Source organism: Acinonyx jubatus, chromosome D4 (genome assembly GCF_027475565.1).
Source record: "Acinonyx jubatus isolate Ajub_Pintada_27869175 chromosome D4, VMU_Ajub_asm_v1.0, whole genome shotgun sequence".
NCBI lineage: Eukaryota > Metazoa > Chordata > Mammalia > Carnivora > Felidae > Acinonyx > Acinonyx jubatus.
The window spans coordinates 36,428,634-36,552,821 of record NC_069391.1 but is presented as its reverse complement, the minus strand read 5'-3'; the positions used below and the strand labels follow the sequence as shown (position 1 = coordinate 36,552,821).

The 124,188-nt window shown below is 49.4% G+C and overlaps 10 protein-coding genes and 1 long non-coding RNA gene across 23 annotated transcripts; 5 read left to right on the top strand and 6 right to left on the bottom strand.

Annotated features, from left to right (window-relative positions):
* Window positions 1-3,222: 3,222 nt before the first annotated feature.
* On the bottom strand, window positions 3,223-9,443 carry SIT1 (signaling threshold regulating transmembrane adaptor 1). 3 transcript variants are annotated; one of them, XM_015079408.3, is made up of 6 exons: window positions 8,886-9,443; window positions 5,676-5,753; window positions 5,426-5,561; window positions 5,282-5,340; window positions 5,103-5,164; window positions 3,225-5,012 (listed from the first exon to the last, which is right to left on the bottom strand). In XM_015079408.3, exons 2-6 carry the CDS (start codon window positions 5,719-5,721, stop codon window positions 4,779-4,781), a joined length of 537 nt encoding a protein of 178 aa, XP_014934894.2. In that variant the 5' UTR covers window positions 5,722-5,753; window positions 8,886-9,443; the 3' UTR covers window positions 3,225-4,778. The 3 variants fall into 3 exon arrangements, with proteins under 3 accessions (XP_053060924.1, XP_014934894.2, XP_026895189.2); XM_027039388.2 differs by having other exon boundaries at window positions 3,227-5,012; window positions 5,676-5,874; XM_053204949.1 differs by lacking the exon at window positions 8,886-9,443 and having other exon boundaries at window positions 3,223-5,012; window positions 5,426-5,541; window positions 5,676-6,418.
* A 270-nt stretch (window positions 9,444-9,713) lies between these two features.
* Window positions 9,714-12,206, top strand: CCDC107 (coiled-coil domain containing 107). Of its 2 annotated transcripts, none has more exons than XM_015079407.3 (6): window positions 9,714-9,894; window positions 9,984-10,135; window positions 11,428-11,488; window positions 11,580-11,670; window positions 11,767-11,879; window positions 11,961-12,206. In XM_015079407.3, the coding sequence occupies exons 1-6, from the start codon at window positions 9,789-9,791 to the stop codon at window positions 12,176-12,178; spliced, it is 741 nt and encodes a 246-aa protein (XP_014934893.1). In that variant the 5' UTR covers window positions 9,714-9,788; the 3' UTR covers window positions 12,179-12,206. The 2 variants fall into 2 exon arrangements, with proteins under 2 accessions (XP_014934893.1, XP_014934892.1); XM_015079406.3 differs by having other exon boundaries at window positions 9,716-9,894; window positions 11,425-11,488.
* A 274-nt stretch (window positions 12,207-12,480) lies between these two features.
* Window positions 12,481-16,097, bottom strand: ARHGEF39 (Rho guanine nucleotide exchange factor 39). Its single transcript, XM_015079402.3, has 9 exons — window positions 15,879-16,097; window positions 15,581-15,675; window positions 15,199-15,319; window positions 14,830-14,948; window positions 14,154-14,224; window positions 13,778-13,906; window positions 13,368-13,597; window positions 13,026-13,114; window positions 12,481-12,858 (listed from the first exon to the last, which is right to left on the bottom strand). Exons 1-9 carry the CDS (start codon window positions 16,014-16,016, stop codon window positions 12,843-12,845), a joined length of 1,008 nt encoding a protein of 335 aa, XP_014934888.1. The 5' UTR covers window positions 16,017-16,097; the 3' UTR covers window positions 12,481-12,842.
* A 2,997-nt stretch (window positions 16,098-19,094) lies between these two features.
* Window positions 19,095-26,885, top strand: CA9 (carbonic anhydrase 9). 3 transcript variants are annotated; one of them, XM_027039398.2, is made up of 11 exons: window positions 19,095-21,565; window positions 22,418-22,447; window positions 22,726-22,896; window positions 23,044-23,186; window positions 23,264-23,356; window positions 24,419-24,485; window positions 25,342-25,499; window positions 25,704-25,848; window positions 25,987-26,013; window positions 26,427-26,508; window positions 26,652-26,885. In XM_027039398.2, the coding sequence occupies exons 1-11, from the start codon at window positions 21,184-21,186 to the stop codon at window positions 26,716-26,718; spliced, it is 1,365 nt and encodes a 454-aa protein (XP_026895199.2). In that variant the 5' UTR covers window positions 19,095-21,183; the 3' UTR covers window positions 26,719-26,885. The 3 variants fall into 3 exon arrangements, with proteins under 3 accessions (XP_026895199.2, XP_053060922.1, XP_053060923.1); XM_053204947.1 differs by lacking the exon at window positions 26,427-26,508 and having other exon boundaries at window positions 26,652-26,859; XM_053204948.1 differs by lacking the exons at window positions 24,419-24,485; window positions 25,342-25,499; window positions 26,427-26,508 and having other exon boundaries at window positions 26,652-26,859.
* A 970-nt stretch (window positions 26,886-27,855) lies between these two features.
* On the bottom strand, window positions 27,856-35,765 carry TPM2 (tropomyosin 2). Of its 4 annotated transcripts, none has more exons than XM_027039405.2 (9): window positions 35,499-35,765; window positions 34,931-35,056; window positions 31,710-31,843; window positions 31,495-31,612; window positions 31,330-31,400; window positions 31,116-31,191; window positions 30,557-30,619; window positions 30,076-30,145; window positions 27,856-28,009 (listed from the first exon to the last, which is right to left on the bottom strand). In XM_027039405.2, the coding sequence occupies exons 1-9, from the start codon at window positions 35,610-35,612 to the stop codon at window positions 27,927-27,929; spliced, it is 855 nt and encodes a 284-aa protein (XP_026895206.1). In that variant the 5' UTR covers window positions 35,613-35,765; the 3' UTR covers window positions 27,856-27,926. The 4 variants fall into 4 exon arrangements, with proteins under 4 accessions (XP_026895206.1, XP_014934890.1, XP_026895205.1 ...); XM_015079404.3 differs by lacking the exon at window positions 31,116-31,191 and adding an exon at window positions 30,796-30,871 and having other exon boundaries at window positions 35,499-35,758; XM_027039404.2 differs by lacking the exon at window positions 27,856-28,009 and adding an exon at window positions 28,770-29,097 and having other exon boundaries at window positions 35,499-35,758.
* On the top strand, window positions 29,737-41,419 carry LOC113593671 (uncharacterized). Its single transcript, XR_003413962.2, has 4 exons — window positions 29,737-31,434; window positions 32,125-32,209; window positions 33,620-33,717; window positions 41,127-41,419. It is a non-coding gene; the product is annotated as an uncharacterized LOC113593671 (long non-coding RNA).
* A 1,863-nt stretch (window positions 41,420-43,282) lies between these two features.
* TLN1 (talin 1) lies at window positions 43,283-74,813 on the bottom strand. 4 transcript variants are annotated; one of them, XM_053204945.1, is made up of 58 exons: window positions 74,660-74,813; window positions 68,426-68,588; window positions 68,084-68,181; window positions 67,700-67,829; window positions 67,441-67,593; window positions 67,038-67,180; window positions 66,796-66,923; window positions 66,017-66,077; window positions 65,268-65,372; window positions 64,806-64,961; window positions 63,956-64,057; window positions 63,717-63,793; window positions 63,313-63,493; window positions 63,051-63,164; window positions 62,820-62,928; window positions 62,392-62,600; window positions 62,175-62,273; window positions 61,730-61,780; window positions 61,009-61,176; window positions 60,550-60,844; window positions 59,814-59,980; window positions 58,875-59,003; window positions 58,580-58,696; window positions 58,379-58,492; window positions 58,053-58,187; window positions 57,772-57,900; window positions 57,121-57,223; window positions 56,789-56,997; window positions 56,309-56,428; window positions 55,904-56,101; window positions 55,568-55,707; window positions 55,292-55,385; window positions 55,100-55,189; window positions 54,868-54,990; window positions 53,565-53,708; window positions 52,929-53,090; window positions 52,554-52,694; window positions 52,279-52,460; window positions 51,955-52,087; window positions 51,647-51,748; window positions 51,387-51,557; window positions 51,146-51,295; window positions 50,935-51,036; window positions 50,739-50,858; window positions 49,739-49,885; window positions 49,399-49,565; window positions 49,101-49,284; window positions 48,885-49,010; window positions 48,673-48,789; window positions 46,150-46,335; window positions 45,915-46,022; window positions 45,265-45,370; window positions 44,940-45,064; window positions 44,718-44,843; window positions 44,533-44,595; window positions 44,254-44,436; window positions 43,987-44,115; window positions 43,283-43,857 (listed from the first exon to the last, which is right to left on the bottom strand). In XM_053204945.1, exons 2-58 carry the CDS (start codon window positions 68,553-68,555, stop codon window positions 43,732-43,734), a joined length of 7,677 nt encoding a protein of 2,558 aa, XP_053060920.1. In that variant the 5' UTR covers window positions 68,556-68,588; window positions 74,660-74,813; the 3' UTR covers window positions 43,283-43,731. The 4 variants fall into 4 exon arrangements, with proteins under 4 accessions (XP_053060920.1, XP_026895194.1, XP_053060919.1 ...); XM_027039393.2 differs by having other exon boundaries at window positions 74,619-74,772; XM_053204944.1 differs by lacking the exon at window positions 74,660-74,813 and adding an exon at window positions 70,164-70,591.
* A 283-nt stretch (window positions 74,814-75,096) lies between these two features.
* CREB3 (cAMP responsive element binding protein 3) lies at window positions 75,097-79,986 on the top strand. The gene is made up of 9 exons (XM_015079393.3): window positions 75,097-75,353; window positions 75,469-75,616; window positions 75,692-75,759; window positions 75,856-75,945; window positions 77,900-78,006; window positions 78,116-78,184; window positions 79,038-79,122; window positions 79,220-79,304; window positions 79,383-79,986. The coding sequence occupies exons 1-9, from the start codon at window positions 75,261-75,263 to the stop codon at window positions 79,697-79,699; spliced, it is 1,062 nt and encodes a 353-aa protein (XP_014934879.2). The 5' UTR covers window positions 75,097-75,260; the 3' UTR covers window positions 79,700-79,986.
* GBA2 (glucosylceramidase beta 2) lies at window positions 79,850-90,858 on the bottom strand. The gene is made up of 17 exons (XM_027039397.2): window positions 90,524-90,858; window positions 87,108-87,199; window positions 86,691-86,806; window positions 84,378-84,596; window positions 83,864-84,103; window positions 83,529-83,631; window positions 83,216-83,369; window positions 83,003-83,128; window positions 82,632-82,804; window positions 82,290-82,394; window positions 81,972-82,079; window positions 81,718-81,869; window positions 81,486-81,592; window positions 81,196-81,338; window positions 81,002-81,117; window positions 80,711-80,902; window positions 79,850-80,432 (listed from the first exon to the last, which is right to left on the bottom strand). The coding sequence occupies exons 1-17, from the start codon at window positions 90,856-90,858 to the stop codon at window positions 80,160-80,162; spliced, it is 2,754 nt and encodes a 917-aa protein (XP_026895198.1). The 3' UTR covers window positions 79,850-80,159.
* A 1,066-nt stretch (window positions 90,859-91,924) lies between these two features.
* Window positions 91,925-115,254, top strand: RGP1 (RGP1 homolog, RAB6A GEF complex partner 1). Of its 2 annotated transcripts, none has more exons than XR_008291121.1 (8): window positions 91,925-92,053; window positions 92,435-92,571; window positions 93,078-93,161; window positions 93,266-93,415; window positions 93,690-94,168; window positions 94,380-94,569; window positions 95,078-99,252; window positions 110,758-115,254. XR_008291121.1 is itself a non-coding variant. In XM_027039401.2 (8 exons), the coding sequence occupies exons 1-8, from the start codon at window positions 91,938-91,940 to the stop codon at window positions 95,299-95,301; spliced, it is 1,176 nt and encodes a 391-aa protein (XP_026895202.1). In that variant the 5' UTR covers window positions 91,925-91,937; the 3' UTR covers window positions 95,302-95,473. The 2 variants fall into 2 exon arrangements, 1 of the variants encoding a protein (XP_026895202.1); XM_027039401.2 differs by lacking the exon at window positions 110,758-115,254 and having other exon boundaries at window positions 93,690-93,836; window positions 94,041-94,168; window positions 95,078-95,473.
* Window positions 95,528-96,515, bottom strand: MSMP (microseminoprotein, prostate associated). Its single transcript, XM_015079397.3, has 3 exons — window positions 96,381-96,515; window positions 96,046-96,154; window positions 95,528-95,709 (listed from the first exon to the last, which is right to left on the bottom strand). Exons 1-3 carry the CDS (start codon window positions 96,508-96,510, stop codon window positions 95,529-95,531), a joined length of 420 nt encoding a protein of 139 aa, XP_014934883.1. The 5' UTR covers window positions 96,511-96,515; the 3' UTR covers window position 95,528.
* Window positions 115,255-124,188: the final 8,934 nt, after the last annotated feature.

The window sequence follows — 124,188 nt, the reverse complement described above, 5'->3', positions numbered from 1 at the left end:
CTCATTCAGTCAGAGATTCATTTGTTCCCTCCAGCAGGTCTCTCTGCCTTCTGGTTTGTCTGCATTCTCCTGGCCTCAAAGGCCGAGAATTTCAACCCACCATTAGTTTTTCAGAGAGCTGGAGAGATTCAGCAAAGCCACTGGTTGTTCCTGGGAAGTCGGCTGTTTCTGGGACTTGCTGCCTTCCTGAAAGTCCTTGTTCTTGGCTCTGAGGCTGTCCTCCAGAAACTGGTCTGCAGGAAATTCTCTCTGCCAGGAACTCAGAAGAGCCCATTTAAAGTTCGTCCTCTATAGCTGGGAGTCATCAGGGATTGTGGAATGGAGAGGATTTCCATATACCCAGACTCTCATACACCCAATGTGGGGCTCAAACTCAGGAACCATGAGATCATGACCTGAGCCGAAGTCGGACACTTAACTGACTGAGCCACCCAGGCGCCCAGCACTTTTTTTTTTCTTTAATGTTTCTTTATTTTTGAGACAGAGAGAGAGAGAAAGAGAGAGTGTATGTGCACTTGAGCAGGGGAGGGGCAGAGAGAGAGGGGGACAGAGGATCTGAAGTGGGCTCTGCACTGACAGCAGAGAGCCCGATGCAAGGTCTGAACTCACAAACTGCAAGATTACAACCTGAGCCAAAGTTGGACACTCAACTGACTGAACCACCCAGGTGCCCCTCAACCCCAGCACTTTTAACTTTTGGGGACAGAAATTCTGTATGATGAATGGCTGGCCTGTGTGTTGTAGGATGTTCAGCAGCATCCCTGGCCTCTACCCACTATATATCAACAGCACTCGCTCCCCAGCTGTGACAACTAAACATGTCTCTGGATGTTGCCAAATGTCTCTTGAGGGGCAAAATCACTTCTGTCTGAGAACCACTGTTGTATACCTTTTGATTCTATTTGATTTTTATAACACATGTGCTCACACTATTGCTCAGTACTCAGTGCAGTACTGAGCACTATTGCTCAGTGCTCAGTAATTAAACATTTAGCTGAGATCATGAAATAGGGGAGAAAATATGAAGCTGTTGTGAAGGAAGCAAAAACAAGAAGTAGAGAATTTATAGTAGAAGATGAGGAAGCAAGTTAGCAAACTGGGAAAAAAATAGGAATAAATAAAAGAAGCAGAAACTCTGTCAGAGAGAGTATCTGAGTTATGGGACAGGAGGAGCAGGAGTGGGAAGACCCATGTACTCCTTTCTCCAAGGTCCCCAGTGATGCTGAGATCTGAGATCTGAAATCCAATAACAACAGTCTGCAGACGCCCAAACATACGATAGCCACTATTCGGCGATTCCCACTCCATTCAGCTTGTTAATTGCCCAGGTGTCCCAAAAGTAAACACCCCTTCACTTTTAAGCTAGGCTAAAGGAGTGTATTCCTTACAAGCAAAGCCCATAGACTTAGTGCCCAATGAAGAGATGGGTTCTCCACTGTGTGCTGTCAGTACTATATTCACTTCTTAGCATAATACTTTGAGAGAGACTCTGCTTGGGCACCTAGGTGGCTCAGTTGGTTAAGCATCTGACTCTTGATTTTGGCTCAGGTCCTGATCCCAGGGTTGTGAGATCAAGCCCCACATCCGGCTCTGCTTGAGAATGGAGCCTGCTTAAGATTCTCTCTCTCCCTCTTCCTCTATCCCTTCCCTGTTCATACTTTCACACTCTCTCTTAAAAAGTAAATTAAAAAAAGAGAGACTCTGCTCAAGCAAAACAGTAGGAATGATGAGTAGACTTCACATAAGGTCTGTAAAAGGAACTCTAGAGAGCTTTTCCTGGGAAGGTGGGGGAAAAAAAACTTAGGCCATCCATCAGAGCTGTCATGTACAGGAGGGAGAAGTGTGCTTGTATGATTGTAGCTCAGGAGGCAGAATTGATGACAAAAATAATAGGGGGGCAGCTTTTGGCTCCAAATTAAAAAAAAAAAAGTTCTCTCAAAAAGAAAGACTGGAAAGGAGTGCTTGTAAGGTAGCGAGGTCCCTATTTCTGGAAATGTTTAAGAAGTTGGTAGAGTGGTTCCTGCAGTGGGTATAAGCTTGGGCCAGATATGTCAGCCTCCTCCCAGTTATAGAATTCTAGATATTTAAAAACCTGGAAAGAGGCACACACTAGGCAAAATATTTTAGGGTCAAATGGAACAACAGTACATTTAAGTAAGGCAGAGGAGGGTGGCTGGTGGAGGAGTTGAGCAATAAGGGAAGATCTCAGAGGTTCAGCATCTTCCGCTGGCCTTGGTGTGCTGGTCTTTCCCCCCACAGAATTAGTCAGAACTCGTGGTTGCAAGAGATAGAAAATCTAACTTAGAATGACTTAAGCAAAAAAAAGAGAATGCATTAGCTTACATAACCAAAAAGTTCAGAAGGCAGATATAGCTCTGGTCATGTCTGATTCCAAGGTTCAAATGAAGTCATTTAGATTTGGTCTCTCTCCATGTCCCAGCTCTGTTTCCCTCCTTAGGGCCAAAACAAGCTTGGAAGTTTAGACTCATCTTGACGGAGTACAGAGCAAGGCCAAAGATGGGAGGGGTCTTGGCTGGATGGCTTCCTAAGCCCCGCCCACCTATAAGTAATTCCTTAAGAACTTCCAATCTTTGAGCATTTGGCCGTCCCAAAAACCCTTCCTCTTCAGATCTTAGGCTTATCCTCTATCCTCTTAGCTGGAATTTCAGGAAGAGGGAGAAAGCTGGGGCTCCAGAGTGGCTTCCCCTAATGATCCGCCCCTGGGAATTTGCCAGGAACAGGGCACTTCTTATGGCTAGAATCATAACCAGTCAGGGAAGGGAGGCCACTAAGGAATGCACTCCTGGAGCTACAGAAGGGGAGAGAACTACCAGGTATTTGGGAAAGGAGTTGACCAGCTAGAGAGATGAGGCATGGGAGTCGTCGGACGGTGTCTGAGGTGGATCCGGCTTCCCCAAATTATGTTTTCCAGATACAGGGATCAATGAGTAAGTTGCCACAGTCCTGGCCTGAGGGCCTGAGGGCCTATGCTAGGGCACGAACCTCGGTGATAAACAAGACAGTGAGAAAAATTGAAAGGTTGTAGGGATCAGGGAACCGCAAGTTTGGCGCTCAGCGAAATTCAGGGCTAAACTCGGCGCGGGGGGTGTGGGGGGGTTGGATAGGGAGGATGGGGGGGTGGGGAACGGAACTGTCGGGACTACATTTCCCAGCATGCCGCGGAGGGGCAGCTGTACGCATGCGCAGAGGTCGTGGCAGGCCCGCATGGTGCCTGGCGGGGGCGCTCGGAGTTCGGTCGTGAGCTGGCGGAGACCTCAGCAGACAAGGGAAGCCGGTGTGGGGGCGGAGTTTAAGGACTTGGTTGTTGGTGGTACTGGCTCGGCTGCAATTTCCGGCTCGTCCCAGAGGTTGGGGGACCCCAAATCCCTTCTCTTACAGTGTCAGGCTCTCACGTACCCCAGACCGCGGACACATTGAGCAGTCTTCAGACTAGCAATTCTCAGAACCCCACACCCCGCTGCCAGTGGTTCCCTGCATCCAGTGCAGGCCCCGGAAGCCACCTTCCCTCCCACACAGCCTCAGCTGCCTGCTCTTTACCGCGACCCGACCGGGGCCTCTTCTGGGGGAGGTCCATGTTGGGGTCCTCAGAGGTCCAGAAACCCCGGGGCATTTGGGTTATTCTGTGTGTGTGCAGAGGGTCCCCCATCTCATTGGGATCACCAGGCTGGGCTCAGGCGCACCGTTCCCTCCTCTGCTTTTCTCCGAGACTGTGAGTGGGAATGAGAGAATTTCAGAAGTAGAAGCCTCGGCTTCCACTGTCTTCTACCCGTGAAACCTCCGAAAGGTCTGTCAAGCCACACTTGCCTCTACAGAGGCCGTAGGAAGATGGGTTGTGGTAGACCTGAGGTTGTGGCTGGTGGCAACGCAGTCATAGAGGCCATGGGGAGAGTAGGTTGGGGGCTGGTGAGCTCCAGGTGATGGGAGTGGGGTGACTGCACATCCTGGCAATGTTCTAGCAGCAGCTTGAGGAGCAGGGCTCTTGCCTCCACCCCAGCACCCACCCTTGGCACTGTTGATGCCACCGACCCTCTTGGTCCATCTTCCCCAACTAGGTGCCCCCGTAAGTGCTCTGTGCAGACAGCAAAGCTCACACCCCTACAATGTGGGGCCTGTTGCAGGTCTGTAGCTCTCTAGATAAAAATCTAAACACTTTCTGAGACGTAGAAGTTTTATTTGAAAACTTGGGGACACAACAGAGGCAGCAGGATGTGGACTGGTATTCTCCTGCCAGTGTTCTCAGATAAGAAGCCAGGCTTGGGTTCCTCAGGTCACTAGATTCCAGGATCCCTCCAGACTATGGGCTCCTGAGGAGTATACCCATCCTTGTCCTCTCAGGCTGTTCCCCTTTCCACCACTGCCCACTTCCTGTGTCTGAGGGAACACTGAAGTGTTAGGGGTAGACTTTAAAGGAGCAGGAGTGGAGAGGATCTGGTTAAAATCCACAAGGAGGAGGAAGTGAGAACCTAGGAGCTTGGGGCCTTAGAGTAATAGATGGGGGGAGGTGGATGGAGAGGGGGCCACTGCCTTTGTTTCCTCCCTTCCCAAGAAACTGGGGACCTACTTACTGTTCCCCTGAGATGTCTCCCTCATAGCTCAGATAGGAAGTTTGGGGAACGTTACCTCCTGTGACTGGGCAATGGCTGCATGTCTTGGGTGGGGGTGGGGGGCGGCTGGGAAACAGTCATTCCAGGGACAGGGTAGCAGTAGGCTAATGGAGGCTGGGGCGATGCTTGCCCCACTCTGCCAGGCCCTCCATCTCAGCTGGGTGCAGGCTGGCTATTGGCATAAGCCTGGTCTGGGAAGGAAGCCCGCGCTCTGCGGGTCTGGGCACACACTGAGGCGTAGAGCTCAGGCTCAGGGCCTGAGGCCTGGGGCTTTGGCTCAGAATCCAGCACCACCTCTGAGTACTTGATGGGGGTTCCAGGGCTGGGGATACGGCCCTGAGAAGGCCGCAACTGCAGGCTGGTATAGCACATCACTTCCTCTGCAGCCTAGAGATTCAAAGCTGTTAGAAGTTCACTGGACCCTTGGAAAAGCCCCCACTTCCTTCCCTCCCCTCTTCCTCACCACAAATGACTCACCGTGCTGGGGCCTCTAGGCGTTGGATCCTGCTGATCTGGCCCTGGTTCCTGAGACAGCCGACCTGAGACAGGGAACAGTAGTGATCTGGTTACTTCTTGTTCCTCCTCCTGCAGTCCCTTATCCCACCCACCCAGGACGTGCGTGGCCTCTGTGCCCCTCCCCTCTGTCAGCTTCCTACCAGTCTGAAGATAATGCAGGTTCCCATACAGAGGGACCTCTTCCACAGACCCTCCAGGGCTGCAAGACAGAGATTAGAGGATGAGTGGGGACTTCTTGGTAAGGAGGAACTCTTGATCACCTATCTCTGTTGTCCCCTACTCACCGTCTCTGTCCTGGGTGGCTCTGGCTTCGGCCACTAGTCCATCGGAACAAGTGCACAGCCAGTGAGATGAGAAGCAGCAGCATCGCAGCCCCTAAGAGGGCCCATAGTCCCCAGGCCTGGGCAATGGAGGGGATTCCTGTGGATGCCAGAGGATGGAGGGCATTACTGCCCAACGCAACCCTCCAGGTCCTAGCAAGTGGGACTTGGGACCATGTGACCCCTCCCCCTGCCCCTGCCCCGCCCAGCTCACCGGGCACTAGCTGATCCGAAGTGTAATTGTCACATCTGCTCCTCATGACTGCTGATGTGGGAGCCAAGTCTGCAAGTCCTGTGCCGAAGGGTCAGCCTGGTTTATGACCTGATAGCCGCTGCAGGCCCCTTCACTCTCACCCCTCCCTGGGCCTGGCCCCCACAGCTCAGCATCTCCAATACTGGTGGTGGCAGAGTCACTGGTTTCCGGGGAGGAAGGGGGAGGGGATGGATGAGTGCAAGAACAAAGACACCGCCCTGTGCCTGCACCTGCGCCACCCAGCAGCTTCCAGGCTTCCGCCCCCACCCTTTGTGGCCCTGTACCCCCTTTGGCCAGAGGAGACGCAGGCCTGAGATTACTGTGCCGCTGTGCAGGTAAGCCCATAAAGACTCGCAGGGGACAAAGTAGCATGAGGCAGGACGAACAAGACAAGGAAGCCACACCTTATGACAGAGATTCCCTTCTGCCACAGGTGTCTGCCTTTTCTCTCCAACTCTGAGACCCATGCAAGAGAATGTATTCCTCACCGAGCATGCTGCAAAGAGGAATGGGACGGGGAGGCCTCCCGATACCTACAATCCCACCACACCCTAAGGCTGACTATAGGGGATAAGATCACCATTGTCATTCTTATTATTACTGGTATAATAGTTTAGGGGATAGAGGAAATTTAAATTCTCTGCTCCAGACCCACTTCATCCAAACTGTCCCTAAGAACTGTCAATCTCAAAAGTTAGTTGAATTAAAGAAACCTCTGCCCCAGTACTATCCTGGGAAACTGAGCCATGTCTTTGCACTTGTTCACTTCAGGGAGTAGAGTACCTGCCCTACCCAGATACAGACCAACCACATGGGATGCTATTGACATGGGAAGAAGGATTTCAAGTTCCTTAGACCAGAGGTCAGTGATATGTCTGGCCAAATTCCCTAAAGGCAATGATCAGTTGAGGACCATTTATTATATTATACCTGGCCTGAACCACCTGTTTACATTGACTGTGCCAGTTGGCTTAGGTTCAAGGTTTGGACTACACTGCTCTGCAACCAGGCTGCCTCCTGATCATCAGCTAAACTATGACAACTCCCCTGAGTGTGGGTCTCTCCTCCCTACCCTGCCCCTTACCTTTCTGAAAGAACAAGAAGATACACTCTTATTCCATTCATTTCATTAACATACATATACTTCATTCATTTAAGTCACACGTGCTGATTGCTTGCTTATGTGCCAAGCTTTGGAGATAAAATTGTGAGTGGGAAATGGTTTTCTTCCTCAAAGTGCTCTTGATCTAATTAGGAACACGACCCTATGTATCCCAGACAATTAAAAGGCAGCGTGGAACACAGGGAAACTACCCAAGTCTGCCTGGAGAAGTCCTGGGTGGAAGAGCTGGGGGTTGGGATGATATGAGGTGCCTGATAGGGAGACAGAAAAGAGTTGGAATCTCTGACTTGCCTCTTACCTGTATTGTACCTGATTAACTTACTCAGCCTTCCTGAACCTTTGTTTCATAATTCTTTAAAAGAGCTTAATTATATTTACCTATTGGGTCATATTTCTTTCTCTTCTTTTAAATTTTTTTTATGTTTATTTTTGAAGGAAAGAGAGAGCGTGAGTGAAGGAGGGGAAGAGAGAGATGGAGACACAGAATCTGAAGCAGGCTCCAGTCTCCAGGCTGTCAGCACAGAGCCCCACGTGGGGCTCGAACTCACAAGCTGTGAGATCATGACCCGGGATCATATTTCTTTCAACAAGGATTCATTGAGTGCCGGCTACCACCAGGTGCTATACTTAGCTATAGGGATAAAATGATAAAGAAAAGAAATATGGCCCCTGCTCTCCTGCAATTAACAGTCTAGCAGTATTTTCTTTTTATAAGCAATTTTCATAGAATAATTGACTTTTAATTAACTGATTTTAATAAACCAAAATGGATTTTTTCCAATTTTATTAAGATATAATTGACATGTGATAGTGGTTTTGATCAGGGAAACAAAGGCAAGAAAAATGTAGTTCAAATTTCCTTACAGCTTGCAAGCCCACTGATAGATACATGAAACATGCAGAGTGTGACCTTCCTCAAAGAACTCGTAGCTGCCTTAATGCCTTAAAGTTTATATTTTATTAAACGCTAAAAGTGACCTTACTTAACAGCAACTAGCCCCTCAAGGTCCTGAAAGCCTTGCTTCAAAAGTCCTTAGAAACTTACTTTACCTCTATGCCCCTTCCCTCCACAAACTTAAAAGTATATAATCAAGTCACTCCTTAACAATCCCAGTACAGTTCTTTCTGCACCATCCCCATGCTATAATAAAATCACCTTTTTGCACCAAAAATGTCTCAAGAATTTTTTTCTTAGCTGTTCTCTCATGAACCCCACTTCAAATTTCATCAGTTTGAAGAAAGTACAATAGTTGCACTAATGAATAAATTAGAAGTTAAGGGTTCTGGGGGCGCCTGGGTGGCTCAGTCGGTTGGGCCTCTGACTTCAGTTCAGGTCACGATCTCGCGGTCCGTGAGCTCGAGCCTCGCGTGGGGCTCTGGGCTGATGGCTCAGAGCTTGGAGCCTGCTTCCGATTCCGTGTCTCCCTCTCTCTCTGCCCCTCCCCTGTTCATGCTCTGTCTGTCTCTGTCTCAAAAGTAAATAAACGTTAAAAAAAAAAAAAAAAAGTTAAGGGTTCTGAATGAAGGAAAGACAATTTGAGATATGAAGGTTGTACATAGTCATTGACTGTACAGAAAGTAAGTCTCAGTGGAAGGTGCCCAGGAGTTATAATTTCAAGTGCCTGACTCAAAGCAGCTGCTCAAGTTAAAATCAATAGTAAGTAGGCACGATTCTAAGCATTTTACTTGAATTATCCCACTTAATCATCATAACAGCAGTGAGGTAAATCTGTGTTATCACTACGTTATCACACTGAGGAATGGAAATTCCTCAGAGTAGAAACTAAGGCACAGAGAGAATTAAGTAACTTGACCAAAGTCATTTAGCTTTCATAGGGGAGGCAGGATGCTAGTCCAGGCTATCAGTCCACATTCTACTATGTGCCATGGTACACAATAAATAGTGGCTATTACAGGCATTTTTGCCCATTGGAGAGGGTAGAGAAGAAAAGGCCGTGGCAAGAAAAGGGAATTGCAAAATATATATATAATAGCGATACAAAAAAAAAGTGTCCGCCCCCCCATTGTGGCTCAGGGCATAATCTCACGGTTTATGGGTTCGAGCCTCAGGCTCTCCGCTGACCGAAGGGAGTCTGCTTGGGATTTTCTCTCTCTTCTCTCTTGCCATTCCCCTGCTCGTGCGCTGTCTCCCTGTGTTAAAAATTTTTTGTTTAGTGTGTTAAGCCACACGAGGAAGAGGTGTTTCAATGGCTGCAGGAGCCCTGCCGAGGGGCTTAGACGATGCCAGGGTGATCCCCACGCGTCCCAGCTAAAGTCTAAATGTCTGTGGCATATACCAAAACTACAGCCGCACTGAGAATGAGCCCCGTGTGGTTGGTGCGCACAAACGCACTGCCTGCGTAACTAGGAGAGCTGACTGAGGACACACCCCTGCAACACGCCGCTCAGCTCCCCCGCCGTACACGGTGGGGGGGTCGCTTCTTGGCGGACTTTACAGTGAAACACAGGGAAGGTCTACGTGCGCATAGCACGTGGCACTCTCTGCCCACGGTCCGGGGACTTTCCCCTAGGCGTTAATAAGGAACAAGTCCCCCGTTTGTAGCCTAGGAAACAGGCCTTCAGCACGAACTGTGCAAAGCTGTGCAGGCTCTACTCTTTTATAGGTCCAAGACGCTATTCATTATATGGTTAGGGTGAATAGATTGGTAGCATGAGAAATAAAAACGACTTTCCAGCATAATCTTACAAGACTGTAGACTTCTAGAAGCTTTCTGATTAATAGGATTCCTAACTAGATAAGAAATGAATTAATTTAGGAAAGCAGGGCAAAAGTCCTATGCTAATAAGTATGCCCCGCCCACACGCTGAGTGGGCGTGGCCTCCCAGTGCAGCCGCGAGCAGGACCCACACACACTGCTCCGTGTACGCATGCGCGCTGGTGCTCCCGGAAAACGCTGGCGCGGCTCGGGGCCGTCATTCTGTGGTCTGCAATGGCGGACTCGGTTTCATGTGTGGGTGTGCTGGGGTTGCTACTTGTGTCTGCACTGCCCGGGGTCCTCGGAGACCGCTCCAGCCCCGACCTCCGGGCACACCCAGGTATCAGCGAGGGCTACTGGAGGGAGGCTAGGACTGCCCACGGGTCCCAGGCCCCAGCCCTACTGACCCGCCTCTGCCCTCCTCCGCAGGAGACCCCTTCCAGGTCGGCCCTGAGGCCGCGGAACCCCGGCGACGGCCGCCGCCCAAGGACCAGCGCGAGCGGGCCCGAGCCGGGGCTCTGCCTCTGGGGGCGCTGTACACCGCAGCTGTCGTGGCTTTTGTGCTGTACAAGTGTTTGCAGGTGCGGGACGACCAGGGGTGGGGATACCCCGGGCCTGAATTTCCCATGAGGGTGCTATGGTACCATGAACAAGACACATCTTTCTGTCTGTAAACGAATATAGTAGAGTTCCTTGGCTTCCCAACATTATGGGGTTATTTTAAGCACCCATCGAGGTAGCGGATGTGAAGGGCATTTGGTAAATTGTAAATAAATAACGACCACCACATTTAATCCTCCCGACAATACAATGAAGAGATTAAGTCACTTGCTCAAACTTACCGAGCAAGTAGTAACTAGTAGGGCAGGGATTTGAGCCCAACAGCTAAATGTCCATACTACAAAAGTGGCTCCTGGTAGGATTCCAGTCTTGACACAAGGTGTGGATTGCTGTAGCCAGCGTTCAAGGTACCAAGCAGTTTCATGTTCACCTTAGAAAGGAGGCCCTGAAATGTGAACTGACAGAACATTTTGGTGTATTGAAATAGTTGAAATGGAAAGTAGTACCTCCCAGGGCTCTTTGGAGAGGATACGAAATTAAAAAGGATAGCTAATCATGATTCCAAATAGAAATCATGGACAGGCTAGGATGAGGGACCGGATTCACTGATGACATTGAACTAGAAATGATAATATATTCTATTTTTGGACCCACGTACTGTCTGGAGGAAACTTAAGTTAGGAGTTCATTAGTTGAATAATAAAGTTCAGTTGTTTGATGTAACAACTTACCACTTCCCAAATCAAAGCTAGCAACAAGGTATTGCACTGTATCTTCTGCTCACAACACTCCTGGAGAATTTTATTCTCTTCAAGGTGCTACTTAAGAGTATTATGTGCTCAGTAGAGCAACCAGAGAAAACCATGTCAAATGAGCACCAATTCATTTGAATAAAGTTGGCATTATTAACCCAGAGAAGACAATGGGGAAGGGCAGTGGGCAAGGAAGATGGTCTTCCAATTCCTGAGTGACTATGATGTTGAAAAGACAGGATTTTGGAAGGCACCATGGAAAGAAGAGACATGAAGGACAATTTTTGGTTTTGTATATAAACTAACAACCAGAGCTTTATCAAATTGGAGACAGCTGCTCATTCCCGGAGGTGTTTCTTTAGACTCCGTGACTGTGGAGGGGGGGCATACTGACCTGCTTCAGGTCACAGGTGAGGAGCTTGACTGGATGTGATTGTGATTCTCTGAAGTAAAGACCCCATAGCTTTCTCTACAAATTATCCACGTCTCGCTGGCTTTGGAGACTGAGGTGATGGAGAACCTTGTTGCTGCAGTATAGCCCTCTCCTTCTTCTACAGCAGGGGAAAGATGAGAATGCTCTTCTCCAAGAGGAGGCAGGCAAGAAAGAATCACTGCAGTCAGGTGGGTTTTGCACAAGTCTGTGTTTGGTGGGGGATCAGGGGACAGCAGAAGGCATAAATAACCATTGCTCTCCTTTCTCCCTTACCCCCAGAGCAACAGTTGGCCCAGTTGACACAACAGCTGGCCCAGACAGAGCAACACCTGAACAATCTGATGGCCCAGCTGGACCCCCTTTTTGAGCGGTAAGAAGAGCAATGAGCCTGTGGCCAGAGGAACTTGTGATAGGTGGAAGAGGTGGGGACACATACTGGGTAGCCTCTGAGTGGATATTTCTGCAGTGTGACTACCCTGGCTGGAGCCCAGCAGGAGCTTCTGAACATGAAGCTTCAGACCATCCACCAGCTGCTACAACAGAGCAAGCCAAACAAGGGTGTGGAGGTTCCAGAACCAGGTAAAAGGTTGGGAGGTGAGAGTCTGGTGGAGGTAGTGACTGTTTCTGAGACAGGAATATTCCTGATCTTTCCCCTCACAGAGGCCAGCATACCCTTTCCTGAGGACTTATGTATAGAGGAGGAGGAGGCTGGTGACAGTCAGGCCTGGGAGGAGCCCTTGAACTGGAGCACAGAGACAAGGAACCTAGCTCCTCCCTGGGAAGTGGAGCAGGGGCTAAGGAGAAGATGCAGCAAGGCTGTGGGAAGGGCCGGGGCCCCAGTCCCCGCCTGGGAGGAGGAACGACAGCTGAAGGTTTAGTAAAACAAAGTCTGTTCTTGTGACTGGATATTCCTGTGTGCTTTTTCCATTCCAGCTGGCCATACACACACCCATACTAGGTGCCCAAGAACAACTGGGCCTTCTTGAAAAGCTTCCCTTATTAGGACAAAACGAGGCCACCTTCCAGTGTGAGAGCTGATAGATAGAGGGAGCTCTAGTTCTTTTCCTTGTATTCCTGAGGCCACCACCATCATGCCAGCCTTCCTGGCACAAAAAACCCTCTTTCTCAAATCCCAGAGCTGAGATAGAGAGGCCTTTCCAAAAAGGAAAACAAAAACAAAAACAAAAACAAACCACTTTACTAAAATCCAATGGGAAAATAAATTATAGAAACGCATACAACATAAAAACATCCACGTTTACAAAGCTGTAGTCTTGATGAACGACCAGCTATAAACACAGCACCAGGCTTATCAGTCCCAAAGCCCCTCATCTGTATCGGAGGGGGTGGTTCAGCAGAGGTTCAATTGGGTCGGACTTTGTTTCCTTATTCTTAGAGGCTGGTTGGTCCCAAACAAACACAAAATGACCCTTCTCAAACCATGAAGGGTTCTGTGTTTTGGTTAGTACTGAAGATTTCTTTGTACTCCTGACTCTGATCTATCCCTCAAGTATCCTGGGTTCTGGAATTTGTAAGATTCCTCTAGCTCTTCTGGCTGCTGTGGAGAGAAGATGGTCAGTTCAGGCACTGGCATGAGCACTCTATTAAGACAAAATCCCTCATGGCATTGGGGGTGGGGGCGGCCCAGCAGATGGAGGACCTGAGATAGGATTAGAACTGCTCATTTCTAGCTCGTGGGTCTTCCTGAGGGAAGACACAACTTACCTGATGGCCAAAGTTAGACTGTGGTGCCAGCGCAACAGCTCTTCCTGGTCTGTGGACATAAGCAGTAGCTTCTCACAGGGAAAGGACAGCTGGGGAGAAATCACCTCTTAGTGCACAGTTCAGAAAGGTCCAAGCTAAAGGTGAAGGCCTTGCTGTTTCCATGGACGTAATTTCAGGCTGAGATGAGAACTAACTATGAACCCCAAACTCCTGTTATCTCAATATAGGTGGCTTAGTTCCTCTGAAGGGGGCCCAGGCCCAGGAGATAAATTAGGTACACAGGTGTTTGAGGTCTATTTTGAGCCTCTCCTACCTTACCTCGGGCTCCCGGCTATAACTTACGCTGAGCAGTCCACCACAAGGGCCTCCTGAGTGGCCAAAGACCCTGTGGAGTTGACACTGGGCCATGGGGTAGAGGGCACGGCAGGCAAAGGTGCCACTCTGCAGCAGATGCAGTGGGGGTCGAGGTTTGGCCATGAGGAGCACATCCGAGAAGAGGAAGAACATTCGGGGCCGAGGCTCCCCACGGGGAGGCACTACCAGTAGCCAGCCCTGACGTAGGAACCAGCGACCTGAGGGGTGGGAGAGCTGTTACTCTGGTGCTGCTCTAGGACCACGATCCATGGGAACAGAGGGAAGGGGAGGCTGAGGAAATAGGGTGTATGTGCTGGCAATACAGAAAAAGGTGGGTCAGAAAAGGGCAGTTCGAGGATTGAGGAGTGGGGGAAGAAGGGGAGTAGTGTGCAGACTACCTGAGGTAAGCCCCTTTGCCTGGCGGCCACTGAGCAAAGCCTGAACACGCCGGAGGTGCTGGTCATTCTTCTGTCTCTGACCAATGCTGTGGACTCTCTGAGCAGTCTCACTGATCAGCCGGGCAGCCCCTGCAATAACATCCCCAGCCCTACTCCCAGTACAGCTTTGACTGTGGGTGACTGATGGTGGTGAAAGGCTATTCTGGAGGGGACTAGGGTTAGGGTCTAACCGCTTGAAGAGCAGGCAGGGCAACAGGGACATTGTGTACATGTCAGTGGAAGATAGGAGCATACCAGATATTGTTGGAGGTCAGAACCAGAAAGGGATACAGGAGAGGCAGCCTCCTGCCTGTGTTTCAGAGGAGCAAGAACATACGTGTGAGCTGTTGGTGGTCAGGGCTGTTGGGACCTGTGTTTTCAGCCAAAGCCATGACAAGATTTTCATACCTGGAGTCAGACAGGTGGAAGTCCATGAGGGGAAGCAGAGCGGGCAAAATTCCCTCTGCCTGACCTACATATCACCCCCTACACACACTTCAGTTCAAGGCGGAAAGATCTACTTCAGATTGTTGTGTCCCCCTGCCCCACCCTTTCATCTGGGACTCAGGCTCATACCCCATGGCCCTCTTCCATCCCACACCAAAGAGTCAGGAGCAGACTGAGCATAATTTGGGAGTCTACATCCCATGATGAAGTTAATCAACCCAAGGAGGATGCTACAGACAACCTCACTATATGCTCTTAACATCCCCAGGGACAGAAATTCTAAGCTAGACCAACCTCTCATCTCAACAAACTTCCAGATACCTTGTCACTAGCTCTATTACAGGCCCCTCACTTCAATGTAGAGTTCCACATTCCCAGCTAAGGGCCTGAGGCTGCAGACCCCAGGTACTCCAGTGGGTTCACATGTATTCTTGTGAGGTTCTTAGGAGCAGTTCGTCCCAGAAGAGAGAGAGGCAGTGGGACAGAAGCCATAAGACCCCACAAAGCTGAGAGCGGCAGTCATACAGACTCAGAGAAGTTGGCTGAGTCAAGGTGAATTTACTCACTGCTGGAGCCTCTGCAGAGGCAGAGGGAGCAGGTCCTGAAGATGCAGGCTTCCAAACTCAGGGCGGCCTTCCTGAAGTCGCACAAACCTCCGGAAACGTTTATTTTTCTTTAGTTGTTCCTGGAGTGAAGAAAGGGTTGGCAGCAGGGGGACAAGCCACCCCTTATATTGTACCCATCTGTGTGCCCAGCCCTCTGTAAGCTGTGTGCTCCTGAGAGAACCCCTACAGGGAACTTAGTACAGACCAGGGCACCCAGAGGGCCCTATAAATGTAGTAACAGTATGGATGAAGTTTGTATCTCCAGAGGAAGAGGCAACGTATGGGGCAAGAGGGGATGAGGGAAAGGACTTGAGATCATCTTCAGGTTACCTGCAGGGTGGTCTGGGACCTCTCTGCATTGGCAGCAAATTGGGTGTAGAGCTCCAGGTGGGGGCAGAAGCCTTCCAGCCCCTGTCCCCAGTGCCCTCCTTCGAGGTAGGGAAGCAGCTCTCTGCGTGGGTGAGAACAGTAAAAGAGCAGTCCAACAACTACGCAAGCACCACCTCATTTAATTCGCATAACCTTGCCCCGGAGGTAGTGGTATTACCCCATTTTGCAGAGGGAAATCGGGGCAGGTTACGGCACTGGGCCAAGACCACAGGTGAGTTAATTGGCAGACTCCGTATCTGAACTCGGGTCAACCTCCAAGCTTCGTGCACTGCCAGAGGCCAGGGTTCTCCCTCTTCTCTTTCCCCACGCCCCTTCTACTCACTGGCTGGCGCCGTAAATGAGCTCCCAGGGCCCAAACACGGCCTGGCGCTCCGCTGGTCGCAGGGTGCCCTTGGCTCTCAGAATCCCCACGAAGTACTGCAGGAGGAGAATACCGGTATATACTCTGTAGGAAGACGAAGCTAACGCCAAGCCGCAGCTAGAAACTGCAGAATGCCTGAGCTCCCTTTATGCAGGAGAGACAGTCCAAGGCCCACTATACTCGGGGTCAGGGACCTCGCGGAGACCCTCCCATACCCTGGGGTCCCCGCCCCAAACGGGAGGGTGTGCGCAGCCCGCACCGTGGCCACCAGCCCCAGCTGTTCCTGGTAGCGCCGTTCGGTCTCCAGCAGCTCCCGGGCAGTGCAGGCGCGTTTCCGCTCCCAACGGGCACGCTGCTCTTGCACGGGGCACCGAGCACTGGCTCCCGGCCTCTCCATGCCTGGCTAGGGGGTCAATGCTTCCGGCCTCAGCCCGCCGGTGATTCAAATTCCAACGGCTCCTGGGGCAGGGCCGAGGAGAAGAATGCGCCCCCTGGCGTCGGGAGGCTCCGCACAGGACAGAGCACCAGCGGGGGCCACCGAACCGCATCCAGTCTCTGCCATTACGGCCTCGCCCTACCGCCAGGGCGGCGCTGTAGGCGCGCGAAGCCGGCTCGGGCAGCGTTGGGTGGGGCAAGTAGGTGGCCCTCCTCTGAGTTATGAGAAGTTGAGGCAGCAGTCTGGACCTTGAGGTAGGACACCGGCAGGGCCTCAGTGTCCCATCAGTAAAATAAGGTAGGGGACAATAGTTATGGTACATATTGCCCTGGGCCTGTGCCAGACACTAGGGCACAGTCGTCCCCAGTGCTTTTCACTACTAGGAAACCTCATGGGTCACAGGATTGAATATTTTGCCCCCCTCGGACAAAAGTTGATAGGTTTTAAGTTACTAACTTGTTTTCTCCTTTCATACAGATCCAAAACCTGACAACCAATTAGCTCCTGGTCAGCAAATGTCAATAACCAACGTGGTGGTCGAATTGCTGTAATTCGGGCCAAAGGCTAAAGCTTGTGGTTGATTAGTCGGTGCTACCTAGTCAAAGATAAAATGGACCAGATTTTCCTTACTTAGGTCTTTCAAAAAAGACCAGGCAGTAGCCCTGGAGGGTAAATTGGCAGTGCCGTCTTGTATGTATGAGAAGTCTTAAAATGTGCTTACTCTTATGACCTAGCAATTCCATTTTTAGGAATGCATCCTAAAGAAACAGATATGTGGACAAAAATATGTATAGCAGGATGGGTGGTACAGTGTTGTTCATAACAACAGAAAACTAGAAACTATCTAAATATCCAGTGGTAGAGAATTGGCTAGGAAAATTATGGTACAGCTATTTGAAGGAATAATATGAAAGCATTAAAAATGGTGGGGGCTTTGGGGCACCTGGGTGGCTTAGTCGGTTAAGCATCCAACTCTTGACTTTGGCTCAGGTCGTGATCTCACAGTTCATGAGATGGAGCCCCACATTGGGCTCTATACTGACCCACATTGGGCAGAGCCTTCTTGGGATTCTTTCTCTCTTCTCTCTGCCCAGCCCCCCCCCCCCAAATAAATAAATAAACTTTTTTAAATGATGTAAAAAAAACCTGTCGATATGGAAAAACATATAGTGTATTGCCACGACCAAACAAAGCATGCTACAAAGCTGCTTGTACAATATGATCCCATTTATGTATAGCATATATGTGACTGACTGGAAGGATAAACAATTGAGGTAATTGTGGTTGTTATCTCTAAGTGATCGGATCAAAGTTAATGCACTCCACAAATATTTTTTTAAGCACCTAATCTGTGCCAGGCACTGGATCACTGAGGTTAAAAGGGTGAATAATTCAAATATAGGGGTCTTTTAAAATTCCCTTGTTTTTCTCCTTTTCCCAAGTTTTCTGCTTGAGCATACATGCATTACTTTTTAATTAGAGAAAGAAATGCTGTTAAAGACCAAAATGTTAAGAAACCTTCAGACCCCATTCCTACCGCTGTGGACTCCTAGGAATTTGGACCCCAAACCAAGAACCAGGGTACTGTCAGGGTTCTGAGGTCCCCTCTAGCTCTCTGACATTCTAAGAATTCCAAAGAGATATGCTGGACTTAAATCAGGGGAAAACAACTTGAAGGGTTGGATGGCGGAAAGAGAAAGTTTGGGTCAGACTGCCTTGGACTCCAGTTGCAAGGAAACTGGTGATACCATATAGGTAGAGGACTGTTTACACTGTCTCCAGTGAATGTGGGACAGTCCACACTAAGAGTTCAAGAGTAGAAGGGGACAGATAATCCCATTGTAATTAGTATCACCATGAGTCTCTTCTGCAACCATAGGATGAGCAGAAATGTGGCCCTCAATGTCTGAAGACACAGACCCTAATGACCAAACACTTTGGACTTAAACACCACAGAGAGGTCATGAATCAGGCAGGTGGTGCCCCAGCCAGTTGGTCCTGAGTATGCCATGTCCCAACCTGGACATGCTCAGGAAACAAGACTCTGGGAGCTCAAACCTGTTTTAGGATTTGGCAGACTCCCAGCTGCAAAGACATGATCCAGGGTCAGAGTCTACATTCCCCACCCACACCAGAGACACAGTCACACACAGAAACAAAGAGCTTAAGAAAGATAGCACCATGGGGAATTAAATTCAAAATTTAATTAACTTTAAAAGCTGAGGGGAAGCTGGGTGGCTCAGCCAGTTGAGTGTCCTACTTCAGCTCAGGTCATGATCTTGCAGTTGGTGAGTTCAAGCCTCACATGGGGCTTGCTGCTGTCAGCCTGTCAGCACAGAGCCCACTTCAGATCTTCTGTCCACCTCTCTCTGCCCCTCCCCCACTTATGCTCTCTCAAAAATAAATTAACATTTTAAAAAACAAAAAAATAAAACACCAAAACAGAGACCTGCACATAGATGCAGATCTAGGCTGGCCAAAAGCAACTGGCCAAAAGCAACTGAGATGGTAGGGAGATGTGTGTAATTATATAGAGCACTGCAGAGCAGTGTACCAGGGGATCCTGACAGAGACCTAGAAAGGAAAACAATGGAAATATGAAGAACATTTGGAAAGAGGGGAAATGAAGTAAAGCTGGAATGGATGTGAGAGAAAGATCACACATACAGACTCGAGACTCCAGTTAACATGGTGCTTCTGTCTTCTGTGCTTCCCATGACCTTCTCCACTTCAACTAGATAAGTCATTACCACATTCTATCTTATTTAGGTCCATCCAATTCAGATACTAACATGTACCTTCCATGTGTCAGTGTCTAACCAAGGTGCTGACATCACAGCGAACCCAGACAATGAGCTGACCTTCCACATTACACACCGGATCAGATTTCTGTAGATGGCTCTCAATTTGGCTCCAGAAATAGCAACCTAGATTGCTAGGCTGACCACCTCCTTGGAGGACAGCAGTTGTTCAGCTGTGCAAGTTTTGGTATACAGTATGACAGTCTGACAAGGCAGATAATTTGGGGTGCCATAAAAATGCAATGTCATGCTCTTGGAACAGTTGTGGTTTGACAAACACAAGTCATTGACAATGAGCTCCCTGAGGGCAGGGAAGGCGTCTTAGTCAATTTGGTTTTTCTCAAGTCCTGGCAAGGTGATCTGCAGAGAGAAAAATGTTCAATAATAGTTAGCGAATAAAAGATTTAATCAAATACTGGACCCTGCCCTTATGGAACTCAAGGCTATTAGACCAGATAAAATGTAATAAATCACCATAATATAAATTGGATGGTGGGCAAGGTAATCAGCAAGGGCAGGCAAAGAACTGGGGTGGTTCAGAGGCACCAGAAATCTCTTCCTGTGGTATAGAGTGGAGGAGGTGGCCTTTGAGCTGAGTCTTGAACCACAGAAGGTATACAAACGAGAGAGTAAAACTATTTAACAGGGTAGTGGGTGCACAAGTACTGATTCATGTACTAGAAGCTGGTTGGGACATTCAAATGGGGTCCTTGGGCCTCTGCTGTTCCAGGCATTACCTCTTTAGATAAGAGATCATTAGAGTCCCCAGGAAGAAGTGAGGTAGCAGAGCACCCGGAAGCTAGGGGCTAGTTCTCAACAGGGTTAGAAATACTTCAATATATTTCTCTAATCCATACAACGAAACTGGTACATATGTGCTGAATGGTAGCCCCAGATACGAACTTCCTGAGATGGCCTGACTCTCTTCTGGTTTGTTGAAGCCATAGAAACCTTATTAGAATGTGAGCTACAGAAAGAAAGAAAAAAAAAAAAAAAAGAATGTGACCTACAGAACAGTAGAGGCTGTTCTCTAGTTCAATGCTGTATCCCTAGGGCTTAGAATGGTCCCTGGAGAATTGGAGGAGTCTCAATAAATGTTTCTCAAATGAGTAGGCAGACTGGGAACCCCAAGTCTTGGGGTCCTTTTACTTTTCATCTCCTTGCACCCACTCTTCCCTTCCAATCCATGTTGCACACTAGCCATCAACACAACCTAGTATGAGACTTGGATTCTGTCATTCTCTTGCACAAGATATTTGATGCCTTTCCTTTGCACAAAATACCACTCTCCCCGTTGTTTTTAGTAATTGAATTTCTACTTCTTCAAAGTCCTGATCAAATTTTGCCTACTCCTGTATTACTTTCTGAGGCAAAATTGATCTCTCTCCCCTGAATATTGTGATAGTGTTTGCCCTCACTCACTAGACAGTGAGCTCCTTAGGACAGGGACTGTGTTTTATTCATTTCTGTACCTTTAGTCCATAGGCCAGTGCTGGACATAGTGGATGCTAAATAATTGTTAAATATAAGAGTGACACTAGATGAACAAAGGTGGTCAAAAGTCTGGGGGGCGGGGTGAAAATGAATAGTTTAATTTGAATGGAGTATGAGGGAGAGTAGTAGGAGATAAAATGGAAAGGCTTCTTGGGTAAGATTTTGAAGGGACTTGGAAGTCAACTAGAAGAAGAAGGTGGACAGATGGAAGCCAATGAAGGTTTTTTGAGCAGAGGTGTAATATGATAAATAAATTTAGTTTAAGCCCATCAGAGTCCCTCTCCTACATATATTCAGTTTTCCATTTATATTCAGATTAGCCTCCCACCTGCCTATCTGTCCACGCACCCCAGGCCTCCCCAGCAGTTTGTCCTACCCCTTTACCTGCTCCTTGTCTGGGCCAGGGAGATATACATGGGCTGCTTCCCCTCTTAGCCAGAAGCTGTGGGGGCCCCAGCTCCCTGTCTTTCCCCCTCTCTGCCTGGGGCTGGGAAGCAGGCCAGGGTTAGCTGAGGCTGGCTGGTGAGCAGCTGGGCGGTGCCAGGGGGAGCCTGTGCCAGGTGGTGCCTTGGGTTCCAGGCTGAGCCTGTGACCCCGATAACCTCCTGCCTGTGCACATACCTGCCCCTCACTCCACCCCCACCCAGGCTTTGGTATCGGGGAAGGGGCATAGGGCCAGGCAGACCCACGGGACTTTGGCTCCATCTCTACAAAAGGGCCCTCTGTGAGTCAGCCTGCTCCCCTCCAGGCTTGCTCCTCCCCCACCCAGCTCCTGTTTCCGATGCACGTACAGCCCGTACACACTGTGTCTGGGACACCCCACAGTCAGCCGCATGGCTCCCCTGTGCCCTAGTCCCTGGCTCCCTCTGTGGATCCCGGCCCCTTCCCAGGGCCCTGCTGTGCAACTGCTGCTGTTACTGCTGCTCCTGGTGCCTGCCCATCCCCAGAGCCTGCCCCGGATGCAGGGGGCACCTGGGTTGGGAGGAGATTCATCTGGGGAAGATGATCAACTGGATGGGGAGAACCCACCCAGTGAAGAGGATCCACCTGGAGAGGAGGATCCACCTGGAGAGGGGGACCCACCTGGAGAGGACCCATCTGGAATGAAGACTGAACCAGGAGAAGAGGACTCTCTGAAGTTAGAGGATCTACCTACTGTTGAGGTACCCAAGGATACTCAAGGCTCCCAGAATAATGCCCACAGGCACAACAAAGGTAAGTGGTCAACAGCCCTCCAAATCTAGGTTCCAGGAGGTTTTCCTCCCCCCACTAAACCCCAACCCAGGCAGGGATTATTCAGGGAAGGGGAGGAACCTATACTCTGACAGTAGCTTTTTCCATCCTTGGGGGATCTCATGCCACCAGACCCTTCCCCCTTTCAGAGCTAGAAGGGGATGAATGGAGACAAAAATAGCATAGATAGGAGATGAAACAGAAAGAGATGAGAAAGAAGAAAGAGTATGGTTGGGGAGGAGAAAGTTGAGGAATGTGGAAAGAGAGAAGACATAAGAGAAATAAGAATATGAGGGAGGAGGAAAGATGGGGGTGGGGTAGCAGAGGAAGAGCAGGACAGGTCTGTAGACTGCAGATGAGGTGATCTCTACAGACCCTTCCTGCTCTTTCTCTGCTACCCCACCCCCATCTTTCCTCCTCTGAAGAAACTGAGACCTAGGAAGAAGGAATAGCAAGTAGAGGATCCTGCTATTTTGACTCAGAACCCAGGAACTTTGGGAAGGGAGTTGGACACAGGGAGAAAGGGGAGAGGGTCGACTGACTTGGGCCTGGAGACTGAGGCCCTGGCCCACTTTAGAGACTCTAAGACAGTGGTTGCAAACTAGTATCTCTGGGGCCAGTAGGATCGTTGGGCTACCAAGCTATTGGTGTTATGTTTGTTTGCAATCTGTTGTGTTTTATACCTAGCCACTTAAGGCATTTGCCTTACCTGCTATGCCTTTGTAAGGCATCTGAGTTGGAGAACCCCTACTAGTGAGGGGGACCCACCTCATGCTGGACGCTGGGGAGGGACTGGGCTTAAAGAAAGGCTTTTCATCCTTCTCATTTATGCAGGAGATGACCACAGTCATTGGCGCTATGGAGGTGAGACACCTACCCCCTGCACAGACCCAACCTGGGCATCCTGCTCTGCTGATCTGAACCCCCAGTTATCCCCGAACATTGGTCCTGTGCGTCCCACTCATTGCATCTACGACTGCGAGTCCCCAACACCGCCGCCCGCTGCCTGTGTCGGTCCACATCCCTGATTTCTATTTCCCGCCCCGTTCTTTCTCACTCCACCCCCTCACTTTTTCTACCCTGCTTCCCTAACAGTTCCTGGTCTTGTCACTAGACTTCCAGTCCACACTCTCTCATTCCAGCCGACCCGCCCTGGCCCCAGGTGTCCCCAGCCTGCGCAGGCCGCTTCCAATCACCGGTAGATATCCGCCCGGAGCTCGCCGCATTTTGCCCCGCCCTGCAACTCCTGGAACTCCGAGGCTTTGAGCTCCCGCCTCTCCCAGAACTGCGCCTGCGCAACAATGGCCACACAGGTGAGGGGAGCCTCCGGGAAGGGGCGGAGGCTATCTGGGGATGCAACCTGGCCTATAATAGAAGGCGGGTGGGGGCTGTGCTAAGGAGTTTGGCTGGCCCTCCTAGGTAGGCTGGCTCTCCGCGCTCACTGGGCTCTTCCCTCGTAGTGCAACTGACCCTGCCTCCGGGGCTGGAAATGGCTCTGGGTCCCGGGCGGGAGTACCGGGCCCTGCAGTTGCATCTGCACTGGGGGGCTGCGGGTCGCCCGGGCTCGGAGCACACGGTTGACGGCCACCGTTTCCCTGCCGAGGTGAGCGCGCAGCGGAGAGGCGAAGGGGGGCGCTGGGCGGGGTATCTTGTCCACTCCTAACCTCTGTTCCTCTCCAGATCCACGTGGTTCACCTCAGCACTGCATTTGCCAAAGTTGATGAGGCCTTGGGGCGCCCGGGGGGACTAGCCGTGCTGGCCGCCTTTCTGCAGGTACCAGCCCTAGACACCCCTATTCCCTGCTTCCCCGTACCCCAGAGCTCAGTGTATCTTGACCCCAGACACCCCATCCTAGCACACTCACCCTGGCACCCAGCAATCCTCATTCACTCACTGATTAATTCATTCAACACCTACCCACCGTAAGCCAGGAGTTGAGCCACACCAAGGAGTCAGAAACTGTGGTTCCCGGTCTCTAAGGAGTCCACCACCAGTGGGAGAGGCTGAAATGATAGACATATACAAAGGACACATAGTAAGAGAGGTGGTCAGGGAAAACTTAACAGAGGAGGTGAAACTTGGAAGCCTTCACTAGTGGGAAAGAAAATGAGATATTCCACACAGAGCCAACAGTATATGTGGACTAAGAATATGGCCCACTCAGGGAATGGCAGGTGGAATGGACAGGACACCAGGAAGAGTGATTTCTTGCTTACAACTTTAATTTCCACTTTGTGAAATGCGATAAAGCCTAAAGAAACATTTAGTGACCTCTTTGGATCTGTAGTGATCAAGGCTACATACACAGTGATTAGAAGAGACTAGTAAAGTGGAGGGATGGTGAGGTACCTTCTAGGCTCAGTCACTGCCTAACTGACTACTTAATGCCACCCTGACAGCACAAAGTTCAGAAAAGTGCCTCTGAAATAGCATGTCCTTGCTACAAAAGTCAAACACATGAATTATTAAGGTGAATGCAGAGGTAATGAGAATACAAAGGTTATTATGGTTTTCTGTGGGGAGACCATGGAGTGTAAAGGTGGAGGTGGGCTCAATGAGACTAGGATCCAGATCACTGAGAGCCTTCTATCCTAGTAAAGTGGCCTATCTTCCTTCTCTTCCAATTTGCCATTGAAAACCAGCCCACCAAGCATATTAGGTTAGTTTGCAAAGTGGAAGTAAAATGATTGAGTAGTAATACATAAGATTTTGTGTTCCCCAGCATTCTCAGAACTGAGAAGTGGAGGAGGGCTAAGGGAAGCCTACCTCATCTTCAGGCCTCTAGCCATGGCCCTAGATACCTGTAAGAGCTTGTCTTGTACTGTTATTTCCCAGGAGGGCCCAGAAGAAAACAGCGCCTATGAGCAGTTGCTGTCACATTTGGAAGAAATTGCTGAGGAAGGTCAGTTTGTTAGTCGGGCCACTACCCTCAGTACTCTTGTTCATGAAGAGTTACCTTTGGGGAGCCTCAGGTGAGAGGATGGAGATGGCCCCCCTCCCACAGGCAGGGAACCGACATGTGAGCTGACTGACTATGGTGTTGACAATAACTGTGAAGCTGAGAAGAGGTTAACAGGCACAAGCATACTGCTGCCCACAGGCTTTACGGTAAAACAAAACAAAACAACCCAGCAGCCCAAAATCAAACAAAAAACAAAATAAGAGCCAAAACAAAACAAAACAAAAGACTGCAAAAATAAAATAGCGTTTGGAACTTAAGAGGTTGAGTCTGGGGAGCTAAAAGTTTTCTGAGAACTGTCTAGTTCTCCTTCACAAGCATCAAATATTTTAAATTTGTACTTTTGTTAGAAATCTTTCCCTTCTCAGCCACTCTGGGTCATTTTAAACCTCACTACTGGACCTTAGATTTTACTAAACTAGAAGGAACTGTGCTTTTTGAGTTTTTGTGTCTGTTTTTTATAGTTTCAAACATCTAAGTTCTTCAGCTCACTTTCCCTTTTCGTTCATTTTGGGCTTAAACCTGTAGTCCAGCATGTTGTCATAGTATGCAAAGTAAGAGTGAAGAGTCAGAAGGAGCACCTAAGGAGCCCTTCTTTCACTCTGGGAGGCCCCTCAGCCCTTTATCTTTTTCTCAGTTATGTCTTGTGCTGAGTTATGGGAAGGGACACACCTGGTGAAGAAGTGCTCTCAGGAACTTGCCTCCGCTTGGCTTCTGGGAGATGAAACTATATCCCTGCACCCAAAAGCTTTGGAGGGGAGAAATCTAGGTGGGACTCCAGCACAGGTCCTCTCCGCAGACTCAGAGACTTGGGTCCCAGGACTGGATGTATCTGCACTGCTGCCCTCTGACCTCAGCCGCTACTTCCGCTATGAGGGGTCTCTAACCACACCCCCCTGTGCCCAGGGGGTCATCTGGACTGTGTTCAACCAGACAGTGAGGCTGAGTGCTAAGCAGGTGGGGCTGGGGCATGGTGGTGACATAGGGGATGTGGGGGAAAGAGGTATAAGGATGAGATCAAGATGCATAAGGAGATGAGGGGGCCTTATGGGGGAAGAGGGGACAAAGGGGTTGAAGCCCTGAGGTGCTGGCTGTGAGTAGGCCTGTGAACCTTTCATTTTCTTGTCATGAGCCCACCCCCCTGTCTACTGACCTCCCTAGCTCCATACCCTCTCTGCCTCCCTGTGGGGACCTGATGATGCTCGGCTACAGATGAACTTCCGAGAGACGCAGCCGTTGAATGGGCGAATGATCGAGGCCTCCTTCCCGGCTGGAGTGGAGAGCAGCCCCAGGACCGTTGAGCCAGGTGCAGCTTGGTGGTGACCCATATTGCCATGTCCCCCCTGGCCACAGGTCCCTCATCGTCCCATGTGTCTTCCTTTGTGCCTGTGTCTGTCATTGGTAGTCACAGCCCCTGGTTCTAATGTCTCCTTTTTCTCTTCAGTCCACCAGAATCCCTGCCTTGCTGCTGGTGAGTCTGTGCCCCTTCTCTAGCTCCTGACCCCTTGGCACTGTTCAGCCTCAGGGGCTAGGGCCACCTGTACCCCTTCTCCTTTTCTGCAGAATAGACCTCCAACCCCAATAAGAAAGAGGGTCGGATCAAGGGCGGGGGCTCCTCTGTTGTCCCCAGGGCAAAAGTTGGTTAGAAAGAAGCCCCAGAAATCTAGCATCCTCCTTCCCAAACAACCTCTTTTACTTGCTTTTAGGTAAAAAAGGTGCTTATCTTACTCGTTCTTGTGTATCTACCCCCATCCCTTTGAGGGCTTCTTCTGGATTCTGAGACACTGAGGGCAGCTGAAAAACCTGGGGGGCAGGGGGGGAATATACTGAAGCAGGCTGAATCCTAGACTCTTCACTCTGAGGCGGCCTCTCCTCTCCCTCCAGGTGACATCCTGGCCTTGGTTTTTGGCCTCCTCTTTGCCGTCACCTGCATCGCCTTCCTTGTGCAAATGAGAAGGCAGCAGAGGTATACCTACCTGCTTCCTTGCGTCCTTCTTCCTCAGGCACTGCCCCACCTCCCTGGCTGGAGTCCAGACGTTTCATGTACTTTGTGTGCAAATGAGTTCATCTGGAGGGGCAGTTTTCTGACTAGGCTTTTGTGTTGTGTAGACTCCGAAGTGGGACCAAAGGGAATGTTAGCTACCACCCAGCAGAGGTCACCGAGACTGTTGCCTAGAGTCCTTGGAACTTGGAGAATGTGCAGAGAAGCCAGCCAGAAGAATCTGAAGGGGAGCTGGAGACTGTCCTGTCCTACCCTTTACATCACTTCCTTTTTAAGGTCCAAATATTATTTTAAATAAAAGTTTCTAATAAAATATATGGAAGGCAGCTTTGTTCTCTAAATCAGGATGGTGTATTCATTTTCTATTCCTGCCTTTAACAAATTACCATACTTTATGGTAATGCAAATTTATCTTCTTAGAGTTCTGGAGGTCAGAAGTCCAAAATGAATCTTATAGGCTGAAGTCAAGGTATAAGGGCAGGTTCCTTCTGGACACTTTGAGGGGAGGGTTTCCTTTTTCAGGTTCTAGAAGCCAAACATTCCTTGGCTTGTGGCCCCTTCCTCATTATCACTCTAGCCTCATGCTTCCACCCTCACATCTCTTCTGCCATTGACCTTGCCTCCTTCTTATAAGAACCTTTGTGATTACATTGGGCCTACCCAGATAACCTAGGATACTCTCCCAATTTCAAAATCCTTACCTTAATCACAAAATTTCTTTTCCGGTGTGAGGCCATATTTCACAGGATGAGGGTGTGGACATCTTTGATGGGGGGCATTATCTACCTACCACAGATGTTATCAGGAAGGGGGTGGAAGTGACTGAAATAGAATGGCCGTGTGTGCGCACACACGCAGCAGTGCATGTGTCTGGGGAGCAGGGCAGGCTTAGCCTCTAGGCTTAAAATCATAGTGAGGCTTTTGGTCTTTAACCCTGCTCAAATAAATCTGTGTAGCTTTGTAGTTTTGCCTTCAGATTGTGTTGTCTGGCCCAGCCGCCTGCTGGAATGGGGCAGTGCCGCTGACAGCGGGCTCCTTTGCCCTGTGGGTAGTAGGGCCAGGATGTTCCCCCCAAGCCCTGTGGGGCCTCTCTGTTTCACACAGCCTCTTCATAACCCTCCTCAATGAGCCCGGTGCCCCCACCCCTTGGCTCCCTTTGAAAAGGAAGTCTTAGTGTAGAGCTTGGACTCAGGCCCTGTTCAGTCAGGGGGCCTTCCAACTCCATTGCTCCCCTCAGGCATCCTCTTAGCCTTTTCCACTTTGGAAAACTACCACCGTCGCCAACACCAAAGAAAGGTTTAAAGGGCCCTGTGACGCAGGTAACATCCATTTTATTGAGTTGGGACAGCAACTATCGCCCCGCTGGGGGGCAGAGCCAGCCCTCACAGGTTGTTGAGTTCCAGCAGGGTCTGGTCGAGAGTCTGGTGAATCTCCACGTTCTCCTCCTTGGCACTGGCCAAGGTCTCTGTGAGGGGAAGCAGCACGTGAGGAAGGGCAGGGAGACATGGGGGGAGATGGGGGATGAGACAAATAGACTTGGTGTGGGTTGAAGGCATAGGAAGACATAAGCACTTAGAGGTCTGAGGACCCGGTGCCAAGGGCAAATGGATGGACTGACCAAGACGGACGTGGACTCAAGGCTTCAGGGTCATGGGGGTGGGATGGGAAGGCTTGAGTCATGAACTAATTTACCCTCCTTCTTTAGAAGGTTTAAGAGTGTTAGAAATGGAAGGAAAGACAAAGACTGAACCAGAAAAGGAAGGACCAGACAGACAGATAGACTTGAGGCAGAAAACAGACCTGCAGGGAAAGCCCCATGTTGTTGGCATCCGACATTTTTCCAAACTTTACCCCAGCCAGACCTTTCACAACCTTCTTGCGCTTCCTCGGCACCTCCCCACCCACTTCCCTTCCAGTCATTCCCTTAAATCCCGGGACTGCAGCTGAATGCTTGGAGGTTAGTGACAGAACTGGGTCTGCCGAAGAGCATGTCTGTCAGAGGCACTAGAGGGCTCATGGTGACTGATGGGGTTATGCATGCCCACATGCAGCAGTGACATGGTGACAGACTGAGAGTGCCATGTGGAGGGGGTTCTGGCATGGGCCACAGTGTTTTGTGGGTGAGCTCAGCAGGGGAGGAGGGGGCACAAGATTGGGGGTGTCTGTAAGAGCCAGGGTTTCTGTGGGGATGATAGAAGTGCTCTCTGGAGGGCAGGAAGACAGCATGGAGACCAAGTTGAGTTTATTAAGCAGCAGAAAGAGGTAGAGGCTGGAGGGTGGAGTGAGTGGTTGGATAGAAGGATGAAGCAAGTGCCAGCGTGGGCGGCAGGTGTGGTGGGGCTTCTCCGAGGCTGCGCCCAGCCTGGCTGTGCGATGCTGACAACTTTGTTCCTCCTGACTGCCCCCTCCCCACAAAGAGAGTGGAAAGGAGAGGAGAAAAGGGGCTGAGGGGGCCACACTGGCGTGGGGCTCAGAGGGAGGTGATGTCGTTGAGTGCGTTGTCCAGCTCCTCACTGATGGCCTTGTACTTCATCTTCTGTGCATAGACTTCGTCTGGGGGGGGGGATCATGGGGAGGGGGACCAGGTGGGAGTGTGGGAAGAGGGAATGGAGGGAAAGAGGAAAGGAAGGAGAGAGGGTAATGGAAAGAGAACAAGAATCAGAGAGAGGTAGACAAAGATGGAGTGAGAGAAATAGGCTGGAGAACAAGCTGGACAGCCATCAGGGCTCCCTCCTCCCCTCTCTGTATCCCTGTCTCTCTTGTTTTTCTCTGTAGCCCAAACTGGTTCTTCCCCTTGGAGCTCCTACCTCCCCCAGGGACATGGGGGTACAGTGCTTTGAATAAGCAGGAATGCTTGATTCAGGGGGAGGGTGCTGGAGTCAGAAGGGTCTAAGGTCCTAAAGTTGGAGATAAAATTGAGGCTTGCCTGAAAGCCTGGAAGCATGAGAAGTGGGAATTATGAAGGTGAAACGGTTATTACAGAATAAAAAGAAAATACAGTTTAGGCACAACATTCTTGATACTAATGAGAAATAGTCACACTAGCAAATACCCAGATGTTCGTTTTCACTAAATCTAGCTTAAAACAGTATTTTCCATTAATGTCGTGAAAACCTAGATATTACACCAAATCTCTCCATATTTAATAAAGAAGTCTCTAAGACACAGCTCTATTATGTTGCACTTGACCAGCAGCATTGGCATTGCCGGGGAGCTTGTTAGATATACAAATTCTCCAGCCCAAAGTCAGCAACTACTTTGGATTAGGACCCAGGATGCTGTGTTTTAAAAATTCTCCGAGGTGTTTTCATGCACACTCATGTTTGAGGAGCACTGGAGTTGACACACTGCAATCAGGTACAACTCCTCAGATGGCGGGTCACACCCTGGGAGCTCGTGGAATCCCAGGTGATCCAACACTAATTTATCCGTGGCAAGTATTATGGGATGGGAAAATAAGGGACAGACTGATAGTCATGGGGAGTGTGACCTGCTTAAAAAGCTTTGGATACAGGGGAGTATCCCTTTTACCTTCCAGGTCATCAATGGTCTTCTCCAACTTTGCCACAGACCTCTCGGCAAACTCTGCTCGGGTCTCAGCCTGGGAGTTGAGGTAAGACGGGAGAATGACAAAGATTAGGCCTCCCAGATACTTTCACTTAAGTCAACCTCCTCTTCCATCCCTTTTTCCAAAGTCCCTGCCACAGGGACTGTCTCTGGAGGGGATGGGGGACTTGAGGGGACAGTGGGGACTGGAAGGACTCTCACCTCTTTTACTTTATTATTATTTTTAAGTTTATTTATTTATTTTGAGACAGAGAGAGAGAGAGAGCATGTGTGCACTCGAGTGAGCAGGGGAGGGGCAGAGAGAGAGAGAGGGAGAGAGAAAATCCCAACCAGGCTCCACGTTGTCAGCATGGAGCCCGACACCAACTGCGAGATCGTGGCCTGAGCCAAAATCAAGAGTCGGATGCTCAACCGACTGAGTCACCAGGTGCCCTAAGACTCTCACCTCTTTTAGCTTCTCCTCCAGCAGTTTGATCTCCTCTTCATATTTATCTTCTTTGGTGGAATACTTTTAGGGACATATACACGCCATTAGTAGATCGCCTCCACAAATCCTTCGCTCCACCGAGTCCACAGGCTGCTCCTGATCTTGTCTCCAGGGAACACCCAGCCCCTCCCTGCCTGGGCCCATCGCCTCCCTCCCCTGCAGGACCCCATCCTCACTGCCCCTCTACCCCCCTCTACCTTGTCCGCTTGGGCTTCCAGGGATTTCAAGTTGTTGGTAACAATTTTCAGCTCTTCCTCTAGGTCCCCACATTTACTGCAGGGGGTGTGTGGCAGGGGGAGGGTGTGAGGGCATAGTGTGGGAGACAGTGAAGACGGCACAGTTGGGGAAGGGGTGGAGGAGAGAAGAGAAGAGCAAAGTTGTGAGAGTGACAGTGAGCAGAACTTGAAGGCCCCAGGCTCTTCCCGACCCCCAGCAGGTGAGAGAACAGCCTGAGATCAGGGGAAAGGTGAGCTGAGAGAAGGCACCATTGCCCAGAAAGGTCCAGAGAGGTCACTACCTCCTCCTCTGAGGCCATCAGGGACTTGAGGGCCTGGTCCATGGTTCGGAGCTCCTCCTCCAGCTGCCTGGCTCGGCTGGGGGCAGCAGTTAGGGGTCAGAGGACAGGACCTGTCCCTATGGCCCCAAGCCTGGGAAACTGCCTCCCACTGTCCAGAGTGCCCCTCAGCCACGGGACCAGGCCGAGTTTCACTTGCCGCCCGGGGTACCCTTACCTCTCAGCCACCTCGGCTCTTTCTTCTGAGCGCTCCAGCTCTCCTTCCAGGATCACCAGCTTCCTGGCCACCTGGGGGATGAGGGAGAGAAGCAGCAGAGCCTGGGTGAGTTATGGGGAGTATCTGGGGTTTGGGGGGGAGAAGGAAGTGGGACAGGGCTGTCACCTCCTCATATTTGCGGTCTGAATCCTCGGCGATGTGCTTGGCCTCCTTCAGCTGCATCTCCTGCAGCTCCATCTTTTCCTCATCCTTCATGGCTCGGTTTTCAATGACCTTCATTCCTCTGAATGGCAGGGAGAGGGGCGGAAGTGGTGTCAAGACCAGCAGAGACGGGCTCCCAGACCCTCCCCGGCCCACCCCTTGGGAGGCCCCCTGCTCACCTCTCACTCTCATCAGCTGCCTTCTCAGCCTCCTCCAGCTTTTGTAGGGCTGTAGCCAGGCGCTCCTGTGCCCGGTCCAGCTCCTCCTCTACCAGCTGAATGCGGCGGTTCAGGGAGGCCACATCTGCCTCAGCCTGTGGGGTAAAGGCCAGAGGTCAGAGGGGGCTTTGTCTACCTTGAATGAGGATCAGAGAGGTTTCAGAGGATAGTAAGATTCTTGTTAGAAAGAATCTGTTTCCTGGCTCCCAGACTTTCCACCCGTTCTTCCCCTTAACCAGCTATCTTCCCCTAACCAGATATCTTCGTCTAGGGTCTATTGAGGCCCAAAACATGCATTTCTTAACAGGCTCCACTCCCCTGCTTCAGGGCCTCTTCTAACACGGTGCATAATTAGTCTCCCAATGGTTATCTGCAGGTCTTTCTGTACCCACTGAAAGCAGTATAAGTGCTGGGACCAGGTCAGAGGAGCTGGGATTCCTCCACAGCAAAGCCTGGCCCAGGTAAGAGGGTGGGGACACATCAGGCCAACCAGACCTCACCATTGCTAAAAATAGCCAATCACAGAGTCAAGATCCCTGATGTCACTGGCTGCCAGTCAGTCTCCCAGTGAGGGGCTCAGGAGGCTAGCCAGGCCTCTATGGGACATCCATGCCTATAAGAAGGGGCTTCTTGCCAAAGGCCGTGTGAGTGACACATACTCATCCCCTGATCTGCAATACAGAGGCAAAACCATGGAGGTTTTTTGGGGGATGGTCCATTGAAAATGATACCTTGAGAAAATGAGGTCAGAGCAAGAAGGGCCCCCAAAAAGAAAAATGAGAGAAGCAGTACAGTTTGGTGTTAAGAGCACGGGCTATGAGTCAGACCATTGTGAGCTACCCTCAGCCATTTAGCACTTGTATGACCTTGAGCAACTTACTTAGTTTCTCTAGGCCTCAGATGCCTCCTTTTTAACTTTATTTATTTATTTTGAGAGAGGGGTAGGGGCAGAGAGAGAGGGAGAGTGAATCCCAAGCTAGCTCTGCACTGTCAGCGCAGAGCCTGATGTGGGGTTAAAACTCACGAACCACAAGATCATGACCTGAGCCGAAATCAAGAGTGGGTTGCTCAATGGACTGAGCCATCCAGGTGCCCCTCCTCCTTTTTAAATCTGAGTTGACACAAGCAGTTCCTCCTCTGTAGGCTGTTCTGACATAATGACTCAATCAACAGGATCACGTGGGAGGTTTAGAAAACTAAACAGGCTTGCTAGCTCCAGGCTCAATCCACTGAAATGAGATCTCCAGGGCAGGAGCTTGGAAATCTTTAAAAAAAAAAAATTTTTTTTTTTTTAAGCTTCTAAGTGATTCTGATGATAAGCCAAGTTCAGGAAATAGTAAAATAATATGTAGAAAGCACTTGAGCACATTGCCTGCAGAGTCCACACTCCATAAATGTTAGGTTGTTCCTGTCTCTCCCTTAGAAACTTATCGTAGGGACCATGAGATTTAAGATTGGAAAGGAGAAAGGGCCAGTATAGGCGAAGAAGTGAAAGAAGGAAGGGATGGGTGGCAGTCCTGGGGGCAGAGTGGGTAGAAAACTGGTCCTGGGAGGTAACCTGCAGCAGCGGAAACACAGCACCATATATAGAAAGTAGTAGCTTGTCCTCCAGGTGCTGGAGGCCACCTAGAGTGACAAAGGCCCTCACGGGCAGGGGGCCAGATGACTCAGTGTGGAAGGATTCTGGGGACAGCACTGGGGGTTGGGAAGAATGACTCTGGGGGACATTAGGGGTCTGCTCTAGAGAGAGATGAACTCTATAAAAGGAAAACTCTCTTCGTGATAGTGGAGTGACAAATGATTCTGAAGAGTCTGGGAAGTCCTGGGGTCCTCATCACAGGACTGATATTTGCCATTTTCTGCTTTTCAAGCTCTTTCCAGTTATGGATGCTGCTCTCCAACCACAGGACAGGCACTACTGTCCCCACTGGATAAATGTGAAGAGAGAAAGGAGAAACTGAGGCACCATGTAAGTGAAGTGCTGTGTTCAAGGTCATACATTAAGTTTGGACAGTGTTTGCTATCGGCTCCTGGCACTGCTTCCCTGCATCCCCAGCTCTGTCCCTGTCCTCCCCTCCCCTCCAGCCCCCACCCAGCTCCTTGGGTTTCCAGTCCTGCCTCCAGCTGCACCGGGCCTTAGTTATTTATAGAGCGTCAGATGCCCAGGGTTGTCTTTGCTAGCAGCTGCAGGTCAGTTCCCTCCCAAGTGCCAGGGCTGATGGAGAACCAAAACCAAGCCTAGAGGTCAGAGAAACCAACCTTGGGGCCGGGGGGCAGGGGGTGTGCGTTGGGGAACATGGATAATGGTCAATATAAACAGTAATGTCATCTCGGATCTCAGATGTTCAGACATGCTTTTTCTAATCCTTCCATAACTCCAACCATAGGCTCATCTTAATCCTCGATAGAAGGCAAGTGGGGAAATTGAGGCAGAGAATGGTTCAAGTACCATATCCAAAGTCATATGGCCATTCTCCAACACCAAGGTGGGGGTTGAGAATGGCAGAAAGCAGAGAAGTCTAGTTAGTGGGTGTGGGGTGGGCAGAGAAATTTGAGTGAACCGGACCTGCTAAGGTGGTTGCCTTGGCATTTGTAGCCCTGTCCCTCTGCCCTGTGGCCTGGCTTGGTCTCAAGGCTGACAGCTTAATGAGGGTAAATGAGGGGTCATTAGAACCTGAGCTGGGCTCCAGTGCACAGGAGGGCTGCTGGAGCCAGAGGTCAAAGCCAGGGAATTTCTAATGGCCCCCCGGGGGTGTAACTCAAGTCAGGCCCCATCTCTGGATTCCTCTCCCTCCTCCTGCCCAACAGTATCCACACCTACACCCCACACCCGCACATGGAGTTGCAGCCTCTTCTACCATTTCCATCTAGAGGATTAATAAGATAGATGGTAAATTCTTGTACCACCCGCCCCCCAGGATGACTCACTGCTTGATCACTGTACATTCTAAGAACTGGAACCAAATGGAGTTACAAGGCTGTGTCCTCTAGGGGAAGTGGTAGGTGGTTTTGATTTACCCACTGCCTTAGATTGTTTGTGCAAGCTTGTCCTAGCCTGGGTTTCTGAGAGGAAACGATTTCTGTCCTGGTGCTGGGGATGTCTAGGTCCCCTCCTTCTTTCATCCCCAGGTCTGGGACCCCTCCCAGTGCACTCTCCCACCCTACCGCAGGTCCACACTCACGTCGGTGGCCTTCTTCTCAGCCTGTTCCAGTTTCTCCTGGGCATCCTTCACAGACTCAGAATACTTTTCCACCTCATCCTCTGTCCCCTTCAGCTTCTTCTGGAGGGCCTGCTGCTCCTCCTCCAGCTGGGAGAGAGAGGCCTTGGTTAGTCAGGCCAGGGACCCAGGAAGGAGGCAGGGGTGTGTGCGAGGGGGGGGGGTACAAGAAGATATTTAGAGGCTGTCAGGGAGGAAGCAGGATAGCAGAGGAGGGACAGTGTAGTCAGGGCTGTTAAAGGGACCTGGTGAGGGTAGAGAGAAAGCTTCCAGCCCCGAGGAGCTGGGCACATCATTGATGTGCAGGGGGCAGGTGTGGAAACTGGGGGATTGCAGCTCCCCAGGTATGGTGGATGAGAGATTATGTGTGGCTCTGGCTAGGTCCCTGAGGGTACTGTGAAGGTCTACCCTCCGCCCCCCGCCCCCCCCACTGGACACAAGAGCCTGGGACAGCAGGCCTCAGGCTGGGTGCACAGGGCCTACCCCTCCCTCGTTGGGGAGGAGGGGGTTGCACTGGGTCTGGTGCCCCCACCTGCTTGCAGCGGTCCTCAGCCTGCTTCTTGTCGGCCTCGGCCTGCTCGGCGCGGTCGATGGCATTCTCCTTGTCCAGCTTTAGCATCTGCATCTTCTTCTTGATCGCGTCCATGGCTGCGGTGGGGGGCGGGCCGACGGGCAGGCAGTGCGGACTGGACGAACTGGGCGCACGGGTGGCCGGCGAGGAGGACCAAGCGGGACTGGGATGTCCCAGCCGGGCGGGCGCCTAAAAGGCGGGGAGGGACCGGGCGGAGCCGGGGGCCGGGACCCTCCCCCACCGCGGCCCAAACCTTGTAGGGGCAGAAGCACACCCCGGTGAGGGGGGGCGCGGCCGCCCCCTGTGCCCACCCCCTCGGGACCGCCCCCCTCGAGGCCCCTCCCCCCGCCCCCAGCCGTCGGAAGGTAAAGCAGCTAAGACGGTCGGCTGGAAAAACCCCAGCCCTGCGGAGGGGAGGGGACCCTCGGGCTGGGGGCTCTGCTCTTACTCTGAGTGACAGCCCGACCCAGTGGCAGCTGCAACTGGGGCCCCTGGGGCTATTTCGGGGCGTGAGCTCACGGCAGCTGCGCGGGCGCTGGGTCCCGCGTGCCCCCCTCAGCTGCAGCAGCCGCTGCCCTTAATTTAGAAGTTTCCTGTAAATCCCCCTGGATTAAATGTCTCTTGGGAGGCGGGGCTCCTCCGTGGTTCGAGTACCTCAGTTTACCCTGAGTCCCAGACTCTGGGTCTGCGTTACCGACGTGGTAGTGACAACGGTGAGTTTCACCAGGGACTTGGGGAAACTGAGCCAGGAGGGGAGTCCAGAGCCCCGGTCCAGTGCGGAATGAGGCCCAGTTTGTTGCCCCCGAGGGCGGGCCTGACCTCTCTTCCCCTCGCTTCCCCGTCCAGCCCGAGCCGGTGGAGCCAGGGCCCCTCCTCTACCGTGACGGGGCGGCTAGGTACCCGGCTCCGCGCCCCGCCCGCCCTGCCCCCCAACGTGCCCCGCATATTTTCCCCGCGGCTCCAACTGGACCCGGCGCGCTCCCCGCCCCCATCCCCAGGACGCGGCCCTCCGGCCCCCTCCTCTCGCCCTCCCCTCCGCCACCCCACCCCGCTTTCCTCTCTCAGTGGTGGCCCCGCGCGCCCTGCCTCCCCTCCCCTTCTCCCAGCGGACTCTCCCGTCTCCTCTTGCAGGCCAACTTTACGCCAAAATTTCTTTTCTGCCCTTTTTTGGGCTGTTTCCCCGTGGGGAGGCGGGGCCGGGCTGGGACGGGGAAGGCGGAGGGCGAGGGAAAGAGTTACTGAGCCCCCGGAGTCGGGGAGTCGGGGAGTCGGGGGTGAGATGCTTCCTCCCACCGAGGCCGCTAGAAGCTGCCCCGGGAGCAGCCGGGTCCTGGGGTCGGAAAGTGTGAGGTGCTGGGCGCAGGACTGTTTGTTTTCGTTTCGGGGGGGGGGGGGGGGGGGGAGGAAGTGGAGAGCCGGTACGGCGGAGGGGGAAGGGGTGACCAAGCGGAGGAAATTAGGGGGGAGCTCTATGCCTAGCTCCCCCGGGGCAGAAGGGTGGGAGGCTTGGCTTTGCTGGTGGGGGTGGGAACCGTGGGAACCGTGGGAACCGTGGGCCCCGGGCCAGGGCCGCGGGGGAGGGGGTGCGGAAATGTGTTTAGATTTGCCTAGCTGCCTGCCTGCTACGAGTGGAACAAATCTGACCTTCGCAGTGTTCCTTCCAACCATCTCCTTGTTCTCCCCAGACTCAAGGAAGACACCTCCACCCTCCCAGTAGCCAGTGCTAAACCCCAGGGAGTTACCAAGCGCTCCCCTGTTCCTCACTTCCCACTTCCACTTATTCCTGTGGATTCTACTTCCTACACATGAGGTTCCTCCAAGTCTCAGGGGGTTGCCTTGGGTAGCTCCTTATAGTACCTCCTTCCTGTGTCTGTTGGGGTCTCAGTCCTGGTTCCCCAATGCATATATTCATTCAGCTGAACCTCGACATTGTTACCAAAGTTGATGCGAGTAAGATCCTAAAATCCTCCAAAACCCCTCCCTATTCCCTCCCTCCTTTGAGGATGAAAATCCACATTTCTTAATATGGTATATAAGGTCCTTCGTTTTGGCCCTTGCCTACCTCTCTGCCTCATCTCTAATTCCCAACCTCACCCCCAATTCACAGACTTATATACTTCATGCTGCATTCATACTGAACTACATGCAGGACCTGGAAATGATCATACTTTTCTTAAAACTTCCACCTTTTATGCATTCTGTTCCTTCTAAAATTCTCTTCTGTTGGCTGATTTTTGTGGCCTTAAAAACTCAGTTCAAATGATAGCTTTTCTGGGAACCCTTCCCTGGCCACTGCCCCTCTCATTCCCTCCACCTAATAGATGTGTGTTCTTGGTGTAGGCTCCTATAATTCCCCTCATAGTTCCTGTTATAATTGTTCCTGTACCTACCTGTGCGTCTCCTCCACTGGCTTGTGAGTCCTCTAGAACAGGGACCATCTTTTTCAATTCTGAATCCCCAATGCCTAGCATAGCATCAGGCATAAGAGTATGCACTTAATAAACATTTGCTGGGTATATTTTTTATGCACCAGGTTTCGTGTATATAAAACTGGTAATGCTGTGTGGATCTGAAGGGACTCATGGTCTAGTGCAGCAGTTCTTAAGCTTTTTTTTCTTTAAAACTTGGCCTTAGAACCCCTTACATTTTTTTTTTTAAGTTTATTTATTTATTTTGAGAGAGAGAGAGAGAGAGAGAGAGAATGCTGACACAGGGCTTGATCTCATGAACCGTGAGATCATGACCTGAGCCAAAATCAAGAGCCAAACACTTAACCAACTGAGCCACCCAGGTGCCCCAAAACCCTTATATTCTTAAAAATTAAGAATGGGTTTTGAAGATCCAAAAAGCTTTTGTTGAAGTGGATTATATCTATCAATACTTAACATAGTAAAATGGAAACAAAAATTTTAAATACTAATTCATTAAAAATAACAAGTAAATCCATTACAGATTAACCCTGTTAGCATACATTTTTTTTATTGAACTATAACTAATGTATGATGTTATATTAGTTTCAGGTGTACAACATATTGCTTCAACAACTATACATTACTCAACTCAAAGCTTGTCACAGTAACCGTAGTCACCATCTGTCACCATATGTTATTACAATATTATTGACTATATTCCCTATGCTCTACTTTTCATTTCCATGACATTTATTTTATAACTGGAAGTTTGTATCTCTTAATATTATCCCTTTATCTATTTCATCTATCCCCTTCCACCTTCCCACTGGCAACCACCAGTTTGTTCTCTGTATTTAAGAGTCTATTGTTGTTTTTTGTTTGTTCATCTGTTTTTTAGATTCCACATATATGAGAGATCAAATGGTATTTATCTTCCTCTGACTTATTTCACTTAGCATAATACCCTCTGTCTAGGTCCATCCATGTTGTTGCAAATGGCAAGATCTCATTCCTTTTTTTTTTTTTTTTTAATGTTATTATTTATTTATTTATTTATTTTTAATTTTTTTAACGTTTATTTATTTTTGAGACAGAGAGAGACAGAGCATGAACAGGGGAGGGTCAGAGAGAGAGGGAGACACAGAATCTGAAACAGGCTCCAGGCTCTGAGCTGTCAGCACAGAGCCCGACATGGGGCTTGAACTCACAAACCGTGAGGTCATGACCTGAGCCGAAGTTGGAAGCTTAACCGACTGAGCCACCCAGGCGCCCCAATGTTATTATTTATTTTGAGAGTGAGAGCACATGTATGCACATGTGCTTTGGGGGGAGGCAGAAAGAAGAGAGAGAATCCCAAGTAGGCTCCATGTGTCAGTGCAGAGCCTGATGCAAAGCTCGGTCCCATGATCCTGGGATTATGACCTAAGCCAAAATCTAGAGTCAGATGCTTAACTGACTGAGCCACCCAAGATCTCATTCTTTTTTATGGCAGAGTATCACATCTTTATCTATTCATCTGTTGATGGATACTTAGGTTGCTTTCATATCTTGGCTGTTGTAAATAATGCTGCAGTAAACGTAGGGTTCATACATCTTTTTGAAATAGAATCTTCATTTTCTTTGGGTAGTTATCCAGTAGTGGAATTATTGGGTCATATAGGTTTTCTATTTTTATTTTTTTCAGGAAACTCCATACTGTTTTCCATAGTATTTGCACCAATTTACATTCTCACCAACAGTACACAAGGGTCCCTTTTTCTCCACATCCTTGCCAACACTTGTTATTTTCTTACCTTTTTGATACTAGCCATTCTGACTGGTGTGGAGTGATATCTCATTGTGATTTTGATTTGCATTTCCCTAATGATTAATAATGTTGAGCATCTTTTCATGTGTCTGTTGGCCATCTGTATGTCTTCTTTGGAAAAAAATGTCTACTTAGGTCCTCTGCCCATTTTTTAATCAGACTGTATTTTTTTTGGTGTTGAGTTGTTTAAGTTCTTTATATATATTGGATATTAACCTCTTATCAGATATATCAGTTGCAAATATCCTCTGCCATTCATTAGGTTGCCTTTTGTTTGTTTATTTATTTATTTTGAGAGAGAGAGAGTGCACACACATGTGCGTAGGGGAGGGGCAGAGGGAGAGGGAGAGAGAGAATCTCAAGCAGGCTCTGTGCGGGCTCCATCTCACAACTATGAGATGTTGACCTGAGCCGAAATCAAGAGTCTGGTGCTCAACTGACCGAGGCACCCTTGTAGGTTGCCTTTTCCTTTGGTTGATGGTTTCCTTTGCTGTGCAAAATCTTTCTATTTTTTTTTTTAATGATAATTTTTAAAAAATTTTTTGTATTTTCTTTTAGAGAGACAGCACGAGCCGGGAGAGGGGCAGAGGGAGAGAGAGACTCTTAAGCCTGCTGCGGGGCTTGATTCCACTACCCTGGAATCATGACCTGAGCTGAAATCCAAGCTGGAAGCTCAACCAACTGAGCCAGCCATGCACCCCAAAAGTTTTCTATTTGAACATAAAAATTTTTAATGAAAACTATTTTCACTTCCCTAAATTAGTGACAGGATGGCAGTTATTTTACATTTTTTATAAATCTCTTTAATATCTGGCTTAATAGAGGATGTATGGATTCTCAAAATCTACTTGTGCTTTCTATTGATATGTGGTGGTTTATTTGAAGTACTGTATATGAAGAAAATCTAGCCTCACCCAGATACATAGCTGGAAAAGAGAGTAGCATATTTCTAGCCTTTTCAGGTAATCATGTGTTTTCTTCTCCAATACTACCTTAAAACTGGACAAATGGTTGTTTCTTAAGGGTTATTTGCAATGTGGAATCTGAAACCACATCAATAACTTTTTTGTACTATGTTACATTAAAATCCATTGGTCTGTGTTGCACTGTGGTTGGATCGTTTACCCAGGGAGAATGATGTAATATCATGCAGTGGTCATTTGGAAAATACTGATTCACTGAACTATGCAAATGTTCCGGATATTGACACATTTCATTATACATTATAAAAAGAAATCAAATTCCTTAATATGAGGATTGTTTTTAACAGAAGAGTCCAAGTTTTAAGTTAGGGAAAGCTGTAAAGCTCATGGTAGCAGACCCAAGTTTTCCAGAATCCTTACCTGAAAGTTCAAATTGTATCATTCCTAGGCAACAAATACTGTTGGTTTTTCCCTGATATTATGGAGTCACTTTGTTCCTTTTTGAGAGAAGTTCTGCCTGACACCAAAGTCCACTAGCCCTGATTTGTCCGCCGGTTGTTTTCAAGTGTATGTGGTCTCCTGTGAGAAAAGCAGCTAGCTCAGCTCACAACTCAAACGATTGTGTAAGTGCTTTCCTCCAGACACCACCGTACTTTGGTGTGCAGCTTCCTGATTCATCACATGGAATATTGAGAAGACTTGTTACTCAGGGATTTACATGGAATAAAGTTAATAATTTTTTATTGTTTCATCAAAGACATTTATTTATTTATTTATTTTGAGAGAGAGAGAAAGAACAAGCTGGGGAGGGGCAGAGAGAGAGGGGGACAGAGGACCCAAAGCGGGCTGTGTGCTGAGAGCAGACAGCCTGATGTAGGGCTTAAACTCAGGAACTGAGAGATCATGACCTGAGCCAAAGTCAGATACCTAACCAACTGAGCCACCCAAGAGCCCCAAGGACATTCTTAAGTGAAGCTGGCATTTACCTCTTGAATTGCTAGTGCATGGTGGTGAAGAATCACAGTGACTGTTAGTGCGGTTTGGGCCAGGGCCTTGACGTGTGCTAAGGCAATGTTACCCACCATTATTTTTGCAGTGTCGGTACAAATGTTGGGTGCTGTGAAGGAGAAAAATGCCTTAGTATTATGAAAATAAACTTGAGGATTTCTGAAAGGGTCTTGGGCACCCTTAGGTGGATCACATTTTAAGAACTGCTGGTCTAATGGGTATTTGAGCCTCTCCCCAGAAGGCTCCCTGCTGTACCACTAGTGAGAGGTATGTGACTGGTCACAGTTCCTAAGGACATGGCAGGGAAGTGGTGGAAGGAATAAGCAGCTGCCCTGGGCTTATAGCTGGAGGAGTTCAGACAGTCTGGACTACCACTCGTTGGGGAGGCTGTGGAAGGGATTTGATCTCTACGGTTCCCAAGTCACGATGCTAGGACATTGAATCTGGGGTTAGGGGGCCACAGTGATATGTACTGGAGTTGCCAGGTCTCTGCGTCAGAGGTGATAATGCATCTCTATTTTCCAGTGCTTAGCCTGGGCATGGCTTAGTAAATATTGAATGAATTAATCACAAGTGACAGGAGTGATGGTAGGAAGTTGGCACCTTCCATATGGGCTGCCCTGGGGAGGGCAAAGCAATTGCATCTACTTTAAACTTATTCTAATGCAGCGGGAATGGAAGATGTCACGGCTTCAAGGAGGTGAAAGGTGCCTAGAGTAGTAGTGGGTGGTGTTTGTGTTTTACTTGGAGGGGGAGGCAAGGAATTAACCTCCTGGGCAACAGGGCTGGTCAAAGAACCACGCATGAAAATAGCGACAGGCCTGAGGACTGCCATGTGGTCCACGCTGTGTGGGCAGAGGTGGTGAATGTGGACGGGAGGGGAAGCGACACCCACCTCCCTGACCACCTCCCTCTGCTTAACCTCAAAGACAGGCATGGCAGCTGGAACAGGGCTGCCAGTAGCAGGGAGCTGTGCCCGCTAACCAAGACACCCGGGTCAAGCTTTTTCAGTTTTTTTCTTCCAGCGCTGTTCTCGGCAGGAGTAACAGGCCCAGGAGGGCCCAGAAGTCCCCCAGCACATCAACAGTAGAACCTAGCCGGTGCAGCCTCAGGGGGTATTTTGCTTGTTAGGACCCTCAACCAAATCTGTGGCCATAGTTCTCTGAGGCTCAGACACTTATATCTTATCAGCTTATTCTTTTTAGCAAAGCTGCTTTTGAAAATTTGAATTTGGCCAGGAATTGGATTTGTTCAAATACTCTGAACGGTTACGAAGATCGAGTGTCCCTGGTAGTCACAAAGAGCACTGGCAGCTGCTGTCCCAGCAGCAGGGTGATGCCACTTGGTGAGGCGTAGGCGCTGGCCAGTGAGATAGGGGACCACAGGAACAGGCCTTCTCAGCTTCCCAACCGTGGTGACTTTGGGGATCTGGGTGCAAGGAGGAGGAAGGGGCGGCGGGGGGCAGATTGCCACAGTGTGCCCCCACTCCCATTTCTGAGCCAGATGAAGCTGGTGACAGAACTGAATCCCATTCTTTCCCCCACATTCTCTTTGTCTGAGGGGAATCTCCCATCTCCTCACAAGGCCAGGCGGAGGTCGCAGGCAGAATCACCTTTATTGGAGCATGACCTGTTTGGGGCTTGTAACCCTGCGGTCCCCACAGGTAGCTGGGGGTAGGGGTAGACAGTATCAAAAAAGGAGGAGCAGAGCCAAGGCTGTGGGGACTGGCTGGAAGCTGCTGGCAGGGTGGAGCGGGCGGGAGCCCTGGCAGGTTCAGACTGAGGTACAGCAGCGTTAATAATACTCTTGGAGCGTTAATACTCTAGGGAGGGGCAGGCACTTAGGGGGCCCTAGGGCATGAAGGCACTTGGAGTCAGGGAGGGGACAGGGGATGTGCAGTGGGACTGGGCAGGCCCAGGCCCAGGGTTTGGCAGGCACTTGGGGGAGTGCTGGGGTTGGGCAGGTTGGGCCCGACAGCCCAGAAGGCTTTGGTAGTGGCAGGCACAGTCTCTGGGCTGGGTCTGCATTAAATAGAAGCGGCTGCCCTAGTGCTCATCTCGAAGCTCTGAAGGCAGGAACTTGTACTGTTGCTGCCGAATCTGTGCCAGCTTCTTCCGCGCCTCTTCCAGCTCTCGTTCCTTCCGAAGCATCTCTTCCTGTGCGGCAATGATCTGAGGGATGGAGACAGGGGACTCAGTTCAGCAAGTATGTGCATTAGGGTACGGGGCCGTTGCGGCCGGCACAGGCAATGTGACTGCCTGGCCGGCAGTGTGCTTAAGGGTGTCCGGGGCAAAGCTCACCTGGGCAATGCCCCCAACCATCTTCTCCTTCACCACCACTGTCTCGTTCTCTTGGTCTTCAAAGGCTGCGGCCTTCTGTGCTGCCTTCACCAGGTTATCCGAGGCTCGCTTCACTGCATTGCCAGCAGCCTGGGCAGAGAAAGCAGTGTGAGGCTGGGAACTCAGCTGAGAGGGAGTCCCTCTACTCCCTCACAGAAAAGCACATCTTGGGGGAAAAGTTTAAAGCAGCACAGCCCAAGGTACAGCAGGATGGTCACGGTTCCTAACCTGAAGTCGTTTCATTGCCTCCGAGTCCTGGTCAGCCTTGACCTTGCAGGCCACAAGGAGCTGGGCTGTGGAGGCAGCTACCTGCTTGGCTGATGAGATGAGCTTCTCCTGGCTGGCGTGGCCTTGCACGGCTGCATTGGCCGCCTCACACAAATTGTTGGTGGCTGCGGCCACCATCCGGGCCTAAAGTGAGGAGGATTAGATTAACATATGCCTATTGCCCTGGTCCTTCCCCTCTAGTCTCCTAGCTGAGGGACCTAGTGGGTACTGTGCACTCACAGCAGAAATGAGGCCTTGGGACCACTGCCCATCATCCAGTGCATTGGCTGGAATGGCGCCCACCTGTGGAGGAAAGAGGAGAGCCTACTCAGACCTGTGCTCGCCGTGGGTGTGTAAATGCCTCGGATCCATTCGAGTGTGGACAGCAGAGCTGTCCCCATTCTTCTGGGTATCCAAGTACTTACCTTCCCTTGGGCCACCAGTTCCCTCTGGGCAGCTGAAGCAGCCTTTACCAGGGCACTGGTGGCTGCTGCAATGGACTTGGCAGCTTCCAATATCTGCTCCTCAAAGTTCAAGGACTCATCTGCCTCCTAAAATGAAGAGAAAGATTGTAGAGAGAGATGCAAAATGAAGGTAGGGACATTCTGCCATCGGGAGGGTAGGGAACAGGAGGCAGGAGGACTGACCTTGGGTTTGGCCCGAGGCTTCAGCTGCTCCAGCTTTTTGGCTGCAGCCTCAATGGCAGCTGCAGCTCCCAGGAGCTCATTCTCAGCGATGACTGTGGGGTCCTCTGGGTCCACCCATTCTGTTCCTGGTGTGACAAAGGGAGGAAGAAAAGGGCCAAGGCAAAGCAGGGATGTCAGGAGCACTGGGCAGCATGGTTAGTATCACTGGCCCCTGGCACCTGTGGGGACTGTGGGCAGCGGCCAACTCAGAGCAGCCCAACCAGGAAGCAGAGATCTCCCCATAACAAAGGTTTCCCTTCCCTCCCTGTCCCTGGTCACCTCTCACCCTTCATGGCCTCAGCAGCCTGGATGAGCTCAGTGACTGAACCCGCCACACGCTTTGAGTGTCCCGTCAATTGCTGCTTCAGTTCTGGGCTTGGCTTCTGCAGGGTCTGGGGGGGGGGGGGGGGGGGAGGGGGGGGGTTGGGGGCGGGTAGGGAGCAGAAAGCATCAGATCTGAGCTCCTACCACAGGTAAGAAACAGGGCAGACCGTGACCCCCCACCCCATCCCTGGACCCCTCCACACCACAGCCCTCAAAACACCATGCCCCCTGGGCAGGTGCACCCTGGGCATCACACTGTACACAGGGTGAAGACAGGGGCTGTGTGTCACTCACCGGCTGACAAGGAGCAAGGAGAATGATGAAATGAGAAGAAAGAAGAGACGATGAAGGTAGAGAAGGGGGAGGTTGGGTGGGAAGAGAAGAGATAAGAAAAACCAAGAGGAAGAGGTAAGTGGGAAAACCAAAGATGCTAAGAATGATGGGGCCCCAGTGGAAGGGAGACTTGGAAATCAGAACAGATTTGGGAAAGAGAAGGTGGAGTGGGAAGGAGATTTGAACAAAAGAATCGAGAGCTGGGACTGAGGCACACGGGAGGGGACTGTGTACTCAGGGAGGCCGGTGTGAGGAGCAGACAACACCCGCTTTCCTTACCAGCAGCACGTGGTCCAGCAGCTCCAGGTAGCCATTGGCACACTCCCGGCCATAGTGCAGGGCTCGAAGCCGCACGTCAGGGGCCACTTCTGGGTGGTAAGCTGCTTCCTATCCCATACAGTTAGCTTTAGGATCCCAAAGAGTTCCAGGCCCAAGCCCCCGCAGTTTCGCCCCTCCCGTGTTTTGCCTCAAAGCTGCCGCGCCGTCTCAGGCTTCTGCCTATCAGGGTTTTTACCTTGCAAGCCCGAAGCATATCTGCGATAGCACGCCGACTCAGATTAGCTGTGGCAATGACATCCTCCTGGCGACAGGAGTTGCCAGCGGCAACAGCCTTGGCTGTTGCCATAGTGATACCCTTGGTCATGCGAATGAAATCTTCTGGGGTAGAGGTCTTGGCAGGTGGCTCTGGAGAACAGAAGACCTGTTGCAGATAAGACAAAAAGAAAAATTGTACAGTGTGTGAGACCATAAGACAGCGTAGCACTCTACTTGTATAATCCGGTTCATTCATCCATGTGTTCAAGAACAGACATTCAATGAGTACTTATTGTAGGTCAGGTCCTTGGAGACATTCACACATCACAGCTGGGTTATTTGAGCTGGGTTTTTATTCCTCAACTACAGAGAAGCCTTGAGGGGGTGAGTGGCAGAGTCGGGGCAAGGGGCTGCATCTTAAAAGACATAGATAACAGGAAGGCATTTTAGGTAAACGGGGGCATGAATAACCAGAATGTCAAGTGAGAGAGTACCAAAAAATGTTCTAGAATTACAGGGATGGTGAAGAAAAGGTTTTTGGGGCCTTGACTATCAGACCAAGGAACTAGGACTTTTACATAACATATAAAAATCAAAAATATTTTGATGTATGTGTTCATCCAGCAAATTATTAAAAATCGGCTAGTGGTAGATTCTGTGTGACGTGCTAGGAATGCAATGGGGGAATAAAGGAGACAAAGTCCTTGTTCTCATGGAGTTTACCCTATAGTTTTGAACACAGACAATAAATAGGTAAACACACAGAAAAACTAGAGACTGAACTGGGCTGTGAAGGAAGTAAAGAGGGTGCTGTACTGAGAAACAAAAGTGAAGTCCTTTCTCCGGTAGATGGCCAGGGAAGCCTCTCTCAGAAGAGGCTTTTTTTTTTAAGATTTTACTTTATTTTTTAAAGTAATTTCTACACCCAATGTGGGGCTCAAATTCACAACCCTGAGATCAAGAGTCACATGCTCTATGGACTGAGCCAGCCAGGCAACCCAGAGGAGAGGACTTTAAGCTTCAGCCTGAAGGACTGGAAGGAGCCAGATGTTAAAAAAGCTGAAGCAAAGCAAGTGCAAGGGCCTGCAGCAGCAGGAGTGACAGTGCAGCGGCCTGGGGCTGGGGAAGGGCGAGGAGCAAGACCAATGAGACTAGGGAAGTTGGCAGGGGCCTGGGAAGTGGCGGCCAAGAGTGGATTTTACCAAAGATGGCAGGGCAGTCACTAAAGGGTTCTAAGCAAAGTGACACAATCTAATTTATATTTTCAAAAGTGTATTCGGCTACAGTGTACAGAGAATGCATCAGAGGGGTGAGTGTCGGGGCAGGGAGAACAGATGGAGGCCAGCGCACAAATACACAGAAGCATGGAAGGACTGGGGATGATCTGGAGGTGGTAGTGATGGAGAAGAGAGAACATGAGATCGGCGTGGAGGGAGCACTGACAGGTCTTGCTGATGCGTTCAGATGTGGGAACGAGAGAACAACATTACAGCTGCGTTCCTGGCTTTAGAAGCTGAGTTATTAAAAGGTGCCACTTACCAAGACAGGAAAGATGAGTGAAAGATAAGGTTTGGGAGGCAGAAAATTAAGAATTTCAGTTAACTTTCCTCTCCAAGGAGAGGGTCAGAAAGGTGAATTTGGAAATGATAAAGAGGAGAAGGAGATGAGAGTGACAAGAGATTGAAGGGAGAGGGGAGGATGAGGCAGAAAACTAACACAGCAATCAAAGTGGAGGAGAGTGGATGAAGATCCCAACCAGGGTGCTGACGGGGCAGAGAGAGGAGGGGTGAAAGAAGAGAAGGGAGGGTGGTTGGGAGGACTTGCAGTGGCCGGGATTTGGTGAAGAAGACAGGGAAGTCACAGGTGATGGAGGCTGCTACCATGGGAAGAGGAAGTCGCTTGGGGGCCAGAAGCTGGGTGGCATGGCCTCTTGGTGGTGATGTCAGACAGGCAGTTGAGAACAACTAAACTCAGAGGTGAAGTCAGCTTGCCAGAGAACGATCGTGAAAGTGGTTAAACTTGCCAAAGAAGAGGACAGGGAAATCAGGCGATTTGCACCATTTTGGGCCGGCCTCCACGTTTACTAGGTTGAAGGTGGTTTGATGACGACTACAGAAGAGATGCTGGAGAAGCAAGAGCAAAGCCAGTGTCAGGAGGGCCAAAGGAAGAAAGATTCCAGAGAGGCTTGTTAACAAAGTCAAATGTTTTGGAAATGTTTGAAGAAGATGAAGGCCAAGAAGAGGGCACTGAATGTGGCAGCTAAGGGGCACTGGTGACTGGGGAAAGTGGGAGGGTGAGGGAAGGCAGTTGTGAAATGCTGAGGACTAAGTAGGTGGGGGAGGGAAAGACACCAGTGCAGCTCACTTAGGAAGTCTGGCAGTGAGCGTGGACAATGAGTGCGACTCTTTACATTTCTGTCCGTGAATATATGTGAAATACAGATTCACAATCTGTCTCGATCCCTCTCTAACCCAAGTCCCCAGTGCTCCAGACCCTCGCTCACCGCCAGCTCCTGCCGTATGTGTTCTGTGGTTGCCTCCAGGGCTCGTGTGCCTTTGGTGGCTTCATCTTCCACGGCTTTCACAGTCTTGAGCAATGATGTCACATTGGTTACCATCACCTGGGGGCATCAGAGGAGTTGGAGAGGGGGGCGTTTTAAGGAACAGGAGAAAGTGCACCGATTGGCCCCTCATTCCCTCTCTCATTCCCTCCAACCTTGGCAGAGTTCTTGAGCTGCCACACAGCAGGGTCATCCCCAACTTTGCCAGCTGCAGCCTTTGTTGCGCTGATGAGGTCTCCCAGGGCTTTGGCCACATCTTTCACTGCGTTGATCAGCACTACCTGCATGGGAGAGCAGAGGCTCTGGTCTGTGGGAGGGAAAGGGGGAACAGGCAGTGTTTCTGGCCAGAATTAGGGGTGTCAAATGGATACCTGTGTCTCAGGGTCCTCAGCTCCCAGGCTGGCTGCGCCCAGCTTGACCACATCAGCAAGGCGGGTGATGGTGGCCACGGAGGACTGGGCAGCCTGTGCTAACTTCTCCTGGCTCCCAGCTGCATTCTGCACCAGGACCTTGGTGTCTTCCACCAGCACCTTTGCAGTCTTCAGAATGCCTTCCCTGAGGGAGGGCCCAGCCCAGTCAGCCCTTCTCAGTCCTCCTCCAACCCCTCCAGCCTCTTCTGTTCCCCCCGACTCCCCCGCTTGCCTCTGTGAGGCCCAGTTCCCTCCTCACCGGTGGTCTGCGAAAGTTTCAGCACCCTCGCGATTGAGGGTACCGGCGGTAGCGAACATGATGGTGGTGTCGAGGTCAGCGATGATGCCGGACACAGCACTGGCTGCTGTGATGCAGGCCTGGGTGCCACGGTTCCCGGCCTGGAGTGCAGCCAGCACGTGGGAGACCTGGGGGAGGAAAGTCACATGGAGACTCTGGTCAGTGCCTCGTGGAAGGGAAAGGTCACTGGTGCCTGGGAAAAGGTACGGAGGAGAGGGCTGGGAAGGTTGGAGGAGGATGGGAAGGGAGGCTACAGGGAAGGGGAGCCAGCCCCCCAGTCCATGGGGATGAGCACCGTCACCTTCTCGGAGACTCTCCGGGCACACTCTATGAGCTCCTTCTTGGTGTAGGCATCACTGGGGCTGCACTGTAGGGCGCCTGCCTTGGTGACCAAAGCAGCACAGCCGTGCCCCAGCTCCTGCACCCGGTGCTTGATGTGGGCGCCTATCTGTGAGCAGATAGGAAAGGGACATGGATTTTACAAGACACTCACGGTGCCCCCAACTGTGCTTGGAGGAGTCACTAAGGACCTAACAAAACATGCATCGTAGACTAAAGGGTGGTGAGAACAAGTGCCCAGCGTGCAGATTCCCTGTTTCATGTCCTTCAGGCGGGAGGCCACCTCCTACACATGGAAAATAATAGCATGTAGGCACCAACTGGTGAGGATTATGTGAAGCAAAGTGAGGAGGTGGAGGAGAAGCCCTTTATGCTGGGGGATGTGAATCAGAGGGCCAGGGACTACAATTTGGCCATATGTGGTAAGGGAGGGGTTTGGGGTTGGGGATTAGGTGTGTCATGCTAAGATCCAATTACTTGCTTTCTTGGAAAGCCAGGAGCTTAGGGAAGGAAGAGCTTCATGGGTCTGCAACAAGGAGGAACTAAGAAGAGATTATAGACCTGCAGGACAGCAGGAGTGTCGACAGAGGCAATGGCGGCAGACCAGGAAATCTCTAGATCGTGGGCTATCTCCTTTATCCCTGTGACTTTGATCCTGTCCCTACACAGCCCTGATCACTTTTTTCTTTTTTTTAATTAAGTAGGCTCCACGCCCAACGCAGGGTTTGAAATCATGACCCTAAGATCAAGAGTCGTATGCTTACTGACTGAGCCACCAAGGCACCCCTGATCACTCTTTAGTGGAGTGGTCCTGAGCGTGTGTTCCCTTTTCTATAGAAGACTAGACAGAGTAAAGGTGGGACAGCCCTAGAGGCTGACATGATGGGGACAAGGGGCACGCCACTGTGACTTTCTGTGAGGGCCTGGGGGAAGATATTCACGGCAGCTGCCCCCGTGTTTACCTCTTCATTCTCAGCAGCCACAGCTGCAGGCTTGGCCTGTGAGGCCAGACGGCCGTAGTCACTGGTCAGCTGGTTAGCAAGAGGGCCCAGCTCCTCAGGGCTGGTGTTTGATTTAGTTACCTGATGATAATAGAAGAAGTAAAGTTATTTCCAAACTGAGCTCTCCAGGGGTAATCTTATACTCTTCCAAACTCACCATCTCTTGAACGGTGACAGCAATGGCCTTGGCTGTCCGCACCATAGTTGTCTGGTAATCCACGAAGGAACCTTCTGGTTCACCCATTGGTCCTTCATCTAGCTGAGGGGGGAAGATGGGGGAAGTAGGAAGATTATCAGAGTGTCTGACACAGTGCTCAGGGACCCTAGCCCAGGGTAGCCACTGACCACAGGCACCCCAAGACTCTAACCTGGTTGATGGCCTGGGTGATGGAGTCCACCATGCCGCCAACAACCCCAGCAGCACTGGCTGCCTCGTTGAGGGTCGTTGTCAGGTCCTCTACGGCCTCTGTCATCATCTGCACAGCCTCCTCCAGGGCTTCCTGGGTGTGAGCTGCTTGCTGTGGGACAGAGTGAGTGAGTGGAGGCGGGCTCTGTTGTTCCTGCTTCACTGACCTCTTACTAGCAGACCCTCCCTCCCGCCCTCGATACCTTGGGGTTCCCGCCAGCCTCCTTGGCTGTGTACAGCAACTGTAAGGCAGACTCTGCCAAGGTTTTAGTCTGGTCCAGGAGTGCCATCTGCTGTGGGTGGCTCAGGGTCTTGGAGGCGGCACCCACTGCAGCCAGAGTGAGCGGCTCAAAGTATTGGGCCATCTGGGATACCTGTGGCAAGGGGTTCGAGTGGAAGGTCAGCTGGGCCAGGAACCCTCGCTTGCCCTACCTTGGGACTACCCGCATGTCTTCCCAGGTACCTTGTGTCCCAGCTGGGAGGCTTCAGCCCGTGCGGCACTGGCCAGCGGTTCAATAAGGTGAGAGATCTCTTGCACTGCAGTGAGCATCTGAGTGTGCAAGGCCTGGCGAGGAAGTGAACGTTAGCCCTAACTGTGAGCTGGAACAGGACCCTCCCCTTCCTTCCATACTGAACTGACGGAGTCCCCTTGGAATGTTCCTCCCATACCCTTGATGTCTCTGTGAGGCACACACCTGGACCCCCCATCCTCTCGAGTCTGCCATCTCTCTTCCCAGACACAACCTTTTGTAGAACCCTGTTCCCCCTTACCTCTTGAGAGATTCCCTCACGAGGAGCAAGCTGTTGGCTGACCGCAGCGAGGGAAGCCTGGTCTAGGTCCCGCAGACAGCTGTTCAGAGCTGCAATGGCCGTCTCACACTCCAGCTGCCCTGGAGCCTTGTCCCTATAGATACATCATAGGCTCCAATACCAAGAAGATCCCTTTAAAACAGGCTGGCCTATCTTTCCCCGTATCCCGATTCTTGGACAACAAGGGCCCTCCAACACTATCCCACCTCATTGCACTACTCGTCCCCGCCCCACGCTGCTACAAGTATGTTCCCTGGTCATACTGGCTGTCTACCCACTCAATACCTCATGCTTGTAATAAGCTTCTTGATGGAGTCTGAGACAGTACGGGAGTGGCCAGCCAGCACTGACCAGCGCGGGGGGTCCCGGGGATTGACTGCTAGGGCCCGGGCTGTCTGGATCAGTCCCCCGGCACTCTCCAACATTGTCTTGGCAGAGATCACGATGGGCTCCATGGCAGCCCGGCCCTGGGGAGAGAAGAGGCAGGGGGGTGAGTCTCAAGACTCCTGCAAAGACGAGGGGGCAGCCGGTGCATCGGTTTTGTCTTCACACCGCCTCACCTCGGGGCTGATCTGGGCAGGAATGCTGGAGAACTCCGGGTTGGATGCAAAGGCACTCAGATTGTCCACAGCCTCCAGCAGAGGGGCTGTTGCTGCTCGGCACTGGGCACGGTTCTCCTCTGTGAAAGCTCCATCAAGCGCCTGGAAGTGGAAGTGACAGGCCCTCAGGACTGACTGTAGGCAAAGAAAGTGATGCCTGGCTCTCCTCTCCTGGGCCAGAGGTGAGGAGAGGCTGGTGATGAGCAGTATGGACAGGATAGGGCTTGGGCTCAGGCAGATGGGATTTGGTAGAAGGCTTCAGGGACTGATGGGGGAACCAGGGGAGAGAAGACTGGACAGGTCAGAGGGAGGCTGGGAATTTCAAACACTGACAACCTTGATAGTCTTCACGAGATTGGCTGTGCTGTTGGCCACCTCCTTGGCCGACTGCACAAACTGGCGCTTGGCGGTAGGATTGGCGGTGCGAGCAGAAGCCAGGCGGCAGCTGTTACACAGTGCAGAGGTGTGTTTGGCCACAATGGTGGCTGCAGAGAGCACCTGAGGAGACAGACACGTGGAAGAGCCACGATGAGGGCAGGAAGGAAGTCTCCACACCCAGGCGAGAGCCCCTGCAGGCTTGGGGATGGAAAGCGGTACCTTTGGAAGTCTAATTAGGAAGGACAGAGTGACCTGAAAAGGGAAGATGTGGGAGACAGATACCCGAAGGTGAACGGTATGGGGCAGGGGAAATGAGAGACAGACACACTGATGGAGAACCCGTAATAGAGTAAGTAGGAGAGTGGATTCAAAGCTCTACAGAGGAGTTGTGAACTTAGCAGTAACTAAGAGTGACAAGAAACACGGCAGGAGAAGACAATCACCCACAGAGAAGCTGTGTGTGGAAGGTCACAGATGCGTCTCCAGCCTCTACTTCCCCACATCTCACCTCTCCCTCTCTCTTCACGGGGCCGGTCCATCCTGGCCCGCCACCCTCTCCCAGGCTCGCTCACAGCACCTGTTCCCTTAAGTTACCTGGGCCTGTGTACAGCCAGGCTCCCCCAAACTCTGACAGGCCATCTGAATCGCCTGGTTTGCACGGGCGAACTGTGTGGGCTCCACCAGTCCTTGCTGCCCTGCTTGGCTATTGGGATCAGAGACCCCCACCAGATACGCAGCCTGGAGAGAGAGAAGGGTTGGGAGTGGGGTGAGAAATCAAGAATATCCCCCACGTGGGATCAAACAGTGATAGTAGGGACAAGTCTGGCATCCAGGGTTCTGTGTGAGTGGCAGTATGTTCACAAATAATAATTACGTTATAAAAAAGAAAAAAACGCTCCTGTTTTGTTAAATGTGTTTGAACGTTTCAGAAGATTAAAAAAGTAAAAGAAACAAAAAACGAAAAGCAAAAAAAAAGAAAAAACACACAGAGTTTAATCAAACTTCTGTTGAGATGTGTATCTGCTGGATCATAAGGAAAAAAGTACTGCTTACTCTAAGTAGAAATAAAAAAAGGTTTGAAAGCCACCCTGCCACACACACGTGCACACACATGTGCATGAGCACAAAGTCTCTTTGAAACAGTTCCAATACTGGGAAGGTTGTTAGGATCATTTTCATTTATAACACTTCCAAGCTTCAGAGATTTGGAAAGAGGGAAGGGTTGGTATAACGATTGCCAAATTTATTTTTACGATTAGAAGACCATCATAGGTTTGATTCATACTTCATTTAACACATGGTAGCTCTTCTGTTTCCTCTTTGTGCTTTTCATACCATAAAAAAGAGGCCACCCAACAGAACAGGGCAAAGGGCAATAGGGGAGATTGAGGAAGCAAGATTGAGGCTTTCAGAGAAACACTCTGAGATGAACTCTCAAGCCAGTTTGTCTTAAGGCTTCATATACTAAAGCAAAACAGTCTCATAGCTAATGGGTTGTGTTTATACTTCACAACTGCATAAAAAGGCACAGTTAAGCGATGACTCAAATAACTGGAAATTTAGTTACTGGCACTGTTTTAATAAAGTAGTAACTATGTGAAAAATGACTTGCACTTGGTAATTAGCATATACCAAGAAAGCCAGGGCTGGAAAAGGCCCCCTCATTAGACAGTATAATCATAACCCAAGGTATCAGGGGCTCAGGGGTGACAGCAGCCAGAACTGTTGGTATTCTATGATTGCTGACAAACACTCCCACTCAGAAGGGGAAAGAACTAGTTTCCACAGAGTTGGTTTTGCAAACGTAACTTCTTGATTATCTACTCAAGTGCCCGGCTGTTGAGGAGGTGGGGTAGAGAAAGCAGAGGTATTGCAGGGACCGTCGCAGGGGAATAACCTGAGCAGCCGCCTCGGTGAAGCCACAGAGGGCTTTGGAGGCCGTGGCAATGGCTTCCCCAAACTCCGGCAGGTTTCCGTTCTTGGCGTTTTGGGAGATGCCCGTCATGGCCTCGCCCAGTACCTAAGAAACAGAGGGTTTCAGGAGAGCCAGTTCCTGTCCTCAGAGGGGTAGAGGAGTCCCTAGTTCCATCTTCCTGTCCTCTGCCCTCCGAGTTCCTTGCCACACTTACCTTTGAGTTCTCCATTACACTGTCGAGGCAGCCAAAGTAGGACAGGTCATTGATGGGCTGGACTGGGTTCTCCAGGAGTTCTCGGACTGTCTGTATAGGGGGAGGACAAAGTAAGGTTCAAGACACCTTTTTGACCCCCAAACCCAGAGTACCTTCCTTAACCTCACAGCACTTAGCCTGCCAAGCACCCACCTCCAATTCTCGCAGGGCATTGTCACACTCTTTCTGGCCTGGCGCCTGCTGGGTACACATGGTGATGAGCTGGTTGATGCTGTCGGTCACCGCCCTGGGAGGAACAGAGTTGAGTGAATGCATGCACAGGTCATCATTCTTGGGTCCTATACGCATAGAAAGTCTTTAGCTATTTCTCTTTCATCTGTAACCATTCCTAAGCTGGGACTTCCCATGACATGTCCTGTCCCCAGTCTCTTCAACATTCCAGGGCTGGGCTTCCCAGCTCCTACTTACCGGGCAGCTGCAGCCAGCTGACTCTTGAGGTTGGGGGAAGCAGGGTCTGTGGATAGGGCCTTGGCAGCCAGAAGAAGTTTGCTTGAAGACATAGAGATGCCCTTCAAGTTGGACACGATCTGGGCCCGGTCCTCCTGGCTCTGTTGAAGGCGAAAAGGTCAACATGTTGTCCAGTCAGTCCTTTCTTATCTGTCTCTAAAAGGCTCTGTGTCCTAGACACTCAAATAGTGCTAGAGGGGGGTGGGGGGTGGGGGGAGCCAGGCAGAGGTTAGGACCATGCAGTCACACAGGCACCTCTTGTCTAACCCCTGAAACAGACCCCATGCCTTTGCATACCGGTGCCTGTCCCGCCATCTCCACACCAGCTTCCAGGAATGTGCTGAAGTCCTGTCCAAATCGACCTGAGGCTCGGGCCAGGTCCTGAGGGGTTCCCCGAGAAGCCTGCACTAGTTCTGTGGCTGCCTGATTCAGCCCAGCAGCAGCGTCATTCAGCCGGCTCTGAGCTTCCTGAAATGTCCCAGTGCTGGGGGGAAGCTGCGGGGTCAGAAAGAAAGTCAGAAGCCAGCATGGGGGACGATGTGAGGGAGAGTCTAGTCAAGGAGTGCTGGGAGGTGGGCACTGAGCCTGGGAGTAACAAAAGAGGGTAAAACTGGGAAGTCAAGGTCAAGGAGAGGTCTAGACGTGGAGAGAAGCTTGGAGTCTTCAGCTCTTACGTGCCCCCCACACCCCTAGTCTTCCTACCGAGTCACTCAGGAGTCGCTTGCTGGCATCTCCCACCGCTCGCAGGGCATTGTCCACATCTCGCTGGCCAGGCAGGCAGCTGACACAGCGGTTCAGGGCCTGAGTCACTGCTTTAGCCACCTGAGGTAGAAAAGGAGACGGGTGTTGCCAAAAAAGAAACCATTTGGGAGAGCACCTCCTCCACTCATGGGACCTGGGAAATAAGCGCTCTACTGCACCTAAAAGTGAGGAGGAAAGGGCGTGTGTACCTGAAGGGGCTGAAGTTAGAGTTTCAAGTGATAGTGACCAAACTGCCCCACGCTTGGCGTTCAGCTAAACCCTGCTGCAGGTTGAGACACTTCTACTAGGACTGAGGGAAAGGGTGGAATCCAGACAAGAGCTGTCAAGAGCAGACCTGAGAAGGTGTCTGTCAGTGTGGCTGAGACTCTGTTCCAGTCAGGGTGGGCCGTACGGGGAAGCGGTCTGTTTCCCAAACCTGACCTGGGCAAGCCGTTGCTGGCTCTCAGGGTCCCCTGGATGGCCAGCTGCCTTCTTTGCTTCCTCAATGAGGCTGCTGGCCTTATCCAGAACATCGCTGGCCGTGTCAAGCACGATAGCTTGCACTGCAGGATCCGATGTCAGGGCAGCTACACCCCTAGCAGCCTGGGCCAGTGACCGCAGCCCACCTGCCACTTCCCTAGCTGCAATCCCTGGGGAGACAGAAGGGAAAAGGGGCTTTCACTGCCAGGCCCTGGTTCCAGTGGCTTTCTCCATCAGCTCTATCCCTCGTTTAGCTCCTGCTCCCAGCTCCATTCCCAGCCCTGCCCACATACCTGCATAATTCTCATTGCCCTGGGCAACCTCCCCCAGCAGCTGGGCAATGGCAGAGCTCACAGCTTTGGTGCTGTTTCCCAGGTCCTGGGCACATTTCTCCATCTAGGGAAGAAGCAGGAGACTCAGGTGCAGAAGGAACCAGGAAAAGGGAACTTAAGAAACTAGTTGAGGTCAGCTGGCAGTTTAATGAAGGTTTTGGGCAGCTCCGGGGTGCAGGCAGAAAAGAAAACCTCAGAGTCTGATTAAGAACGAGGTCTTAAGGGGGGCATCTGGGTGGCTCAGTTGGTTGAGCGTCCAACTTTGGCTCAGCGCAGAGCCTGCTTCAGATCCTCTGTCCCCCTCTCTCTGCCCCTATCCCGCTTGCGCTCTCCCAAAAATAATATAAAAACAAAACAAACAAACAAACAAAGAATGAGATCTTAGGGGCACCTGGGTGGCTTAGTCGGTTAAGCATTGACTTTGGCTCAGGTCATGATCTTATGGTTCATGGCTTTGAGCCCTGCATCAGGCTCCGTGCTGACAGCTCAGAGCCTGGAGTCTACTTTGGATTCTGTGTCTGCCTCTCTCTCTGCCCTTCCCTGCTTGCACTCTCGCTCTCAAAAATAAACAAACATTGAAAAAAAAAAAAAAAAGGTCTTAAGAATACTTACGGTCTCCCCAGGTAAGGGTTTAAGTTTGCCATCTCGAGCTGCTGCCTTCACTTCCTGCAGATCTCTCTCTAGATTCTGTACCACACTCAGTGCAGAATCCATCTCCAAAGGCCCACATGCTTCCTGAGCCTACAATAACAAGGAAGTCTGGGTACAAGAGGTACTGCTGTGTCCCACTAATGTCCCATGTTATACAATTATCCCTGTTTTAGGTTATTCTGCAGACTCCCCATCACCCCAGAACTCCACCCTCATTTTCCAAAGATGGCCAGCTCCCTTACCTTCTGGGCAGCGGTCCGAAGTTCAGCCAATGCAGTGCCAAGGTTTTTAGCACACTGACTCAGCTGCATGGCCGAAGCCTGGTCCTGAATTGTTGGCACTGAGGCCTTTGCAGCGGCCACCATCTTCCCACCTGGCTGTTGAGGAACAGGTGGGCAGATGAATGTACCATTTGCTTGGGTACAGGGACTAAAGATGGTTTGGACACTGAGTGCCGCAGCTCAGTCTGGGAAGGATGCTACCGGTAGAGCTTCAAACTGTGGGTGATCTAGGGGATTTAGAAGGGTGGGAAGGGTCTCGTCTGAGAGGTGGGGAGAGGGTGCCTTGCCTGCAGGAAGCTCTGGCTTGCAGCAATGAGGGCCAGCTGAGCACTGGGACTGTCGGGCTGAGCTTGGCTCCCTCGGACGCCCTGCACCAGCAGTGGAATCTGTTCTGCCACAGCCTGTGGGTGAAAATGTCATGAGAGCCACCTCCCCATAGACTGGGGGAAAGTCCCACTCGTCCCACATCTCCTCCCACCAAGTCTCACCTTGCAGCTCTGCACCAGCACAGGCTGGGGGCCAGCAGAGGCCTTGGGGGTGGAGGCTGCATGCTGGGCTGCCGCAATAGTCTGTGTAGCTGAGGCTGCAGCCTGTTTGGCTGCGTGCTGTGAGGACAGAGTAGTTAGGACAAGCCCCAGGCGCTCCCCTGCCCAGTCCCTGGCTCACCCTGGCCACACTATCCCACAAGGAAACAGTGACAGAGTCTCTCTCTGCACAACCCTCCCGGTTTCATTCCTCCCACAGCACCCACACTCCCGCTCCTGGGTTATTTCCTAGCTTCACCTCCAGGCGCTGCACCAGCTTCTTCTTGATGGCATTCTGCGCAGCCGCATTGGTGGCCATGCGCAGACCCTCAGCCGCCTCCCGCAGCCGCTGCTGCTGCTCCTCACTGTCAGGGTGAGCGGCTGCTCCCTGAGAGAAGTGGAGAGACGGTCCTCACCCAGCATCCCTGTGCGCCCCAAATAAGCTCTGCTCTGACCTCTCCAGACTCAAATGTTTTCCTAAAGTCCCCACTGAAAGGTAATCACAGCTGAGATGAGCTGCCTCAAGCAGGCAAAGGGGAATCAGGGGGCCCCTAGATTCCCTTGGGGCCCTTTTTAGGTAGAACCGTTTCTTCTTTCCCTTTTGGGGGAAGAAGCCATGTTTCTTTCCCTACTGCCCCCTAAATGCCACTGGCAAAAGGGTGTGTTTAAGGCTCTTTGGGACAAGGAGGACTCAGTTTAGAGCAGGGATTTCAAAAACCAAAGCAGGGGAGCTGGTTACTCCTGCAAACTGGAAAGCCCCAGAGCCCGGGGAGTGCAAGAACCTCTCGGCTTCTTCCCGACGGTCGTCTGCACCCTGTGTCCCACTGCCTGTCTTTCTCTGTACTGCTGGCAGCAGAGGCCCCAGGACTGAGTGCTTATATGCATTCCCAGGACAGGCCATGAAGCAGAGGGATCCAGGAAGCAGGCAGGTGGTGGCAACAAAGTAGGGAAAAGTAAGGATAGCAGAGCGTGGACTCAGAGGAAGAAAAAGGGCATGTCGGTCACCAAGTACCCTGGCAGTCACAGTGGCTGGAAGCCTGGGCCCCTATGCATCTGAAGCTGAGGGTGCCTTTACTTCCTGAGTGCTCTTATATTTTCTGCTTTTCTTGGGTCTCTCCCATCAGAAAAGGGTGACCATCTGGACCCTTCCACTTCCCTTCAGGTCTCAGTCTGGGAGTTGGCCACAGAAGGCTCGTACCTTGGCAGCCTCCACCATCTTGGCTGTGGCATCGGCCAGGATCTTAGCAGCGCTTAATAGCTTGCGAGAATTCTCCAGATCACTCTCCCCCTCGGCATCAGCCTTGATGGCATTGACCAGGTCAGAGGTGGCTTGGGCTAGGATGCGAGCCTGTCGTACCATCTCACCTGAGAGGACAGAGCACTATCAGGTAAGGAAGCCAGAGACACTGCGAGGGTGCCAGGGTGGGGGAAAGGGGTGCAGGCAAGGTAGATAGGGCTCTTGGGGGGCAGTTAAAGAGACACAAAGGTTCTCAAAGTGATTCCCCTGGAGTTATTGTATTTTGGGTTTAAGATCTTGGAGAGGGACAGATTTCCTGGTGAACTTTTATGGGAGAGAAGACAGTCTCTAACAAGTATTTTCAGTAAATAGTCTTGCACTCCTTGTGAAGGAGTGCACTCCTTTCGGGAGTGAGCAGGTAGGGTGGAGTGGAGAAGGCTATTTCTTAATGCCACCTTCCAACTTCCAGCTACGTTTGTGTATGCTTTTGCATATCCTCCAAAATATACCAAAGAAGGCAGAACGGGGATCACATTCCTGCTTTACAGATGAGAAACTGGAAGTTTCAGAGAGGTTAATAAGTACATGGTCTACTCTGCTGAGTCCTTAGCGGGGACTGGCAGTCTGCAAGGGAATGCCCAATGGGCTCGGGAAGCCTCAACAGGGTTCTCTGTCTTCCCAGAAGTGGTGTCCTTACCAGCATCACCCATGGAACTGAAGATGTTCTCGGTGACAGTGAGGATGGTGTCAGTGGCCTGGTCATAACGGCCAGCAGGCCCAGCCCCTGAGGCATGGGCCTTCACGTGCTGCAACAGCTCATTCAGGGCCTGGGTGACAGCTGTGGCCGCCGCTCCTACCCCCCGCAGCAGCTGCCCATCGTCCGTGGCTGCCTGGGAGGCGGACACACAGCCCTCCACCGCTTTGGCCACCAGGCGTCCGGCCTCCACCAGCTGCTCTTGGCAGACAGGTGAGCTGATTGTAGGTGCCACCACCTGTGGGCAAAGCAAGTGTCAGAGATGAAGGCAATGGAAAGGAGTCGTGAGGAGTCCCACAGCCACCGGAATAGGTAAGAAGGAGCCAGAGAGGTGAAATGAGAGGCTCCTGTGTGTGGCACCATCACCCCTCAGCACAGGCTAATGCAACCTTTGTGGCTCACCTTGGTACAGGCCACCAGCTGGGAGGTAGACAAGGCACACTGTGTCGCTGCAGCAATGACCTGGGTCTGAAGCCCTGAGTCCTCTGTCCGCTGGGCCACACTCTTGGCCTTGAGGACCAAGGCAGCTGCAGCACTTGCCACGGCCTTGGCTAGCTGCATTAGTACGTCCTGTGAGAAAAGAACTGTCAGCATGGCCTAAGATCGAGCGTGGGATCCATGGACCCTTCTCAGAGGCATGAGCGGTTTCATTATTCCCACTGACTCCAATCACTGGATAGTGTATGCAGAAGCAACCAGAAGCTACCCCAAGCCCCTGCCTTGAGCGCCCAGTAGGACAGAATACCCACCAAGGAACAAACCCACACCGAGAGAAAGAGAGCCTACACCAGAGGGAGAAACGCACGAGGCGGATACACTCGGACCGCAATAGGGAGGGAGGGGCGGTGCTGTTACAATGGGATGGAGAGAGGTACCTCTTGGGGTCCCTCCCACCCCCAGCTTTTTTTCCCCATTTCTTCTCAATCTTGGTTGGAAGCAGTCACCCTGGAGTACAAGACCCCATACAACCCTCCCGGATCCCATTTTCCCAAGTCCTGCCTGTGACATGCCTCCCCATCTCCATCATGTTCTGCCCCCCGAGGAGGCTGGGGGAGAGGTGCAGAGCGAGTGTATGCGGCTCAGAGAGAACAAAGCTGGGAAGGCCCAGGCCAGAGGCCATTACCGTGGGGGGTTCGGGGGGAGATCGAACCCCAGCCCCTCTGGGTGCACATATCTGCGTGGGAAATCCAGATGACAAGTCAGCTGAGGAAACTGGCATGGGGTGGGGAAGGGGGAGCTAGAGGAACAGTGTCCTCAGGGTGGCATGGAGGCAGGTTCAAGATGTCGAGTTGGGACAAAGGCTATATATGGGGAAGACAAGGAGAAGATGGCAGGCGACTACAAAATATCATCAGCCAAGGGTGACCTGGTAGATTCAGTTTGGATTCAGGGGTTCTAAATTTTCATGCCCTCAAAAGGGAATGGAGGTTCCCAGTGTCATTCCCTGCAAACAGATGTTCCGTTTGGCGCTGAGAAGTCACTTTGTAGTAACAGGACTAGGAGCTGGATTCAGGGTCAGAGGTTACTTCCAAGAAGCTTCCGTTCTAGGGGCTGGGTAAGTCACTAACCTGGAAGTGGGGGTCAGTATCGCTTTCCCCAATTTGCTGCAACAGCTCCCCACTGGCCTGGCCCACGTTCCCAGCTGCTTGCAGCAGGTTCTGACGGGGCTGTGGAGAGTGGACACCGGTCAGAAGCTGCCCACAGGTCCCACACTTCCATCCCACAATCTGGACTGCCCCCTCCTCCTTTGGGGTCTCCTCCCTAGTGCCAGCCGTGGCCCCTGACCTCAGCGCTGGCTGGCTGGGCGCTGCGCAGCAGCTCTGACACCGCCCCGGCAAGGCCCTTCGCGGCCTGCAGCAGAGGCCGGCCACTGCTGCCTTCGTCCTCCAGCAGGGCGGCCAGCAGCTTCACGCCGCGGGACATCTCCGTCAGGTTGGAGGAGATCGTGGTGACTGCACAGCCCACTGCCGTGTAGTCTGTCTCCGCGGGGTCCCCTGAGGGAGGAAGAGGAGCACACGTGAGGCGAGCAGGCCAGACAATGGGCTAGAGAGGGGCAATCACAGGCGTTAGTCACAAACGTGTGCCGAGAGAGACACGGTCTCTTCCCTGAGTTGAGCGGCAGTCCCACCCGGAGCCAGTCACACTTGGCGCCTGCACGTGCTCCTCCTCCCCCACCCCCACCACATACAGATAGGACTTGGCATCCGGCCTACCTGCTGTCAGGTTCACCACGGAGGCAGTACCAGCTGTGATGGCATCTACCTGGGAGTGGATCTCATGCTTTGATTCATCCATCTTGTTCTTACGCCAGGCCTTAGAGGCCTGAAAGAGAGAGAGAGAGAGAGAGGCAAAGTTCAGGATCTGCTCTGGTCCGGTTAACCCCGATCCCGTTCCTGTGAGTCCCAGCCTCAGCACCGCTGGCCTCTCCTCCGTCCCATACTCACAGCATCCTGGCCCAGAGGGGGCAGAGTGTCAAAGTCATCCAGAGTGGCCTGGGCGGCTTGCACAGCCTGCATGCTAGAGTTAATGGTCCCAGTGAGTGCCTGCTGGGCTGATGTCTACAAGACAAGGGGAGGAGAAACAGAGAACGCTTAGAGGAAAGAGGAGGTGGGCTGGGGACAGGACTACGAACAGGGACGTGGGAAGACAAACAGCTGATATGGGGAGGAAGGCCTGGTACCGTGGTGGCAGTAGAAGCACTCTTACCAAAGGGGGCATGTGTCCCCGGTGCATCTGGCCGCTGGTAATCTGTTGCTGGGCAGGTGGCATGCTGCCCACCTGGAAATTCTCAGGACCAGAGGCTCCAGAGCGCATGATGGCAGGCAGGGCCACAGAGCCGTGCTCTACTTTCCCCACCCGGTTATACTGCTGCTGAAGGACTGTCGACCTAGAGAGGGGACACACGGGGCGGCACTCAGAGGACTGTTGTCTTAACCCCCTTGCCACCCAGCTGTACTACCTTTGCAGGTCCTGTGGTCTAGGGGGATGTGTGATAGCCTGTGACCGGTTAAGGAACCATCCTAGGGACTCCCCACCCCTCAACAGTTGTTGGAGTCAAGCCCTGCCTTCCCTGCCCCTGGGGGATGGGATCAGCCCAGCAACCTTCGTACTTTTTGGGGGACACTGAGTCCTCTAGCATAGTAGACTCCTCGTCTCCTTCCAGCCCAAAGTGATCCTTGCTTTTTTTCTGTAGGAAGGAAAAAGAAACAAGAATTAAAGAAGAGAGAGGCAGGGAAAAACAGCCTCTTCTTTCCCTACTCAGTCTTTTTCCAGAACCTGAGTCCTCACTTCTAAAGGACTGGCTTGGGTAGAAGGTGAGGGAAGATAAGGAAAAGGCTGGGGCAGGCACCTTCTTAAGGATGATATCAATGTAGCCGGCGATGAGCTGTGCGATCTGCTCCCCTTCCGTTGTCTGTACTGAGTAGTAGCCATCCTGGTAGTCCCCGAAATCCTAGGGTGACAAGGTGGGGGCTCAGTGGGAGAGCCTGCATCTACCCACGATGGAAAAGGGTAGGATGGGAGCCCCAAGGCCAAGCTGGTGAGGGTGTCTTCCCCTGCCAACAGCCCTCTAGAGAGAAGCCTACCCTTCTTCAATTTCCCATTTCTTTATTTTTCTCCCTGGAGGGCAACATTTTGTTTCTGAGGAGCAGTCTCTATGCTACATAGTTTCAAATGCATGCTGTCTAAGAAATAGCTTTTCTCTCACCCTGATAATAAAGCTGGGAAGACACAAACATTTGTCATTGAATGACCATAATGGAAAGTTAGCACTAGTATCCAAAATGGAAAAATAGCCTTTATTAAATTCTTGTCCCCTCGATAGGGCACTTCATTGAGGTGGTATCAGTTTCTAATCCCTAATACCAAAATATAAAGCCAGGGGGAAAACTATTGTATAGTTGCTGCTGAAAGAGGGGAGGCTTATTTTTCTTTCTTTCACCTTTTTCTTCCCTCTCCCCAAGTCTCCTGTGAGCTCAGTTTGCTGGCTACAGTTAAGTTCTGTGGACTGCAAAGATTGTGTCATTTAAGCACAACTCTCCAGCAAAGCTTCTCCTTCTCTCTGACCCCCAGGGTCCTGTAAAGTCCTCCTTTTTTCTGAAGTCACATTCAGTGCACTATCCCAAGGGAGGGGAGAGACCTCTCAGCTGCCCCCGTCTGGAAATTCCAAAGCCCTTTCCCTCCTGGGCACCCGGACTCACCAGGGTGAAGCTCTTAGGAGAGGCAGCCCAGCGTTTGATGTTGGTGAGGCTCCATTCCTGGATCACCTCTTTGGTCTTCTCATCCACTCGCATCACACACTCCTTAGTGATGCCCAGAAGCCTGGGCACCAGCTTGTTCTTTCCTTTCATCTTTTCCTGTGAGGCAGATTGTTGTTGGTATTAGTGCCAGAGAGGTGAATGAGCAGATCAGATCTAGACCACAAGGGGGTGCTGAGGAGGGTGGGAGAGCTGAATTGGGTGTCTATGGATGGACCCAGGACAAGCTCCACTAGGGAGAAGGCAGGGTCTGGAGGAAAGTTGGTGGCAGAGGGCTGACAACAGGGCAAGTTTTCACAAGGTCAGTAGGGATGGTGGAAAGTGTAACCAAGGGCAGGGCCTGACTTTGAGAGGAAAGAGTAAGAGTGGAAATAAGGAGGATGGTGAGAAGGGTCTGTAACCCACCTTAACCAGAAAAAAGGAGACACCATAGGTCTTGAGGGAACGGGCTAGCTTCACGTAGCGCACCTTGGCCTCGATCTCACTCATCTGCCCACAGTTCTTGTGTGCCTTCGAGTAGAAAATGGAGAAATGTTTAGCGAAACGTGGGAGGACAGCATCACAGACAAGGAGTTGTGACGTTAACTACGATGGGAGCGTACTGTGGGGGGCACAGGAAAGGTTAGGGGGTGCAAGGTATGAGAAACGAGAGGGTGACGGGATGAGGACTGACAAAGGATATGCAGAAGCAACAATTCAAGGAATATAGTTAAAGAATTTGCAGATATTCTGGAGACGTGAACAGATAGAAAGTAGAAGGTCAGATAGAAGACTTTTGGGGCTGAATATTCAAGAGGTGGGGATAACACTTTATGTTTGTACAAAGATACACTTTTCATAGTAATTTCAGGCATACTATCTCATTTGATTTTCCTATCAATCCTACCCCGGGCAGGTACTGTCATCCCATGTTAGATGCAAAGAAAAAAACAACCAAGAATATTGAACTGAATTCCACAGCAAATGCAGTGATGGAGCTAAGATGAAAAGCCCAGGTCTTCCGCTTTCTTGGCACAGGAGAGGTGGGAGAACAGCTTGGCAGGTGGAAGCAGGGTGGGAGGAGACAAGGAAGGGGCCGGGGGTCCATTCAGTCAGTAGGATTAAGCAGCAAAGCTCCCGGGGCATCCCAAACACTTTCCCCTGCCCCCATTCACCTGGAAGATCTTACGCTCTCCCTTCTGCTTCACATACTCCTTGGGCAGGAAGTCCTTCAGGCTACACCAGAAAAGGGAGGGTCAGCATGTAGTGGACAGCATCGGGGGTATGTGGGCCATGGACTGTGGGCCTAGGGGCGTGAGGAAATGTCTAGGACAGTATTATCTTTGGGGAGAAGGAAAGCTCGAGGGAATAGAGTCTGGATTGTCCATGAAATCAAGATGACTTAGCATTAGCTCTGGAGTGCAGCCTGCGTCTCTCCCTGCAGGGAAAGGGACAAGGGAACCTGAGTTGCAGGCCCAGTCCCTGAGGGAAAGAGCCTAGAGCACTACTGCAGGGAACCAAGAGCAGAAGGAGCTCGGTAGAAGGATGACCATGCATGTAGGAAGTTAAGCAAGCAGCGCCGAACTCTATACACTCTGAGAACTCTCAGTGGATGAGACTTGTGAAGCTTTGTAAGTCTAATGTTCCCTATGAGGAAAAATGTACCGTTTCCCTCTAGCCACTACAGTAAAATTCTTCAGAGAATCTCAAAAAGCTACATGCTTGCCTGAGAGGTATGGGGTAGAGGTAGATTCTAGGCTACCTTCATGTTCCACAGGGGGCCAGTGAGGAAACAAATGGTTGATGGCAGCGAAACAGGTACCCATGTGGGTCAAACCCTGGTACTTCAGAAGAGGAAATGGAGAGAGAAGGCCCGGGATGGGGGCAGGGCTGTTGGGGTCACAATGGCAGGGAGTCCTGGGTCCTGACAGGGTGTGGGATGTGGGTCACTCACTCGAGGAAGCCAGCCTTGTGCTTCTGTTCATTGTGGGGCCCAAACTGGATCTGGCATTGGAAGCCAGCAAACTCACAGGCCTTGTCGAAGGAGACAGGGTGGGAGCCATTGAGGATGTCATCTCGTGCCTGGAGAGCACAAGGAAAGGAGGTGAATGTTGTGTGGGGGTGCGGGAATACCCCTCGCTGTGCTTCTGCCCCCCTCTCTGTACCTCCCTCATCCCAGGTAAATCCTCTCCACACCTGCACATAAAGAAGGTTCAGCTGCACGGGGTCCCGGGAGTCCACATTCTGGTCTGAGTAGAAGAACTTCCTCCGCAGCAGAAGCGTCTCATGCTCCTCCACTCCCTGTTCCCTCAATGTGCGGCCATGGTCCAGCCAGTTCACTGGGACACAGAGAGTCCCCTCAATGCTAAGCCCCAAGGGCGCCTGTGCTGCCTGGTCTTTGGCTTTCTGTTTGTTTGTTCTTTATCTCCTACCTTCTCTCACGGATAAGTTCCATGAGTGTAGAACTTTATTACTGATGCATCCTGTATCTTAAAACGGCATCTTACAAAAGCAGGTAGTCAATAACTTAACAAATAAACAGCTGCCCCCTGGCCCCCTGCCCATTTTCCAGTGCCCTCTTTTTTCTATTTCTGCTTACATTCATCGTCTGTGTGCAACTTCTGCTTTAGTTTCTCCATCTTCTTTTCATCTCGTAGCAGTGTCTTGTCCTTTCGTAAGGTCCCTGTCACCTCCTCCTTTTTCTCTTCCATCAGCTCTCGAACCAGTGAATATTCATCATGGTTGGTGATGCCTGGGGGAGCGCGAGGGGTTGGTAGCATCCCAGGCACTGCACCCGTGTTTTCTGGTAGAGTTGGAGCCTCCATCCCCGAGCCCTCAGCCCCACCAGGACCCCTTACCGATGCGGGCACAGATGGTCATGAGCATGTCGGTGACAGTCTTAGAGTCATCCACCATGATAGTCTTCACAGTTCCATCGAGCATACGGATTTTCAGGGGCCTCTGCTTCTTCCTGTATTCCATGGTGTCCTATTGGGGCGGGAATAGGAGGTAGGAGCCTACTTTGAGCTAGCGGTATTACTTCCTTTTTCCATGGCCAGAGGGGAGGAAAGTAGATTACTGAAGGTAAGATGACGATGGCTCACTCAAAAGCAGGGTATTTTGATTGCCTGTGATAGTCTGGAGAGGGTCAGAGGCAATGGATGTGGGTGCTGAAAACAGGAGGTGGAGTGGGGAAGCTGACGGAAGAGAATGTTGGTGGTCCTTGAAGAAGTGATACTCACCCCATTTCGGAGCATATAGTAATCCAAAGCTTTCCCGGCCTCCAGCCATATGCCTTTTTTGGGGTCGTCATCTGACAGAAACAGCCCAAAGTCGCTGGCTAAAAGAGAGGATGGATCACCTCAGACCTATGAGGACCCCAGTGTGGCTGAATGGCTGCATTGTTGCCCCTTATTATTTCCCCAGGGACTGCGGGCCTAAAGGGGACAGAGGGAACCACAGAGCACAGGCGTGAGGGATGAGTAGCCTTGAGGGACAATGGGGTCATCCCTTAAAGCCAAGAGCCTGGGAACAAGAAGGGACTGAAGACTCCCACCCCACCCACCGAGGTAACTCAGACTCACGAGGGCCAGCCAGGGCCTCTGGGATACGCTCACGAATGATGCGACAGGCATCGTATACCATGGTAGACGGCTCAAACTGCATCGTCTTCACCACATTCCCGATGCTGATCTTCAGCGAAAGTGCAACCATGGTGGCAGCTTCTCCTCTCCAGCCTGGCTACACCTGGTCCGTGGTGTTAGGGCATTAGAGCACACCCTCATTAGAGGAGAGGTGGTCCCTCAGATGGTGCCCCAGGGAGCCGTGTTTTTGAAAGGGACTTACCAAAGCAGATAGTAATGCGGTTGTTTTTGTTTCATTTCAGAATTTTAAAGCGTGAAAGATTATTTATACCAAAAGAACCAACCCTAACCATCTAAGATAAGTGAAGGAGAGTCGGTCTGCAAGGTGCAACAGCAGGTCTGAAACGTAGTGTTCCCTGAGGACACTGCCCCATCCCTATCACTAGAATCTGTGCCTCCCTTCTTTCTACAAGTGTCTCTCTCTTGCCCCTTATCCCTGCTCCTTTCCCAGGCCTGCCTTTGCCTTATTTTCATCTTTTCTTGGTTCAGTCTTTTTTTCTCTTTGTCTCCCACTATGTCTTGCTAGCTTTTTCCTGTCTGGGATTTTCAGAGCTCTGTCCTGACTCATCATGTGACCTCCCCTCTGACAGCTTTAGCCTCCTCTGCAAAATGAGGATGTTACATGAGAGAATTCCCGAGAGTTCCTGAAGCCTGCAAACACTGACTCGACCTAGCCCGGCCGGAAGACCAAACACTGGTGGTTCAAGCTATCTAGGCCTACTTTTGTCCCGGTTTTCCTCTAACCTCACATGGTGGGGGCCTTCCCAAAGAGCCAGGCCCCATGGTTGGCTTCCCTGGCAGTCAAGATAGAATTATGATTCTCTAATCCAGAGGGACCTCAGAAATTACCTAGTCAACTCCCCAATTTTGCAGAATGGATATCAGACCATGGTGGAGCAGGTGGGGTAGTTTCAAGGCAGGTCAGACAGAGAGCCCTGTCCCTCTAACTCAGTCCTTGCTCCAAGTCACCAAGTTAATACCCAGTCCTCACAACTCTCATGCTCTCTGGTTTTCAGCAAGTCCTCCTCATACTCTGCTCTCCATCTCACTGCCTCCCTTGATGGTATTTTCAGTGTAGCTTGTGATATCAGTCCCATGCTCACCTCCCCCACTCTCCTGGCACCACCTCTCAGCAGGCTGGAGGAACCCCTGCAGGTGGCACCCAGTGCACAAGAGGACCAGTCTGCCTGGCAGCTGATGATGTGACCCAGTTTGGTACGGGGATTGGTTCCTCTCAACTAAGAGAATGAGCAAATCCAGGCTGCCGATCCCCCCACCCCGGCAAACTGCTGGCCCCAGGTGGGGAAAAGGGGAAAAGCTGGGCTCAGGGGAAGGTTGAAAACAAGAGGTGGAGGTGCTGGGATACAGCAGCCAGCTGAGAACCAGGAAAAGGGAAGAGAGATGTATTTGGAGAATAAAGAGGTTAGGAAGGATGAGGTGAAGGGGACTGGAAATCTAGGTAGAAACAGGAGGCAGGCAGATGTGGGAAAGGTGTGGATCAGGGAATCTGATAGACATTTCTGACCTTATAAACAGTCCAGAGTCTCACAAGAGAAGAAACCACAGCTCACTCTCTGTTTTTATTTCCAAACAAGATAGGACCATTCCAGTCTCCCAAGTTCCAGCTCGCTGCCCACCTCCCCATTCCTCGGCCACCTCTCCCAGTAGCTTGACAGACCTGGCTGTGGGGTTGCTGGAGGGCTGGAGGGTCAGTGAAGTAGAGCAGTCAGAGGAGCTGAGGGCAGGACTGAAAGGACCCTCTACCCTAACCTGAAATTGCATGTCTCCCCCATTTCCTCCGGACATGGACGCCCCCATCTTCTTCACGGAAACCTCTGGTGACACCCCGATAAGGGAGATGAGTCATGCCTACCCTTATTCCCAGGCTGGTACTGAGTGGACACCCATACAGCTACCAGAGGGTGAGGGAGGAAAGGGAATTAAAGAGTGAACTGGAGGTGATGAGGGCAAAGAACAAGGCCCTTGGAAGTATGGGGAGAAGCTATCCAGTTCCTGCTCTGGCCTGAGAACTTTGCTCCCGTTTCCATCATGTTTTATGGAACAGCAACAATGCCCCCCATACCCCCCTCCCAGGGAGCTCCTCCTCCCTCAAGACATTCCTGAGATGCATTCCAGAGGAGTTGGGCAATTGGGGGGGGGGGGAATGGAGGACAAGAGGTCAAATCCCAGCAAGGAATGGAATGTCAATGTACGGGGCGGGGGGGGGGGGGGGGGTTGTGGTGGTAAAGAATCGGGGGTACACGGAGATATAGTCAGAGCAGATACCCACAAGGGGAGCTGCAGGAAGACAGGGAGCTATAGAGAAGTACAAGGGAGAGAGAAAGCTGAAGACAAAGTCAGAACGTATGAGGGTTGGGGGAGTAACACTCACTCTGTTACCAAATTTGGCCTCTGAGTCCGCAACCGCGGTGGAGGGGGGGAGGACTGTGGGTGAGACTGACATATCCGGCCTCAGGCTGCTGGAGGCTCATTTAGGGCTGGACTGGGCAGCTGAAGGGCTGGACCTGATCTCCCTCACCATAGCCCCCTCACCACCTACACCCTACCCATGCATTTTCACCCTCCCTAACTGCACCCCAGCCTATGCACAGAGCTCTTTTTCACAAAGCTACTTACACTGTCTCCACACACATTATCTCAAACATGCAGTCCCTACGCAGACCCTATCACAACCACGTTATCTTCCCGTAAAGACCCCATCCCACTCACATAGCTTCCCCACAAACAGACCTCTATTGGTAAGTGAACAACTTGCCCCAACATCTCCCATTACACATTCTCCCTCCATTCATCCAACAAGCAGTTCTGAGGGTCTGCTGTAGAAAAGGCTCTGGCCTAAACTCTCACTGACTGGGAAGCAAGAAGAGTAAGCCTTAGCCTTCACTTTCAAGGGGCTCCCAGTTAGTTGAGTGGATAAGCTAAATATAGAATTTTAATACAAGGCAGGATGTGGTAAGAGTCCAGAGATGCGTCCTCAGGGGAGAGATCCCTTTAGGTCAGAGAAGAGGGACCAAAAAGTCTCTGTGAAAAGTGTCATTTGAAGTTAGGACTTTATTAAAGGTAATAAAAAATAATAATGATCTTTTATTGACCATTATGTCACTTTCCTCGTATACATGATTTCATTTAATCCTTACAACAACTTGGCAAGGTAGGTATCGTTATTTCCATTTTTACAGATTAGGAAATTGAGGGGCAAAGATGTTAAATACTTGTTCAAGGAACTTCTCCAAAGTCATACAGCTTATTAAGTTGTGAAGCCAGGATCTGAATCCACATGCTTCTCTGACTCTGAAGCCCAAGCTCTCTATGCCAGCCAGAGGTGAGTCAGGGCTAGCATTCCAGGCAGAGAGAATAGCATAAGCAAAGATGGAGAAGCAGCTAATCGCGGAGGAGCATTCAGGGAACTGAGTAGGTAGGCTGGTTAAAGCACAGGGTACCTGCAAGGGAGCAGTGATGGGGAAGTCAGGGTTAGTGTGGAAAGGGAAGGAGAGGACTAGAGAGAAAGGAGTATTTTACCTACTGAAGGGCAACAGGAGGTCAAGGGAGGCTTTGAGCACAGAAGGGACATAACCAGAACTGGATTTTGGAAAATAACTCTAGCAGTTACCTTGGAGATTGGTCAGAAAGATACCGTATTAGCACAAATGAGAGGCGTTGTCAGTAGTTAGAATGGTAGAGAGGAGGATGTTGGTCAATTGTAGTTTTAAGAGGACCCGATGACAATCTGTCCTGTCAACCTTCAGGGACCAGAGCCCGAAGTTACACTGGGGTCCCATAGCTTCTATCACCAGTAGCCTTTCAGTGACTGGGGTGGCTTGAGTTTGGGTAAGGAGTTGGGAAGGGAAGAAGGAAAGGGTCGGTCGATCTAGGTATATGAAGATGAGGCTCTGGGGCAAGAGGATGGGGAGGTGGTTAGCACCAGGCATGGGCAGAAAGGATGAGGTTAGTGACTGTATTGGACTAGAAATGGGGAATACAAGGTGTAGAGAAAGGCTGGGGAAGCTGGTGATAGGAAAAATACATATATGACCAGTCACTGGATCCGGCTAGGGGAAGGGGAAAAATAATTGTAAGTCAGGGAATGAAAGAATGAGGTCAGAGGCCAGAGCAAGAAACAGGAGGCTGAGAAGAGGTGGGGCTGTGGTCAGTGGCTAAATAAGGCTGAGATGGGGGGAGAGCAAAGGGACACCAGCAGTGTCTAAGCAAAGCTGGGGTTAGTGGGGGGTGGGGTGGGTATAGGGCACAGCCAGTGGCTGGGTCACGCTGGGTAGGGTATAGTGCTGTGGTCAGTGGCAGGGTCAGGCTGGGAGTGAAATGGAGGTGTGGTCAGTGGCCTGGCTGGGCGTGAGATCAGCAAGACCCAGTTTCCTCTTTGGGTCTCGTTTCCTCTTTTCTGTTTGGGGAGTGGGGGAAGGGGATCTACAACTGGATCAAGAAATTAAGGAGGCTTAGAACCAGGGGTTGGCACATAGCAGGGCCTGGGAGTACTGGATAGTTATATTGGGCTGGGGGTGGGGTATTAGGAGATGACCACGAGGTATGCAGGTAGGTGAGTGAGTGAAAATGTGGAAGAGTGTTTTAAGAGGACGGGAAAGCTCAGATTTGGGAAAGGGCAAAATATGGTAGGATGTGAAGATTCAGGGGTAGGAAGGGAGGCAGAATGGCAGCTAGGAACCGGTGGTAAGATGAACAACATGGGGAAATTACCGGTGAGGGGACAATTCTGTATGCAGGATTGTGCTTGCAGAAAGGGGGTACACAGGGAGGTGTGAACTGCAGGGCCAGGGAGGAGAGCTGGAGAGAGGACTTAATAACTAGAGAATGAGGGATCTGGGAGGCAGTGGGGCTGAACTGTCAGAGGATTCAGTCATCTCTTTCTTCCATGGCAGCAGTGTTTCCTCGGTGGGCTGCTACTTAATCATAGCCCCTTCTCCCTAAGCAGTCCTCCTCTTATGACTAGGCCTTGTACATCTCCTGTGTCCCAGTCCCTTTCCCAACTCCTACCTTGTAAACAACATAGTCCAGAAACCCCTGCCCCTCAACTGTGGTGACCACATCAAGAGCCTTGGGTTTAGAGAACAGAATAAAGAAGCTAGAATCTCAGATGCCTGAAATTCTAGCAGAAGCCCAGAACCCTAACCTGAAATTAGTCTGTCATATCTCTGGGCTAAAGGACCTCTGCAACCATGCAGGAATGAGACCTCCCCGCAAAACAAGAGTGCCTACGTACTGCCAATCTCTTAAATTTTATCTATCTGAGGTCAACTACCCTGACCTCAACCATAACCCCCCTAAAACTAATCCTAATTCCTAACATTAACCCTGACCTTAATTTGTTTCCTGTTCCCAATACTGGCTTTGACATTCATCCCTTTCCTAGCAGACACCCATATCCAATCATTGATCCCTAATATTGATCTAATTTTTACCACTAGCACCAAATTCCCTGACTTTAACCCTAAATGTTGATCCCTAAGCCTAAAACTCCTTTGTCACTTGATTCCTGACCCATCCCCTTCGCTATTTACCCCGGTACTGTCCTAATGTTTTGTAACCTCTAAAACTAGATTTCTAATTTAATTCCTGTGCTGACCCTTAACCTGGCCCTGAACCCTAACTTTGACTTAGGTTGGCTAGAAAACAAAAATAATGACCTAATCCAAACTTTATGTACATAAAACGGACCTGACTCAGGCCAGTAACTCTAAATTTTAACTCCACCATTATATCTCCTAAAGCCAACCTTGATTCCTAAACCCAACTCCACCTAATCCCAAACTCACCAGAAGCTCCCTCCCTACCCCTATACCCGCTATCAGCTAACCTCAAAGCCGATCCCCGCCCTGCGCCTCACTGCCACCCCACTCGTCACCCTCCCCAAAACTTTTCCCAGACAGAGGACTGATCCCAGGAAGGGCCTGGCACCCTTAACGGCCTACTTAACTCCGATCCCAGGCCGAGATACACTGGACGATGACCACTCCAACAGTACCCGAAACAGGAGACGCAGGAGAAGTCAAGGGCCCCGCCCGCCCTCCCGCCCGCTCGCTTCCCGGGCCTGGCCTCGCGACCCCACCCTGAGACTCGGGCTCGGCCCGGTCCGGCCTACCTGCGCTGCCCGGCTTGTGCCCCGCCCGCCGGCCCGCTAACCCGCTCGTTCTCCGGGTGGCAATCGGGCTCCGGCCTCGCCCTCCCTTCGACACTCTCGCGGCCACTTCCGTCCCCGAAACGTCCCCCACCCGCGGGCGGCGCCCTGGGCCCGCGCTCTATGGTTGCGGGGACTGCAGGAAGCTGCTCTGGCCCCAGCTCTCGATGCTCGGGAGCAGGCGAAGAGAGGGGCTTCCTGCCCCTCCCCGGCAGGAAGCAAGGGTGCGGCGCAATCCGGAGAAAACGTCCGACTGCGCCCGAGTTCCCTTTTAGTCTCTAACCCTTCCTTTTTTCGGCCGGGGGTCAGGGCGGAGCCGGTTCCCCAGAATGCCCGCCCTGAGGGGGGTGAGGAGGCAGCAGGGACGTCCCCTCTATTTGCATAGCTCCCGGGACGTGGTGCGCAGCTTCTATGCCATTTCCGCGTCAAAGGAAACTCCAAATCCCGAATGCCTCGGGGGTAGTCACGTCACTTCCGTTGTGTTGGAAGTTGCGGAGAATCGAGTCTTGGGGGCTGGTGTGGTTTGACAGCGACGGGTCCGGAGTTGTGGACAGGTGGACGGGTGAGCTTTTGTGTTTTTGTCCATCCTTCCCGTAGATATCCGGTATGGAGCTGGCATTGGACTTGGGTGACCAGGAGCTGCTGGACTTCCTGCTAGAAGAAAGCGGAGATTTGGGGGCAGAGCAGCCGCTTTCCGAGGTGGGTGGGAGCTGTGAGTCGGGTTGGCGCGGGGCGGGCGGGAGGTTGGGGGGAGGACGTCAATGAGGCAGGAGGTAGTGATAGGTCAAGGCTTGTTCCTTTGAACCCTGTGCAGGCACTGAATGAATGGGAGGTAGAGGATTTCCTGATCTCCCTGCTGAGTCCCCCAACGTCGTTGAACGTTTTCAGCTCCTCTGATTCCTGTCTTGTCCACCATGATCACACCTACTCTCTCCCACAGCAACATGTCTCTATAGATGTAGGTGAGTCTGAAATAAATGAAGTTTAGGGGGAGGGGAGGATTCGTAGGCCTGGCTTTTTATTTTTCCCTTTTGCAGATGGTGGGAAGTATGGAAAAGAGGGGGCCCAGACGACTCCACTCCATGTGGAGGAGCCGGCGGAACAGGTACTTGACTTGATTTACCGCGGGATTATGCCCACATTGCACATTCCTTTCTGACACCCCCTTGCAACTCTGCTACCCACCTCCTGGTAACCCCAGGGGATTGCTAGGCTGATACTGACAGATGAGGAGAAGAGGCTGTTGGAGAAGGAGGGGCTTACTCTGCCTGGGACACTTCCTCTTACTAAGGTAAGACTCCCATTGGTGGAGTGAAGGCTGGAGGTGGGGGTTGTGAGTCCCAAGTAGGCTGGTTCTGTTAATTTTATATCAGGAAGGACTGAGATTAGAAAATTTAGCAAATTTGTTGCTAATAGGAAGCTGGAGCCTGTAGTTAACATGGTGGATGCAGAGCCACATCCTGGTTTTGTGAGGCTTTCACAAATTTTGGTGTTCTTTTTAAAAATTTTTTTAAGTTAAAATATTTTTTTAACGTTTATCTTTTTGAGAGAGAGACAGGGTATGAGCAGGGGAGGGGCAGAGAGAGAGGGAGACACAGAATCTGAAGCAGGCTCCAGGCTCTGAGCTGTCAGCACAGAACGTGATGCGGGGCTTGAACTCATGAACCGCGAGATCATGACCTTGAAGTCAGACATCCAACTGACTGAGCCACCCAGGTGCCCCTCTTTTTATTAAAGTTTTTCAAAGTTTATTTTTGAGAGAGAGAGAGAGAGAGAGAGAGCGCGCGCGCGTGCGTGCTTGCTTGCTTGAGTGTGTGGGGAGGGGCAGAGAGAGAGAGGGAGACGCAGAATCCCAAGCAGGCTTCTGGCTCCCAGCTGTTAGCACAGAGCCCACAAGATCATGACCTGCGCCATTTAACCAACTGAGCCACCCAGGCGCCCCCCCCCCCCTTTTTTTAAAGTTTATTTATTTTGAGAGAGAAAAAACCAGCAGGGGAGGGGCAGAGAAAGGGGGTGACAGAGGATCTGAAGCAGGCTCTGTGCTGACAGCAGAGAGCCCGACATGGGGCTCTAACTCCTAAACCATGAGATCGTGACCTGAGCCTAAATCAGATGCTTAACTGAGGGAGCCACCCAGCTGCCCCTTGGTGTTCTCTTTAACAGAGAAGAATTCAAAACCATCAGTGCAACATTAGTATAGGGACCTGGAAAGGACTGTACAAGCAAGGGGCCCTGACACTTAGATTTCACTGGCTTCAGGGTAACCCACTGATAGCTGAATGGCAGAATTAAGTTTTAGAATTCATCAAGAATTCCTCAAGGCTGGATGAAGTAGTATAGTGAGAATAATTGTAAAATCCCAAGTTTTAAGTTTTAAGTGATGAGGGTCAACTTTATAAGCACAGTACCATAGTACTGTTGTGAAATCAACATTCATTGATAGAAAGGTTGGGTTTTAATTTCTTAAAAATTTTTTTTAATTTATTTTTTGCGGGGGAGGGGAAGAGAGAAAGGGAGAAAGAAAATCCCAAGTAGGCTCCATGCTGTCAGTGCAGAGCCCATTTTGGAGCTCTGACTCACAAACTGTGAGATCATGACCTGAGCTGAAAACAAAGGTTAGATGTTTAAGTGATGGAGCCACCCAGCTTCCCTGAGAATTTTAATTTCTTAAAAGTACAAGAAGAGTTACCAGTTTGAGATGACTAAGAAAGTGAGTGGGGTTTGAAGGCTCTATCAATGGAGGTGTTGCCTCTAGAAGGGCAGTGACCATCTTGCTCTCCTTTATACCCCCAGAGCACATTTTAGTGTCTAGTTTTGAACCTATGTTTGACATATATTAAGAAGATACAGTCCATCCTGAGGGAAGATGATGAGTTAAATTTTGCCCAGATTTTTTTTTTAACTCTGAAGAAACAGTAAATGCCTTAAAACAGTTAAAGACTGTTCATTCTCTCTGGTCTCGGAGGTAGATCCTAGGTAAGTCCAGTTGATAGAAACTATAGAGACAGATGTTGGCTTAGTATAAGAAAGATCTTTTTTTTTAATTAATAAAATTGTTAAAAATTGTCTGGCTTGTGAGGGCGTTAACCCTAGGTCTTCAGAGGCATTCAGACAGAAGCCAAGTGCCTATTGGCCAGGGAAGCTGTAGAAGGGATTCCTGCATTGAAAAGACTGAACTTAGTTGGCTTCCAACTCTTTGGTCCAATGTTCCTCTGATGAGATCTCTTTTCCTTGTCTTCTCTTAGATGGAGGAGCAAATTTTGACACGAGTGCGGAGGAAGATTAGAAACAAAAAGTCTGCTCAAGAGAGCCGCAGGAAGAAGCAGCTGTATATGGGAGGCTTAGAAAGCAGGTACAAAAGGGAGAGGGATCCAAGGGGTGGGAACAGAGGTAGTTGGAAGTGTTGGGGTTCAAAGATGGGGAGATACAGTCCATGTCCTCATATCCTGTTATTCCCTCAGAGTCTTGAAATATACAGCCCAGAATCTGGAGCTACAGAACAAAGTACAGCTCCTGGAGGAACAGAATTCGTAAGCAACTCTCTAACATTAGTTCCTTCTTCCTCCCGTTTTATGCTGTTGTACTCTTTCCCTTGCTCCACACTGGATTTCTCACTGGGCAGCGCCCACATGCAAGGTCTGGTGCTTGCCCTTAAGTGGATGATTCCAAGCAGCTCATAGTAACAGGGAACAAATTCACGAGTAACTAAGGATAAGTATCCAAAAAGAGAGAGGAAGGAGTAAGAAAGACCCTGTGAGACAGATCACATTTGATAGTAGGTAAGATTCTGGGGTGGGGGTAGGGAGCATTCTAGGCAGAAAGAACACAGCATAGTTCAGTCTGGCTGGAACCTTAACATAGGGAAGTTGAGCCAGAAGGTAGAGAACATAGAATGCCTGGAGAGGATTATGTGCATAGCTGATCAGGCAGTGTAGAACCACTGAATGTATCTGCAAAGGAGTTTAAGTCTGGGCAGGACGGAAAGGGGCTTAGCTTTTGTCCAAAATCAAAATGTTCTTTTTTTTTTTTTAGAGAGAGTGTGAGCGGGGGAGAGGGGCAGAGGGAGAGAATCTTAAGCAGGCTCCATGCTCAGTACGGAGCCTAACATGGGACTTGATCCCACAACCTTGGCATCATGACCTGAGCCGAAACCAAGAGCTGGACACCCAAACGAGCCACCTAGGTGCCCCAGAAAGGTGTTTAATGAGGAATTTCAGGCATTTTGTCCACAGAGAGGAAGAGGTCATTTGCAAAATAGGACAAAAAGCAAAAGGGACAATTTGGTGCAGATGGAGGAGTGGACTTAACAAGGAGGGTTTCATTGTATCTCAGGGTGCCCAGCCAGGGGCTGCTCATGGTCTCCCCCACCCGCCCCCCTTCTAGGTCCCTTCTGGACCAGCTGAGGAGACTCCAGGCCATGGTGATTCAGATATCCAACAAAACCAGCAGCAGCAGCACCTGTGTCTTGGTGAGGATGGTGACGGCAGGAGAGATTCTTTTCTCAGGCAGCAGCCATAGGGGTACAACCTAGAGCTCTTCTTCATTTTCTTTTTCCTGTTCTCCAGGTCCTACTTTTTTCCTTCTGTCTCCTCCTCCTACCTGCTATGTACTCCTCTGACACAAGGGGGAGCCTGCCAGCTGAGCATGGAGGTGAGAGGCTTGAGGATGCCATTAAAGAAGGGCTGGGGGAAAGCCTGGCCTGCCCTTTTAGAGTCTTTGTTTCCTTAGTGTTGTCCCGCCAGCTTCGTGCCCTCTCCAGTGAGGACCCTCACCAGCTGGAGCTGCCTGCCCAGCAGTCAGAGGTACCAAAGGACAGCTCAGACCAGGAGCTCCAGGCTCTCGGCAACTCTTGCTGTCTGCTGAGACAGATGCCTCAGGCTCCTGGTGCCGAGCCTGCCTTGACATTGCCACTTCCTGTCCCCTCCCCAAAGTCCCCCTGCTCAGGTCCAGTCCTTCCCCTGCCCACAAACTTCACAAGAGAAGGGGGATGGCTCCGTACTCACAGCCCCACATCTGTTATCTTACAGGGCAGATATTCAGGCTAGATGTGAGGATATGGGGGGGGGGGGGGAGGGGGGGCTAAGCCAGAGCCCAGAGTTCCTAGTCTGTGTCCAAGTGAAAGGAATGGGAGAGGGCTAGCCTGAGCCCCCGTGTCCTGTCAGGAAGCCTGGGAGTTCAAACACATCACACTTCACTGGCTTTCTGGGTCTTTTATTTGTACCCATGTATGTCTGCCACCCCATGAATGGGCCTGGGGGAGTCAACTAACCTCCTCAATCATTTCATGCAGTGAGGGGATTGGGTGAGGGAAGAAATAAATAAGTGATTCTGACTCCTGGGTCACCCTCAACCCCTCTTTACTGGCGCGATTGGGTAGGGAGAAGGGTAGGGGCATGATTGTCTTGGTGGCTCAGGGCTGCAGGAGATTGGTGGGGTGAGGGATGAAGAGGAAAGGCCAGGCTGGAGGCTGGGCTGTTAGAGCCTCTCTCCGACAGTTCAGAGAGCTCACTTTGGGTTTGCCATGGCTTCCTTTGGTCCAAGTTTAGGCCCTGTGCTTAGTCCTGTGCCCTGTTCGGCTATCGGCCTGGAGGCCTTTTTATGCTGCTGCTGCTGCAGGGCCAGCTGCATGGCCCAGATGCTCAGCGGCCGCATGTAGGCCAGTGAGCGGAATACCCGCTGCTGGCAGTATGCTTCAGGGGTCTGGAAGGCCAGGCCCAGGCGCTCCCACACAGTTCGGTAGCAGCCTTCAGCTGTCTGGAAACCTTCCCAAGTCAGGCCCTGTAGGAAGAGATGTCAGTCACATTACTCAGCAATCCCTGAGTAGCCACTTAAGCTGGACAGATGGAGACAGTAGGGTCTCTCCCCTCAGGGAGTTCTCAGCTTGTGGTAGAAACAAACGTGATCCGTAGGCAGAAGACTGAGGCAGGAAATGGAAGGCATGCCAGGGAAAAGGGAGAGGTCTTCCAGATGGGTCAGGCCCTACAGAGGTCTGATGGCTGATCAAGTTTGCCAGCCCAAGGTACAGATGGTAGAGAGATGGAAAGGGAGTGTATTACCTCCTGGATCATGGTGGCTGCCAACCCATAGACCACACCCACCCAGACTTCATCAGACTGGACACTGGATCTGTCAGGAACACCATGGGGCTGCATCCCATTCACAGCCCCCATGGCTCCTCCTGCAAAGGCCCGGACATTGAACTCGAAGATGGTTTGGAGAGCACAGACCACATGAGGGGTAGGAAATACCTAGAGGAGTAAAGGCAGAGACACGCTTCCTTAAATTTGCTTCCCACCTCCAGAAAAAAACCAACTTCCTCTCTGGCTCCTCTTCCTAATCTTTCTCACCTCAGTGTCTCCTTCTCCTAGACCACTGGCCCTCAGGAACCACTGGCCAGCACACTGGTCAGACATGATGCTACAGGACTGAGGTGGAGGGCTGCAATCATAGTTGTAATAGCGGCCTGGAGTACAGGAAGACAAAATAAGGCTCCTTGTGTCCCCATAGCTGCCTTAGGTCTCCTTAGGCTCATCCAACTCACCATTCCATAGTAGTCTCTCATAGGCTTCTTGACCTCGTCTAAGGATGGAAGAAAACTTATCCTGGACATCCTGTGCCCCACATAGGACAGCCATCTGAACCATCACAGCCACAGCTGCCAGCCACAGTCCTCCACAGTAAGCACTGATCAGGGACACGGATTTGGAGGTCAGACTGGCAGCTCCAGCCACTCCCATGCATAACAAGCAATGAGTCATTCTTCCTTGAGCCCACAATTCTTTGGTGCCCAGTTCCCCACCTCAGGTACCCTAGAAGTCCCTACTCTCCAACCTGGGGCCTGTGGTGACCCATCCATCATAGGTCTGGTCTGCATAGCCTCCATTCTCAATGAGTCCATCTTGGTCCTTGTCAAACTTCATTTCAGACTCCATCACGGCCTAGAGAGGGACCAAGATACTGAAGACCTAGATGGATACTAAGGAGCGACACAATAGCCAGCTGGGTTCTCCCCAAACACCAGTCATGCCCTGGGCACACTGGCCACTGCCCATGCATGTCTTACCAGACATACAGGCCACATGTCTCTCAGGAAGCCCTGGTCACCCGTCAGGTAATAGTCTCGGTAAACCTGCAGCACAAACTTCAGGTTTAGGTCCTTCCAGTCAGCGGTATCGTGGACCACATATGCATTGACCCGGAGCCATGGCTCGTCATCTGTGGGAGGGGAGGAAACCTGACTGATTTGCATTGGTGGGTTGGGTAGAGGGTACAAAAGTTGAGGGAGGGAAGCAAACTCTGGGCTGGAGGAATTTTTACCTGGGTCCCCAATATCATGGGGGATGACGTTCCTCCTTTTCACAGGTGCCATTACCCCACTCATCAGGTATTGTCGCCGTGTCAGGTCCTCCCTGAGCGTGGCCAGAGCTGGCGGAGCAGACATACAATTGGGGGCGGGGGTAGTGAATGGGCAGACTTGAGGTGGGGCACAGAACTGTTTGTGACCCTAGAGGGGAACCAGTAAGCAGGATGCGGACATGTTGGGTAGAGAGGAAGAAGGAGACAATCTCAGGGACCAAAAAGATTCGTGGGTGTGGGGGGCTAAAAGGGCAGAAAGGGAACAAAAGGGACCCATACCCATGTCATACTGCAGGCTGAGCTCGAGTTTGGGCCAGAGCATGACGAGGGCGAACGAAGCATAAAAGTGGACATCATATGTGTTGTACATGCGATATTCCTGGCCTGGAGGAAGGAGGGAGACACACTGTCTCCAGAATTCCTGCTTCCCCTCCAAGTCCCCTCCCTAGCTTGTCCTTGAGCTGGGGATGGAGCACTGTCAAACTCCACACCCGCCACTTAACCCCCTCATTCCAACCAATCCCCTGGGGGAGGCAAAACCCACCATCCTGCCTTCTGGCAGGGCACTAACTGGCCCCATGGATTAGGCCTGCTGTACTGCAGTCCACCACCAGCCTGTACCTTCTAGGTAGCCAAATCGACCATACTCCTGGAGGATGGGGCGGAGCTGACACATGCTTCCCACCAGCTCCTCTGGTAAGGAGTCTTCAGGAACCTCCAGCCATACTGTGCCTCCATCAGCCAGGAAGTATAGTTCATTGAACAGCGCAGATTTGTACCAGGCAGGCAAGGATCTGGGGAGTCAGGAGGAGGGAATGCTCTAATGAACGTGGACCTCCAAGGAAGGGAAGGATTTTGGAGTTCTGCAGAGTGGGGGGCACCAAGTGAATCCCTGCCCAACTCTGCTGACTGTGGTGGGTGGAGATTGAACCAAGGAGTCCCATTTGGAGTGTGAGTGCCCAGGAGAAGGGTAAGAGAGGCCCCATTCACACCTGTCGTCCAATACCGGGCTCTGCCAAGCTGAGATCTTCTCTTCCCAGTCTGTGTATCGGCACAATGCATAGTGGCTAAGGGTGGGAGCTGCATTACCATCGCGGCCAAAGAACCTTGTGTACCGTCTGGGATGGAAAGGGAAGGAATGAGAACTCGGGCTCCAGGTCAGAGCTCCAGCACCTTGGATCCCTGAATTCTTTTGATCCCTTCACCTGTAGTAGACCTGGCCCTTAGCTCCAAACATGATTCTGGGCATATCCCAAGCCAGCGAGAACTCCAGGCGGCACTGGCCTCGAGGTGGCAGCTTGCCCGTAACACACACAGCCCCAGCAATGCCTACTCCTTTCTGTGAGGGGGTGCTTCGGCCTGAGGGAAGCACAAGAGAAATTGGCATAGGCATCCTCTTCAGCCCCAAGGATCCCTAATATGGGAATAAGGCCTATTCATGACCAGGGCTCTCACCCCTCCTCCCAAGACAGGGACAACCTCTCTTCCCACCACCTCCCTATCAAACCCCCCCGTCACCAGCAGGGGAGTCCAGCTGTCCATCTTGAAGTAGGTCTTGCCACACCTGCTGCCCAGTGCTGTCAGGGTCAAAGGCTGTGATGTGGGTTACCGTGGTATCCGCCTGTTAGGGGGCCAAAGACTGAGGGGAAGCTCCACAAGTATGCTGGCTTTGGACTAACTCTCCAGTTCCCATTATAATTCCCACCTCCAAGTTCCAGAGGCTTAAGGGCTGTAGTGAGGATGGGATTCAGGAAATGAGGAAATGAAGAGACCCTGGTGGGATGGGGTGGGCTCAGGGGCCAGGCTGAGGGTAGGGGTTTGCGGACTAAGGTCTAGGGCGGGCTCTTCCATACCGTGAGTCGTGCAGCCACAGCCATCGTGTAGGGGTTTGGAAGGGTTGGATGATGCAGCAGCAGCCCCTGTACAGTCTCCCCATCACGCTCCAGATAGAAGGGCTCATTCCACAATCCCCCTGGGGCATCATCTCCACCCCCCAGTCCATTCCGCATGGAGAACATGATGGACACGTCCAGGGCTTCATCCCCTTCATTTTCCACATCCCACACAAAGACTCCTACAGGCAGGCTGCTGTCCTGGGAGCAAAAGATCAGACTCAGATGGTCCCAGTGTAGCGCCTCCTGGCCCCACTCCTCCGTACCAAGGACCTGGCTCAAATATTACTCTCTGCCCCCAGTAGACTCTCTTTTGTTTCCACTTGCATCTCCCCAGATTTCCAGCAGGCTGTCTTACCAACTGAGCGGAGATCCTGGAAAACCGGCATGATGTCTTTCACAGATCATGGAATTTCCAGCAGAGACAGATCTCAGGGAAGGGAGGGCAATGGAGGAAACATAGTGGGAGCCTCACCTGGTAGTCATGGGGCAAGATGGGTGTGATCTGGCGACAGGTAAGGGTGACATTCTGGCCAGGAAGCTGATAGACAGTCCAGGCTCGGGGATAGAGGGCGTGGTAGAACGCAAAGTACCCACACAAGCCCCAGTTCCAGCTGCGTAGGACACTTGGGCGCTCCACAGACAGGACTTGCTGGTACACAGTCGTCCCTTCCCGACGCAAGCACACTGTGAACTAAACCAAGAAGGCAGATAGGCTGGATGGGGTAACCACAGGCACCTCGAACTAGTCTCCCGTCCCTTTTCAGAGCCTGCAGTGGTTATCATTGCACCACAGCCTCACTCATCCCCCAGACCTCTCCCCCAGTGGTGAGTCACCACCAAGTCCTGCCTCCTCTCTTCTCCCAGGCTTCCTCTCCCTTCTTACTATGGTGGTCTTAGCACCCTCACCATTTCTGCTTTTATGCTCTGCCTCTTGCCATCTGGTATCAGAGGATCTTTCTTACAGGCAAATCAAGACATGTTAGTCTGTGCTTATATTTCAGTGACTCCCCATGGCCCTCAGGCTAAAGTCTAAATTCTTCTTCCTGGCTTTGAGGGCCCTTCTTGATCTGGCCTCTCCCTGCCTATCAGACTCATTACTGTTCAAGCACTTATATTCTGGTCATATTGAATACTCACTGTTTCTTGAACACACTAACTACATTTCCTCCTCCATGCCTTTGCTCCTGCTCATTCTCCATCTGGTGAAATCTCTCATCCTTCAAGGCCTAGGTCAAATGCCATCTCCTCTCCGCAAGCAGTGAGTCATTCTCCTGTGTGTCCCCCTACCCCTCTAGTTTAGCATATAATGGTTTTGTTTACATTCTGACTCCCTGACTGCTCTGTGGGTTCTTTGAAGGCAGGGCCCTCTCCAGGTCACTGAGGTCCCCCTCTCCAATTATGACTCCACATCAGAGACAGGCAGAGTTGGCACGTGTAGGGAGAGCATGAGGAAAGTCTAGAGCAACGTCCCTTTTTTCTCAGCGTACTATCTATCCCTCTTATTTTGGTTCTTAGGTGGTCTCACAGTCTCCATTTTCTCAAAGTCCTATTGCCCTAAAAAAATTTAAGCTTTTGGAGTATATGGGCTATAAGGGGTTAATCTTTCTTCCCTTGCTTCAAAGTATGCCTGACAAATTTTAATGTATGTGTACAATAATTTATGTTGTTGGAAGTGGCTAAGACTATGGGCTTTGAACCACAGCGAGAGCTGGTTCTGGATCCCAGAGCTTCCATTTACCAACCATGTGACCTTGGGCATGTTACTAAATCTCTTTGGATCTCAGTTTCCTTATCTATAAAATGGGTGTAATAATGGTTCTTACCTTGTAGGACTGTCTTTAAATATTAAATATCACACAAAATGCATAGCACAATCTCTAGTACATGTTAAGCATGCAATAATTACTTTAACTCGAGTCACAATTCCGGAAGGCACTTCCCCTCAGGATACCTAATGGATGAGCCAGAGAGGAAGCTTGGGGCATTGGGTAGGGTTGGTAAACCTGAACTAGGAAGGGCATTGCCATTAATTGGACTCAAGGTCTGCTAGTCATTTTTTCTTTGAAGATGAGCTGAAAGCTGGAAGCATCCCTCAGACAGGAAATGGGAATGTGGTGGACAACTGCACATATAAGGTTGCTGGAGAGAGATGATGAAAGGTAGACTAGATGCCTCTGGCAACTGAAGGTCCAGATGTGATGAAGGAACAGAGGGAAAAGAAATGAAGCTTCAGAAAAGGGAAAAAAGGAGATCTATGCCTGAGACAGGAGGGACTTCCCAGGCCCTCAGCCAGGGAGACCACCAGAGGAGTGATCACCAGCAGAGGAGCTGACCTCTAGCTGAAGGCTAGCCAATCAGGGTGAAGAGTAGGTACCCTACACATCTTTTTTCCCCGTGCATTTATAAACTTTTGGGTTTGTTTTCCCTTCTGGTACTACTGAATGTTCTTTTAACCAGGTTAAGGGATCTGGAAATTCCCTGCTCCCCCTGGCTGGGGACTGGCTGAGCTAGTGGAGCTGGGGCAGCAAAGTAGGTAGGAGCCATTTACTAGAGAAATAGAGGGCATGAAGGTGCTGGGGCTGCTTACTCTTTTAAGAAACATGTGCTCTGGGAGTATCTCATTCCTAGTATATCCTAGCACAAGGGTGGGCACATGGGAAGCATCGTGAAAATACTTATTGGACTGAATCATGTGCACATCTAATTTCTACATCCTACACTGGCCAAGAGGCTTTTCCTGGTCTGGGGTACTGTCCTGGACTCTCCTTCACCTCCTGGTTCTTACTTGGTCAGCAATGACTGTCTGGTGCTGGTACATTCCAGGATTGAGCTGCCAACGACAGAACTGGCCTCTCCAACCTCGAGTGATAGTGCCTCCCCCGATGCCACCCAAAGGACAACCTAAAGATAGAATCAGGATGGTTAGTGGGACATGGGAAGAGGAAAAGAAGCCCATTCCTCACTTTCTAGACTATAAAGATGAGTTCCTCTAAAAACCCTGGGGATATCAGATCAACACATTGTATGCTTTAAACTTACACAGTGTTTTATGTCAAGTATAGCTCAGTAAAGCTGGAGGAAAAAAAAAAACCCAGGGAAAGGGGCTGTGCAACTTGCAAAAACTGGATGCCTCTTGCCTAGCTCTGCAGTAGACCCAGAGGCTGGGCCCTCTCTGTGCAGAGCAGAGCTGGGGTAGACTCACCATAGATCTGTCTCAGGGGTACACAATTGATGAGGTCAATGAAAGGTGTTTTCTTCTCCACCTGGGTCTTCCGGTACCACCACTGCAAATACCTGAGGAGCAAGAGGCAGTGTGAGTGGAAGGGGCAGTGGGCGGTATCTCCTGGGCTGCAATCCCCTGCCTCTCTCTGGTCACCCAGTTGTAACTTCCAGTTACATGGCTGCCAAGGACCGTTCCCTTCACTTCCAAATCTCTCTTCCTTTTCACTTCTCTACAGTTCAAGGTCCCCTACTCTTCTCAGTCACCCCAGTTTACAGCATGGGACTATCTTTGTTTCTCCTCTTTATTCTCCTCAGGAGCTTCTGACCATGCCTCACCTGTAACTCCATTACCACTGCTTGGCTTTAGTTCAGGAGCTTTGCCTGAGGTGCTGAGAGGGCCAGTTTTGTTTCCCTGACTACACCCCCCCCCCCCCCCCCGCCCACCATGGGAACAGTCTGCTGGGATAACTTTCTTCTTCTTCTTCTTCTTTTTTTCTAGAGGGTGGGGAGGAGCAGAGAGAAAGGGGGAGAGAGAATCCCAAGCAGGCTCTACACTCAGCACAGAGCCCAACATGGGGCTGGATCCCACAACCCTGGGATCATGACCTGAGCCAAAACCAAGAGTTGGATGCTCAACCTATTGAGCCACCAAAGCACCCCACTTTCTTCTTTTTAAAGTGACTATTTTTCTTCCTGATTGTGAAAGATGAAAATTTGTACAGTATACTAGATGGAAGAGGAAAAAATCCCACCCATAGACAACCAGTGTTTACATTTTGGGGCATAACCTTTTACGTCGTCTTTAAAACTTCAGCATTTAAATAGTAAGGTTTCTGAGTTTGCTCTCTCATAGTATCCTAGTAAAGCCTAAAAATCCCTATCTGGGGATTTCCTGGTCTTGTCATAGCTCTGTATCCAATAAGCAAATGGTTTTGTTTGGGATTCAAGGCGCTGACATTGGTTTCAGCCTCTCTTCCAATCTTAAGTCCTACAGATTCTCATTCAGAGTGGGTCATCACTAAGTGACCCTTGTCCCACCAGACTCTCCCAATTCTATTCTCCTCCCTAGCCAGCCATTTTATACCTATTGTTCAAAGCACACCACTTGTAACTATGTAATTGGGTAAACAACTCCTCTAAGCCTCAGTTTCCTCATCTACAAAATGGGGTACCTCCTGCCCTGCCTATTTCATGGAATGGTTGAAAGAGCAAATAACATTATAAATAGGAAAGCCATAGGGTACCTGTGTCAGGTATTACTGTTACTTGCAAATACGCTATCTGAACTCCCAATCAGATGCTGTCTTGTTCTTTCAGTGTTTCTCACACGAGTCTGACACACTTTTAAATTTCTTGGGGAAAGGGATAGTGACAAAGACTAGCTGATTATTACCACAGCTTTAAGCACAGGGCAGGGCACATGGTCTGCAGTCTGTAGATTATTTGCTGAATTTACCAGTGAATGTACAAACAGTGGGGCACTACACAGGTGAACATGAAGAGGAGCAAGGGGAGGAGAAATGTGATTAGAGAATAGGGAGGGTACATTCTGGGAGAAGGGGGAAGGGGGGGAAAGAGGAAGACAAAGGATGAGATGATGGGAAAGCAGAAGGGAAAGCAGAGGGAACTGGACTTTGAAACTAGAGGCCATAAAGGAATGGAGAAGGGGGGGAGGTTACAGCAGGGATTAGGGCAGTGAGGGAGAAATGCAAGATCTGAAGGTAAGCCTAACAAAAGAGTATCTGGTGTAGAACAAGCACTCAGTAAACATGTATTGAATGAATGGACTCAGGCTGGAAGGGAGAGCAATCAAAACTGAGTCACCACAATGAGGCCAAGAGAACTCTGGCTTGCTGCAACTCCTGATCAGCAAACCTCCAGTTTGGTCTCCTCTTAGGGTTCATCTCTCATTCCCCTAATTTAGCAGCTGGCCATTCCTGACCCATTTGGCCTTCTTCCTTATTTCAGCCCCAATTTAAGAATTATCATTCACAATTAATTGTTCCTTGTTTCACCCCTGCTTTCTCCTCAGTGCAGGACCTCATCCCATTCCAAAAGCCCCATGACAATGATCTCCACCCTATCCTGGCATGTGGAGCCAAGGTTCAGGGGGCTGAACACAGCTTCAGGCCTCTGACTCAGCTCACACTTAGGGGCTGAGGGGCTAGGAGGCCTACCTGTTCTTGATCTCAGTGTCCTACCACATGCATCCCATTGTGCTTCTCTCAGTACTCTAGCCCTCAGATCTTATTTTGACCCAGAGCTCTGGGGGTCAGAGTTGGGCTGAGTCAGTTTCTGAAGTAACCTGGAGGGATGATTGTTCTTTAGTACAGGCCACCCACAGGAACTAGCAGAGGAGCCAGATACCCAGGCAGCGTCAGGCCCTTCCCACTGCTTAGGGCTGGGCTGGGGTAAGGTAAATGTGCTCCCAACCCAGCCCTACAGCACTGACTGAAAGGGAAGGGTCCCCTACTTTAGAGGCTGTTAGAGCTGGGTTTTCTAACCTTTATTCCGCCATCCCCAGCTGTGTTTACTTTGTGGATTGACTCAGAATGACCTAAGGGTGATGCTTTCTGTCCTCATATCCACCTGTTCCTGTTAATAGGTCTTGGCTTCTCATCACTAGCTTCTGAACTCAGTGGGGATCTGTAAGGATCTAAAGGAGTTCTACAGCTCAGGATAAGTTCGTGGGGTGTCTGCAACCCTTGGGGGAAGGGGTACCAGAGCAGGCCTTGGAAGACTATATTACTTAGAGCTCTAAGGACACTTATGGCAGTGCCTCTCTGGCCAGAGATCTCTGCTTTTTGTATCAGGGATTGTCTATCTCAGAATAGAGTGAACAGCACACCCCTCTCCTTAGGGTGAGAGCGGGCAGGCTGTCACCCACTCCCTAGAGCTAAAGCTTGAAAGAAACCAATGGGTGTTGGGACTGTAATGTGGTGTGCCTTTTAAATGAGGCAGACAGAACACCCCAGTTACTCAGGGGAATCAGGTTGAGAACTCGCCCCTTTGGAATAAGGAATAAAACAACATTGTGTCTGTACCATAGTAGACAGACTATCCTTTCCCGCCTTGCTACAAAGTATAGCAAATGCCAAAGGGAAGTCTTTGGAAAAGGAGTGAGATGGAGCCTAAATGGGAAAGGATGACTGCAGGCCCAAGATGTTCCTGCTCTTTCCTACTAGAAAGACAAGTTTCTGGGAGGAAGGGGGTTGCAGAGATGTGACCCGGTCTCACCGGCGCTCCAAACCACAGGCTTAGAATATGTTGGGGGTAGGGGCCAACTGACTGGAACAAGGCACCCACCTGCTTTCTCACCCTTTCTCACCTCTGCTGGAAATCTTGTGCTGGAACAAAGTGAAACCTAAAGTACTCTAGGCAATGGGATCTACTCACCGCAAGCCCATGCCCAGATGCTTTATCAGGTTGCTCAGGGAGATGTTGTTGGCATTAAAGGGTTTCCTCTTCTCTGCAAACTCATGAGCCAGGCAGATGCGCCAGCCAAAGGGAGGCACCTGGTAGCCCTTAGCTTTGCCTTCATAAGAAGCCATCAGTTGCCCACAGTCCTGCGGATTGCTGCAGCCCGGCTCACTTAGGGGCCGATTGTCTTCAGGGCTGTCGCAGTCTGTAACCTGCCCAGCCTCAGTGCCTCCAGCATTATCAGGGCAATAAACCTGTGGATCCCCTTTGGCACAGCTAGTCTGCTCCGAGGCTGGGACTCCGGTTCCCATGTTCTCAGGATCCTGGGTCCCCACGGCCTCGATGGTCCCGGGTCCCAAGTCTTTGGGTACAAAGTATCTCTCTAGGCAAGTCCAGATGCGGGCGGCGGTGGTTGTTAGGTGTCGTCTCGGAGGGCCAGGCGCTGGGGAAAGCCGAGGTGAGCTAGTGTTTCCGTGGAGCCTGGGAGCTGTTGCTGCAGCGGCGTTGGCGGCGACAGCAATAAAGCCGCCTCGGGCTCCCCCTCGGTCTTATCTCTGGGTCCTGGGAGAGAAGGATCGGGTCTCGTCGTCATTGGGCCGCGGTGATTAGTTTGCCCAGCCAAAGGGCGACTGAGCCCGCGGAAAGGGGAGGAGCCCCGGGGGCCAGCCCGCAGGGAACCGCCCCCGGGACCGGCCTGGGAGCTTGCGGCCGCCTGAGCCCCGTCTCCGGGCCGTGGCGCCAGGCCCCACCCCGCCCTGGGTAGGGCGCCGGGTCCCGCCGGTTGGCGTCTGGGACAGCGCCTGCGCCCGGGTGCCAGCCTGTGGGAAGGTGACCCAAGGCGGCGGGTCAACCCGAGCCCCTTCCGGTCCGATCAGCCGGGCGTTTCCGGTCGGAAGGCGCTCGGTGGGGAAGGGGGGCTGAAGGGAAGTCCCGCCTCTGCCGCGGACGCCGCCACGCACTTGGCCGGGTCGTGGAAAGGCGGGCAGGTGAGGGCCTCGGTGTGCCGAGACCGGGTATTCGACCGTGTGAGGTGCCCGGGCTAAGGGCACGAGGTGACGGGCGGTCGTGGCGTTGGGCTGGGACCTGGAGCCTGGAGGGAGGTGGGGGAGGCTGGTTTGGGGGTTCCGGGAGGTAGGGGGACTAACTCGGTACTGAGAGGGGCGGGGGTCTGGAACCCAGAGAGACGTCCTCCCCCTACTGGGTCAGCTGCCACCCGTACTTGCCATCCACTTTCCCGCACCCCAAAGCCAGGCGCTTCACTTAGACACCGTGCTGGTGGCCGCTGGTCTCCTCTGTCCTGGCCCCAAGGTTCTCCGCAGACGCCTCTCCCTGCCATGGTACTGACCTCTGACTCCCCTTGTTTCCTTTTAGATCTGATTCCAGAGCTGCCATGATTGAAGTGGTAGCAGAGCTGAGCCGAGGTCCTGTGTTTCTGGCGGGGGAGGCGCTGGAGTGTGTGGTGACAGTCACCAACCCCCTGCCCCCCACAGCCACTTCTGCATCCAGGTGGGGATGCAGATACTGAAGGAGCTGGTTCTTCTGGGAGGAAGCCTGGTTTCTATGGTGCTAAGCCAGAGCTCAGATTGTCCTGTAGCACACCACCACCTTCTTGCTCATTGCGCTCTCATTGTAGGAAAGGGCTGTTGAACTGAACGTGTGGTTGACAGAGCCCTCCACGCTCCCTTCTCCCCTTCCCCATTTCCATTTTACCCACAGTATACTTCTTTTTAATGGATTCTCTTTGAGGTTCAGGATTCCCCGATCCCTAAGACAGCCACTTCACCATGTTGGTCTCCTCAGATGGTGTGGGGGGTGGGGGGGGAGTTTGGGAGAGCATATGTGAGGTCAGGAGCTCCCCTCTGATGCTTTCTTTTCTTCTTCCCATAGTGAGGCTTTGGCCTGGGCCAGTGCCCAAATCCACTGCCAGTTTCATGCCAGTGAGAGTCGAGTAGCACTACCTCCCCCTGACTCCAGTCAGCCAGACGTCCAGCCTGAGAGCCAGACTGTCTTTCTACCACACCGAGGTTAAAGATGGGCATTTGCCTTTGGAAGGGGGTGGAGTCATTGTCACCTGAGAGTGAATTTGTTAAGTTGTTCTAGTGGGTCCTTATAGTTTCATATTGGGAATGTTGGGGAATGTAATTGTTGTTTTGGGGGTATATGACTGTTTGTATCTTACAACAAGAAAATAAGGGTAGCTTACTTTGGGCTGCCCCCACTTGCTGTGCTAGTTTCACCTAGTACTAGACAGTGTGGGTCATTTTTTTTTTTAATTTTTTTTTTAATGTTTATTTGTTTTTGAGACAGAGAGAGACAGAGCATGAACGGGGGAGGGTCAGAGAGAGAGGGAGACACAGAATCTGAAACAGGCTCCAGGCTCTGAGCGGTCAGCACAGAGCCCGACGCGGGGCTCGAACTCACTAGCCGTGAGATCATGACCTGAGCCGAAGTCCGATGCTTAACCGACTGAGCCACCCAGGCGCCCCTAGACAGTGGGTCATTAAATTGCAGTCTTTCTTATCTCTTTCAGGTGAGAGGGGTCAGTGTATCCTTTCCACTCCACCAAAAATCCTTTTCTGTGATCTGAGGCTAGACCCTGGAGAGTCCAAATCATGTGAGTGCCTATCTCTTTCCCACCCCTGGATTGCCTTCTAAGGCTCCTGGAGGGAGGACTTCTCTGGCTGCCTCTGGCTGGCCTGACTACTACTTCCCAACCAGACTCCTACAGTGAAGTGCTGCCCATAGAGGGACCACCCTCCTTTCGGGGTCAGTCAGTCAAGTATGTCTACAAGCTGACCATTGGCTGCCAGCGTGTCAACTCACCCATCACTTTACTCAGGGTCCCTCTGAGGGTTCTTGTGCTGACAGGTAAGTAAGGATTCCTGGAGGGAAGGGCTGGGGAAGAACCTCACCAAAGCAGAAATGATCTGTAGAGGGCCTGCGAGGGGGGCTGGAGGGAAGCTTCCTGGTCTTAGTAAAGGTGCAAGTTGGGGGGTGGGGGGCGGTTTCTGGAGACTAGGTTGAAATGTGTACCTGGGATGTGACTCCCCTTACCTTCAGCCGTCACAGGTTGGAGTCTAAAACCCTAACCTCTACTGTCTATTCCCTCCTAGCACTACCTTTCCATCTCTTCTCTCTGTAGGCCTTCAAGATATCCGGTTTCCCCAGGATGAGGCTGTAGCCCCATCTAGTCCATTCTTGGAGGAGGATGAAGGTGGGAAGAAGGATTCATGGCTAGCAGAGCTGGCTGGGGAGCGTCTCATGGCTGCCACATCCTGCCGCAGCCTCCGTGAGAATCCTTTCACAATTGCCCTCCCCCATACCCCCATGTTATTACTGTCTCTGACAGATTTTCCTAATTGCCATATGCTTCTTGAGGATTTACTGATACTCATCCCACATTATAAAGAAAAACCCCACCTTGGCCTCTGGCTCCCAGCCCTTGGTACTCCCCAGTGTGGACTCCAGGCTCATAGTGTCCCATTCTTCCCAGATCTATACAATATCAGTGATGGCCGAGGAAAAGTTGGGACATTTGGCATCTTCAAATCTGTATACAGACTCGGCGAGGATGTGGTGGGGACCTTAAACTTAGGGGAAGGAACTGTAGCTTGTTTGCAGGTGAGAAGGAAAGGGGATTTTGGGGTGCTGGGCCTGGAGGGCTAGGGAGGAAGGAGGAAGGGCCTACATAAAGAGGGGTGGTATGTAGAAGTGAATAGTGTGGTCCCCCAGGGTCCTTTTGGTAAAATAGCTTGAGATTGGGTTCAAGCCTCTCACCTAGAGTCCTTATTTTCAAGTGCCTGCTAGCAACCACTTCTCTTCTTGCTCCCAGTTTTCAGTAAGTTTACAGACTGAGGAACGTGTACAGCCTGAATACCAGAGGCGCCGCAGGACAGGGGGTATCCCCTCTGTCTCTCATGTGACTCATGCCCGGCACCAGGAGTCCTGCCTACATACAACCAGAACCAGCTTCTCCCTCCCCATCCCTCTCAGCTCCACCCCAGGCTTCTGCACAGCCATTGGTGAGACCCAGACCATCATCGGCGGCGGGAGGGTGGGGGTGGGGAGTAAAATGCTGTATTTAGGTAGAGTGTAATGGGTCCTGATTCCTAACAAACTCCTGGACATACCCACACCCAGCCTCCGACATGTAACACTTTCTCAGACATTCAGTCTGTTTCCTAGATGCACTAACTTCTAAATTCTTAAGAGCTTTACAGATGTCCTTCACTGCCCCTACCCACTGAGACCCTATGATGCACTGATCTCTGATTCCCCAGCGTGTTTACGTTAATCTACCAAGTCTTGACTGTTCCACACTTAGATTATTAGATGCTTGACCTTGCTATCCTGTTGACATGTTTCTGGTTAACACTGGATTTCTTTAGAGAAATCCCTGATCCTAGCTCTGTGACTTCTTCTCTTCTTCCTGAATACCACTTTTTCCCCCCATTTGCTAACCATATCCTGCATTGGTTTTTACTCCTGCCTTCTAATGCCTCCCCACCTTTATCTGTTTTTTTTCCACAGTGTCCCTGAAGTGGAGATTGCATTTTGAATTTGTAACATCGCGAGAACCAGGTTTGGTGCTCCTACCTCCCTTGGAACAGCCTGAGCCTGTCACCTGGACAGGGCCTGAGCAAGTGCCCGTAGACACCTTCAGCTGGGACCTTCCAATCAAGGTGCTGCCCACAAGCCCTACCCTGGCCTCATATGCAGCCCCAGGCCCCAGCACCAGCACCATAACCATCTGAAACTGACTCACCACGACGCTATCTTTCTTCAGGATACTGAGAACTCAGCACCTGGACTCTATAGTAGGGCCCATTTTCCCCACCTGGGTCCAGTGGCATGGACAATGAGAGGCAGGCTTTTAGCTGTAGCATTAATTTATTTATTCAGAATAAATTGGCAGCTGCTAGTGGTTTCCCTGGAAGTGGCAGCAGCAGTGGGCAGTTAGCGGAAGGGTGATCGGTTGAGTTTAGTTGGAGTGGGGAGCAGGGGCCCCAGGGGCAGGGGTGTTGGCTGAGCCCCATTCGAGGTCAGGCCCTCCCCCTTTGCAGGGCAGCCGAGGGTCAGATTTTTGCACCAGGGAGAATTGACAGGTTCCTGCCTCCTGACGTACCTCACACCCCGCGGGGAAGTCGATGGGATGCTGAGACCTGGGGAAGCAAAGCATGGGAAAGGAGTCAGCATGGTGAAGGCCCCCTTTATCCCTGCCCTACTTTCCTTCTCTGCCAGCATTCTTCCCATGTCTTTAGTGCCCTCTTGTTCCCTGTGACTAAGCCCTGGCCTGCCATATATGGATTTTTTCGTTTCATAGCAGAAATATTTTCCCTCCAGACCGCCCCCTACATCCCTCACTTCGTAGCCTGCAGCCTTCTCTCTTTCTCTCACTCTTGTTGGTACCTTCAGGTTCAGCCAGCCTCATACCTCTATTCTGTTCATTTTCCCACCACAACAGTCTGGTTATACCCTGGCAGTCTGTGGTCACTCACGTGTCACAGCAGCCCACACCGACGGGATGCAGACAGGTACAATGGAAACAGTCCTTGCGGAGCCAAGACTCACCGAGGGTAAAATATTTCCCTTCATAGTGGCAGGGGGCTAGGGAAGAACAGGAGATGTTAGTGTGTGTGGGAGTGGTAGTGGCAGACAAAGATCACTTGTGGTCTGCAGTGGGAGAAAGTAAGTACACATCACCTCCATATTTAGTCTCTCCAATTTCCGAGCTGGAGGGAGTCTGGGTTTTCTGATAGAGGATCATCTCTAAGCCCCCCTCATCCCAACTCCCTCTGTCCTCGGCCTTTCCAAATACCTCCCCCAGCTTTACCTTGAGCTTGAAAGTAGCACTTGCTGTGGACTCCTGGCTGCTGGAGGAGCAGAGATATCACCAAGCAGATGATCCCCCAGCTTCCCAGGACTCCCTTCGCCTGTCCAGACCAGAGCATCATTAGGGTCATTCCTGCAGCACAGCCCTCTCGATCCCTTCTTGGCCTCGGTTCCAGACTACTCTGGTCTTGTCTCTTTGGGTTTTCTTTGTTTTTCTCCTTGAGTCTTAGTTTCTGTCTTTCTCCCCTGGGCTCCTGTCTCACACCATCTCCTTGCCCTCTGCTCTCACAGGCTTGGGATGTTTATAAAGTGAGGACCCTGGCCCCCTGCTGAGCAGAGCTGGAAAAGCTGTAACTCTGTTTCCTGAGGTGAGGGCATGAAAACAAGAGGTCTAGCTTTAACAAGCTGTGAGAGCTGATTCATGCCCCGGCACAGCGAGGGGGAGGGAGGTGGCCATGGAAGGGGCACTGACTGGGCACTTCCCCAGCAAGGAGGTGGGAGGGGTAAGGGCCCCCAGGTGGTCCCCACATCTCTTCCCTGACCTGGAGAGGAGGAAGCATTCCCCCCCACCCCCAACACACACATACACACCAGGGGTGTGTGTGCTGGGATCCTTGCCTGGACCGGAGGGAGGCATTTCCTGGGGATGGCTAATCCTGCGCTCCAGCCAAACCCAGGAGCTGCAGTAGGGTGCGACAGCCAGAGGCTCCGGGAGAGCGAACCGACACCTGGAGTGGAGAATGTTTCTCTCAGACCTTAGGGCAGAGTCTCCCTGAAGTATGCTAGAGATGTGGGTGCTCCTCCGAGATGAGGAGGTGGGTGTCTCTTTTGCACAAGCCTACCGGGGATGCGCTTTCCATTGCTCGGTACCCCCAAACATACGGCACATGCAAGATCTTCCCTTATCTGGGGACAGTTCTTTTAAAGAGGGACATCTCTAAATACTCTACTGGTATGAGTCACTCCGGTTTCACAGAGGTGCCCTTGTTTCCTCTAAGAATGAGAATTGAGGAGTCCTCGATGTCCTCTTTTGGGTTTCCTGCAGGCTCTGGAGAACCCCAAGATGGGTGATTAAGACTGTAGGTTATAGAGTCAGACTACTTGGATTCAGATCCTGATTCCACTTAAGAGCTGTGTGACCTTGGGCAAGCTACTTCAACTCTCTAGGCCCTTTTCCTTATCTTTAAATTGGGACAGTAATACTAACTCAGGGTTGTTGTGAGGCTTTAAATGAGATGATGCGTGTAATGCTTTTAGCACTGTCCCTGGCACATGAGCCTCAGGAAATGGTAGCTGCTGTGGTTGGTGCTAAAGCTCAGATAAAATGGGGAGACATTCCTTTGTTTGAATGGTATTGAGCAGCTCTGCACAGCTGAGGACTTCTGTGGGGGGCTGCTATCTCCTATCACAGACTTCTGCCCTTTGTGCATTCGTGCTCCATGTCACCCTTACTACCTCTGGTTTGAGAAAAAAGTGTTGGGGTAAACCCACTTTTCCTAGGTCAGTCAGTACCCTCACTTCTGCCCTGGGAGAAGGTGTCAGTTTCTCATCCTTCCAGGTAACATCGGGACCCCTGCTTTTCTCATTAGGATTTTGATCCATTTCTTCCCATCCCCGCTCATGTGAACTCTCAAGTTCTCCTATTTGACCACTCTAATGCCAGCCATCTCTTTGGTACTAATGACACCTTTCTTTCGCTTTGCCATACTGCAAAGACCTTTTTCTAGCTGTTCCTTTCCTGTCTGGAGGGCCACTTTGACCTTCTGTTTTTCCTTCTAAGTCTCCAGTCCATTTTACTGCAAGAGTCTCATTCCCTGCCACCCAGTGGATCAGATACAACTACTTCTGGCTGACCTTTTTAGAGGGCCACCCTGCCTCTCTCCTCTTCATTCAGAAACAACTTCGTCTGTCCACCTCAGACTCCCTATTTGTCCTCTTCCAAGTAATGGCTTAAGTGGATGGAGATGCCAACTATATGTACCACATGTTCACCCTAGTCAGGTCTGATACCTTTTCTATTTCAGAGGAGTGCCAAGAGAAAAAAGAAAATTCATGGTTGAAGCTGGGTGCCTTGATGTAGGCTGGTGTGTGGGAAACAGGACCCTGGACTGCTCTCTTGGCTGGAGCAGGTGGATTAGGAGTCCTTTCTAGCACAAGGGCCCAGAAATCTTGTCAGTGGTCAGTAGCTCTGCTGCTACCTTTCTGGGGAAGGGGGGCCCTGCTGATACCCTGGAAATCTGGGGCACGGAAAGCCTTTTGCTCCTGCAACCTGGAGCCGACCCAGTAGGGGGCAGACACGACTGGGGAGCTAGGAAGCTTGAAGGTGGTGATGATGCCGGCAGGCAAAGGGGGCCCCGTAGGGATTGGTGTGTGTGTGAGGTAATGGGGACAGAAGTGGGGGCCGCCTATAATGAAGATGAGGTAGGCATATGGGCAGGAGTAGGGGGCTTCTTTCTAGAAAGAAAGCCGGGGGTTGAGTCGGGATCCTTCTCACAGAATTTGGGGGAGGGGGGCGTGTCGGGGATGTGTTGGTTGAATCCACTTGCATTCCTGTTCGTGTGCACGTTCTTGTGTGTGTCTCTATAGCTGCTTGGGCCCCGAGGCCACGCTTGTGGTTGCTGTGTGTATGCTTATGTGTAGAAGAGGTCAGTGGTTAGGGCCCAACTCTGATTCCTGGGGCCGCGGCCGTTGGGAATGCCAGTTGCGGGGAGGGGGGGGTGCGGGCAGTAGGGGGTGATTGGCGCGCGCGCGCGCGGGGACAGAAAAAACATCCGCCGGAGGCCCGGCCGGGCGGCGCTCCAGCAGTGCCCAGCAGGCAGGTGCGCGAGGCGAGGAAGTGAGCGCATTCCGGCCCCCCGGCCGCCGGCCCTCCGGTGAGTCACCGCCGACCCCTGCGGCCCGCTGCCGGATAGGAGGGACCGGCCGCAGAGGGGAGATTTGGGTGGCCGGAGCCCCTGAGGGTGGTGGTGGGGGGAACCCCTTCAGAGTTACCGTAGCACTGGGGAGAGTTAAGGGAGGAAGGGTCCTGTGGGATCGAGGTCCTGGTTTCACCCCAGGCGCGAAACCCCTAATAGACACTGAATACAGAGCCCGTGACTGAATGGAGGCAGGCAGGGAGCCTCCCTTGGGAGAATCTTGGGGCAGGGAGAAGGCCCCAGAGAGCTCATGTGGGAAGGGAAAGGGGCCCTGGGCAAAACAGCAAGTGGGTGAGACTGGGGAGGGGAGGAGTGTGGGGCTGTGGAGTGAGAGCGCGGTGGACTGGAGTGCTGGAGGATCACAGCGCCAGTGTAGGCCTTGGCGAGCCAGAGCCTGTAGATGAAAGGAGACTTCATATCAGGTAGGAAGGTGGAAATGGCCAGACCCCAGACATAGGGTCTGCCCAGAGGCCTGTGTGCTCGGAGAGTGGAAGGTAGGTTTAGGGGGTGGTGGGACTTAAGGTTAGGTAGGTACCCTGTAGCCAAGTCATTAAAGGCTTTGAATGCTGGGGTGAGGAATTTGGATTTGGCCTTGCAGGTGGCAATGACGGCCTCTGAGCAAGAAGAGTAGTGACTGACTTAAAGGCAAGGTTATCTGTGTGTAACATTACTGCCTCCCATTACGTCTTTGCTGAAGAATTAGGCATGGATATGCTAATTTTTATAGTCATTTAACACTGTGTAACTGCATTTATCAAACGATTAAGTGTTGGATTTTTAAAAATAGTAAAGTTGAAAAATCTGATTCAATATTTGATTTAAAACCCAAAGTTGAGGCTATCAAGTTTAGTTACATGGCATTGTCGTGCTTTTGTGCCCCTTTTTCTCGCAGTGACCTGAGTGAATTCTGTTTCTAGTGCCTCAGTTTTGTATCAGCACAATCCTTCTAGTTTTCCCCTCCTTCATCTTATGGTCTTTATTTTTAACCTTAACTTTCTTCTGTGCAGCCATTTAAACTGCCCTGTAACCCAAACCAAGTAAAACATTTCTTGGAGTGGGGCACTGGGCTACAGTATACAAATAACCCAGCTTTACATATGTATTATATTATTATCTTCTGTGCACATGTATGTAACTGTGGAGTTTCTGTGTTTAGCCTGTGGCTGATAAAAAGAGAAAGCTAAATCTGTTTTATTCACAATAGTATTTATATAACAGTACTTATTAGTCTGATTTCTAAAATCAACTCTATGATGGTATTTGTCTCAGAAACTGACGCTCATTCTATCATATCATGATCTTTATATTTATTTTATCTTGGGCTGAAGGCAATTCCAAGAATTAGGATTTTAATAATTTATTTTAAAGATCTTTAAATCCTGCAGTTGCCTTTGGCCCCAAACAAGAAAATCTGGGTCAGTTAATTTTAAAAAAAGAAAATGATTTACTATATTGGGCCCTGCTGCTTTCTCCTGTGCTGTTTTAGTCCCAGCCCTACCTTATTCCCAGTGGCTTTTGCCTTCATTCCTTCTTTGCTCTGCGGGGCATCTTTAGAGGAAAACTTCACACCAACTTCCTCTACCATAAATTCTCTCCCTTCCTTCAATTCTACACTTCTCTTTGCCAATGTACACCACTACTTCTTCATTGATTTTTTTTTTTTTTTTTTTTGAACCTACAGCCCTTTCTGGCTCTTTTCCATCTTTAACACTCTCTTGTTGAAATCTTCTCTTTTTCCTCCTTTCTGTTTGGTAAGACCTTAGATTTTTAAAAGATTGGATTTTATTTATTATTTATTCTGCATGATCTGTCTTCCTTCCTCTTCTCTCACCTTTTTCTGATTTGGGGCTGTTTGTAAACCCTGTTATGCTTGCTTTAACCAACGCTTCAACCTTCCCCTTGTGATTAAGCATTCTTCCTCTAGGTACAGCAGAAAACGCTTATGTTTCCACTCTTTTTCCTACAAGGAAAAAAGGTTTTCAAATTTACATCGACTTCAGCCTCTTCTTCCAACATTTTGCATCCAGCAGCATGACGTGGTCAATTGTAAAGTCCGTTGAGTGACTCCACTTAAGCTTGATGTTGTGCTAGGCACTGAATAGTGAATTTCACAATCCTGGCACCAGTTTCCTCAGCAATTGCCAACAATAGATGTTACCACATGCGTGCGTGTGAATTCTCTCGTGTATATGCTAAAATGCACAGATAGTATAACGAGTCAGTATGTGTGTATGAATATATGTTCAGGATATTACATTATAATCAAGGTAAGTGCATTTTGGGGTAGAAGATGAGGATGGGTAAGTTGATAGCTAGGATAGAAGGTTAACAGACATCATCCTTTGGTATTCTGTATTCAGATGAGAAAGATGAGTGGAGCCATTCCTATACAGATGAGATCACACGAAGGAGGCTGAGTTTCAGGAGTTCTGAGAGATGACAAGCAAGGGTTTGGTGAACGGCAGGAGGATGGGATAGAGGGGCCAGAGTCCAAGAACATTCCTATACTCAGCTCGGTACTCTCTCTGGCAGAGAATAGAAAAGATTGTCTGGTTGTAGTAGTGGTTTCAACTATGATCAAGATTCCATTAATAACCCATATTGAAGTTTTCTACCTTGTCTCTGTGCCATTTGAACCATTCTTAACAAGTTCTTATCATTTTTTTTCTCCTTACGAACTATTACGTTCATGATAGCCCCTACCACCAATAATTAGCCCCTAGCTAACCACCATTAATTTTGACTAAATTACCTGGCTACTTATAAATTTTCATTGTTCCTGCCTGCTCTACAATCTATTTATGGCAGTAGTGACTTTTAAAATTCTATTTATGACTCACTTTTATTTATAAATTGCTCTCTTCTTAAAATTATAGACTCAAAACTAGATACTTAGAAGGCATCTAGTTCTTTGTTGTCTCTGAAAGATGATCAAGTTGATCTTTGCTTTCTCTATATTGAATAAAATGGGTTACTTCCTCCTGCAGTCAGAGGCCACCCCTTCTGTTATCTGGCTCTAGGTACTAGAGGCTTGTTAAGCTGAAATCTGGCTTCTTATAGCATCTCATTTTCCCCCTTAGTTCTGCTCTTTGAAATGATATGGAAGAAATCGACTTGTTTTTCAGTGCGGCAGCTCTTTAAAGATTTGAAAAGCGTTTGTTTTCTGTTAGCTATTTGTCTAAGCTTTTTTCTTTAGCACTGTCTAATAGAACTTTCTGTGATGATAGAAATGTTCTCTACCTGTCTTGGCTAATCAGTAGCCACTAGTCACATGTGGCTTTTGAGCACTTGAAATATGGCTAGTGTGAGGAATGGAATTTTAAATGTTAATTTTTTTTTTAATGTTTATTTACTTTTGAGACAGAGAGAGACAGAGCATGAACGGGGGAGGGTCAGAGAGAGAGAGGGAGACACAGAATCTGAAACAGGCTCCAGGCTCTGAGCTGTCAGCACAGAGCCCGACGCGGGGCTCGACACCTACAAACCGTGAGATCATGACATGAGCCGAAGTCGGACGCTTAACCGACTGAGCCACCCAGGTGCCCCTGGAATTTTAAATTTTAATTAATTTAAATGTAAATAGCCATATGAGGTGAGTGGCTGTTGTGTTAGTACAGCTCTAAACTCAGAGTTAGTATGTTGTCATATGGCTGTCTTTTGGCTACTCCATAAATCTTATGGTCATTTCAAAAAATGGTAAAAATGTGTGTAACTGGGCTCTTGGTCTGCCTAAAGGCCAGTCTTCTATGTTGTCACAGCTGAGAAACAACACAAACCCAAAGCCTTGATGAGTAATGTCAGTTTTTATTGAAGGGGTAAAAGATGAAGGTTAGAATCTCATCTCTCATATACCAAAAGCAATGCTTAAGAAAAAAATTTCTCAGGGCGCCTGGGTGGCTTAGTTGGTTAAGCGTCCAACTCTTGATTTCAGCTCAGGTCACAATCTCACAGTTTGTGAGATCAAGCCCTGCCCTGCGTCAGGCTCTGTTGCTGACAGCACAGTGTGGAACCTGCTTGGGATTCTTTCCCTCTTCCCCTCTGTCTGCCCCTCCCCTGCTCGTGCTTGCTCGCTCTCAAATAAACATTAAAAAAAAGGGGGGGAGGGGGGAGAAATCTGCATTTAATCTCTTCCCCAAAGAGAAAGAGTCCCTGAAGTCCCTCTCCCTCAAGTGGCTAACAGATCTCTCTCCCTTCTCTTTTCCCTTCTTTCCCCAAAATATATTTTCTCCTCCTCTTTGAACCTTACTCCTCTATTCTCTTTGAGTACCACCCTCTTCTCCTTTGAGGAGAGTTCTTAGCTGTGCTCCTCTTCAACTTCCCTTCCCTTTTAGTATGTCTGCTTGGGAAAATCAAGGAACTTTCCCCCTACCTATCTTTCTAGGGGCGGGACTCGGGAATGAGAGATTAGGGCTATAGTGTCATAAATAATTTTTCTTTTCCTTTCTCACATAATTCCTGACCTCCTCCTAGGAGCCCTCCTGTTTTCTTATCATTGCTGAAGAGTTTCTATTTAGCATTCTTTTACATAAGAATCTCTGTTGTCTTTTTTCATTCCATGTCTATGCTTGGCACATACTAATAAAGCTCCTTCTTCACAGTTCCTTTACCCATTTTCCTTTTCCTTCCTTTTTTATTTCTTTCCTTCTTTCCTTCCTTCTTTCTTTTTTCTTCTTTTTAAAAGAATTTTTAACGTTTATTTATTTTTGAGACAGAGAGAGACAGAGCATGAGTAGGAGAGGGGCAGAGAGAATGGGAGACACAGAATCCGAAGCAGGCTCCAGGCTCCCAGCTGTCAGTACAGAGCCCGATGCGGGGCTCAAACTTCTCAACTGCGGGATCATGACCTGAGCCGAAGTCAGACACTCAACCGACTGAGCCGCCCAGGTGCCTCCCCTCTTTTTTTTGACTTATGTTATTTTTAATAGATTTATCTTCTCTTTACCTGTCTTCTACATAGGGAGGGGCTGTATCCATTGAGGGAATGGCATTCCTTTCCCACTCTTGTCACCCAATGCCTCGTCCTCCCTTGATTTTTTCTTTGGCTTACCATCATTGTCCATACCTACCTCCCTCTCCTCCAATCTCCTCTTTATCCATATCTTTAATAACATTTACTATTTTTTAAAATGATTTTGGGGGTCTCATTTTTTCCAGAGGTCCTCACACAATTCTCTGTGCTGTGACCTAAAACTGTGTATGTAGCATTGATTTCTCTGGATTGGAGGTGATGGGGTTGAGGGGCAGAATATCCTCAACCATGGCGCTGATGTTTTGGACTGGATAATCCTTTATTGTTGGGGGGCAGTCCTGTGAACTGTGGGATGTTTAGCAGCATCCCTGGCCTCCACTGTGACCACCAGAAATATTTCCAGACATTGCCACATGTCCCCCTGGAGGGCAAAATCCACCACTACCCTCCCTGCCTATGTTGAGAACTACTATGCTGTAATATGGGCTTTCTGAAATGGATAGGTGGTTGTACTTTTTCTCTCCAGCTGCCAATTTGTTTGCTTAGCCTGGGTTTTCGAAAGTGTGGTCTTTGTCTTACTTGGTAGGAGGTAGCTTCTTAAAATTGCAGGTTTCTGAGCTCATCCTAGACCTATTGAATCGGAAACATTGGAAGTGGAATCTGTAAATCTGATTTTTACAAGACGCTACCCCCTCTTCTCCCCTAACCAGGTAATTCTTTTGCCCTAGGCTTGACCCTCCTGTGGCATAACTGCTGCATTACCCACATTTTTTTCCTGCAAATCTTGCTGGTGCTCCAGCTTTGCTTCCGCTCTTGGCCCCATGATGCCAACACAAATAAGGAGGCCTCAGGTTACCAGGACAACTGGAGCACAGGAAACCGTAAAGACTCTGAGCTCCTACAGGCATCATGGACTGTGGCTATGCTGGCTTGATTTCTCTTGGGGGCTCAGTCATACTTTCTATTCCCCATTCCCAAACTACCCAGACTGGCAGATACCCAGGCCCAATCCACAGATCCTAATTATACAGACTGGGTGGTGGAATCTACAATGGAATGGAGAAGGGTAAATGAAGCTCTGTTACTCACACCATTGATATTCCGTGTCATGTTGGTGGTAATTGAATTTTTATACTGGTGAAAATTATATTCACCTGAGAGTTGGTGTGATTACAGGCTTTGGAATCAGGATGCATAATATTATTTCTATTATTTATAGTTGCTTCAGTGACCTTGAGTCTTGAATCTTTCTGGATCCCTGGATAGAGGTTTTCACAATTAGCTTTGGGTCAAAAGATTTAGCAATCTGATAAACTGAGAACAGCTAACGTTTAGCAAGAAAAGAATAGTTACCAGATAATGAGTTTGAGTTCTATTTACATTTCATTATAAAGTTAGTCTTTGTTTTAAGGTAGATCATCTGGTTTGATTAAGTCTCTAAAGCCATGAATAAATGAAAATTTGCTTGCACATATGGGCACTTAGATGCTTAGAAAATGTTGAATTGATCCAGAACTGGAGCAGGTCACCTCCATGGAGCATCATGGCAGGTGAGAGCAAGAGGAAATAAAGGGTGATAAGGTTGACTTGATAGCTCTTTTCAAATAGTTGAAGGATTCTCCTGTGGAGGAGGGGTCAGATTTACTTGCTTTAGTTCCAGAAGGTAGAATAAGCACCTTTATTTCAGATGACAGTGATAGAGGGACAGACTTTGGTTCAGTAAGGAAGAATGTTTGATTAAGTGGCTGACCTCAGACTGGAATGAGCTGAACTGTTAGTGAATTATTTGTGATGGTATTGTTTATATGGAGGTTAGAGTACTGATTGCACAAGGTTTGGATGAGATTTGGGACATTAAATTGAGTTTGGCCTGGAAGAAAAGCAGGCAAATTTATTGGAGGTCAATTTACCCTTTCTATTACATGATTCTGTGGCAACTCTTAAAGTCATTACTGTTTTCCTAGGCACCTCTGCCAAGTTTACCCCCCTGAGTCATTGAATATTAGAGTTGGTAGTAGAGTCTTTAGAAATTTCTCAAATGTTCTCTAGTCCTCTGGAGATATCTCAAGAATGTCACAGAGGTGGCTGAGAGAAGTGAGATGAAGGACAGCTGAGGCTCTGAGCCTTTTCCCTAGGCTTCAGCCAGAAGAGTCTTGCCTTCCCCCCCCCCCCCGGAAAAAAAGGGGGAGGGGGGTTCTACTGGAAAAAAATTGTAAAAGCCCTGATATCCTAAGTTCTTCATTTTACTGACAGAGAAACTAAGATACGGAGCAGAGAAGTGTCTTGCCAGAAGTCACACAGCCAATACATTTCAGGGTTGGAATTCAAATTTAGCTCTTCTAATTCCAGGCTTCACATCTACTAGTCTAACTTCTTATAATTCAGTGATAAGTTTCTCTCCATTTCTCTGGCTCCACTATAAGCCAGAATTTTATTTCTTCAGATCTATCCCCTGTTAGCCGCTGAACAGGTCTCTCTGCTACCCAATCTCTCTTTCTTCTGGTCTATATTATATTCACAGCTGCCATGTTATACTTCTTGAAGCATTGTCTTTATCATGAGATTTCCCTGCTGAAGAACCTTCTCTGTATTGCCTAGAAGGACTTTTCAGCCTGACACATTGTTAGTATTCTTTAGGATCCTTATTGTTCACCTAGCTGAACTTTTGCCCAAGTCCATCCTGTTATGGGTAATTAAAGGGCTATATAAAATAGTGAGATTAACTGAGTCCCACCCTACTTCTAGACACCACTTTTGGCAGGATTTTTGTGTGGAGAGTTTTAATCAGGCATGATGAAAAGATACAAAAGAAATAGAAGATTACAGCTCATAAACGGCAAGTTGCACAACAATATGTATAATACCCAATTTATGTGACACATACAGTTAGTTGTTTACAAACAAGAATGAGATGTATAGAAAGCATCTGGAAGAAAATACACCAAACTGATAACAGAAATTTTTTTTAGTTTAATTTTTGAGAGACAGGGTAAGCAGGGGAGGGGCAGAGAGAGAGGGAGACAGAGAATCCCAAGCAGGCTCTGTACTGCCAGCGCGGAGCCTGATGGGGGACTGTGAGATCATTACCTGAGCTGAAACGAAGTTAGGCGCTCAATCAACTAAGCCACCAAGGCACCCCTATAACAGACATTGACTCTAAGGAGGGAGATTGAAAAACAATGGCGGAGAGCATAGGAAGAGGGGACTTAAAAGATTTATTTCTCCATTGAGGAGAGCCTCACAGGATGGAAGGGAGACCTAAGGAACCAGGCTTGGAACTGACAGAGAAAGAACTGCTCAGCTATCTTGCTTGGTTTCAATGGAGGGAGGGAAAACTTGATTTTACTCTCCCAACAAACATGTACATAGAACGGGGGAGTTAATTGCCTGAAATGACATCAGAGTACTCTTAGGAAGTGAGCATGGATGCTGTGAACTAGAAATGACAAATGTCCACTGAATTCATCACCCCTACCCTCATTTCTTTTTTTTTTTTTTTAAGTTTAGTTTGAGAGAGAGAGAGCACAAGTGGGGACGAACAGAGAGAGAGAGAATCCAAAGCAGGCTCCACACTGTCAGCGCAGAGCATGACATGGGGCTTGAATTCATGAACTGCAAGATCATAACCTGAGCCGGAATCAAGAGTCAGACTGTCTCGTAACCAACTGAGCCACCCAGGTGCCCCTCTCCACCTGCCCCCTCATTTGTTGGGGGGGTGCCCCCTCAGCTTTCTTCTAAGCACAGGAAGGACACAAAGCAAAAATACAACCTGCCACTTCCCTCCCTACCTGCTCTATCTTGCACTCTCTCATCCTCTTAACTCAATGCACCTCAATCCCTAGTAAATGTTAAAACCACACCACAGGACTTGAACTAAGCCAGTAAAGAAAGGTCTAAGATGGAGGTGTAGATAAAAAATAGCTTTGGGGCACCTGGGTGACTCAGTTGGTTAAGTGTCCAACTTTGGCTCAGGCATGATCTCATGGTTTGTGGGTTCGAGCCCCACATTGGGCTCTGCACTGACAGCTTGGAGTCTGGAGCCTACTTCGGATTTTGTCTCTCTTTCTCTCTGCCTCACCCTGATTGTGCTGTCTCTCTCAAAAATAAATAAATAAACATAAAAAAAAAATAGCTTTCTTCAGCTGTTATCCTTGCTTAGGCCTGATTTTTTATTTTTTATTTTTAATGAAATCTATTTTATTCATTCATTCATTCATTCATTCATTCATTCATTTAGAGAGAGGGCACAAGTGAGGAAGGGCAGAGAGAGAATCCCAGGAGGACAGGCCTGATTTTTATTTTTTTAAGTAAATCTAATTTTATTTTATTTTATTTTTTATTATTTATTTATTTAGAGGGCACAAGTGAGCAAGGGGCAGAGAGAGAGAGAGAGAATCCTAGGAGGGACAAAGAAGCAGGGCTCACTCAAAGAGGGACTCGTGCTCACCCAAAGTAGGGCTCGAGCTCACCTGATATGGGACTCAAAACTCATGAACTGTGAGATCATGTCCTGAGCCAAAGTCAGATGCTTATTGACTGAGCTACCCAGGCACCCTAAGCCTGATTTTTCTTCTTCTTATCATCAAAAAAACCATTTTTTAATGTTTATTTTTGAGAGAGACAGCCCATGTCGGGGAGGGGCAGGGAGAGAGGGAGACACAGAATCTGAAGCAGGCTCCAGGCTCTGAGCTGTCAGCACAGAGCCCAATGTGGGGCTCAAATCTATGGACCATGAGATCATGACCTGAGTCAAAGTTGGAAGCTTAACCGACTGAGCCACCCAGACACCCCACCCTAAGCCTGATTTTTAAAAAATTAAATTAGGTTAATCAGGAGAGGATGTGCAAATTCACTAACTTCTGTGAATTAGAAAACAAATTCTAAGGTACTGCATTTCCACTGGACAGAACCCATTTCTCTGGTGTGTTTCAGAAGGCTGACTGGTAAAGGATAATTCTATACTATATATGGGCTGCTAAACCTCTAATGATTTGCTGGCCAGCCACTGTTGGTAATAAAAAAGAGTTTAACTCCTTAACTGTTGCAAAATAATTATTTTTTCAACTTTATAGAAATATAATTTACAAGCAAGATGATGTATGTGTTTTCAAGTGTACAACGTAGATGTTTGCACTTATATAATCATCTTCCCAGACTAGTCATTTCTGTTACCCCCCGACACACACACACAAAGTCCCCCGTTACCCTTTGCGGTCTCCCCTCACCCCACCCCAGACATCCACTGATTATATTTCTATCACTGTAGATTAGTTTTACCTATTGTAGAGGTTGATATAAATGGAATCATACAGTATGTGTCCTGTTCTTAGCTTCTTTAATTCGGCATTACGTTTTTCATATCCATTCATGTTTTTGTGTATGTCAGTAATTTATCCTTTTTTTTTGCTGAGTAGTATTTCATTGTTGGATATGCCACAATTACTTCCCCAGCATTTAATGATATTGAGTTTGTCCATTCATCTGCTGATGGACATTTAGGTTGCTTTCTACTTTTTAAAAAAAGTTTATTCATTTTGGGAGAGAGAAGGAGAAAGTGTGCGTGTGCGCGCATGCATACGTGTGCAAGTTAAGGGGGGACAGAGAGAGAAGAAGAGAGAGAATCCCAAGAAGGCTTTGTGCTGTCAGCACGGAGCTGACGGAGGGCTCAATTTCACCAGTTATGAGATCATGACCTGAGCCAAAAATCAAGAGTCGGGGAAGCAGGCTCCATGCTGTCAGTGCAGAGCCCAACATGGGGCTCAAACTCACAAACTGTGAGTTCATGACCTGAACCGAGGTCGGATGCTCAACCAATGGAGCCACCCAAGCGCCCCAAGGTTTGTAGTGATATCTCATTGTGGTTTTAATTTGCTTTTCCCCGGCAATTAATGATACTGGGCATCTTTTCATGTGCTTATTTGCCACCAATATCTCATATTTGGTGAAGTCTATTTAAATCTTTTGCCTATTTAAAAAATTGGAATGTTGGTCTTATTGCTGTAAGAGTTCTTTATATATTTAAAACACAAGTGAGTATATGAATTGTGAGTATATGTGAGTATATGAATTGAAAATATTCCCCCAGTGAGTGGCTTGCCATTTTTCCTTGTGTCTTTTGAACAGCAGAAGTTTTGAATTTTGGTGAAGTCTAATTTCTTACTTTTTTTTTCTTTTACAGTTAGTGCTCTTTGTGCCCTGCACAAGAAATCTTTGCTTACAACAAAGTCACAGATTTTCTCCTGTGTTTTCTTCTATATCTAGAAATTTTATAGTTTTAACTATTATACCTAGGTCTTTTTGTGCTAATTATCCATTTCGATCACTTCTTTAGCTTTTCTTCACTGCATAACAAATACAGTAGGAAAGGAATAATCTGAAATAAAGGTGATTACCTCTCAGAAAAGGATATATTGTAGAATAGATTTTAAACATTTGTTGTGTGTACTGTTGTCTTCATGCAATATTTATTAATTTTTTATGTTTATTTTTGAAAGAGAGTGCATGCTTGCACATGTGCGCACGAGTGGGGAAGGGACAGAGAGAGAGAGACAGAGGATCTGAAGTGGGCTCCATCCAGCTGCGTGCTGGCAGCACAGAGCCCAATGTGGGGCTCAAACTCACGAAATCATAGTAAGTGATCTCATGCTCCTGTCACTAGATATAGTGACCAGACTTTGGTTTATGCAAAACAGGTTGGTTTTGTTTCTAATCCTGTTTTTGGTAATATCTTTTTGCCAAAAGAGTTTGCTGTTAGTATCATCACGGAACTCCTAGTTCTCTTTCCTGATAACCAGAGAACTAGATATCTCCTATAACTAACCGATCATATGTTCCTTAAAGCCGGTCATACTTTATTTGTGTTAATGATACCACCATTCTACAAGCCACCTCAAGTATCAGTAATAAGTGTTATTTACTATTAACATTAATAAACTAGTACAAATGTTAATAACCAAATAACAAGTGGTGTTAATTCAGAGCAGGATGAGATCACTATGGCTGAGGATAACCTTCATAGAAGAAATAAGGATTGAACTAGTTCTGAAAGATGAGTAAGATTTTGATATATACAAACAGGGCAGATTGATTTGGATTAATGGATTTGAGGAAGACAAGAGGAAGGATCAGTACATGCGTCATTCATGGTGTGACTCCCCTGTCTGTTTATAGTGGACATCATTAATCCATCATGGAACTCATTCTTGCTGGTAAAACTGGAACTAGATAGTAGGAAGAGAAATGTAGACATTAAATGGAGAGATATTGTAAAAGAGGCATCAGTGAGACTTTGTGAAAATGTCTGACCTAGGAGGTCAAGATATGGGGCATTTCCCAGGTGCAGTAGGGAAGTCCTTGGTGCAGAGACTATGAAGGGTTTCTGTTGCATCTGTGCTGAATGTACAAGCATCTGAGGGGTGTGGTGTGATAAGCATCATAACCAGACTCAGAAAAATAGCGCCAGGGGAAGACAGTGCAATGGAATCCATCCATTGCTCTGGAGATCTGGGAAGCCAGAGGCCCACTCGCTCAAGGAGTCCCAACTTTTTCTTGCTGCTACAAAGTCCCCTTCCCCCTCATACATCCAAATTCATCTCAGAGAAGTGGGAGAGAGGTGACTCTCTAAGAGACCAAGCAATTTTTATTCAAGAGAGTCTGAGCAGTACCTTAAAGATTAAATGATCAGATCTATTTTAAATGGGTTGGGCACTTCTGAAGGATGTGGTATCAGCAACTGTGAAGATGTATAAAACCTTCATGTGAATAGAGGGTGCCAGTCACGTCATCCACTACCTTTGATGAGGTAAGGCAAGACTGCATGTGGAATGATGCAGGCCTGTGTACCTGTTGCCAAGAGGGGCTGATTGGGCCCATCTAAGTAGGTTAGGATAGATGCCAGAGGCATGTGGCCTACCTGATCAGGTAGCTCAGTGCACTTAGCTTCAGGGGGACTGTTTATCCATGTCTCAGCACCACCCGTGTCCCAATGCTGGCTACACTCACTCATTGCCAAGAAAAGCATATGGTTGAACAGCTTCAAGAGAATAGGTGTTAACTCTTCCTTAAATGTTTGGTAGAATTCCCTGGAAAGCCATCTGGCCCCGGACTCTTGTTTTTTTTGGGGAGATTTTTTATTACTAATTTGATTTCTTGACTGGTTATGGGTCTGTTCAAAGTTTCTATTTCTTCCTGTTTCAGTTTTGGAAGAAAAGCGTATGGTTGAAACACATCTGTTACCGCTGGCCTTGTCAAACCTGTGAGGACAGATTCTTGTAGTCTGCTATTTCCCTCAGCATCCCTCTTTTATCTCTCCTCATCCTAAGGAACCCATTTTGTTTTTAAGAACCCATTTTTTGAGGAGCCATCCAAATTATCTAGATTTTGTCATTTACTCATTTTTTAAATTTATTCTGATGTTGAGAGTCTGTTATACCATACATTGTCCTAAGCACTGAGGATACAGCATTTTGTAGAGAAAATGGAATAAACACAAATAAATATGTATAATTAAGTTTGAACAATATGAAGTTTAAAAAACATTACAGAGGGGGGGTGGCTGGGTGGCTCAGTCAGTTAAGCATCCAACTCCTAATTTGGGGCAGGTCATGATCTCACAGTTCGTGAGATTGAGCCCCCAGTGTGGAGCCTGCTTGGGATTCTCTCTTCCTCCCTCCCTCTCTCTCAAAATACATAAATAAACATTTATAAAAATATTCTGGAGAAAGAACAGAGTATTATTGGACTATACATATTTAGGGGGAGACCTTGTCTGTAAAGGAAGTGGTGATGTTTACACAGTGATCTTACTGATTTTGAGGTGATTGTGTGGAAGGTGGGAAGTGTTTCAGATAGAGGGAACAGTATGTGCAAAGGTGAGAGAATGGAAAGGAATGAAAGAAGTTCAGGGTATCTGGAGCATGAAGAGGGGGTGGGATGTGAGGTGAGATGAGGCTGAAGAGGTAGGCAGGGGCCAGATCAAGGAGCACCTTGAAATCCATGTTAAGGTGTTTATAGTTCATCCTTTAAAGGGGAGGCCAGTTGTGCCTGGGTGGCTCGGTCGGTTGAGCATCCAACACTTAGTTTCAGCTCAGGTCATGATCTATGGTTTGTGAGATCCAGCCCTTCGTTGAGCTCCTTGCTGACAGTGTGGAGCCTGCTTGGGATTCTCTCTCTCCCTCTCTCTCTGCCCCTCCCCTGCTCGCTCACTCTGTCTCTCTCTCAAAAATAAATAAGCTTAAAAAAAATTAAAGGGGAGGCAAGTCAAGGGTTTTATGCAGAGGAGTGACTTGGCCAGCACTACATTTTGGCTGTTTTATAGGCTGTTTTATAGTGTTGGAGAGGATCAACACTAGAGTCTGGGAGACAAGTTAAAGGGCAGTTACATTGGTTCAGGTGAAAGATGATAGTGGTTTGCACTATATAGAGTAGCACAGTGGAGAATTGCGTGGATTTGAGGGCATATTTTGGAGGTGTATCCAGCAAGACTTAGATGTGGACAGTGAGGGAGATGAGAATTCAGGGATGACTGAGGTTTTGGGCTTCAGCATGTAGATGGATGATGGTGCCAGTTACTGAGCAAGAGAACTTTGGGGTGGGAAGATATTTTGGGGGGAAATCATGTGTCTGATTTTGGACATTGAATTTGAAGTGCTTGCAACTCCATCAAGTGAAGAGGTCCAGTAGGCAATTGAATATATTAATTTGGAGGTGATGGAAATGGATTGGCAATCCATGCTTGGCACATAGAAATAGTTATTGGAGTTATGCATGGGTATAGATATAATTATTGAGAGAGCTGAGTGGAGAAAAAAATATTTAGAATAAAGCCTCAAGGAATACCAATCAACCCAAGGGACAGGTAGAGAAGGAAGAGTCAGTAAGAGACAGCTGCCAGGTGGTTTGGGAGAAAGCTACAGTATGGTGTCACAGAAGGTGTACCATTACAGCCTATTGTAGAGAGATGTCAGAGTGTTTGGCTGGACTCCTGGTGCTGCTGGAGTTACCTATAATATTTGATAGGGTGGGTGGGCTACAGAGGATCAGAGGAGCAGACCTGGAGCTCCCAGACCACTAATAACGTGGCAGCCTTCTGCCTGTCAAATCTGAAGAAACTTGGACTCTAGGAGGTAGCAGGGGTTGAGAGGATGGAGAAGGCTCCCATAGATGTGTGATACCGTCAGAGCTCTGCCTTTAACCTGGTGAGGTTCAGCAAGATGCAAGTGAATCCCAGTCTGTGGACCTGAGCCATCCTACAAATTTGGTTACATTCTTACCACTTCCTAGCAGCTCACCCTTTTTTTCTGTCTCTGCCACTCTGATTCTGATGCCTAACTCATTCCCCTTGGTTCTTGATCTTTGGTTTACTTTGGCTAGCTCTCCCTTTCTGAGCAGTAACTCCCATATATACATACTTCTAATAACCCCTCTGCATGGCTGGCAAGCTGCAAAAGCTGACTCTTTATGTACCTAATAAGCAGTCACCACAGAGTATGGCCCAGGATTATAGGCCTAGGTATCTAGAGGTGTTAGTGACTCTAAGCCTTAGAATTTTTGTTTTCCTCAGTCATCTCCTTTTCTCCTGTTTTGCTTGTCTGAGCGTTATTATTAGCTAGATGTTAAGGCTGGTTCTACCCTTCAGTGAATTTTGGGTTCTATTGCTATTATTCTGAGCTGGTGGTATCTGGGCCTAGCCTTGCTTGTGGTCTTAAGGGTTTTGATGACCTTTCCTATGGAGTAATATTCTGTGGAACTTCCTACCATGTGCTTTCTTTCTTTCCTTCCTGCCAGGATTAGTAAAAAATTAATTTAAAAATTCTTGGGGCGCCTGGGTGGCTCAGTCGGTTAAGCGTCCGACTTCAGCTCAGGTCACGATCTCATGGTTCGTGAGTTTGAGCCCCGCGTCGGGCTCTGGGCTGATGGCTCAGAGCCGGCAGCCTGCTTCCGATTCTGTGTCTCCCTCTCTCTCTGCCCCTTCCCCGTTCATACTCTGTCTCTCTCTGTCTCAAAAATAAATAAAAAATGTTAAAAGAAAATTAATTTAAAAATTCTATCTTCCTATTCTAAAAGCCTGTAACCTCTTTGCTCTGGGTATTGGGTCTGAGGAATGTCTGTAGCCCTTAGCCTATTTCAGGACCTATGGTTAACATACCCTGGGTCTAAATAATGAATTTGCAAGACTCCTGTGGGTTACAGTTTCATATAGGAGAAGCTTAAGAGCAGGAATCTGATTGGAAGGGTAGGGAGGCAGTTAGAAGATTTGTCTTGAAGCTGAGTCCACAAGAGTAATATGATCAGCTGACTAGGACTGACTACCAGAAAAATAATAAAACAAAGATGTGATTGATAAAAATATGTGCTTTCTTCATTTAAGTGAGTTTTATAAATGTGGAACCTTAAAAAAATTCTTCTGTTGGCCAATTAATTCACTTACTTAGTTTATTCCTTCTCCAAACAAAGGTATACCATTAACCTGCAAATTTTAAATACCTGATTTGCTGACTTTTTTTTCTATTTATGTATTTTTATTTGGTTTACTTTATGAGGTGGGGGAAAGAGTTCACTGTCATTAATGCCAACAACTCTTCCTCAAATCCTCCAAGCAATCTTTTCCGTGGTGAGTTGTGTAAAATTCTAATCATTACTGTTGTGCAATGCTAAAATACCTTATATATGTAACAGTGACAGCACACATGCCCACACCCAGTGAAACAAGGTCATGTTCCAGCAGAAATTATCTACATTGAGGTGACAGGTGATGATGCCATGACTAGGGGTGAACTCACCAAGGAAATGAGCATAGAAAGAAGAATGCAGAAAGCTGAGGACCAGGGCGTGGGGAGAGGGGAGGAAGCTCAGAGTTCAGAGGAGGAAGAGGACCTTCGCCACAGTGATAGATTAGTAGACACTGAGATGGGAGCATGACTAGGCAAATGAGCCGTGGCAAAAGTCATGAGAGTTTCAAGAGCAAGGTGGTGGTTAGCAGGAACTTCTCTGTGTTTCTCTTCATCCTAATTACCCTTTTTAAATGTTTATTTATTTTAGAGAGAGAGAGAGAGAGAGCACGAATGGGGGAGGAGCAGAGAGGGAAGGTGACACAGAATCCAAAGCAGGCTCCAAACTGTCAACACAGAACCCAATACGGGGCTTGAACTCATGAACCACAAGATCATGACCTGAGCTGAAGTCGGACACTTAACCAACTGAGCCACCCAGGCGCCCCAACCTCATCCTAATCATTTATAAAAATCTTACACTAGATAATTAAATTCAACAATTATTTATTGATCTGTACACGAACTGTGGTAGCATTGTATAAAAGAGGCATTAAGTGTTTTGAATAAATAAACTGGTAATTTATACATAAAAACTCCATCAATTTTGACTGGTATATTTGTTAAATGCAAACTGCAGACCTATTTCAGTGAGATTTTAAAAAATCTTTTGGGAGGGGTGCACCTGGATGGCTCAGCTGGTTAAGCATTGGACTCTATCTCAGTTCAGGTCTTGATCTCAGGGTTGTGAGTTCACACCCCGGATTGGGCTCCGTGCTGGACGTGAAGGCTACTTAAAAAACAAAACAAACAAAACAAATCTTTTGGTATCCTTTCATCTCTTACATCGTTTAAAAAAAATCTCGGGGCGCCTGGGTGGCTCAGTCGGTTGAGCGTCTGACTTCAGCTCAGGTCATGATCTCACAGCTCGTGGGTTTGAACCCCGCATCGGGCTCTGTGCTGACAGCTCGGAGCCTGGAGCCTGTTTCGGATTCTGTGTCTTCCTCTCTCTCTGCCCCTAAGCCACTCGCATTCTGTCTCTGTCTCAAAAATAAATACACATTAAAAAAAATTTTTTTTTAAATCTCAATTTTTTTCTTAATTACAAAAGTAATACATATCATTGAAAATACAGTGATATATAAAATTCTAAACCATACTATCTCCAAGAGATAGCCATTCTCAGCATTTGATTTATATTGTTCCAGGTTTCTACTCTGTGTGTGTGTGTGTGTATGTGTGTGTGTGTGTATTTAATGAAACTGGGCTCATGACATAGATGTTTCAACTTTCTGTTTTCACTTACCTATGTGCAGTGAGCAGTGTTTGATATCATACATCTCTGAAACAGTGTTTAATGGACTGATTTTAATGTATATGTAACATAATTTAATTATTCAATGCCCTATTAGAAATTTAGATCTTTACTGATTTTCTATTGTTATAAACATTGCTATGTTGGGCATCTTTGAAACTAAATCTATGATTTTTTTTTTAAGTTTATTTATTTATTTTGAGAGCGAGAACGCCAGCAAAGGAGGGGCAGAGAGAGAGGGAAAGAGAATCTCAAGCAGGCTCTACATTGTCAGCACAGAGCCCTACATGGGGCTTGATCCCACGAACTGTGAGATCATGACCTGAGCTGAAATCAGGAGTTGGATGCTTAACTGACGGAGCCATCCAGGCACCCCTGGGTAACATTGTTTTTGGTTGAATGTAGTTGTGACTCTGAAGTAGTCATATCCCAGCTCTGTCACTTACTGGGTAGTCTTAGGCAATTGGTTAATATTTCTAGGCCTCAGTGTCTTTACCAAATGGGAACTATAATAGTACCAGCCTTAGAGGACTGTTAGGCGGATTAAATGAGATACTAGATGCAGAGTTCAGGCCCAGTAGTTGGCATATGGCACAAAATAAATATTAGCAATAATTATTGGTGAGACTGATTTTTTTTTTTTTTTTGAGACTGATTTTCTTGAGTGACTTTCAAACTGATTGCAGGCAGCATCAAAAGTGAAGTTTCAAGGGGCACCTGGGGTGCCTGGGTGGCTCAGTCGGTTAAGCGTCCGACTTTGGCTCAGGTCATGATCTTGTGGCTTGTGAGTCTGAGCCCCACGTCAGGCTCTGTGCTGACAGCTCAGAGCCTGGAGCCTGCTTCAGATTCTATGTCTCCCTCTCTCTCTGCCCCATCCCACCAAAAAAAATAAAAAGCATTAAAAAAAATTTTTTTTAAGTGGAGTTTCAGGAACAGTTTTTAAAGGCATCGTTTTAGGAGTAATCATCTAGACTCTGAAGGATAGTGTTCTTTCTATCAACAAGTACTATAGGTGCCAAGGAGATCCAAAAATGAATAAAGCATGTCTTCTGTTTTCTTTTAAATGTTTTTAAAAACAATTTTTTTTATGTTTATTCATTTTTGAAAGAGAGAGACAGAGCACAAGCAGGGGAGGGGTGGAGAGAGAGGGGGACACAGAATCAGAAGCAGGCTCCAGGCTCTGAGCTGTCAGCACGGAGCCCGACACAGGGCTCGAACTCACGAACCGCGAGATCATGACCTGAGCCAAAGTCAGATGCTCAACCGACTGAGCCACCCAGGCATCCCTGTCTTCTGTTTTCAAGAAGCTTACTGCCTGGCAGGAGGAATGAGATATACCCATATTGCTTGTATATGAGGCAGAAAGTGAAAGCCTCCATGGTAGAGATGGATGTAACACCATGAAGGTTCAAGTGAAAGGCAGTTCTCTACAGAAGGCAGAACTTGAACCAGACCTTGAAGTGTTAGGATTCGAATATGCGAAATATGGGATAGGAGTGGAGATTGTATTGTTGGCAGAAGGAATCAATCACTTAAGCCTGAAGACAAGTAAAGCTGGACATGGAAATGTAGGCATTAATAACCTTAGACACTAGCTGAAATCATAAAGTGGATAAATACATAATCTTGTAGTCACAGATTTGGAAATGCAGAGATTTTAGCTTTTGCTTTTACAACTGACATTTCCCCCCACTGATAGAAGAAAACTTAATGTTGTACTTTTCAAGTATATTTGGTTCAATTCAGTGTGTGTGTGTAAACTATGATTCATGATTTAGAACTCCCAGGTCAATTCAAAGCTCCCATCTCTGGGCTTCCTGCCTGTTCCCTGCCTATTTGGTTCTGTCAGAACTTGTACACAGCTTGCTCCTTATAGGGGAAGTTTGTACTCTTGTTATTGGTTTCATCTTAGTGGTTTCCTCTCTCTGCAACAGCTTGTTATGCTCTTTCCTCCTGCACAGGTGGTTCTAAGAAGATGATGGCCAGTGGTGGTTTTGATGGATGATGATTTTGATGTATGTGTATTAGCTTTTTCCATACATGATAACCCCTTGGAAACACATCCACCATAAACCTCACCACTAGGAGGTGACCCCTGCATTCTCTTGCTCTTTCAGAGACTCTTAGGGTTGGCATACCAGTTCACCTTCACTTCTAAATCCCACAGCTCCTCTGGGCCCATGTGAACCTAAGAGTCCCTTTTCTCCACTCCTGGGTCCTCAGGAGACTCCGCCTTCAACACCCTGCGCCCACACAGAAACACATGCACCATCACCAAGAGGCTGGCCGCTGGAGCTTTGGACCAGGCAGGCTGCACTGGATGACCCAAAGGGCAGACTAAATGTGTGCTTCCTGTACCAGCAAAGCAGGGCCACCAAATAGAGGTTAGGATTTTGATATATTTTTTTTAAATGTGAAAGTAGTTACTTTGGAAAAAAATAAGAGTTTATTATACTTCTTTACACTTGAGGGGTGCTTGGGTGGCTCAGTTGGTTAAGTATCTGACTTTGATTTCAGCTCAGGTCATGATCTCACGATTCTCGAGTTTGAGCCCCACATTGGGCTCTACACTGGCAGTGTGGAACCTGCTTGTGATTCTCTCTCCCTCTCCCTCTGCCCCTCCCCTGTTCATGCTCTTTCTCTCTCTCTCTCTCTCTCTCTCTCTCTCAAAATAAATAAATAAACTTAAAAAAATACACTTACGTTGTAAGTGTAAAGGATTGATCTTATTTATTTTGGCATGGGAAGGAATACCATAATCTTTCAGTGTTTTGGGTTTCTAAAGGCCTTAGTCTGGCCCTGTGCAGGTCCATTCTTTAATCCCAGATTTTAAGGAGAGATTCACTTTGGTCCTTATCAACATCCCCTTCTCCATATGATCCGGAGGACAGGCAAGTAAGAAATCCATAATGTTCTCTTCTCTCTCTTTACCCCAAACTCTTTTTCTCTCCTGTGTTCTTTTGGTAAAAGTAGAAAATCAATCTGTCTCTGCACTTCTTTACATAACTCATCTGGACTCACGCTGATAGTAGTCAACTTTGAATTTAGCAGATTTTGGAATCGGTCTTTGCTCTTAATACTAGTAAACTATTTTTTAAATTTTGTATTTAATGTTTATTTTTGAGCAAGAGACATAACATAAGTGGGGGAGGGGCAGAGAGAGAGAGGGAAACAGAGAATCCAGGCAGGCTTCAGGCTCTGAACTGTCAGAACAGACCCAGACATGGGGCTCAAACTCAGGAACAGTGAGATCATGACCTGAGCAGAAGTCAGATGCTCAACCGATGGAGCCACCCAGGCACGCACTAGTAAATTCACTTTTGATTTAGTTGCCATATTTAGGGTCCAGCTGGGAAAATGGAAATCACTTTAAATGCTGAAACCAGAGGGAATTTCATCCAGAGAATTAGCTATAAAAGTGAAGGAGGAGCTGAGAAACCATTCAAGGGAAGGTGAGGCAATCCCGAGATTAACAACAGCCAGACTTTGCTGTCATCCCTAGGTTGAAGGAACAAGGAGAGGAACCCCAGAGGCCAGGATAAGTTAGAAGCTGAAACTTTGGAGGGCCAGCCTAGGGTGGTTGGGGTCATTAGCATGACACAGCTTCTGTCAGAGGTGCTGGCTGAGACCGGGAGAAGGGGAAGAAAATTTTGGCTTCCGACTTTCTTCTGATTCCATCTTTTCTGCCAGTGCCTCTCATTGACTGAATTCAGCAGGGGCTCAATGCTGAGGATTCAATGTGTGAGTGCCAGCCTCACTGGAAAGGGAGAGGAGTGGATCTGATAAGAAACAGTGCGGACTGACTGGGGTTGCTCGCACATCCATTCCTACTTCACATAATCACATAATCACTTTGCCACATGAATAGGTGTCTGTCTCTTCCTAGTTAGTATACTTCTTAAGGGTGGGTGAGGCAGGGAACTACATTCTGACATAACTATCTTTTGAGGGCCTCTCAATAAATATGTGTTATATTGAACTGAATTTAACAGTTTCTAAACTCTTTTTAGTTATGTGTCACTGACTGGCTCCTCTTCTCATTCTTTTCAATGAAGAGAGAAAAAATTTGAAAACCTTTGCACAATGTTATAAAAACAAACATACTCATTCTTTTAAAACATTTCACCTTCCAGAATATGACCTCAAACTGCCGATGGTGGGGGCTAGTTCATTATTTGGGTAGGAAATATCCCTAGTAATTATCATAATAACACTTATACAGTGTTTTATAATTTACAAAGTACAATTTACATGTATTTTCCTTATAAGTAGGTTTTGATCTGGGGATTCTGGAATTTGTTTATTTGACCCCTGTCAGTTTAGTGTTAAAGTTTAGATTTGAAAGAAAAACATCAGGAGTGCCTGGGCGGCTCAGTCAGTTGAGCGCCCAACTTCAGCTCAGGTCACGATCTCACGGGTCGTGAGTTCGAGCCCTGCGTCGGTCTCTGTGCTGACAGCTCAGAGCCTGCAGCCTGTTTCAGATTCTGTGTTTCCCTCTCTCTCTGCCCCTCCGCCACTCATGCTCTGTCTCTATCTCAGAAATAAATAAACATTTAAAAAAATATATTAAAAAGAAAAACATCAGGTTCTTTTCTTTTGAAACTTAGATGTTGGGCAACCTTCTGTGCCCTTTATGTTAGTTTTATTCTCAGAGTCGATGAGAGATGTTCTCAGCTGTCATTTGGTGGGAGAGGCTGGCATCACATTACCACTCCATTTTTCTCTTTCAGGGACCTAGCAGGTGTTTGAGGACAATGACTGACTCATCTACTTACATGGAGGTCTTGCAGTCATACATATCACACTTGTTGTCTTTAGAGCCCTAGTCTCATCCGACTGTGTATGTATGTATGTATGTATGTATGTGTTTTAATAATCAGCCTCAGTCCTCAAGGAATACTCTAAATCAGCCTTACAGTTCATCTTGTCCGGTGTTTGGTCAGGATTTGCTTTGTGGAAAATCAAATTGTTTTCATGACTTTATTCTTGGTCCAGAGATACCCCAACCGATCTTAGCTTTGTTTTTATCACATTATATGTCAAATTATCTAAATCATGTTTGGAGAGGTTTTTTTTTTTTTTTTTTGATACCCATTCCTTATAAAATATTCTAGTCCTAACTGATCTGCTCATCTTGGATTATACTTTCTATAATGTTTCATTGTTATCTTTTTGTCCCAAGTTACTGGTTTTCAGGAAAAGCCTCGTAGCTCTTATCTTAGTTCATGCAGGCTGCTATAATAAACTACCTTAGCCTGGTGGCTTATAACCAACAAAAATTTACTTCTCACAGTTGTGGAGGCTGGGAAGTCCAAGATCAAGGTGCCAGCAGATTCCATGTCTGGTGAGGACCTGCTTCCTCATAGACAGTGGTCTTTTTGTTGTGTCCTCACATGGGTGAAAGAGCTCTTTGGGGTCTATTTTATAAAGACACTAATCCCACTCATGAGGGCTTACTCTCATGACCTCATCACCTGCCAAAGACCCCACCTCCTAATACCATCACCTTGGAAGTTAGGATTTCAGCGTATGAATCTGGGAGGACACAAACATTTAGTCCGTAGCAGCTCTGATGTCACCATTCCACCCTCTAATATTTAAAAAATTCCTAGTGCAGTTATGAGGGACTTATCATGTGGGTTTCCTATTTAAGGAAATGCCATCTTTCTCTTTGATGTCCCATTGCCTTCCTTTAAAACATCCAAAATATCAAGCAACCTATATCAATATTATATTTTTTATACTTGTTTATGAATTTTCAAGTAAAATTTTTGAATAATACTTGCACATGTTACAAAGTTAAAGAAGTACAAAATGGTAGATAATGAAAAAAAATCTCCTACCCGTCTTGTCCCTTAGATACCTCATTACCCATAGGGAGACAATCAGTGTTACTAATTTCTAGTCCACTATCTATATTTTAAGGCATAATTAAATACTTGGCCCTTTTTCTGAACTCCCTCAATTATTTGTTATATTTACTATATAGAAGGCTATATCATGGCATGATACTGAAAAATAAGTTGAATTGTGTTAAATAATCAGAATAGTTTGGATTAAAATGCATTTAGAGGGGCGTCTGGGTGGCTCAGTAAGTTAAGTATCCATCTTTGGCTCAGGTCATGATCTCACAGTTCATGAGTTCAAGCCCTGCATCTGGCTCATGGCTGTCAGTGCAGAGCCGGCTTTGGATCCTCTGTCCGCCCCTCCCCCCCCACCCCGCCCACCTCTCCCCCCACCCCCCACTGACACACTCTCTCTGTCAAAAATAACTAAACATTTAAAAGAGGCATTTAGAAAACTGGCATCTGGCATGGACTGCTTCTGGGTGTCTGCATGTCCCTAAATGTCTGACCTTTAGTATTTGCCTAAATACCACTCCTTCCTACACATACAAACAATGAACTGTTACCTCCTTGCTTGGCTTTCTCTTAGTCTAAAACTTGTTAGTCTGGGGTCCTTTGGCTCCTTCGGATATTTTAGAAGAGCTGGGATCCATGTGCCCCTGAAATGTTATGCAAACTTTTGTGTGATATATGTGTATGTGCCCTTTTTTTTTTTTTTTAACCGGGGAGAAATTATCCATGGCTTTTATCTGATGTTCTGTCCACAGTCTGATTCTGTCTTCTTTATTCCACCTAGACGTTTAATTGCTGGTTCTTTCGCTCAGAAGATGACCTTGCCTCCTCTTTTTGGAATGCAGCTGAGCTGCTTTTTTTCATATAAGCTTTGGTTCATTTCAGCATATTGTAGAAGATACTGAGTTGAATCTTTATTTTTGCCCAGAATTGGTGACTAGGGTCCAAAGATGGGGACAAAGAAACACTAAGTAACACTCATTC

What these genes read in the sequence shown, in the direction of transcription:
- CA9 (XM_053204947.1), top strand. Translation starts at nt 21,184, where the DNA reads ATGGCTCCCCTGTGCCCTAGTCCCTGGCTCCCTCTGTGGATCCCGGCC. An exon ending in GCCACCGTTTCCCTGCCGAG is followed by an intron (nt 23,187 to 23,263) that starts GTGAGCGCGCAG and finishes GTTCCTCTCCAG; the next exon opens with ATCCACGTGGTTCACCTCAG. An exon ending in CCCCAGGACCGTTGAGCCAG is followed by an intron (nt 25,849 to 25,986) that starts GTGCAGCTTGGT and finishes TTTTCTCTTCAG; the next exon opens with TCCACCAGAATCCCTGCCTT.
- CCDC107 (XM_015079406.3), top strand. Translation starts at nt 9,789, where the DNA reads ATGGCGGACTCGGTTTCATGTGTGGGTGTGCTGGGGTTGCTACTTGTG. An exon ending in TGCTGTACAAGTGTTTGCAG is followed by an intron (nt 10,136 to 11,424) that starts GTGCGGGACGAC and finishes CTTCTTCTACAG; the next exon opens with CAGGGGAAAGATGAGAATGC. An exon ending in GAAAGAATCACTGCAGTCAG is followed by an intron (nt 11,489 to 11,579) that starts GTGGGTTTTGCA and finishes CCTTACCCCCAG; the next exon opens with AGCAACAGTTGGCCCAGTTG.
- TLN1 (XM_053204945.1), bottom strand. Translation starts at nt 68,555, where the DNA reads ATGGTTGCACTTTCGCTGAAGATCAGCATCGGGAATGTGGTGAAGACG. An exon ending in AGCTGGTGGCCTGTACCAAG is followed by an intron (nt 60,845 to 61,008) that starts GTGAGCCACAAA and finishes CTTTGCCCACAG; the next exon opens with GTGGTGGCACCTACAATCAG. An exon ending in AGCGACTCCTGAGTGACTCG is followed by an intron (nt 56,102 to 56,308) that starts GTAGGAAGACTA and finishes CTGACCCCGCAG; the next exon opens with CTTCCCCCCAGCACTGGGAC.
- ARHGEF39 (XM_015079402.3), bottom strand. Translation starts at nt 16,016, where the DNA reads ATGGAGAGGCCGGGAGCCAGTGCTCGGTGCCCCGTGCAAGAGCAGCGT. An exon ending in GGCAAAGGGGCTTACCTCAG is followed by an intron (nt 13,598 to 13,777) that starts GTAGTCTGCACA and finishes CCCACCCCTCAG; the next exon opens with GTCGCTGGTTCCTACGTCAG. An exon ending in CTTGTGGTGGACTGCTCAGC is followed by an intron (nt 13,115 to 13,367) that starts GTAAGTTATAGC and finishes ATTTCTCCCCAG; the next exon opens with CTGTCCTTTCCCTGTGAGAA.
- SIT1 (XM_015079408.3), bottom strand. Translation starts at nt 5,721, where the DNA reads ATGAGGAGCAGATGTGACAATTACACTTCGGATCAGCTAGTGCCCG. An exon ending in TTCGGATCAGCTAGTGCCCG is followed by an intron (nt 5,562 to 5,675) that starts GTGAGCTGGGCG and finishes TGGCATCCACAG; the next exon opens with GAATCCCCTCCATTGCCCAG. An exon ending in AGCCACCCAGGACAGAGACG is followed by an intron (nt 5,341 to 5,425) that starts GTGAGTAGGGGA and finishes TCTGTCTTGCAG; the next exon opens with CCCTGGAGGGTCTGTGGAAG.
- RGP1 (XM_027039401.2), top strand. Translation starts at nt 91,938, where the DNA reads ATGATTGAAGTGGTAGCAGAGCTGAGCCGAGGTCCTGTGTTTCTGGCG. An exon ending in ACAGCCACTTCTGCATCCAG is followed by an intron (nt 92,054 to 92,434) that starts GTGGGGATGCAG and finishes TTCTTCCCATAG; the next exon opens with TGAGGCTTTGGCCTGGGCCA. An exon ending in GAACTGTAGCTTGTTTGCAG is followed by an intron (nt 94,169 to 94,379) that starts GTGAGAAGGAAA and finishes TCTTGCTCCCAG; the next exon opens with TTTTCAGTAAGTTTACAGAC.
- CREB3 (XM_015079393.3), top strand. Translation starts at nt 75,261, where the DNA reads ATGGAGCTGGCATTGGACTTGGGTGACCAGGAGCTGCTGGACTTCCTG. An exon ending in GGACACTTCCTCTTACTAAG is followed by an intron (nt 75,946 to 77,899) that starts GTAAGACTCCCA and finishes GTCTTCTCTTAG; the next exon opens with ATGGAGGAGCAAATTTTGAC. An exon ending in CTCCTGGAGGAACAGAATTC is followed by an intron (nt 78,185 to 79,037) that starts GTAAGCAACTCT and finishes CCCCCCTTCTAG; the next exon opens with GTCCCTTCTGGACCAGCTGA.
- TPM2 (XM_027039405.2), bottom strand. Translation starts at nt 35,612, where the DNA reads ATGGACGCGATCAAGAAGAAGATGCAGATGCTAAAGCTGGACAAGGAG. An exon ending in AGAGCCGAGGTGGCTGAGAG is followed by an intron (nt 31,192 to 31,329) that starts GTAAGGGTACCC and finishes TGCTGCCCCCAG; the next exon opens with CCGAGCCAGGCAGCTGGAGG. An exon ending in TGGAGGAGAAGCTAAAAGAG is followed by an intron (nt 30,146 to 30,556) that starts GTGAGAGTCTTA and finishes CTCAACTCCCAG; the next exon opens with GCTGAGACCCGAGCAGAGTT.
- MSMP (XM_015079397.3), bottom strand. Translation starts at nt 96,510, where the DNA reads ATGACCCTAATGATGCTCTGGTCTGGACAGGCGAAGGGAGTCCTGGGA. An exon ending in GTGCTACTTTCAAGCTCAAG is followed by an intron (nt 96,155 to 96,380) that starts GTAAAGCTGGGG and finishes GTTCTTCCCTAG; the next exon opens with CCCCCTGCCACTATGAAGGG. An exon ending in GGTGTGGGCTGCTGTGACAC is followed by an intron (nt 95,710 to 96,045) that starts GTGAGTGACCAC and finishes TTGCTTCCCCAG; the next exon opens with GTCTCAGCATCCCATCGACT.
- GBA2 (XM_027039397.2), bottom strand. Translation starts at nt 90,858, where the DNA reads ATGGGAACCGGAGTCCCAGCCTCGGAGCAGACTAGCTGTGCCAAAGGG. An exon ending in ACAGCTGGACTCCCCTGCTG is followed by an intron (nt 83,370 to 83,528) that starts GTGACGGGGGGG and finishes TGCTTCCCTCAG; the next exon opens with GCCGAAGCACCCCCTCACAG. An exon ending in TGAGAGACTACTATGGAATG is followed by an intron (nt 81,118 to 81,195) that starts GTGAGTTGGATG and finishes CCTGTACTCCAG; the next exon opens with GCCGCTATTACAACTATGAT.